We start from the raw sequence: 144,179 nt of genomic DNA, 5'->3' as shown, positions 1-144,179 counted from the left end.
AAAGGTTTGCCAGGAAGAGGAGAGCCCCAGTTGAGTAGGGGTGGAAATTTATGCAGTGTCCACCTGCTGCCAACACTTGGAAGTGGAAATTAAAGTTGAGTCTAATGGAAGAAGGCTAACTTGCCCCACAAGTAGAAGTAACTCAATCTTTCCAAGCAGCCATGCATTCTGTGCTGGGGTAGGTATGGGTAAAGCATCTACGGGATTGGATTGTTTATTCTTTAATCATTCATTTTAACAGTGGGAATTAATTCAGTGGAAACATACCCTGTTATAAATGACTCTTATTTCACTCTCTATTGGGAGATTTAAAAGCATATACAAAATGGAGAGAATATTATGATCCTCAAGGTACTAATTATTCATTACCAAGTTCTAATAATTATCACTCGTTTGTCATTCTTGATACATAATTATTTTTGGAAGATGAGCTCAGGGGAATTTTAGCCACCAGATATACATGGTAAAGATATTATGGGTATGTTTTCCTTTTTCAGTTATGAGAATTTGGCACAATCATGGGAACAATCAACAACACCTACTGGGGTTGGCCTTTGTCAACCTGTTATAGGTGAGAGCTCAGCATCAGATGGAGACCAGGCAGAATGGCAAAAGATCCTGGCAGGTTTTGGTGCCATAGACCCTTTTCTTGACCTGTTGGACCTTTTTTTTTTTTTTTTTTTTTTGCGTGGGGTGTGTGTGTGTGTGTGTGTGTGTGTGTGTGTATTGAACTCAAGGGCACTCTACCACTGAGGCATATCCCAGATCTATTTTGTATTTTATTGGGAGACAGGGTCTCACTGAGTTGCTTAGTGCCTTGTTTTTGCTGAGACTGGTTTTGAAGTCACTGATCCTCCTGCCTCAGTCTTCTAAGCCACTAGATTATAGGTGTATGCCACCATGCCAGGCTGGACCCTTCTTTAGGCCTCCTGAACTTGCCGCAGTCTGGCTGGGCACAAATCACGAGCCACTCAAGCAGGAACAAACTTTATTTCTGAACTCCACCAGCACACTCCACACACACTCCCCGGGAACTCTCCCGAACGCCACCCACGCGGCTCCTCCAGGAACACCACACACCAACCGGAACTCCCACCACCGGAACTTTTTTTAACCAACATGAACTCTTCAGGAATCCCCGCGAGAGCTCAACGGGAACTCAACGGGAACTCCACGAGAACTCAAAAGTCATCATCTTAATGGCTCGCTGGCGTCACCTCTCAACCACTACTTCTGGCAAAAATGCCACATGTCATCCGACTCGGCTGTGGCCCTCAACATGAACTCAAAAATCTCTTAACCTGTCTTATTAGCAAAGTATCTTTGGAAAATGTTTCGCAATACCTATTCACAATGCCAATGGATAACTGGTAATATTTCAGGTTTATTTGCCAAGGGGATCGTCATTTTAACAGAGAACCAGGAACTGAATGAAATAAGTACATCTGTATTTGCTGAATTGCAGGCATCAGGCAACAGGTTAGGAACTCCTTTCTTCAGAGTGCAGTTTTTGATCTTCAAAACCACTGAATATAGGTTATAAGGTGGCCCCAGAATGTTGGTGATCCCCCTGACCCAAGTGAGCTAGCTCATCTTTCAAGTTCCCTGGGCCCAGCTCCCTCCTCTGAGGGCTAGCCAGCCCTCTGCTTGTGCCTTTGGTAGCCCTTTCCATGGGCAAGGTCAAGAGCTGGCAGGTTGTCACTGCTGGGGTTTGAGAGAGGAATGTGCAGCTGTTCACTTTATTTTTAATCCCTTGTGTACCTTCCCTTGGAAGGTTGTCCACCTTCTACTGCCTTTGGAAATGATTATTATTGAAATCCTCTTTACTTTCCTGAACTCTTTAGTCTTTCCTCTTAGTTCCTGATCATTTTAATTCTGCCAGGCTCTTTTTTCATGTTGTCTGTCTGTTGGTCTTTCTCTCACTCAGGTTCTTCGTTTCTCTTCCTATCATGTGCTCTTTCTATCTCTCTTCTTTGCACAGACCGGGGAAAATGAAAATAGACTTCTCAAATTTTACTAGCTTGACTATTCTATTTTAAATGATGCCACACCAAAAATCACACTAATCTCTAAAATCCAGGCAATCCAAAGACACATAAAAACTCTCAGCTTTCCTGTTGCCTTCTTGCCACTTGCTTTAAAATGATTTTTATCTCAATGGATATTTTGGGTTTAAATGTGGTTTACATCACATCAACATTTTTTTCCATGAGAAAAAAATTAATTATGAATATTTTTGAATGAATTAGTATTAGGCATCTACTGTATACCTTGCATTGTATTGATTGGCTACACCTTGCGAATGGTATAGTTTCCAAAAAGGCTGGTGTCCTATAAGTCATCTATAGAAATAAGGAAAAGAAGAATGAAACAAGTAGGAAGCCAGGAAGTTGTCATGTGGTTTCTTCATTAACTGTTTAGCTTGATTCTCATTTTCTTCATGAAGATTCTCTCAGTCCTCATTGCTAGAAGATTCATCCCTGAATTCACCTATCCCTTTATCTATTCATCTACCCATGTATCCAGCCAACCACTTTTCCCTACTTCCTTTCCTCCCTCCATGCATCCATCTACATACACACCCACATGATGCTCATTCTTAACAAGGCACTATGCAAATATTGGTCCTACAGAGAGCAAAATCGTTCCCACTCTAAAGGGGCTCACAACTGGTAGGAGAGAACTTATAATAATAATAGTAATAGATAACATTTATTGAGCTCTAACTCTAAGCCAGACATTGCCAAATGCATTTTTAAATACATTATCTCATTTAATTCTGAGGAAACTCTTGAGGATTTTACAGATGTGTAAAATGATTGCTAGCCTACAAATATTGGACATGAGGGCTAGTTTAACTTTATAAAGTGCTTATCTGGTGTCTATAAACCTTAAATCAGATGTGCTTTGCCTCATAAAACATTATGTGCCTATGGGTCTAATTCCTAGAAACTTTCACTCTTCCTCCCCTAAGTTATAGGAGAGCCTTTGGGACCATCCCTGAATGTCCACACATAGCTGTCCCTGAGGAGATGCCTTCAGGAGGGGAGGAGTAATTGGAGACTCTGCTCTTCATTCTCACACAGGAGAGGAGTTCAAGTATAAAATGGAACTGGATCCTTGATTCAGGTTTGGGAGGAAAGGTTTCCTCTGTTGACTGCCTTTTGTTTTGACCTTGGTGGTGTTTTAATTATGTGAACTTCTCCTCCTCCTCCTCCTCTTCCTCCTCCTTTCTTCTTTTTTATCTGTAAGTGGCAATTATAGTAGTTGTAAAGCAGCAGCAACTTTGGAAACACAGAGGTAAGTAATTTCCTTAAGGTTCCAGAGCTAGGAAGTGCCAGAGTGACACTTGAACCCAATTACAAGTCTCCCACACTTAATTTGTTCCACTTACATGGTGAGTTTTGGAAATGGGCTTTTAGTACAAATAACAAGTGTTTGGAGCCAGACCAACCTGGGTGTGAATGTGTTCTCTGGCACTGGCCAACGCTGCCATCTTGGTCACATTGGGCTTCTGTAACCTCAGTGTCCTCATCAGCAGATGTGAGAGGGTAGCACCTACATGGACAGACTGTAGCACGGACTAAATGAGAGAGTGGATGGGGAATTTTGGTGAGGTGCTAGGAACATAGAAGACACCCTATAATGTCTGTCCTACTCTAAACTCTGTTTTTATCCCTCTACTGGATTTGGACTTCTCAAGGGCAGGGGTCCAGCACATTCCTGCTCATGGGGGGAGATTGGGATCTACTTCAAATTAAAGATTGTTGAGACTGGTGAGGCCAACTTTTGTCAGCTCTTAGTCTACCAATTTACTTCCCATTTTCTCTTTGATTTTAGGAGTCACAAAGATTCATTGTTAGCATCATCTTTGTGATCATCTTCGAAGCCTTTGGACTTCCACCTTTAACAAATTCCATGGTCGCAATTTTCAGGGAAATTTGGTCATCTTTACTCTCTGTGAGTGATTTATGTGATTCACCAGTTTGGGGAGCTATAGACCCCAGAGTATTTCCTTTTCTCCAATAGCCATGTGTCTCACATGGGGTTGCTTGATAAAATACTGGATGTCCAGTTACATTTGAATTTCAGATGACTGATGAATACCTCTTTAGCTTAAGTATATTCTGTGTGATATTTGAGATATACTTATGCTAAAATGTATTCATCTTTTATCTGAAATTTAATTGGGTGTCCTGTATTTTGATTTGCTGGATCTGGCAACCCCAGTTCCATAATGATTTAGGCATGTGAGGTAAAGAGGCAAACACCTTCAGGCACCTGGTTTCTCTCACCCTCTGAGATGTTCATAGTATTCTTTTGTCCAACTTTTCCCTCAATATAAAACATAAATTACTAATGAGTTAGCTAAGTCTCCTGAGATTTAATTTTTCCCACCACTGACATTATTTGTGCATAATTCACCAATGAAAGTAGATTTAGGTGCAATGAAAAAGATTCTTTGGGAATTTTTGGCTTTTCAGGTTCTAGGTGGCTACTTTTTCCCCTATCATACTGGGCGGGGATAACCTGAAACAAATAAAGCCACCCACATCTCCTCTTCGCTGCTCACCAACTCCAATTTCCCTAAGTTGGTGTCACTGTGAATCCTCAGCTTTCTCTCCTCTTATTTTTATGATCTGCAAAAGGCTGAAAAGATGAAAAAATGTTCTGAGCCTAATCGAAAGTCTATCTAATAATAATGAGTCTGCAGCAGGCTTGTAAAGAAGGCAGATCAGACCCACTTAACCATAATGGTCCTACAAAGTAATGAAGACTCAAGTGGTCCTTATTAGGTATCAAGCTGTGAATCAGAACTCATCTAACATTCTGATTGCTGAAGGAAATAGGTAATTGATGCGACAGAATGGCCATTATTATTATTATTACTTAAAAAAAAAATCCAGACCTGGCAGCTTGAAGCCTGCCCCCCAGTCTCCTTGGGGTATACCAGGTGTGCAGGGCAAGGGTTGCCCTTCCATTAAATCTTCAAATGGGGGCTCTAATAAATTTTGCATTGAAATAAGTAATGACCACATTTAACGACCAGTTTGTTTGAGTGTTAACAGCTTGTGAGCCAACAAATGAGTCATTAACAGGTGCTAACTTCTACTTTCTGGTTTAAACAATCTATTCTATCTTTGGGATGAGGGCTTATGAAAATTCATGCCTGTTTTTTTTTCCATTTTTCTCATGATAGGAAAGTCTTATTAATCAGTTAGATACCTCTTCGCTAATGGCTCCTCTTTCCCAGGATTATTTTTTATGTAGTCTGTAGATGAATACATTTTTAAAAGACCATTTTTGTTTTCACTCTGAAAGATGAAGGTATTCTGGAATAGTTTGGTCTTGCAATGAATTAGGTGAAAAAAGTCCTGGAGAAAAATCCTCTTTGAGTCATGAAAGCCTTTACTCTGGAGAAGGGATGTAAATAGGTTGAAATTATCATAGGTTTGAGGCAGCATTTATGTCCACTGAGGGGACATGACATGTGCTAGAAAGGACCAGACATTTCTATTTGAAGAGCATGTGATGGGCCTACCCTACATCCAATATGTGCCTGTAGTTCACATGTCATGGATGGGACCTTCCTGGGAAATCTCATAGTTCCCCCCCCCCAAACCTTGCTTTTGCAAAAGCCAGTAGAAAGGTCATACTTTCTTCTCTTAACTTACCCTTGGGGCAATGAAATTGGATGATGGGGTGGGGAGTGGGTTTGAGCCTTTGGTCCTATTCATACCCTGTTTCACTGTATGGTCTTTCTGTAGACAGAAGGACGGTCAGAAAACAAGAAGTCCCAACTTGACCCAGTGGGAACCGTCTTTACTATCTTGTGTGTATGGAGGGTGTAATAAATTAGACACTCTTCCCTCCAGTATAGTGCTTCCCCCAGCTATTTGTGGTAAAGGAGCATGGAAAAAATATTCCAACCCACTGCAGATTGATAATTCATAAAATTAAAAATGATATTCTTGGATGTTCTGGTAATGTCAAAATGCTATTCTAAATGCTCTCACTTTCTTCACTTATCTTCTCCTAGCATCTAATAGTGTGTGCAAAAGTTATCAGTCCACACTTTGGGACTGATGGGCTCCCATGAACTTGGGTCTTACCTTTTTACAGCTGGGAGGGTTTATGGGAGGAAGCTGTGGCTAGGCTGTTCCCTACAATGCACGTTTCCTGGTGATGTCTCTAATAGGTAAGTGGTAGGCAATCTCTAGATGGGTTTTTGGACAAGGGACATTTGTCTCAAGGTCCAATATTTTTAGCCCAAGCTTCTACATGTTTAACTCACATGAAGGGAGTAGCTTAGTTATCAAAACAATCTTCCCTCCTGGATGTCATTCCCAGGGTGGCCAGAGCCCTTGTCTTGATTAATCAAAGCCAGGGCACAGAGATGAAGTCACCTTGCCTGGCAAGGGCATTGCTTTTGGGGGAAAAAAAGGTAAAAGTGAGCTGGGTCCTCTTACATATGGAAGTGATTCATAAAATGGAACATTTATAAGGCTCTGTGTACTTTATAAACGTTAGAATTTTAAAACTTAATAATGTAGCTTGTAGGGATGATGGGAACAATCTGTAAAATGGCATTTAAAATCACATTGAAGTTTCTTTTCTTAGATACTATGAGGCTTAATTATATTAGTAAGCTATCAGGTACCATTCACCTCCTAGCTGATGGCTATTTTTAGTTTGACCCAGGATCTGAAATTAAAAGAAACTATTTAAAATTGTGAGTGGATTCTGGCACTTTAGTACCGTTCTTTAAGAGGTCATTTACATATTTTTCAAATCACATTGAAATACCAAACTATACAAGTTAAAGGTGAACATGTATTTTTGTGACAACTTAGTGGCCAGCAGTAATCATGTAAATATCAACTTTAACTTATATAAGAGACTTCGTCGAATTTGAACTAAGAAGTCCCTGTGTTTTAACTGTAGCACTGTAATAGAGTTTTTCTTGCCCCTTCTCTTCTCATTAATTTATTGAAGGTCTCGAGAGTTCAGTCTGTCATTTCAGCTAACATCCATGAAACAGTTATTATTGTGAGACGAGGTGCTAGACACTGAGAATCTAAGAAGAAATCAGAAATGTTCCCTGCTATTTCTGGTGTTTGCAATGTAGTAGGGAAAGATGAGATGGGGACACAGACTGCCTGACATTCCAGAGAGGCACAGATAGACACCGGGGGAATGCAGATGAAGACAGAATCACTTCTGAGCAGTGGCCTGCAGAGAAGGTGCAGGGCTGGGGAGGAGAAATGATATTCTAGACAGAGGTTGGAAAATTTTTTCTATAAAGGGCCATATACAAAAGATTTTAGGCTTTGTGGACCAGATGGTCTCAATTGCAGCTACTCTACTCTGTGATTGTAGTGTGGCTGTGTTCCAATAAAATTTTTATTTACAAAAACAGGTGCTGGGCCAGATTTTGCCTGTGGGCCATAGCTTGTCAACCCCCGTTATAGACCTTGCAAGGAGGAAAGATGTTCAATGTGGGAGTGTATCTGTGTATGTGTGTGTGTGTGTGTGTGTATGGGTATGGAGGCATGTGGTGGGCGGAGGCAAAGAAGTGTTAAGAGCAATCACGAGCGACCAATGACTAAGTAAGGGTGAGGTAGGAGGAATCTCTAGGAAAATTAAGGAAGGAAGAACATAGAAAATTGTGGGTGAGTTCTAAAGAAACTTGGATGCTAAACTGAGTCATCTGTACTTTATCCTGAGGCTACTGGGAGGAGAAAGCACTGTTTTTCTCAGGAGAGATCTGGCTATATGGCAGCAAAAACAAATAGCACAACAACAACAACAACAAACTCTATTCTCATTCTTTTCAGAATCATGACTTATTTCTAAAACATAAGACATTTGATGTGGGTGAGGCTGTTCTCCAGGATGACAGCAGGACATGGTGACTCAGTGATTCAGGGGCTTCTTCTTGTGATCCTGCCATCTCCACACTTGGATTTCAGGGGCACTGTGGCAGGGAAAAGAGAGTGCAGAGAACGCACACTTGCTAAATCACGCTTGGTTCCAGGTGCCTTGGTGCAGAAGTGATGATGCCCCCTCTCTTTCATTCTCAGTCTGACGGCCAGAGCTCATTTCAGTGGTTCTTACACAAGGGCAGGGGGGCTGGAGAAGAAAATCAGAATATGTGAGTGCTAGAAGTCTTTGCCATGTTGTCTGTAGGTAGAATGGAGCCAGTGAAGGTTGAGGAGGGAGTGACAGAGAAGCAACATGGTCAGAACATTGCTTTTGGAAGATTAAAGGATGACCTGAAGCAGGGGGAGACAGGGAGACCCATTCAGAAGTTGCTGTGAAAATTTACTCAGGAATCAATAAAGGCCTGAACAAGGTGGTGGTGAAGGAATTAGAGAGGAAATGAAAGATGAGAAGGGATTCAGGTCAAGTTGGGCGTGATGACAAGGAAAAGACTGGAGTGAAAGTTATTCCTTGGATTATAGCTCAGGAATGTGTTCTGGGAAAAGAAAGGAGAAGTCAAAGAACAGAAACATAACTCAATTTGGGGGCGTATATTGGTTTTGGAACATTGGGTGAACATCCATGCAGAAACTTCTGCCAGAATTGCAAATGGTAGCTGAGTGATTTTAGATGTGATCCTTGGAGTTATAAAGATGGATGACAGAAATAAAGAAGACATAAGCCTGACTTTGGGGGGGCACCCTTGTAATCCCAGCTACTTGGGAGGCTGAGGCAGGAGGATCATGTGTAGGAGGCCAGCCTGGGAAACAATGAGATGCTGTCTCATGATAAAAAAATAAAAAGGGCTGGGGAATGTAGCTCAGTGATAGAGCACCAAGAGGCTTAATCCCCAGGACTGAAGGGGAATAGAAAAGAAGATATATGGAGCAGCTTTGAGGGGCCAGAGGACTAGTAAAAGAGTTAATAGAAGAATAACAAACAAGGATGACCCCCTTTCTCAAAACCAGGTGAGAAGTTTTCAAATGGGCGCATGTTCCACACTGTCCGAATCTTGCAGGAAGATGGACACTTGTTTTTATAAACACTTGGTTCTCTTGGGTCTCCTTGAATATTTCTGGGTGTCCCTTGCCTAGCCTCTATTTGTGATTTTGGCTCCAACTTCTATACTTGTGACTCTTCTCAGGAACACTGCCTTCAGGGTCCTGGAGAGACTTTACCTTCCCTACTCCCCAACTGCGCCCTTGGCCTGTGACTGCCAGTCAGTTAGCATGAAAGCCCAGCTCCCTTGCCTCAGGTTAGAGCATCACCGAGGTGCAGATTATACTCTAGAGCTCCCCGATGGGACCTTGCTGGGTATCTCCCCCCTGCGCTGTTCTACTTCCCCACTCCCTGGGGGACTGCCTTAGTAGATCACTTGCCTGTACATCTTTATCGTGAAGTTGAGTTCTGGGGAATTGGGTCGATGATAGTGTGATCTTGCAAAATCCATGTTGAGAATGAAGGGCCCACTGGTCAATCTTGAGAGATTCCAGTAGGGGAAGCAGATGTCAGGCTGCAAAGGTTTGAAGAGTGAGTGGACGGTAGGAAATGGACTAGAGATGCTGAGAGTATTTAGTGGACAAGTTTGATGGTGAGAAGTTCAAGAGACCGGCTGAATAATATGATCAGATAAAATTGTTTGTTTGATTTTAAGGCGAGAAGAAACTTGAGCATGTGGAAGGTCGGAGGGGATGGAGTCAATGAGAGGGAGAGACTGAAGATGGGGAAGGGGTAACCCCAGAGTGTTGGTAGGAGATGAGGGTGACAGGGGATGAGACATGGTATGTGCTTTGCCATAGAGATGGGAGCAAAGCAAGAAAATTAAACTTGGAGAATAACAAAATGAGTAGCAAGGTGGTAAAGCCAGGGCTGGGAAGGACTTAGAAGATGTAGTACAATTCCTTCATTTTACGGATCCCCCAAAGGTCCAGAAAGATGGAGTCACCCAGCCATCAAGGAACAGAGCTGAAACCAGGAGCAGGGCGTTTGGTGACTCTCTTATAGTACTTTCCTTACTGTCCCAAGCAACAAGGTCTCTTGCAGAGAGAAAATCACATGAGAATGAGGACTATGGACAATGGGGTATGCTGAGGAACCCCAGCACCAGTGACAGACAGTGAAGAGTCTTAGTCTCCCTTAGGACAGGTCTTCTGAGAGCCACAAGGCACATGAGTGAGGCAGGCACAACAGAGGAGTCATGTGAGAAAACATCTTTCTGCAGAGATATTGGAAGACACTGGGAAAAAATGGTTTGGGGAGGAAGAACTGGGTCCTGAGTCCCAGGACAGTTTCCAAAATAATTTGAAGGTGTGTGTTTGCTTTCCTGACATTACTACTAGCATAAGCATCCCTTACAGAAGTTCATCATCAACAACAACAACAACAAAAAACAGCAACTCTCCCAACTCTGGCAGAGGCAAGGGTCCAAGGCTGCAAAGCAGTGGAAGGGGTCTTGCAAATTTTTTGTAAGGGTCTGGAATTCAACTTAAGCCATTAGCTATTGGACACTAAAAAGGGCTCTTTATTTTTGCAAGAGGATTTATGGCCTTTTATTGTTTATTTTTCCTTCACTATTGGACATCCAAGGAAGAAAGAACCTAAGGGTCAGAGACTCCCCTTGTCCAGCGATAGGCCTCAGCTCCTCAGGTTCCCGAGCTGAGGGTGTTCCCTGAGAGGCAGTGATGGGGAGGGCAGTCTTCCACTGACCTGGGTTGAGGGATTATCTCCCTCCTCCTCCAGGTGTCAGTCTCACAGGGCCCCACCCTGCCCACTCATGCCTGAGGTCACCCACTGACTCTCCTGCTCAGATTTTTCACGCCATTCATTGTGTGCTTGTTGACAATAGCACCTTCCAAGAATTTACCTGGCAGGTGGGGAGACCTTCCATGTACCTAAGGAATTAAAGAATAGCTTTAACTTAGCAAAAATAAAGCTTCAAATAAAATTTACAAAAAGTTTAAGGAGAGATAGAGCAAAAGAGAGAAAATGAATGATCCCTGGGCTGGATTGGGTGTTCGATGAAGGCTTCTTAATGGAAGTGAGGGACAGGCAGGCCTGGTAGGGTGAGCAGGAAGCTGAGGAGAGGCCAGAGGGCTTCTGCCAGGTGCAGGAGCCTTACATATGTATCATCTGCATTGTATGCTTAAGCAAATTCAGTGCATAAAGGGGCATCGATTTGTTTTCATTCCCAAGGCAAATTAGTTTGTGTGGACAGCACGGGAGCTCATTAACTGCATGGTGAATTTAGTCCAGGCAGTTTCTGAGAGATTGGAGTGCTGAGCCTGGCAACACTGAGAGATCACTCCATCAATATTAGCGAGAGACTCTCAGTGGCAAGGATTCTAAGGAGATGCTATGGGAGGAACAGGGAGAAAGATATCCCTGCCTTCGAGAAACAGTCAGTGATGGGAGGTGAGCACAAGCAGGAATTTAACAGTGCAAGGCTTTTAAAGAATCAATGGAAAGAAGTTAGATCAGAATCACTAGAGGAATTTGGAGATTTGGATGAGGGAGTATTGATTAGGCTGAGTGACTTGTTTTTGCTTGTTTAAAAATAAAACTCTTGGGTTTTTTGGGGGGGGGTGGAATTTAAAATAAGTAATGATAAAACTAAAGGGAGTGTGTGTTTGCTCTCAGGAGACTTTACATTGCATCTAACAAAACATGGAAGATCTTTCATTTTGTATCAATGTTTTGCTTTTATCTAGTGTCATGGTGGAGTAGATAAACAAGGAGAAAGAGTTCCTACAGGTATCTTCTAAACCTGTGTCGAATCATTAACTTTCTCCACTGTTTTAGTGACTGAGCCAGAACTGCTAATGTGCCACCCCTAAAGTGCCCATTTGAGCTTCACCTCTGTCCCCAGTGTGTGGTCATCCACCCATGGAGGTGCTAACGAGCCAGGGAATGGCAGGGCCACACAGAGCAGGGAAGAAATGACAGAGGGAGGTGGAGGGATTGTGGCAAGTTGGAATGATCGAATCTGTTCTGGAATTAACAGGGTCTATCCACAGAGGAGAAGACATTTCATTCCTTGATAAATGGATCTTCTAACTCTTGTTACAGGAATCATCCTTTCTTGGCCTCAAACTTAATTTTTTTGTTTCTTAAGCATAACCTGCATAGGAGTAAAAGTCCTTCTATGGTCAGAAAGAGAAATTTCACAGATAACCCAGATGTGATCCAGCCGGACAGCAAAGAGTTGACTGTGCCATATCTAATTGACAGTGGAGGGGTAACCTCAAGTTACGTGCCTTCTGACTCAAGTTCTGTATTAGCTGTTTGCTTGGAAGGAGCAGATGTTTTGGCTCCGATGGTCACTGCTCACCTCCGTCTGGGAGGTGCATCAATCACTTTAATTATAATGGAACATGGGGCCAGGAACTGAAGGAGAAAAATCAACCCAATCCCAAGAACAATCTTTCTTGATGAATTCTCCCCTAAATCGAAACAATTCACTGGGTATCCCAGCTGGGGTTCATATGCTTTTGATTACTGTGGGCTATTTAGCTCTACAAAATGACAGGCTGCTTAATGGACTTTTAATGGTTATAGGTTTCTCTCTCTTTTTTTAATGAGCTTCACCAGTTTGTTACTAATGCCCTGTAGAAATTTGGCGAGGGGCCAGACTTGATGTTACACATTTCTGGTTTCCAGGCGGCATACATGCAACCATCGTAGCCAGTGGGGAAGCATGTTGCCAGTCGTGGGGTAATGCCATCAGGGCAGGGAGAGCAAGAAAGTGAACCGAGGGCCCTCCAGTCCCAATAACCATGTCACATAGAGAAGGTGATGGAGCTTTGCCACCAAAGTTACCCTGAAGGTTTCCTGCTTCAAAGGCTTTGGGATCTCTGGTGACAGGAGGGTTTGTGATGTTGGGAACAATTTTGTCCTCCTTCATTTTCCACATTGCTGGTAAAAGCCCTTCACAGATTCAGTTTTGTCTTGTCCACCAAGGAGTCTGTGAGCATCTCAAACCCACAGCCAGGTGTGATTTGGTCATGTTCGTATTCTCAGTTCCAGTGCCAGATGGTGCCCACAGTAATTTTCAATTCATGTCTGCTGGATGAGGAGGCACAAGCAAACAAGAGAAGTTGGGGAGCAGAGCTTTTATAGAAGGGATTTATTCTCTGGGCCTCCTGCAAAAGGCATAAGATCTAGGGTGAGATAGGAATGATGAAAATAGTGAGGAATGAGGAAGAGAGAGAGAGAGAGAGAGAGAGAGAGAGAGCGAGCGAGAAGGTGTCCCACATCACCAACAACTCCTGTTTCTCGTCATGCATAACCTTGCATTAAACACTTTGCATGCATTACCTCACTTAATCCTTACAACAAAGCTGAGAGGTAGGCAGTGGTGTGCTGGTAATGTTTAACAACCAGCTCTGCAGTGAGGGAGATGTCTGGATTTGCATCATTTGTCGATTTCTATAGTTAATACTCCCATCATCATCCATCACACAGCCCATTTTACACTACCTTGCCAAATTCTAGAAAATTTTAGCAATTGTGTCTTTCAAGCCTCTGTGAGTGTAACACCATAGGTAGCGATCATTGTCCCATTTTGCAGATGCAGCAGAAGAGGCTTAATGAAGTAAATAACAGACCAAGGTCATAGAGGAATTGAAGAATGACAGGTTCAGAATGACTCCAAAGACTAGGTTCTTAACCACTGCAGTACTGCTTTCCTAAGCCAACTTCCCACCTGACTGAAGTAGCCACACCACTAGGAACTAGGTAACATGGCCCTGTGCTTGTATAAAGCTCACTCTGATTGTCCATATGCTATTCACAAAGAAGCAGAACCTTTTTGGAGGTGATCTAGTTTCAGGGCTACCCTCTTGTCATTCACCCTGCAGCCACCACACTCACTCCCTGGAGGTTTTGTTTCTTAATTTGCAGCCTTATGACTGTGGGGCCCAATCGGATTGCGAGGCATTTATTATAGTGCCACCTCCTCATTTTATAGATGAGCAACCTGGGGGCCAGAGAGATTAAACAATTTATCCAAATCCACACAAACTTGTCAGCAGCAGAGCTGGAAATAAAATCGAGGTCTCCTGATTTCACATCCAAGGCTCTTTCCTCTGAACAACAATGCCTCCCTTCTCTTAAGAATAATAAACAGGTCTCGAAGTTCTCCAAAAAGTAGTTGGGGGTAGATTTTCCTGTCTTGATGCTGATGCTCTTTACTCACTGCTGGCTCCCATTTTGAAAGATTCAACTTGACTTCCCTTGATTCAGGGGCAATGAGCCGGGAATTCAAGGACAGGCACAGGAGCATGTTGTGAAGTGAAGGCTGCGAACATGAAAGACATTCTTTGGAAGCTTTAGTGGACGGGGAGGAGGGGGCAGAGGAGGGGGGGATGCCTTGCTGAAATACCCTCATGTTTCCGAGTCCCGAGATACTACTAAATCAGACCCAGGTCATATGGTGCCTATACTTGTCTCTTGGCCCAGGGTGAAAACAGTTCACGTTGTAAAATTAACTTTCCACATTTGGCTGGCCCACGCGGGCCAGCTTTCTTTCAAAGTGAGTTTGCGAATGAATGAATGAATGTGCTGACTGGGTTACTGTTCTTAGGGGAGCCTTCTTTGCATTGGACTTGGAGAAGGATTAAAGCTGGTTTTGAAAAGTGTTGGTGCTCTCCCAAACACAGCATGCTGATAGAATTCTGGTCGCACTTTTATTTGCTATGGAACAAAATACTCTGGTTTCATGGAAGAAATAGCCCAGCAGATGGTGTTTGGTGGATGGTATGAACGTAGCCCTGTAAATAAGCATTCAAAATAGACTAGTTTTCCCCCAAATTTGCCATCTGCCCCTTACCCCATGAGGTCCACAGGTGGTAAAAGAATGAGAAGAAACCGTTACTTTTTTAGTTGTTATTGTTGCTATTTCAGTATTCTCAAATTATGAAAATTCCCCAAATTATGTCATTCTTTAATTTTATTATAAAAATCTAGAGAGTGACGTGTCCAAGATAGCAGACATTTTGGGGTTCAATTTGGTTTAATAATAATTGTCTAAGCTAGGTTTGGTGGCATGTGCCTGTAGTTGCAGATACTTGGAAGGCTGAGGCAGGAGGATCACTTGAGCCAGGAGTTTGATACCAGCCTAGATAACTTGGTAAAACTTCATCTCAAAATAAACAAACAAACAAATAAATAAAAATTTAAAACTTCCTAAATGTCACCCCCTTGTTTATTTTCTCCTTTTGGGGATAGCTTCGGATACAATTCTCTTTCTGTAGCTTTCATGGCTGAGAATCCTGCACACCCTTTCCTGGCTCTGAACCAGCCTCTCAGTATCTCAGTATTGCTGTTGCTTCCTGTCTCTAAGAAGCATGACAGTCTAATGTGCAGAAGGATCTAGAATAATACATATCCGGGTTTGAACCCTGGGTTTTGGCTCTAGAGCAATGGATAAAGTTAGACAACTTCTCTAAACCTTAGTTCCCTCATCAGTGAAATAAGGAGACTGATGGGTTAATAATATTACTGGAGAAGGTCCTTAGGATTATATGAGAAAGCTGGGTGTGATGGCACATACCTGTAATCACAGTGACTGGGGAGGCTGAGGCAGGAGGATTGCAAGTTTGAGGCCAGCCTTGGCAACTTTGTGAGACCCTACCTCAAAATAAATAAAATAAAATTGAAAGGCTTGGGGATGTGGCTCAGTGGTTAACCATTTCTGGTACCAAAAAGGAAAAAAAAAAGATTAAATAAGAAAATGCACTTATAATACTCAAAATAGTGCTGGTAATGTTCAAAAAATGCTCATTGTTGTCACTCATGTCATCGTCATGGTCAGAAATGTGGCCATCATTGTCATCATAATCATCATCATCATCTCCAGCTACAATGTACGGCTATCTAAGACTAGAGAATAGAGGGAATGCTGGGGACCTGGGACTTACTCCAGGGGTGGTGTGAAGTGTGGTCCAATTTCGTCAGGTTGACTGCTCCCACAGTTTTTCTTTTTTTATTTCCCCCCCTCAAAAGGGGATTCCCACGGGCCACCAGCCAAAACATGACTGTGAGGATGGAATGCTGTAGGGACTTTCGCTGGGTTGGCTTGCTGATTGAGGCATGGAAGATTTATGTCAAGATTTTCTCACATTTTAAATGATGGGTGATTCAATGGGATGGATTTGAGAACTGGAATTAGGAATCTGAGGTCAGAATCTTTCAAAGATATGACTCTATTTTTAACCCTGAGGCTGTGGGAATTCTTGAGTTTTGCTTATCCCCTGTTTGTGGAGAAATACAGAGATCGGGTTTAACTTGAAGTAGTAAATTTACTCTGATCTGGGGCAAGGATTTATAGAGGGCTGGATTTCGAAGACTCTGCCTTTTGAAAGTTTTGTTTCAGTGTCAAGTGATGGCAGAGACTGGGCCGATGGGCTGAGGTGGAAGTAGAGGCCACAGAGGAGCATGTCTTTGTAGGGCTTCTGCCTGCAGTGTAATTGCACTCACAGTGAGAGATCCGGGTGGTTTGCTGGTGTGCAATTTATGGAGAGAAGGAAGAGCAGATGTTCTGAGGCTTAGTTGTTCCAAAGAAGCTTCCATCTCTACATCTACCTAAGAAACTTTCAAGGGGCAGTTGGAATTAGCATTTCAGTCATAGCAAGTGTCACACAGGTTTTCTGTATCATCTCCTTGTGTTACAAGGCAACTCCAAAATAACGAGATAAAATGTCGATCACCCTCTTCCACCCAAATTCAGTGTCCTTGGGTTGGTAGAAAGGATCAGGATCACCCTCACTCTTTCCTAGCCCTCTCTTATACTAAGGCTAGACATCGCTGTACTTGGGCACTGGCTGGCCTACTATGTGTGACAAAGTTCTGTTCTAGAAACAGGTGAATTTAGCAATATATAAGACATTACCCTTCCATCAAAAGGCCTTAAAACAGTCAAGAAATCACTTCTGGGTTTAATGAGGCCCAATAATCTCAAGCTCACAAAGGTTCTGCTAGAGAAGTATAAACGAATGTCCCGTCTCAGTCATGGTGGGATTTGAGCCCATATTTCTGCCTCTTTATCAACTGGGACAACTTAAAAGGGTCACTGGGTGTTTCTAAGCTTCCATTCCCTTGCTTTTAAGATGCTGATATTGATACCTGTCCCTCCTTCTGAGTTTTAGGATATAAATGAGATAATCAGTTTGCCTATAAACGATAAAGAGAAGTAGAAATCATTCTGTACCCACAGAGTGGAGAGGTAGTCTATCATTCCACTTATCATCATCATCTTCATAATTACTATCTTAGTTATTATCATCCAGGTGTTTTGTTGCCACACATATCATCCTTAGGGTTATCAGTGATGATTATATGTGGCATTTTCCTAGTCTCCAGCACCCTGAAACCAAATGTCACTTTCATGTCATATGTCCAGGTAATTGTGAAAATCTGGGTTTACTTTATTTAGTTAGATATTGCTGTTGCCCACATCACATTTGTCTGGCACATGAGAAGTTGCTTAGCAGTTTTTTCCCCTCCTTAGCCACATTACGTGTGAGATAGTTGAATCTTAATGATGGGACTTCATTTTGCTATTAAGTTCACGATGGAATATGGACTGCTGTAGATCTTGATTGTGACGTGACCCAGGAACGTCTTTCACATGGAGGAATTTTATGGAGAGCTAGCACAAGTTGCAAGCAATCTTAAGAAACAAAGACTCCCTGCACCCAACAGAAGGCGAAAGTGGTGAGCTTATACTGTGGCCCGGTGGTTCCGAATGCTTATGGTGACTTAGGTTATAAAGACTGAAATAAACATTCCAAGCCTCATAGTAGCTCTCCTTTGGAGATGTCTTTGCTTACCTCTGAAGAATCAGGTAGTTACTAACATGATATTCATTTTATTCTCCCCTTGTTCTTTTGTATTGGAAATGGGATTTTATTTGAATGACAATGTGCTCAGTGTCTCTCGTAGCTAGAAGAATAATTAGCAAATTACATTAAGAGTTTGGTGAGATTTCCAGCAAAGCTCCCTGAGAGGGGAGCAATCACTGACATATACTCTCTTTTGTTCTTTCCATTTTTCCTGCTGCATGCCTGGATGTGGATGTGACTAATAGAGCCCCTGCCACCAGCCTTCTGAAACCATGATGAAAATGGAAACCATGTGCTAAAGATGATGGAGCATCAGGATAGAAGGAGCCTGATACTGAGCCTCTGCCATATAATTCTGGACACTTTTGGATAGACATCTTTCATACAAGGAGGAAGCAAATGTATTTAATCACTGTTTTCTTTCCAGACCCTGCTACTAGCCATCAAATGCAATTTCTAACTGATACAGATGCCTTCCCTCCAGTGAGTAGCTTCCTTGTTTCTTTGTAGCTAGCTCCTGGAAATACCTTCTGTTGGTCCGTGCTGATTCACAAGCCCCTACAAGAGCAAAGTTGGATTCAGCTTCTACTAATGAGCAGAGGAACTGCTTGTGAATACAATGCTGGGATTATAAGGTACTGGCAGCCAGGCCAGAATAATAAGGTCAGATGGAAAATCAGACCAGTAAATATCTTCAGTGAATATCCTGTCCCACTCCAGGGCCCTCCAAATACTGGAGCCCAGGTCTCCAGTTCATGTGGTAGGATTGCAGCCTCTCTTTCCCAGAGTCATCATTTCTGTCTGTAAGGAGAATGATGAGGGTCTTGGGTACCACTCCAAATTTTTCTCTATGTAGCTATTCATCAGGAGCCCATATTTGTTCCAACTGGTAACTGAAACCCTTGTTTGTTTGAGTTTCTTTATACTAGCAGTTTCATCTGTAATATTAAAGATGGTAGCTGCAGTTGGCTTGGCTAATCTCATCTACATTTCTACATTTGGCTGATACCCTGTGCTGGAGGAGGCTCAGAGGACATGGGGCATTTCCTTGGCTTACTGTCTCTGAATTATAGAAGTGTCTTCTTGACCATTCTTCCATGGATTTGTAGTGCTGCACCCATGTATGACAATATGTTAAGGCTAAATTCCAGGGAAAAATTTCAGAAAGATTCTCATAATCTCTAACCTGAAGTCTCTTCACAGAAGTAATTAATATTTCAGTAATAACTTGGCACATTTTGGCGACCCAAATTAACAGGACATATCTGAGGCAGGATACCTGGAGAAGCTGCTTATTCTCTGCTGGTCTTCCTCTTGGGCCAAATCTTCACGTGTTTTTGTCTAAGGCAGCTGTTGGTACCAGTTAAATCTAATTTAAAAATTAGAATGGCAGTTTTGAACCCTGATCACATTACTGTCTATCTTTTGCCAACAACCAACATTGCCTGACTTTTAAAATCAATGAAAAGTTGCAGGAAGGAAAGGGTAAAGTTATAAGAACCTAGAAGGACAGGACAGATTTTTCTTTTCAATCCAAATCAATTGCTTATACAGTGTTATCTCTGATTGAGTTTGTTTTTGTTTAACTAATTTCCCAACTAATCCCAGAAATAAAGGCAGATCACATGGACACCGAAGTTGGAACAACATATGTTTCAAGCCTTTTGGAAAAGTAACATTCTGAATCACAGTTTCTTCATCTATAAAATTATGGGGTGTTGTGAAGAATAGATGAGATAACCTCTAAGAATCCAAATCAGGAGTGGCAGCTAGGGAGGTTGAGGCAGGAGGTTTGCAAGTTCAAGGCCAGCTTCAGCAATTTAGCAAGGCCCTCATCAACTTAGTGAGACCCTGCCTTAAAATAAAAAATAAAAAGGACTGGGGATGTGGCTCAGTGGTAAAGTACTTCTAAGTTCAATCCTTAGTACAAAACAAACAAACAAATAAATGAATGAATAAAATATGAGCATACAGAAGGTGTTCAATGAATGTTAGTATATTTCCTTATTTAATCAACAAAAAATATATGCTGCCTAATGCAAAGGAGGAGGGACAATGGAAGAAGAAATACTAATGGTGGCAATATTGCCCTCTGTTAAGTAAGTTTTCAGTCATTTGTCTAATATTATGGTGAGTTTGGTGGGCTAACCACATTTAGGGCCACATATTTCTCACATAATCCTATTTATTTCACATATCTTAAGGATTGCTTACTGGTTAGGTGGGTGAGGTTGCTAGTCATGGCAGGGAATAAGCAAATATCTGCTGCCTAGTGACCTGAAAACAATTTTACAAGGCTGCTCTGGGAGAAGGAATTTCTTTCTATTATAATAACTTGTAGTTAAATACACAAAGGATATGGCAAGGAAAGAAGAGTTTGTGAGGAGAAAAATATGTCCTTATTTTGAAATTTTTCTTGATATATATGAGCTGAAGTTAAACTGAAGACTTTCCTTTCATTTTGCTCAGACTATATATAAAACAAACAGAAAATGTCAGGGAAGCCTGCAATAGTATTTTTGAAATTTCCCCGTCTTTTCAAGAGATTCAGGTACATGAATGTAATAAATGTACTTAAGGAAAAAAGTCAACACACCTGGCATAAATCAGTGATAATATAGGTTCCAAATTTTATTATATTTTTTTTAAGCTTTAAGTTATTATTATATAAGATACAAACTGTGTAGAGCAGTCCTATCTAATAGAAACATGATATGGGTATGTTGTGTATATCATTTTGTATTTTCTAGTATCTAGTAACTACATTAAAAAAATAAGTAGGTGAATTTGATTTTAGTATATTTTATGTATATAAATATATATATGGATGTTGATGTGACTACTATATATATATATGTGTGTATGTGTGTGTGTGTGTATATGTATGATGCATACATATACACACACACACACATACACACATATATATATCCCAATATTACATATTATCATTTGAGCACATGAGCAATATGACAAATCAGCAGGGTGTTTAATATTATTTTATGGCACATATCCATTTGGGCTAGCTGTTTGAAAGGGACTGAAGCCACCAGTGGCCTATGGCGACTGTATTGGACAGGGTAAGTCTAGAGGGCACAGATTGTATCTCATTTCCTCACTTTCCTTCTTTGCTTAACCAACCAGTGAATGAAGAGCTGATTTTTGATTGTGAGTGTTTAGGAGTGCTAATGTTTTGTAAGACATCCTGGGAACAGAGCTCCTCAGCTGAAAAGAGGAAATACCCCAGTGCTGCTCAAGACCCTGACTTTCTGAACAGAAAAGGGGAGGTCCCCGGGTTTGGCGGGCCAAGGGTTCCATGTTTTCTCAAGTTCAACAGAAAGGGTCGAGGCACCTATTTATTGGACCTGTAGGGGGAGCTCTTGTCCCTTGGCTCATACTTTCCTAGCCTGATTCTCCAAGGCCGGCATTTGGGAGTTCTTTCACCTGGGTCTGCAGAGAGTTTGTTTTTTGGCTCCAAACCAGCAAAGCGCTTTCGCAATCTCCACACGTTACGGCTGCTGAAATGCTAGGACACCAACCGGGTGGCGGCTTGAGTCTTGTGATTCCCAGGCAGTCCGGCGAAATGATAAACAAAAGTCTTTTGTGCAATATTAATAAGCTTTAAGCACTCCCCAGCGAGCCCCTTGTCATCCAAGTAAGTCATGTGTATCAAAAGCCCTTATATGTGAAAGTTTGTTTTCATATCTGGCCAGCGTTGAATGGGAGCCCCCTTTGCCATGTTGTAAAACAAACATTTGTTTATTTTGTGAACAGTGCTGGCAGTCTGATACAGGAACCAACGGGGCTGAATGGAGAGACCCCTTTCCAAGGAGGCTCCTTTGAAAACCTTTCTGCCGGACCATTCCAACTGTCAACTGATCTTGAGTTCTGTTTACATTAAGACAATAACAGTGTTTCCTAAATAAATAAGTTAGAGGCACCCGCGGGCCTTAATGAAACCCATAAATGGGTTGGGGGTGGGGAGGAGGAAAGGCGTTTCTGTGCTGTGCAGGAACAATGTCTAGTTCATCTTACCATGGATCCCAGGCCTGTGTTTTTTAAGACAGAAGGGGGCCTTTGTGTTAATTACACTGATAAAAACTCCCCTGGTAGAGCTTCCCCTGGAAGGTTGGGACAAAAGATGTGACATTTAGCCTGTGCGAATGCCACACCACCCCACTGCCACACATGCGTTTTCTAAAGCAGAGAAGGATTGGTCAGCCCTCCTCGTTGGTCAGCTGACCTCTCCTGGTGGGGAGAGAAAATAAATAAAAACTGTAAGACTAAACCATCTGCCGATGGGGGTGTCTGGCTTTTTTTTTTTTTCCTTTTGAGTTGGTTTGGAACTTCCAGGAATCCATCTCGGTTTCTGAAGGGCCCAAGTTGTTTTCAGACACAATGAACCCCCAGGAGCGGAGAGGGACGTGCTGACCCAGAAGTTTGGGTTTCAGTGGGTTTTCCTGGGAAGCAGGATTTTGGGCCTGTTACTGGAAATTACATTTCTGAGCCAAAGACACATTCTAGGTGAAGGGTGAACACTGACGATGAGAAATGAGTCGAACTTGCTGCTTGTAAAAAAAAAAAAAAAAAAAAAAAAAAAAAAAAAAAAAATTATAAATACTATAGTAGCATCATACGAAGGCTTTGAAATAGACTCCATCATACAAGTATATTTTCAGTGATAAGGATTCCTTAATTTGTTTTAATCCACAAACTTATTTTAATATGGGCTTAATTTTAATAGTCATATAATTTTTAAAAAATATTTGTTTTTTAGGTGAAGTTGGACACAATACATTTATTTATTTGTTTGTTTGTTTGTTTGTTTATTTATTTTTATGTGGTGCTGAGGATCAAACCCAGGGCCTCACATGTGCTAGAAGAGTGCTCTACTGCTGAGCCACAACCCCAGACTTCATATAATTTTTAACAGTTTAAAAAAAATTCTTTTGTTGTTGTTGATGGACCTTTATTTTATTTACTGCTGAGAATCAAACCCCAGCCTCACACATGCTAGGCAAGTGCTCTTCCACTGAGCTACAATACAACCCCAGCCCCTTAACATTAGTTTGTTTTTTTTTTTTTTGACACAGCATTTTTCATGTGTATTTTCTCTAAATTGCCACCTAATTTTTATAATTATCATTTCAGTGGATGTACAATCTTCCAAGTGGATATACCATGATTTGCATATCAGCCTTCTTATTCTTGAGAACTCAGATGTTATTTCTCACTATCATAACATTACAATGTGTATCTTAATATCATAATTCATTCTTTCTTAGGGAAATATCAACTGGCTATGAGTACTTATGGCTTTTTTTTTTTTTAAGAGAGAGAGAAAGAGAGAGAATTTTTTAATATTTATTTTTTAGTTGTCAGTGGATACAACACCTTTATTTTATTTTTATGTGGTGCTGAGGATCGAATCCAGAGCCCTGTGCATGCCAGGCGATTGTAATGTGGCTTGAGCCACATCCCCAGCCCAAGTACTTATGGCTTTTTGACATATAGTATCAAATATTTTTCCAGAAAAATTTCTTGAAAAATACTTTTATTAGTTATTGATGGACCTTTATTTATTTATTTTTATAATATGTGCTGCTGATAATCGAACTTGGTGACTCACACATGTGAGGCAAGCACTTTACCACTGAGCCACAACCCCAACTCTCCAGAAGGATTTTAAGGTCAGGTATTTTTCAGACTGTAACTGTGCTACATCCTGGTTACGGTGCTTTCTTTACTCTTGACTTTGACCTTCCTCTTGCCTTTCTTACTTGACTTATCCCAATCCCTCCACCTGTACAGGTTCCCTCAGACACCCCCACTTACACATTTTATCTCCTTATGAGGCTGATTCTAGGATGGTGCCTGTGAGAGATCTTAGATGAGTATGTCACATGCATCTTATTTTCACCATTGTGGAGTAGGATGTTTCAATATATAATACATAAATTCTTGCTATGGCCTAGACATCAGTAAAATATAGTTTTAGACATATATAATTTCCATACCATTTACTCACTCTCCAGTGAAGAGAGTCAGTGAAGAGAGTTTTGTGAGAAGTCAACCTTGTCAATCAGCCTTAACCTGGAAGTTATCACTACGCTTAATCACATGACGTCCATCTAGCCATGTCTGATGGGACTAGGACCCACTACGAATACCTGAAACAGACTGAGCCTGGTGTTGTTAATGGGAGGGAGAGAAAGGGAGAGAGGGGGTTAATGAGGAGATGGAGGAGGAAGAAGGGAGAGAAAATGCAGCAGAACCACAGAGGAAAATGAAGGGGGGTGCAGATTGCTTGCCTGGATTCCTAATGATTTTCTAGTCCTTATTTCAGTAATGCAGACATCCCCAAATCTAGCTACATATTCTTTACTATTTCCTTCTCAGAATTCTCCCACCCTTCCTGTGTCTGTCTCCTTCCTCCTCTCTCTACCCGTCCCCACCCCCCTTTTTGGTATATGCTAACTAATACAGACCACAGCAAATGGAACTGGGAATGGAAACCCCTTGGTGATGTGCACATCCATGTAGCTTAATAATAAAATGATGAATCTGGATGTCTGCAAAAGTTTTTGCTGTTCTCTTCTGCTGCCACGTGGGGCTGTCAGATTGAAACATAGTATAATTCCATTTATGATTCTGAAGCAATGGAATCTTGGAGAAAAATATTTTTTTCCCTTTTAAATTATTGACACCATAAAAAGTAGCTTATCACAGCTGTTCAAAGTGCTAGGTGGTCTGAGTGATCCTACACAGTGACTTTAATTCAAGGCCTTGAGTGACTACATACATCGATTGACCCAAAGGGCAAATTGGACAGAACCGTTCCCCTTGCAACTCTGCCTGAAGAAATGTGGTTACCTCTGGAGGCAGAGAGTACAATTTTCAGGAGCATAAAAAGCTTTTGGTGTTCTCTGACAAAATTAAAACAGAAGCCCAGGAAAACCTTCAGGGGCCTCACCCCTTCTCACCTGTTGTCTTAGAGATTGTTTTCCCTTCAACGATGGAGGGTGAACACTGAAGAGCTGATGTCAATTAGATTCTGATATCTAAAATCCACACTCTCCAAAGGCACCAGGGTCTGGTCTTATACTTCCCTTTCTTACTTCTGGTGATTTATTTTTAAATCAGGGAGTGAGGGCAAGAGTGAAGTATCCCCCTTAAAATCAGAGAAAGCCTTTCATTATGGTAAAAGGAGAATACGAGCTTCACTAATTGGGATAAATTGTAAATCCCGTCCTCTCTTGCCCTGCGGGGTGGTGGTGTCATCCTAAAAGAGCTAACTGACCCTGAGAAAACATTCTTTCTCCTCATCCCAAATGCCTCCCCTTTCAGGGCTTTGGAGATGCTGGTAACATGGCAAGGTGCTGATGTTTCAGAAATCCCAGACAGATCTGTCCCCGCCTGTGGAGTGATTGTGTGCGTGTTTAAATTACACACAATTGGACTAGCCTTTTATGACTGGGATTGTACAGTAAGGAGCAATGGGCAAAGCTATCAAATCATTTTAAATGGGTCTCTCAGTATCTTTTCCTGTTTGCTGACGAGCTGGAGTTTATCAGTGGATTGACATATTTCCTAGCATATGTGACCTCAGGCAGTCACTCTCCATTTTTTTTTTTTTTTTTTCCTGCCAGTGTTTTGTTCATTCATTTAATTAAAGCGTATCGAGTGCCCAGAAAATGCCTGGAACCGTGCTGGACATGATGATCGCTACTTAGAGCAGATCTGCTGCTCCTCCACGGACCTCCTGATCTGATGTGGTCATAAGGCAGCTGGCCCAGCAGTGTAAGCCTAGGAACCAAGCAGCCAGCTAGCCAAGTACTCAATGCCCAGGCTCAAGCCACATGCAGCCTTCTCCTTAATGAGCCGAGGGAAGTGCCTATGAGGAGCTCCTAAGAAGTGTGGCCTCTGTCTATGGATGTGGCAAAAGATGAAAGAGTACTGTCCCTAGGAAGAGCACATCTGACTGGAGTGGTCACCCAAGCCATCACTAAAAAGGATTTTGACTATGTCTTGCAGGACAGGCTGGGCTGCAGGAATGGGCAAGTGGATGCAGGAAAGGGGAGAGAAGTAGAGTGGGGTAACCCAGCTAAGGAGCCCTGGCCTGCAGCAGTGAGAGATTGAAGATAATGGAAGGTTGGTTTTAGATAGAACTAAGGACCTTGAGTACCTTAAGGAGCCTGGACTTGACTGAAGGCAGCAGAGTGCCAGCTTTTAAATATTTTGCCCTGTTCCTCTTTGACCTGCCGGCCCTCTTGACCTCCCTCCCTTAAAGTTCCAAACCTGAGTGTTAATTTTTCTCTTCCTTCTGATAAAGATCTCCCCAACCCCCATCAGACTCTCATCTATTTCTCTTCCAGCTTTGTAGTCCAACAGTACTGACTTGAATTTTGGATTAAATACTCAAGTTACGAAATAACCCAAGAACTCGACACAGAGGGTGTGGAATCAGTTGTTTGCCTGCAGCCTCAAGCTCTTTTCCTAGGAATGTGCTCTCATGGGGAGGGCCTTTTATAACTCACCCATGTGCAAGGTGTTTGTGTGTGCACGTGTGAGTGTGTGTGTATGCGTGTGTCAGCAGTGGGCGGTGGGGTATAGGGAGGGAGGCAGATTTCTAAGAATATCTAGCAAGATGGTGGTAAGTTTGTCAAGGGGATTGATGTATCTGTCTTGGAGCCTAGGATGTCAAAACACAAGGACAGCTCTTTTCCAAACAACTTCGGAAATTTTCTAGACACATATAACACATATGTACTATATATATACAATATAACACATACATATATGTATGTATGCATTTGTTTACACATATATAAATTCTAGAAAAAAAGATACAGAAAAACAAATATATTTTCCCTAATCTTCATGAAGATATTTATTGGGGGTTTTAAGACAGGTATTTGGTCTTCTTTCAGCATACACAGACATTAAAAATTTTTCTTCTTAGATAATAAGTTGAGCCTGTAGAGCTCTGTCTTGCCTTCCTTCGGATTATCTCTCTTTATTCTATGTATTTTTGACCCAGCCAGCACCTACCTTCTCCTCTTCAGGGGTTGCATTTTGTACTGTGGAATGCAGATGGGCTTGGGGGAGGCTGAGGTGACCAAGTCAGACCATTCTGAGGAAAATGTGGTTTTCTTCCTAATATAGTCCTCTTATTGGAAAAGAATGTTCTGAATGGGTCTCTAAAGATATCCTTTCCAAATGCATCAGCTCTGGAGGGACAAATCATGGCTGTGAATGCACCCTTTACAGGCAGCAAGTTAAAGGCATTTTATTTTTTTTATCTCTAGAGCAAAGGTGGATAGTGATTTGACCAGAAGAACTGCAGTGATGTGTGGAAAGTCCCACGATCTGACGCTTGGGACAGGCTGGGGGAGCATTGTGAAGACTGTAGTCAAGCTGCAGAGGGCAGTGTGAGACCGTGGCTCTGTGAGCTGGATGGCAAGGACCAGTGCTGTGCTTAATATAGGCCACCTGTGATGTTTCAAGATCAATTATGCTAGATGGGAAAACTAGTCTATTGGATTTGCAGTATATGTATGTTAGTTAGCTTTACCCCAAAGAATATCTTTCTAGGATTTCTTCCTCTTCCTCAATTTCATGACATCAAAAGTGTTAAGACTGAGTGGCCAGCTTGTACCCTTTTTGCTTTTCAAGGATGTGGCTGTCTCGTGTAATTCCCCACAATGACAATTGAAATGGTATTTAGTGCTTTCTGATGTATTGAAGTTTAACTTCACTGAGTGCTAATGTACCCCTGGCTGTGGACAGAGACTTCTTTGCTGATAATAGTAATAACAATAAGCCAGTCACCTTCTAAATCTCCTTTTTGAATGGTGGGAAATGTAGCGAGTTTGGTACAAGGAGCAAAAACTGGTTTAGAGTGCTCAGGGCTTGGGGAAGGGGAGGAGGTTAATGGTCTCAGAGAGGGTGGTGAGTCTGGTACAAAAGTCAAGTGCATGCATTGGAGTCAGACCTGAGTTCAAACATGGCTGTCCAGTTCACTAGCAACCACCCCAGTTCTCTTATGTAAAGCCGTGATAATCATCCTACAGTTACTGGATTAAGAGAGATGATATGAGTGAAATACTTAGCACAATGACCCTTAGTAGGGAGTATCAGCACATGGTATCATTACTGGCATTCAATTCACAAATATTTATTGAACACCTTCTAGGTGACTTGGCAGTGGAGATTGTCAACATGGTCCCTACTCTCTAGTGAGAAAGACAGACATTGAGCACTTGCTAGGTGGAGGTGGTACGTGAGGGAAACATAGTAAAGTGGTGGGGAGCAGAGGGCCTACATTTAAATCCAGCCCTGTTATTTCTAGCTCTGTGGCCTTTGGAAAGTCACATACCCTAGTGGCACCTGCCTTCTAGGGTGAGTTAAACGAACTAACACAAAATCTCAAAATGAAGCCTGGCATTAGACAACGGTTCTTCACTGAGTTTGATGAGCTTTGAAAGAAAGATGACCAGGAGTGTGGATGTGTATAACAGAGAGATGTATGTGAAGTGCATCTCACTGAAGTTCCACTAAAGTGGGGACAAGTCACAAAATAAGCTGGGTTGGAGGAGGACTAGATTTACACATGTTCTTGGAAAATAATCTTCAAGGTATATGATTAAGGATAGAGAGAAATGGGGTAGACTAATATATACAATAGGCCTCATTTAGGTAAAAAAAATTAAATTTATCTATCTGTACATATGTTACCTATATATGTATGTATGCATGTATCTATCTACCTACCTACTAATACATTATTTTAGGCAGGATTTACTAAGAAATTGGTAATATTATTGCCTTCGTTGGGGTTTTCAGAGGAACACCTCATTTCTTGTGGAAAAATGATGACTCAGAGACAGATCGAGAGCCCAGTAAGTGGGGCCCAGGAAGAATCATTTCCCAGAAGTAGTCCTGGGCTCTTTCACAGAAATGGTGATTTGTGCTAGGCTGGATTTCAGGAGTGCAGTGGACCAGGGGTTGCTATGTGCCTTGCTTTCCCACTTTCCGAGCAGATAGCTATGTGGCTACCCCAGCTAGATTCCACCACCGTAGGTTGGGCATGTAGTACGTAGGGAATGTTAGGACCAGGTCATTTGTCTCTTTAGTTCATAGGTCTTCAAAGTCAGCAGGCACTGTGCTTCTTGGAACTGCACCTGACAACCACACGAGGAGCCTTCTTCATACCTTTATCTGGTCCAGATGACTGGACTGTAGGCCTTGACCTTTTAAGTCCAATACTGTAATGAGATAAGCCTGGTGGTTGGGAAAGGGTGTATGTATTTTGCATTTTTCTGGAATGTAAATGACATATTGCTCGAGGGCAGACCATGGAAACTAAAGCAAAATGGCCACGCATTCTTTGACACTGTTCCCACCAGAGGTGGGTCTATATCTTGTTCTCAGTGGTGTGCTGAAGCTGGCTTCCACCAGCTTGTGAGAACCAACTATGCATATCTGGTCCCAGCAACTGGATTAGAGATGTCTTGTTACATTTTAAATTATAACTTTGTTAAGATCTCATAACTCAATAAACCCATATTTTCCAAACAAACAAGGCATGATGTTATAAAATTATATGTGGATGAAAGTTCCATTCAAAGCACCAGGTAGACTAATAGACTTCAATGTAACAGAATCTGAAAAGTTTATTAATACAGTTTCAGATTCTTCGTTAGTATTGGTGAAGAAGCTCTGGTATAATATTAAACCAGCATTGTTGAGTTTTGCTGGAATGTCAGAGAACAATATCCACAATAATTTGAAATGACTTAAAATGGATATTCCTTTTCCATCTCCTCACATTTTTCTCTGTGTGGCCAGAATCTCTTCATATATTTTAAATCTCTTCATTTATTTTACGATGAAAATAACAGATCATAACAGATAATGCAGAAGCAGATGAGGGAACCCACTTATTTTCTATTAAGCTAGAAAAAGATATTTAAATTAAATTTAAAGCAACATCACTCTTTTCACCTATTTGTTTTGGTAACTAAAGTTATCTTTATGAAAATAAAATTTACATTAATATGTAATGGATTTATTATTGTTATTTTCAAATTAATTAATGAATATCATTTAAAGCATTTCTTATTCTTTATTTTTAATATGGTAGTGATGGTAGGTAGATAAAAATCAATAAGTAAAAGTTACTTGGAGGCCTCTTTTTTTTGATAATTTTTTTATACCTTTATTTTATTGATTGATTTTTATGTGGTGTTGAGGATCGAACCCAGGACCTCACAAGTGCAAGGTGAGCCCTCTACCGCTGAGCCACAACCCCAGCCCTTGGAGACCTAATTTTCAAGAGTGTAAAAAGAATGGAGAACTACTGGGTTACCCCAGCACCACTGTCTGCACAAGAGCCATTGGTTTTGGTGGCGGGGGACACAGCTTCCCTGTACTCCTGGGAGGAGGGAGAGTAAATTTTGCAAGTAAGGGGTGAAAGTGCTCTCAACATGAATCTCAGCTAATTTGTCAGGAATGAGAAATTGGGTTGGAGGGGTTTAAAGGATTTTTCCATAGATACCCAGCACTCAGCTCCTCTACTGGGGGGCAACTTAGGAACCTCCGGATTCAGCACTTGTTTTGCTGGGTCTCTTCTCTCCAGATGCCCATAGGATGCAAAGCAGAGTCAGATGCTGGGCAGGTGGCTTCCCATGGTGGTGCTGAGGCTGATTCTGGGGGTTACCAGTAGGGAAGCTCTTAACTGGCTTCTCAGCAAACACAGACCAGCACACTACTTATTAGATATGGCACTTTAAATATCTTCAAATACCAAGTGATCAAGATTTAGTAAATTTTCTACATTCAAAATACTGTGTTTCCTGGGGACCTCCTACTCCAATTCATATGTTGAAATTCTAACCCCTGAAATGGCGGGATTAGGAAGTGGGGCCTTCTGGAGGTGATAAAGTCCTGAGGCTGGAGCCCTCATGAATGGATTTAGTATCCTTACAAGAGACCCCAAAGAGCTAGCTCATCCCTTCTGCCACATGAGAGAAGAGGAAACAAGTCCTCATCAGATACCAAATACACTGCATCCTTCCAATCTCTGTTTCATTTCATTAATGTGGAGGGAAGGAGAGACCTGTCCTGTAATGGCAGATCATCTTCTGTGTGACATGCCCTACTGAAAAGTCAAAGCTATTCTGTTTTCTCAGTTTTCCTGGGACATGGGGCAGATGTTGTTTGCTTGTTATTTGAAAGGTACAAAAAGGTCTGCGTGACCCAAAGTTTTCTCTATAGGCCTTCTCTGGTGTCCGCCACTCTCCCCATTAACAGGACTCCCCAGGGACCTTAGGGAGCTGTGTTCACTTCAACTGACTGGACACATTTTTACGCTCATTTGCACAACTTAGGCTCAAGACTTGGTCCCCACTCAGCATGCTGCCCATCACCCAGGGTGGCACCCAGTGCACTCCAGCTGCCCCCCTGTCTCACACCAAGCCCCTCATCACCTGATGCATAAGCATTCCCCATCTGAATTCTCACATTAAGACAACTTTAATGTCCCATGTCTCAGTTTCCTGACTATGTTTCTGGCCTCTTGGTTATTAGTAGTAACATATGGTTATTAATTAGATCTGGGATTTTAAACTGTATTCCAAAGAGCCTAAAATGTCTTTGGGGCCACTATGGAGCCCAAAGAAGAGCCAGGAAGGGTGGGCCTAGCCTGCAATCTTATTATACCTGCATAGCACCACTTGTGTGTTTTATATAGTGCTACCTTCTATAAGTGTCCCATTGAAGGCTCTCCTTGCTTTAAAAAAGTATTTAGAAACACTTCATGTGATTAAATTAACTTGTGTAAATGAGTGGCAGAATGAGTCCCATCAGTTTCCCTCTAATAACCTACAGGACAGGAAAGAGTCAGGGCTATATTCTGTGTCCTCCTTAATTCTGTCTCCAGCATGCCCTTCCTTGAGTTCTCCACTCCTTGAGCGAGAAAACAATCGAACAGGGTTTCATACAAATAAAGGCCTTGTGGCGGAGACACATCCCTTCATCATGACCTTTAAAAAAATTACTGTGAAATAACCCCACAAATGAAAAGGTGTGCAGAACAAAATCGCATTGTTCAAAGCTTGAAAAAAAAATGAACACTCATATAACCACCACCCAGGTCAAGACGTAGGACATCACTAGCTCCTCTAAGCTCCCCCCCAACCCGCCCTGCTGTGTTTCTCCTATCACTGTCCTCTTTAGCATCCCCTGGATCCCACAGTTGACCACTATTCTAGGCTTTATGGAAATCACCTGCTGGCTCTTAATCTTAGTGGTCATCTCTGAGCTTTATTGTTCACTCTTGCTTGTTTTTGAACTTTATATTAAAGGAGTTATAAAAATCTGGCTCACTTTCAGGACCCCCATTTCCCAAGAAATACATTTTGCAAATCTCAGAAAGGATGTGGTTACATTTTTACGTTATAAAACAGAAAAAAGAGAAAACATATAGCGTATGAGAATAGCATGTAACATATAGAGCATAAAACATATATAGGCATAGCATATAACATACAGAGCATAAACCTTAGATAGAGAATAGCAATGATTCTTAACTGTCTCCAATTTGGAGACAATTGCACCAATGGGTGGGTATAAAGCAAAGTTGTGTGGCCAGAAATAGTATTTATGGAAGAATGTCCACAGGAGGACCTTCCTATTTTAACTTCGCAGATGCTTATGATTCCCGACAAGCTGGTATATGGCAAACAGAAGTGTCTGCAGCTTCTTCATTTTTCTTTTCCTCTTCTAAAACCTCCTTGTTAAGAACACAAAGGGACATATATTATTCTAGGGTTGCCCAGAAAGACAGGGGCATCTGGGAATGTGAGCATCCCCCCGCCCCGGTTTGGGTCTGGCCTTCTGCCCCTTTGGCCCCTACCTCTTTCTGATGGTGAATGTTGAGAGATGGTGATGGATGGTTAGTCACAAATAGTTTTCAATTTACCAAAGTGCACCCGCCTCTCTCTGAACCTCTTTGAAATGCTTTTAAAGCAACATGGAGAATGGAATTCAACAACAATTCTCCACAGCTGCAGTCAGAATACAGCGACCCCACGAGCAGCTGGGGGCAGTTGTTTTCAATGTTTTTGTACTTGGCTGTTTCCTTAAAAGTGAACCTTTTAGAAAGTTCTAGAAGGTCTTGTGGCATCCACATTACCAGAGAGACTGCGTCTGTGTCAGACCCTTGGATTCTGGGCCCTCATCCAAAATTTGAAAAATATTTGTCTCTGGGGCTCAACATGTACTTTCAGAAGTACCCCCTCTGTGCCCTCTGACCCTCCACGACAGCAGGCACCATGCACTTGCCCTGTGGCAGCTCTGCTAGTGAAGGGAGCCCTCAATGTCAGGACTCCTGGGTTCTGGCATCGACTGAAACTTTAATCAGTTGAGTGAGGTAGTCTCAGCATCTTTTCTCTTCTGGCCTCAGTTTCCACATCTGTAAATAAGGTCGGACAAAAGACTTTAGGAGACCCTTTATATAATGGGTTGACAATGATATTTCAAGGTAAGGACCTGGTAATAGCAAAGGTAGGGACACTTGCTTTGGAAGTCTGTTTTTACGTTGAGGCAGAATAGTAGGCAGAATAAGTAGTCTCTTTTGAGGGAAGCGTTCATGGGTGATTAAAAAAAAAAAAACAACTCCAATTTTAAAACAAAGCAAATAAGTGAATGAATGAATGAATGAATGAATAACACTTTTATTCCCCCCCAAAAAACTTTCTCATAATAAACAGTTATTTTTTTCATCATTGGTCCTTCATTTTCTTTATGCAAATTTTGTGATTCTCGAGAGCCCATTATAAAAAAAGACATGAATGTGTCCAAGAGGTGGAATAGATAACTCTATTATCAATGGGGTTAGGGGACCTGACAAGAGACTGAGTTATCAGTGCTCTCTATAGCTGCATGCCTATAAAACTGCTGAGGGAATTTACAAAACTTAAAGGGGCATTTCTAAACCAGCTCTTTTCAAACTTCAGTGAGACTGTTAATGATCTTGTAAGACATAGACTTTGATTCAGTAAGTTCTGCACAGGTTGAAAAGAAAAATCTAGGTGGGATGTACACCTGGGTAGGGTCTTATAGTGTGAGGGGCTTTGTATTGCTGCTTGAATTGCTTGAAAGCCTTGGACACTTGAAGATAAAAGTTTATATGTGGGGTGAGAGGGGGTGCAAATATAATGAAAGCTAAAGAAGAGTCAGATGTCATAATTTATCCAGGGCTTCTCAAAAATTCTGTCAGTATTGCCAGGCACAGTGGTGCATGCCTGTAATCCCAGCATTTCAGGAGGCTGAGGCAGGATGATTGGAAGTTCAAAGCCAGCCTCAACAATTTTGTGAGTCTCTGAGTAATTTAGTGAGATACTCTCTCAAAATAAAATATAAAAAAGGGCCAGGGATGTGGCTCAGTGAGTGGTTAAGCATGTCCCTGGGTTCAATCTCCAGTAACCCCCCCAAAATAAATAAATAAATAAATAAACAAATAAATAAATAAAACAAGTAAAAAAAAAGCATTTTGTCAGTATTTGCCAATTTATTTGTAAGGATTTGGATTTTCTGCTTACCTATCATCTTCTAGAATGTTTTTCTTTCCTGCAATCCTCATGGTTGCTGAGAAAGCAGTTATATTCTCACAACACAACTTTAGTCCCTTGCCATAGTTGAATGACCCAGCAGTGGATAGCTGACCCAAATTGGGCCAATGTGCTCCTTTCCCAGCAATCTGGAGTTGGAATTGGGCCAAGAGCCAATTTAAAATCTTTCTTGGTACCAGGATCTGTATTATGTAAAACTCAGTAGAGAAGGTTTTATGCTACATGCTTTGACAAATAGGAAGAATGGCTCTGCAACATGACAGAGGAAAATGAAGCCGATTCACTGAAGACAATGAAACAGAGGCATAGGAAGAAAACAAAGAGGTTCCCTGCATTATTCTAGTTCTTGTTCTGAATGGTTTCTGAGACTAAATTGTACCCATCCTTGAAGTCCTTGAGGTAGTACAATCTCCTTTCAATAAATTGCTATTTGTGGTTTAAGCCATCGCAAATGAGGATTTGACTCTTGCATCTCAGGAAGTCTTAATTAAAACACTCTTCTAGAGAAGAACTCTTGGAACTGAGGCAGATCCTCCTAGTTCAAATGCAGTGATGAGAGGGAGAGTTGGTAGGGGACCCAGATCAACAAGGTACTATGGAGAGACTGATTCTTTCTTATTTATCAAGTCTTGTGACTGACTATTGGTTTCAAGGTCACCACCCACCCATCCATCCATCCATCCATCCATTCATCTGTTCTTCTATCCTCTCGCATCCATCTAACAAAAATTTTCTGAGCCCCTCCATGGGGCTGGACTCTATGCTAGTGGTTTCTCTTTGACCTTTGGTTACTCATATTGGTGTCTCCATATTTAGCATATGAGACTACACTAAATCCTAAACTAGTAAACCTGGAAAAGGCTTATTCACAGTTTATCCCCCTCCCTCTTATATTTCTTTCTGTTTTGTACAAACGAGAAATGTGTCAATAGTATTTATAGCTCCTTCTTGGGAAACATCTTTCATCCAATATCCCATGTGCTCAATTTAGAGGTTTTTATTTGAAATAGAGATGGGTGGCTCAAAGTCTCTCCGGACAAAACTGTTGCCATCCATTTCTGGTGTCATGTTTGTGATCCATCACCTCTTTGTGCCACATCTCTTTATTTTCTCTTCTTTGAATTTGAAGGGTTAGGTGATGGTTGAGAGGATGATACACGTCAGCTTGGTTTTCAGTCATCCCGACTGCGAGGACTATAGGTTCTTTCCAAATATCCTGGAGTTCCCAGAATCACTCACTTCCAATTCCTTCCTAATAAAAACACCCAAGAAGAGAAATTTTTGTCTCTGAATTTCAACCTTGTCCCTAAGCTAGAGCTTCTCTCAGAAACAAACCTTTTGAGGTATCCTTGCAAGACTAGGAACAAAGTAAAGGAAGACAGTCAGACTGAATTGGCCTTGTGTTGTTGGCTATAAGTGATCTCAGAATCCTGAGACGCCCACATCACAAACAGATTTCTGAACTTCTCTTACCTCTGAGTTCCAGAGAGTTATCATGAAATGTAAACATTCAAGCCTTTGAAAGAATAAAAGGGAAAAACTTGTGTAGTTTTTTTTTTTTTTTAGTTGTTGATGGACCTTTATTTTATTTATTTATATGCGGTGCTGAGAATTGAACCCAGTGTCTCACACATGCCAGGCAAGGGTGCTACTGCTGAGCCCCAGCCCCAGCCCCTGTATGTTGGTGTTTTAAAAAATGAATTAATTTATGTGTTCTAATTAGTTATACATGACAGTCGAATGTACTTCCGAATCATAGTACACAAATGGAGCACAGTTTTTTGCATTTCTGGTTGCACATGAAATAGAGTCACACCATTTGTTCAATCCTGCATGTACCTAAGGTAATGATGTTCGTCAGTAAGGCTGATGAGGCTATAAATAGGAGCCAATCCTGAGTAGCCTTAGGATTCCATGTGCTGAATGTTGGGAGGAGGAATGCCCCTGGGCTGTGCAGGAAGAGACCCCTTCAGGCCTGTCTCCTGTAGTAATTTTTGGACCAGGGATTGTTCAAGTAACTGTACCTGATTCTCCAATTGAGGAATTCCATGATAAATAAAAAAGGATATGTGACATTTTCAGGTTTACAGAGAGAAAGTGATTCACAAATGTTGGTCTTTGACAGTCTCTTGCCAGTTTTTTATACCCTTGATAGCATTTGATGTTCACAACCCCTGGGGAGTGAAGCAGAGAACAGTGTAAGACAGGATAGAAAATTCCAGCTTCTAGTCTACCAGGGCCCCTTCTATATGACCTTGGAAGGAAGGCCAGGTGTTGTGGCTTTTTTTTGGATATAAGAAAAGAATTTTCTTGAGAGTCTCTCTCAAGTCAGAGTAAGATGTTTTGACGCCTCAAATGATGAGAGATTTTAGTATCCCCCTTCCCATAGGTAATTCAGAACAAAAATAATGCCAAACAATGCAAAGGAAATTAATAATATTTTTATTTGACTACTTAGGTGTTTTTCCATTTTTGAAAGAATTAATCTTTCTCCATTTTTTTTTTTTCACATTTTCCCTGGAGTCCTTCACATCACACGTGCCCAAAAGTCAGTTGAGCCCACGGGCTAATCAGTATCAGCATGAAGGTATGTACTGTCCGTGAGACCAACAGGAGGTCTCCTTTTCCACTAACCATGCCCTAGCCCTGAATGGGTCAGGGAGTGAACCTAATTGACCCCCAATTTATCTCCTGTATTTTTTCTAATGATGGGGCAAGAAGAGCAAATGGGTGACTATTACTTCCCTGATCTCCCCACATTAACTCTGGAAGCAGTGTGGTCTCCCGGGGAGAGTAGTATTTTGGAGACAGCAAACCTGGATTCCAATCCTCCTTCTGTCTGGGAAACTCTTTACGTTTCTTCATTGATTAGTGAAGACCTCATGATTTCCGAGTAAGCCACCTTGTCTTCTTGTTTACTGTGACATTTTTAGTACTGGCAGAAAGGGCTCAATAGGTATTTACTGAGTACATAATCTCCCCATCCCCACCTTAATTCTTAGAGCTGTAATTCTCATGGAGAAGGTGGATAATTTTTTTATCACTCTCTAATGACTTACTGTGGGTGGAGGCCTGTATTTCCAAGGGGCTGGAATATCCATGGAAATGGCATGAAGGAGTGGCTCTTTTGCAAATATTGTTTGGAGGTCAGAAATTTGAACTTCTGGCGCTGAACTTGAACTTGAGCTTCAAAGCACTTTATTATATGTGGTAATAGAAATTCAAACAATTTCTGATTGATACACTATAGATTCATCTAAAGTAAGGTTGAGTAGATGTTTACTACAAGAGACTGGGCTGAGAGATGGGATGATGAAAGTCTGGCCTTGGGGGTAAGAGGTAAGCATGGTTGACATTTGTTTTATTTTTATCCAGGTGTGGAATAACAGCAGTGCTCAGCCAATAGGTGTTTGTAAAATAGTGATGGTCAGGTCCTGTTGACTCTTTCCCATCTCTTCACCCTCTCTCAGGGAAGGGGAGGGCACTGAGAAAGGGTGGAAAGCAGGTGATTAGGATGGAAGGATCTGGAATAGACCTCTCTTGGAACTCAGCTGCTGTGCTGCTGTGATTGGTTTTGTGGGTTGGAGTCTATGGGGTGACACGTCCTCACTAGGAAGTGAGGAGAAAAAACTCTTAACACTCAACAGGAGCAGCAGTGCTGGCCCTCCACTAAGCCACCCAGAACAGTCTTAAAGGCTTCACCAAGGCCCACATTGTAGCTTTCCTGTTGTCTCCTCTGAATCCTGAAATGTTATATTTTAAGGACGCTGTGGAGCTCCAGGCGGCTGGGGTATATCTTACGGTCAAGTGTTTAACTGGTGGCTCATCTGAGGAAAAATGAAGGAAGCTTTGGTGTTGATGTTTAAGGGTTTGGCATTTACTTTGCAGTTGGGATGACTCGACTGCACCCTCTACTCCTGGAAAGCTCCCTTATTGCTCAGGGCAGTGTTCCTTGGCTTCCTTAAGAAGAAGAGCATGTGGCTGGGCCCTTGTTGGTTTGGTTGTCAGAGTTTCTGTTACTTCCTCCATGACCTGTGGGTGAGTAACCACCAAAACACATGATATCAAAGGGATATGAATTTGGAAATGAAGACTCAAGAAACTAGTTCCCTTAATATCAAGGAAGATAGGATTGTGGGGGAAAGAGGAAATACAAAAAAAAAAACAAAACAAAAAACCAACAACAGACAAACGAAATGGGACACATGTGGCTTCCATGCTGTGGAGATATTAGTTTATCACTCACACTGTGGAGAATTGAGACTCTTCCTGTGGCAAACACATAAGAATTTATAACCTGCTCTTCACAGAAAGTTGGGTGCTGGCAGAGGATAACTCATTTTCTAGGTATCATTTGTCTCAGATTTTGGTGCTTGAGTAAAATCCCTGATGTGTGTCACAAAGATGTCTTGACTTATCAGAATGAATAGAACATCCTGAATGGGACTAGCCTCAGCCTTTCAAAGTGATGTTGAACCTGGAACCTCAAGATCTTTCTCCACATTGCCAGCCTTGACCTTCTGGTTCTCATAAACGATTTCAAGGTTGCTGAGAGCATTTCTTAGCCTCATTTACCTCATAAGAGTTCTTGCTCAGCCACCCACTAGCAATTTCCTTTGCAGCTGATTCTTAAATAGAACTGGAAGTAGAACCTAGTCCATCAGTTATCCACATATTAGCCAATGTATTTCTTCCCTGCCTTCCTTTACTCCCTCAGAACTTGAGGAACACAAGATGAAAATGGCTTCATCTTGTTTCTGAAGTCTCTGGAAGGATCCACTTGTTTTTTCCACTTGACAGACTGCACAGGAGCAAACCCCTGCTCCTCTGTCTTCGGAAAATGTTACGACCTAAATGTCTGCTTCCTCAGAACACTCTCATTCCAAGCACAGAATAATTATTAGCTTGTGGAGGCTCTCCTCTTTCTCTCATTTTAGTTTAAGCTGCCAGGCTCCCCGCCTACATAAATGAAGTCAGGAAAGACACAAGAGATGCTAAGATGTTTCTATTTTCTTCTTTCCTGGGTGAGTTCTCTTAAAAGATGTCAGCACTCAATTGTTGGCTACCACCCCATGGCATTTAATTATTCCTGACACTTAATCCATCACGATTTAAAAAAAGAAAATGCCTCTCTGTCTACTCCTCCTCCTCTTCCGAAAGAAACAATATAATAATTAAGATGGTAACTAAAGTTCTAAGAATAATGAGAAACCACATAAAGACTAGCATCGTATTACTCTCAGAACATTAACAGGAAGCAAGTTCTGAGGCTATCTCCTCCTAATTCATTTTTTAAAATCCTGTTCAGATAGTCATGAGTCATTGTCCTGTATAAATGAATAATAGTTTAATTTAAATAAGCCTATAGTGTTGGAGGTCATTTATCACTTCATGGCTCTCATTCACAGACAAGTCATGTGGAACTACATGACTTTCTTTTTGTGTACTGGTGCTGGAAATCTCACTGAATCCGGAAGCTCCCTCTTCTGCACCTTTAAATTTGGTGACCAAGTTCAATATTATTTTGCGGATGGTGATGGGTTGGAGTAAAGTGGGGAACCTAAGAGCTGTCTGAAGAGATTTTGGATTTTTTTTTTTGCACTTGTAACTTCAGTATACAAGGGCTGGACTGGGGTTTGAATGATAGTCTGTTGATAGTGCTGTGTGTGTGATAGAGAAAGGAGAGAGAGAGAGAGAGAGAGAGAAGGAATTGATCTGAAAGCACAACTTTTCAGTAAGAACAACCCAAAGGAGAGGCAAGGGACACTTTTTAAAGGCTAACTATAGAAATTGGATTCATACTGTTAGGGTTAACGATTGAAGGCAAATGAAAACTCAGGCACTGCTCCTGCGCCAGCACGTTCGAATGATAAATTGCATTAAAGCACTGAAAGAAATAACAGCTGCAGTTAATGAAAAGCCAAATTTATCTAAATTTCTCCAGTTGATCAGTCAAAATCATCAGCATGGCTTTCACTCTGTAATCACTTTTTCTTTTTTGGAGTGGGGGAGGGGAAGGGCAAAGAGAGAAGATAAGTTTTTTTTTTTTTAATTATTATTCCTAAAGGTATGCCTTTTGAAATGGAAGTAACCCTAAGCTCATCTGTGAGCACTTGCAGAGAATACATTTTCTTGACCTCAATATCTTCTTTCATTTTTTAACCTTCCTTAGAAAAATGTGGCTGAATCCTGTATAAAATGAACGTAGAGATGACCAGAAACAGAAAATCCAAGACTGTGATAATTACATAAAGCTGAAATGCTTTCCAAAACACTGTCCATTGAGCTGTTTTGTTATCTCAACACCTGTAACAGACAACTGGTGTGGCTTGTGGTTGTTTTACACTGAGGGAGACTGGGAGTGTGTGTCTAGGAACAACGTGCCCAAAGTCAGACTTACCCAGTCCTTCCTCCAAGACCTGGGAACACAGGATGGGTTCTATATTCTTGCCAAATACTTCACTAGAAAATAGAACAAAATTCCCCCTGCCTCACATCCCTGCCTGGTGAAAGCAGGAAAATCCTGTTGCAGAAACCACCCAGAGAAGCTGCCATCAAAGGCTGCTCGAGGCCAGCTTCCCTCCAGCACCGAGCGCTGTGCCGGGCCTGCACGTGGTGTGGAATTCCATTAGAACTACTTACCATATGTTTGCTTGCTGGAGTTCAATGGAACCTGAGGGAGGGTGTAATGGATCTCCGTTACTGAACTGCGTGGAAGGCTTCCAGAGATTTAATAGTCTACCTCGAGGTGATGAATGGAGGGGCTCTCGTATTCCTTGCATAATCAGGGAGCCTTGTGCTCTCAACTGCGCTGCACTCTCCTCCGACACCCTTCTGGAAGAGTCTGCATCTGGCACTCCTGGAGTCATTTCAAAAACGGAGATGGTGGGGGGTGGGTGCCTTCCCCTCATCTTCCCTGAGAGAAGATCTGCAGGATGACAGAGATTTTGATGGGAAGGAAGTAGGCTGGGAGAGCCCAGAGGAAAGCGCAGGTGTCCTGGTAGCGCGGGGTTTCCTCCTTTCAGTGCCACGATCTGCTCATTTCATCAAGGCTAGGGCTGTGAAGGGCACCATGGGTGATGGCCGGTGCTCAAGGCAGCCTGGCTGGGCCTGATGTCTGTACCCAAAGGTGAGAGAGGGACTGAACAACGAGGCTGCCAAATGGCCATCGGATTTTATTCCTTCCAGTTAATTTTCTCACTGATGTGCTTTTAATTCACATGGTGTACAAGAAGGCTTCGAGGAATTCACTGCAGGACGTGAAGGAAATAGTACCACAGAACTTTCCACTGGTCTATCTGCCAGAGGGTGGAAGCACTTGGAGAAGGAGGAGCTCAAAGAGAGAGCCCACTGATGTTTCCTTCCTCTAGATGGTTTTTGGGATTTTCTTTGTAACTTGCCATACCAGAAATTCACAAGAACGTGTCTGGGTCTGGATGTGGTCCCTTTGAAGATAAAAAGCCAAATTCTTCTGTCTAGGCCTCTTTGAACTTCTACCTGTAAAGTGGGAATGAGCACATTTACTTTCAGATTGTTGGGAGAATTTAATTCAATAAAAGGCATCAAAGCACAGGATCACCTAAAGGCTTTCCCCCACTGCTTCAGAAAACGCATACTTGCCAAGTGTCAAGAGTAGAGGATTCCTAGGGCTGAGGATGTGGCTCAGTGGTGGAGCACTTGCCTAATGTGTAAGGGCCTGGGTCCAATCAATAGTAACACACACACACACACACACACGCACACACACACACACACACATATTGAAAATTCCAAAAAGTTGCACAGTAGACTTACATAGAAAAAGGTGTAACTTTAAGACACAGTGTCTTATTGGTATTTCTAAGTTTCTTTAATTGGTAACAGATCCAACAGTGGGTTCCTACTGCTTCAGCAGATATAATAAGACAAAGGTTGTAAGAGCCTAGAGACAGCCTTCTCCTGCTGCATTGGGCATTTGAATCATGGCTTTTGGTCTGACTTTCCTAAATATCCCCTTAAACTTGGTAAAAATCAACCCCTTCCAGTCTGATTTGCTTACAATCACACCCATCCTTTTAGGTGTACAGTAACTTTTGACAACCATGTAAAGTCATTATATCATTCTACCATTATACTCAAGATACAGGATATTTGAATCTCCCCCAAAGCGACCCTACAGCATTTCACCTTTAATCATCTTTTTAGTCTAGCCTCAATCAATCACTGACATGCTCTCTGTCACGTTACCTTTGCCTTTTCCTGCATTTCATACAAAAGGAATAATGCAGTTGTAGACTTGTTTGTTTATGACATCTTTCTCTTAGCAGACTGCTTTTAAGATTCATCCATATTATTGATTTTTTTTCTTTTTGGATTTCCAGTCATTGACTATTATAAATAAAATGGCTAGGAATGCTTGCACGTAAAATGTTGTGTAGAAATGTTTTCATTTCTCTTGGGCAAATACCTGTAGGAGCAGAATTTATCTATGGTATGGCAAATACGTACCAGAATGTTTTATAAACATTTTTTAAAAATCATTTTTCATTTCTAACAGCAATGTGTGAGAGTTCCAGTTGCTTCATTCTTACAAATCCTAGATACTGTTAATGTTTTTAATTCTGGCTATTCTAGTTAAAGTATAGTGGTATTTAGTGATGGTTTTAATTTGCATTTCTCTAATGACTGATGACATTGTGCATCTTTTTATGTGCTTATTTGCCACTCATATTTTCTTTGTTCAAATCTTTTACTCATTTAGAGAATCAAGTTGTCTTCTTATTGAATTATGTTTTCAAATATGGTCTAGAGAAAAATCCTTCATTAGATACATATTTTCTCCATTTGTGGCTTGTGTTTTCATTTTCTAAATAGTCTATTTTTAAAGGTCAAAAGTTTGTAATTTGATGAAGTCCAATTTATCATGTTTTTATTTTTATGTTTTGCATTTTCTCTGTCCTATTTTAAAAGTCCTTGCCTAACTCAAGGTCAAAAATATTATTTCAAAAATATATTTGTTTTGGGGAACTTGCATTGTTTTAGCTCCTAGGTTTAGAACTGTGATGCGTTTTGAGTTAGGTTTTGTGTGTTGTGAAGGTAAGTGCCTAGGTTTGTTATTTTTCTAAATGGATATATAATTGTTTCAGCAACATTTGTTGAAAAAACTATCCTTTCCTCATTGTATAACCTTGACAGCTTAAAGTAGGCCTATTTTTGGATGCTTTGTTCCCTTGATCTGTATGTTTATCCTTCTATAAATACTATACTGACTTAATTATTATAGTTGTTCAGTAAATCTTGAATTAGGTACAAAATGCTTTGTTCTTTTTCAAATTTATTTTAGCAATTCCAAGTCATTTTCACTTATAAATTTTGGAATCAGCTTACCAGTTACTGCAAACAGATTGGGGTGATTTTGATTGCTATTTCATTACATGCCTGGAACAATATGGGGAAAAATGGTATATTAACAATTTTAAGTTTTTCAATCATGAGCACGAAATGTCTGTTTTATTAGATCTTTACTTTCTTTCAGCCATACTTTTTAGTTTTCAGCATATGGGGATTTCATATTCTTCAACAAATCTTCATTTTTTGATACAAATTATGAATAATATATGTATATATTTAAAATAAATTTCCAATTGTTTGTTGTTAATATATATAAATGCAATCAAGTTTTACCTATTGATCTGTATCCTGTGATCTTGCTACATTGACTTTCTAATTCTGGTAACTGTTTATATATTCCTTAAGTTTTTCTGCATGGGCAATCAGATCATCTGTAAACAAAGATAGTTTTCATTTTCATTCTGGAAGCCTTTAATTTCTTTTTCTTCCCTCATTGTTTTTGTAAAACATCCAGTGTGATGTTGAATAAAGGTTGTGCTAGTCACTTTAGCCATCGTGACCCAAATACCTGACAAAAACAACTTAGAGGAGGAAAGAATCATTTTGGCTCAGTTTTAGAGGTCTCGGTCCATGAACAACTGGCTCTGTTGCTCTGCGCCTGCTGTGAGGCAGAACGTCATGGTGGAAAAGCATGGTGAAGGAAGACTGCTCCACTCTTGCAGCCAGGAAGGAGATTCTCTCTCTCTCTCTAATCTATCTATGCGTGTATATACGGAAAGAGAGAAGAGAAGGGGAGGAGAAGGAAGGGAAGAGAGGAGTTGGGAAGAGAAGCTAAACCCTTCCAGGGCACACCCTCAGTGCCTTCTTCCTCCAACTGGATCCCACTTCCCAGCAGTACATTTCACTATCAATGGATTCGTCTATCAATTGGAAAAACAATCCAATCACTGATTCATGATCCAATCATCACTGGATAGCCACACCTCCGAGCCTTGCTGTATTGGGGACCATTCTTTTAACACATGAGCTTTTTGGGGATCACTTCAAATCCAAACCATAACATTCCACCTTTTGCCCCCCAAACTCATGCCCATCTCACAAAATACATTCACTCCATCTCCACACATCCCCATGGTTCTGACAATCCCAGCATTGCTAGAAGTCCAAGCTGAAAGTCTCCTCTGAGACCCCAGGAAAACTCTTAGTTGTGATCCCCTGTAAAAATTCAAAAGTAAGTTACATTCTCCCAATATTCAATGGTACAGTGTGAATATTGCCATTCCAAAAGGAAGGAATAGGGGCATAGAAAGAAAGGATGGAACCAAAACAAAGTTGAAACCCAAACAGGCAGAAATTAAGTCCTAGAGCCTCGTATCTTGCATTTGGAGCATGTGGTGGTGAGATGTGGGCCCAAAAGGGCTTGGGAAAGCCCACCTCTATGGCCTCGCTGGTTGCAGCACACATGGCCTCTCTTTTAGTTGGCTGGCTACTGCTTGCAGTTCTCCCTGGAAAACACTCCACATTTCTGGCATCACTTAATTCCCAGGGTCTCCACTGAGCTTCAGCTTCTCTCTCACAGATGCCTTCTTCACCCTCTTAGGGGGCTGCCTTCAGGAATTCTGACCTTGCTACACATTACCTAACCCCAAGACTTACTTTAAAACCACAATGGAAGCCTTCACAATATTTTAAATCCAGCATCATGAATTCTTGTAGAACCAGCACCTTGTGGATGCCAAGATCTGCTACCAGCTTGAGCCACTAGCAGGGCCTCCTTGGACCATGCCTGCAGTAGCCTGAGTGCTTGGCTGAACATGGTGAAATGAACCTGGAAACAACTTACTAGACAGCCACAGGTCCTCTCTTCTCAAAGTAACGTCTTTGAAACCAGTTTTAATGATTACACCTTTGAGTCCACTATGGGTGGGGTCTCACTGGTTCCTGAGATGTCCTCAAGGAATCATTACTGTAGTCTCTGTGCAAAGTACTTTGTTGCTCTTTAATGGCACTAATCTCAGAAACTCAATCACACCTTCCTTGGTCCCAACTTTACATGCTCTTTTCCAGCCAAAGAGCAAGCTTTCTAAATCTTTTTCCTATGCTTTTATCTCCCAGTTATCACAGTAAACCCAACTAAAAGCATCCAGCAATACCCATGTCACTGTCTAAACGCTGGGCTGCCTTGAAGTTTCCTTTGCCATATTAATTAGTCTGTTTCCGTTTAATTCAGTCTCACAGAAAGTACCAAGACATGGACAACATGTGGAAAAGTTCTTTGCCAGAATATAATATGAATGGCCTTTAGTCAACTCCAGGGCAAACCTGCAGTGGCCTGCTTCCTCCAATCATGTCTCACCTCTCAGCTATCCTTCGGCTATCAGTGGATTGGTCTACTGAGGTCAGAGCCCTCGTGATCCACCCATTGCCTAAAAGCTCCAACTCTGAACCTTGTTGCATTGGAGACAATGCTTTTGATACATGAGCTTTTAGGGGGATGTTCCAGGTCCAAACCCAAACAGAAGAGGTAAGAGCAGAGATTATTACTTTGTTCCTTATTGTAAGGGACATCATTTAACCTTTTGCATATTTTAAAACCCCCTAATACTATTTTCTTATTTTTAACTATCTTTTGAAGAAATTAAAGACCAGATAAAAGCCTTTAATATTTACCATTTTATTTTCATGGTTTTCTATTCCTTTGTATAGATCTAGATTTCCATCTAACATAAGTTCCTAAAAAAATTTCTTTAAGAAGTCAAACTATCTCTGTTTGCCAATGACATGATCTTATATCTAGAAGACTCCCCCTCAGAAAAAAATCCACCAGAAGACTTCTAGAGCTTACAAATGAGGTCAACAAAGTAGCAGGATATAAACTCAATACCCAGAAAACCATAGCTTTCCTATGCTTCAACAGTGATTCAGCCAAGGATGAAATCATGAAAACCATCCAACCATCCCATGTATAGTAACCTCAAAAAACAAAACAACAACAATAAAACCTTGTGAATTAATGTAACCAAGGAGGTAAAAGAGCTCTCTACAATGAAAATTAAGAAAGAAATTGAATAAGTCCTTAGAAGAAGAAAAGATATCCAATGTTCTTGGATAAGGAGAATTGATATTGTCAAAATGGTCATACTACCAAAAGCAATATACTAATTAAATGCAATGCTCATCAAAATACCAATGATATTCTTCATTGAATTAGAAAAATTAATTCTTAAATTCATTTGGAAGAATTAGAGATTCAGAAGAAATAAAGCAATACTGGGCAAGAAAACCAAAGCAGGAGGCATCACAATTCCGGATCTGAAATTATACCTCAGTGCTTTAGTACAAACACAGCATTTTATTGGCATCAAAGTAGATATAAAGACCAGTGGAACAGAATAGAAGATGCAGAGATAAATTCACTTACCTACAGCCATCTGATACTTAACAGAAGTGCCAATAATATATTTTGGAGAAAAGACAGCCTATTTAACAAATGGTGCTGGGAAAACTGGATAGATACATGTAAAAAAAATGAATCTTAATTGCTATCTTTCACTCTGCACAAAACTCAAATCAAAATAGATCAAAAACTTAGGAATTAGACCTTCTGGTCTAATCTTGCAATTGCTGGAAGAAAACACAGGACCAACAGTGTATCATACATGTGCTGGCACTGACTTCCTTAATAATACCCCAAAGTGCAAGATATAATACTAAGAATCAATAAGTAGAATGCCATTAAGTGAAAAAGCTTCTGTACAGCAACGGAAATTATTACGAGTGTGAAGAGAGCCTAAAGAATAGGAGAGAATCTTGGCCAGCTACTCCTTCAATAGGGGATTACTATCCAAAATATATAAAGAACTCAAAAACCTTAAAAAGAAAACCCAATCAGTAAAAGGGGAAAGAAGTGAGCATAAACTTCTCCAAAGAAGAAACACAAATGGCCAAAAAATATATGGAAAAAAATGTTTAATATCTCTAGCAATCAGGAAAATGCAAATCAAAACTACACTAAAATTTCATCTTACTTCAGACAGAACGGCAAAGATCAAGAATACAAATAATGGTTGGGCCCAGGACCGCCCTGCCAAACTGCAGACCCATTGGCCCAGATTCTGGCCCAATGAGCTGCCGACCTACACCAAATCCAGGACCAGGCCCAGGCCCAGGACTGCCCTGCCACCAGGGCAGGAGCCCAGGCCCAGGTTAGGCCAAGGTTTGCCCCCTCACCACTTGGGAGCCCAGGCCTAACCCACCTCCATCTTGGGACACTCCATAGCCATCCTCCTGCAGTAGCCTCCACCTTGCAACAACAGACAGGGCGTAGAAGAAGCTGCATCTTGGAACAGGCATCCCAAAGCCAGTGGAAGACCCACCCTTTCAGCCACATCTCCAAAAGACGTTGCATCCATCTCGGGACACCCTCACTGCTATCTCCACTATTGCCACCACCACCTTTAGTTGCAGTAGCATCCACCTGGGGATACTGGCAGGGTCTGGAAGCCCAACACCAAGGTGAGGTACAGATAATCTGCATGGATATTACAAAATTATAGGGTAGAAACTATAATACCTCAGATCCACACTTCAAGAAAGAAAGACACATAGACAGCATGAAAAAACAAGGGAAGAAAGTGCCCCAAGCAAACTAAAATAGTACAATAACAGAATCCATGGGCAGAAAAGTTGATGAAATGGCAGAGAAAGAGTTCAGAATATACATAATTAAAATGATCGATGAGATAAAGAATGACCTAAATGAGCAAATACTAGCAAAAATTGATCACTCCAACAAAGAGATAAGGGAGCAAATAAAGGCATCCACTGATCACAACAACAAAGAGATAAGGGAGCAAATATAGCTAAAAGATTACTTCAAGAAAGAGAGAGTTTCTGAAAAATAAGAATCAGAAATCCTTGAAATAAAGAAAACAATAAACCAAACAAAAAACTCAATAGAAAGCATCACCAACAGAATAGATTACTTGGAAGACAGAACATCAGATAATGAAGACAAAGTATACAATCTGGAAAATAAAGTTGACCACACAGTGAAGATGGTAAGAAACCATGAACATCCAAGAATTATGGAAGATCATCAAAAGACCAAATCTAAGAGTAATTGGGATAGAGGAAGGCACAGAGATTCAAACCAAAGAAATGCACAATCTCTTCAGTGGGATAATATCAGAAAATTTCCCAAACATGAAAAATGAATTGGAAAATCAAATAGAGGCTTACAGGACACCAAATGTACAAAATTACAACAGATTTACACCAAAGCACATTATAATGAAAATGCCTAGCATACAGAATAAGGATATACTCTTAAAAGCTGCAAGAGAGAGGAATTAGATCACTTATAGGGGGAGACCAATTCATATCTCAGCAGACCCTCAAAGCCAGGAGATACTGGAACTACATATGCCAAACTCTGAAAGAAAATGGATGCCAACCAAGAATCTTATATCCAGCAAAATTAAGCTCCAGACTTGCTGATGAAATAAAAACCTTTCATGATAAGTAAAAGTTAAAAGAAATTACAGTGAGAAAGCCTGCACTACAGAGCATCCTCAGCAAAATATTCCAGGAGGAGGAAATGGAAAAATCAGCAAAGGGAGGAACTACACTAAAGGAAAGGCTAATCAAAGAAGAAACCAATTCAAGTTAAAAACCAAAAATAACCCAAAATGTCTGAAAATACAAATCATATTTAAATAATAACCCTGAGTGTGAATGACCTAAATTCATCAATTAAAAGACACAGACTGACAGATTGGATTAAAAAAAAAAGACCTAACAATATGTTGCCTTCATGAGACTCATCACACAGGAAAAGACATCCACAGACTGAAGGTGAAAGGGTGGAAAAAAATGTGCCACTCACCTGGACTATGTAATCAAGCAGAGGTTTCCATTCTCATATCAGATAAAGTGGACTTCAAACCAAAGGTAGTGAAAAGGGATAAAGAAGGACATTTCATACTACTTAAGGGATTTGTACATCAACAAGACACAACAATCATAAATATCTATGCCCCAAACAATGGGGCATCTATGTACGTCAAAAAATCCTTCTCAAATATAAGAACCCAATAGACCACAACACAGTAATACTGGGTGACTTTAATATACCTCTCTCACCACTGGATAGATCTTCCAAACAAAAACTTAAAAAAGAAACTATAGAACTCAATAATACAATCCATAATTTGGACTTAACAGACATATATAGAACACTCCACCAATCAATGGGAGAATTCACTTTCCTCTCAGCAACACATGGATCCTTCTCCAAAATAGACCATATGTTATGCCACAAAGTAAGTCTTAGCAAATACAAACAAAACAAAACAACCAAACAACAGAGATACTACCCTGCATTCTATCTGACCATAATGAAATGAAATTTAAAATTAATGATAAAAATGAAAAATAGGAGCTACTACAACACCTGGAGACTAAACAATATGCTATCAAATGATGCATGGATAACAGAAGACATCAAGGAGGAGATAAAAAAATTCTTGGAGGTAAATGAGAACTCCAATACAACTTATAAAAATCTCTGAGATACTATGGAGGCAGTGCTAAGAGTAAAATTCATTGCATGGAGTTTATTCATTAAAACAAGAAAAAGTCAACAAATAAATGACCTGACATTACAGCTCAATGCCCTAGAAAAAGAGGAAGAAACCAACACCAAGATTACTACCACATTCACAATATCCTAAATAAATAAATAAATCAGATACTTGTGAATTAACTTAAAAGAGGTGAAAGACCTTTACAATAAAAACTACAGAACACTGAAGAAATAAATTGAAGAAGACCTTAGAAGATGGAAAGACCTCCCATGCTGTTGGATAGGTAAAATTAATATTGTCAAAATGGCCATACTACCAAAAGTGATATACAAAGTCAATGTGATTCCAATTAAAATCCCAATGTCATTCTTTAAAGAAATAGAAAAAGCAATCATGAAATTTATTTGGATAAATAAGAGACCCAGAATAGACAAAACAATCCTTAACAAGAAGAGTAAAGGAGGAGGCATCACAGAATCAGACATTAAACTCTACTACAGAGCTATAGTAACAAAAACGGCATTATATTGGCACCAAAATAGACATATAGACCAATGGTACAGAATAGAAGGCACAGAGACAAACCCACATATATACAGTTATCTTATACTAGACAAAGGCATCACAAACATACATTGGAGAAAAGATAGCCTCTTCAATAAATGGTGCTGGGAGAACTGGAAATCCATATGCAGCAAAATGAAAATAAATCCCTATCTCTCACCATGCACAAAACTCAAAGTGGATCAAGGACTTAGGAATTAGTCCAGAGCCCCTGCACCTAATAGAGGAAAAAGTAGGCCCAAATTTTCATCACTTTGGATTAGGCTCCCACAGGGAAGATGAGTAGTGTTAGAAGAAGGAGATTGAGAGGCAGAGCTGGAGGGATGGGAAAAGGGAGGCAATGCAGAATAACTTCTTAAAAAATCATGTTATGTGCATATATAAATACATAACAGGGAATTTCGCCTTTATGTATAAGTAAAAAGAATCAGCCAAATATAAATAGGTTAAAAAAAATAAATAGGTTAGCAAAAGGAAGTCTAACAGAGTAAAGGAAGGAGAACAGGGAAGAGGAAGGAGTACAGAAGGGAAAATGTAGAAGGCAAAGGTGGGAATCTTGAACTGGAATCGACTTCTATGCATGAGTGAGTTTGTCAGGATAAATCCAACTACTGTGTATAACAATAGAGCTCTAATAAAAAACAGAACAAAACAAAACTTCTTTAACATATCTTGTAATGCATGTCTGTTGACAAAGAATTATTGAAGCTTTTGTTTTCTCCAAAACATCTTTGTCTTTAGTTTTGAAAGATGATTATGCTGGGCACAAACCTCTTCAGTTGGCAGTTTTTCCCTTGTAGTTCTTTAAAGCTGTCTCTCCATTGTCTTCTGCCATGCATATTATCTGGGAAGTCTGTTGACATTCCTATATGTGTCCCCATGTCTTTGTTGGCTAAATTTATGAGTTTCTTTTATTACTGAATTTTGGCATTTTCTTTTTAAAATCTTTTTAAATTTTTAATTGATTTTTAAAAAAACATAAATGACAGCAGAATGCATGACAATTCTTATTACACATATACAGCAAAATTTTTCATATCTCTGTTTGTATGTTGACACCAATTCATACCTTCATACATGTACTTTGGATAATGATGTCTATCACATTCCACCATCCTTGCTAACCCTGCCCCCTCCTTTCCCCTCCCACTCCTCTGCCCTATCTAGAGTTCCTCTATTCCTCCCATGCTCCCCCTCCCTAACCATTATGAATCAGCCTCCTTATATCAGAGAAACATTCAGCAATATGGTTTTGGGGGACTGGCTAACTTCACTTAGCATTATCTTCTCCAATGTATTCCATTTACCTGTAAATGCCATGATTTTATTCTCTTTTATTGCTGAATAAAATTCCATTGAGTATATATGCCATATTTTTTATCCATTCTTCCACTGAAGGGCATCTAGGTTGGCTCCACAGTTTAGCTATTGTGAATTGTGCTGCTATAAACATTGATGTGGCTGTGTCCCTGTGGTATGCTGCTTTTAAGTCTTTTGTGTATAGACCCAGAAGAGGGATATCGGGTCAAATGGTGGTTTCATTCCCAGATTTCCAAGGAATCTCCATATTGTTTTCCATATTGGCTGCACAAATTTGCAGTCCCACTAGCAATGTATGAGTGTACCTTTTCCCCCACATCCTCGGAATTTTGTCATTTTCATAATGATTTGCTGTAGTGTGATTTTCTGTGTCTGCCATTCTTGGAATTTGTTCATTTTCTTAAATTTGTGGATTTATAATTTTCACTAAACTTGTATTCTTTGGACCAATGTTCCTTCAAATATGTGTTTTTTTTTTTCTGTTTCAATCCCTGCCTCCTTATTTTTCCTCCTTCTGGGACTCCAGTTAAATATATGTTAAATTGGTTGACACATTTCCAAAACTCACTAACAATATTTTTCTCTGCTCATTGTTTTTAGGATAATTTTATTTATTTAGGATAGTTTTTATTACTGATTCATCAAGTTCATTAATTGTTTAATCCCATTCAGTGTGTTTTTCAATATGTATTGCAAGAAGTTCATTTTTTTTTCTTTTTTCATGTATTTAGATCTCCTTTGCATCTGGAATGTATGGAGTTTGTTTTTAATAGTGTGTTTAAGTCCCCTCTAATAATTCCATTATTTATATTATTTTTGGGTCACTTTCTATTGGTTGAATTTCCTCTGGGTTATGGGTTATCTTTTTCTGCCTTTATTTGGCATGCTTATAATTTTTATTCGATTCTGGTCATTGTGAATTTCATGTGTATTAGTGATGGATTTTTTTGTGTATCTTTAAAGCATGTCAGATGTGTTCAACAAGTTAAGCTATTTGTACATGAATTTTGTCATTTCCAGGCCATTTGTAAGTGTTGCATAGTGCAGGTCCAGTGAATCCTTCACTATCTTGCTCATTTAACCTCACAATTAAACCATCACTCTTTTGAGGATTCTATCTTTGTGTATTATGAGATCTGGTCACTGTAGAGATTTGGATTTTGAAGATAAACTCTTCCTACCCCTGTGTGAGCTATGGGAATTATTTAACTTATTGCATTAAAAAAAATTGACCTTATATAGGTACAGGTAGTTCTCACTCAAAGATTTGAGAGCATCCCTCTGCAATTTTCTGGAGATCTCAGGGAAGATATTCTTTTTCTGCAAATTCTAGTCATATTGTTTTTCCCATCTTTGTCTCCAACTCAGAAAAAGATAACTGGGTACCTTTCCTGTTTGAGTTCTCCCTCCTGTCCCGCAGTCTGGCTGGGCACAATTTAGGAGCCACTTGTCAAAAGAAACGAACTTTATTTTTAGAACACACACACACGGAACCACACAGCTCTTCAGGAAAACCCTCAGAGTCCAACTGCCACCACCGGCTTCCCACAAACCTCTCCACCTCCCCCACTCCTCCTGCTCTTGAGGCCGATTGGCTGGGTCGCATGGGCAGAACCAAAAAAAAGTCCCCCAATGAGCAGCTCCGTGGTCTGAAAGGGCGGGGAAACAACCCAATGAGCATCACCGAAGAGGAACCAATCAGTTGGCAGCTAGAAGTTTGCTGGGGCCGCTGTGAGCCAATCATCAGCTGGCAGCTGGAAGTTTGCTGGCAGCTGGAAGTTTGCTGGGGCCCCTTCGGCTGTGGCTCTCAACAGTCCTGCAGTCTGGAAACTCTCCAGGCAGTAATCTGGAGGAATTTTAGGGCCAACCCCTTGTTTTTCCTTTTTCTCACAGATCATAATCCTATCCTATCTGTTGTACACTATCTGAATACCATTGCTTTATATGTTTTGTGTGATTTTCAGTTGTTTACAAATTATGACATTTCCCATAGCAGTTAATCCTTCATCAGTAGAAGTGGAAGTACTATATTTTTACCAAAGAAAACAACTGATACATGAATACATTGTTTATACAAAATAAAAGTAAGTAAAACTGGATTAAGTACAGTTTCTTCTAGATTTCTCCATTTTTCCCTCATTCTACATCATCTCTACCCTCTATCAGTTCTCTGTAAACAGTTGGTGCTTATTATTTTTTTTCTGAACTCATTCCATAAATATAAAAATTATCAATGTTTTCTTTGAATTCATTTTTGTATAAATGGTTTTTGTATAACTTGTTATTTTTACTTAGTGTATACCATATATATATATATATATATATATATATAAGCTTAAAAATATACATAATATTTTAAACTGCTGTATAGTATATTCATGTGGATATATAATATATATATATATATTATATATATTATATATAATATATATATATAATAATTTCTTATTATACAGTTTCCTCCCTTTAAACTTTCCAACCAACAGGTAGTTATGAATTACTGAGAACTTTGATTTAAAAAAATTATGATTTAATGGTGATTAATATGTTAATTCAAATAATAGTAATAATTTACAGCAAACACTCTTGAGCCCTCCACCTAGGTTTTGAGATGAAACAGTGCTACTTTCCTACAAATTTCCTTTGTGCCCCCTTTCTGTCATAAACCCCCTCTCTGCTCTCAAACATAACTACTATTGTGATAATCAATTCTTTGTTTACTTTATACTGCTACCACTAATGTATGAATCATTAAACTGCATTGCATTTCCTCTTCTGTTTGAGCTTAATAAAAATGGAATCATACTGCAAATACTCTTTTGTGACTTGTTTCTTTCCCTCAGTTATGTTTGTAAAATTTATTGGCACATGTTATTGATGCATTCTCTGTTTTATTGTGGTGTATTATTGCACTCCATGAATATACACAGTTTATATTTTCCATTCTACTGTGGATGTGCATTTGGTTTGTGTCCAGTTTTAGTCAATGCTACTATGAATAACTGGTACAAATCTCCCTGACAAGAGTTTCTCTGGTGGGTATATCTAGAATTACTTGATCATAACTAATGCATTTGTTGATATTTTCTAGGTACTGCTAGATGGTTTTCCAAAATAACTATACAAATACACACTTCCACCAGCAGTGTATGAATTTTGATATTACATCCACATCCTCACCAATACTTCATATTTTTTGAATCTGGCACAAGTATAATGATAATTCATTGTACATTGAATTTGCATTTCTTTTCCAGTCATGTGGAGTATCTTTTCATAATTATTGATTATTCAAATTGCTTCTTTTGAAGTTCAAATCTTTTGCCATTTTTTCCTTTTTTTATACCAGTTGGGACTTATCTTCCTACTATATTTATGTATCTTTTGATTTACGAAAGTTCTCAATTTTAATGTGATCAATAGTATCTATCTTTCTTATTATAGGTTTTGTCTCTTGTGTCTTATGTAAAATCTCTTACATATCAAGAAAATTTTACTTAAAATCTTATTTCTTTGTCTTTCACTATAGGTGTTTTGGACTAAATAACTGGAATTGATTTTATGTAAATATAAGTAAAGAATAATTTTTTTCTAAATGGAGACTCAATTGTCCCAGCACTTAAAAAAATTTATCCTGCATTGCCAATCTAGTTATACCTCAGTTGTTCAGATGTGAACTACTTAATTTATTAGCTCCGTACAACCAGAGAAATGAAAAGTTGTGCTGCAATTATTCTGTTTAATATTCTTTTTAAATTTAATTATGTTTAATTTTCTGTTTTCTGAGCTTATACTAAGCTATTTTAATCATTGCAGACTTATAATATGTTTAAATAATTATAGGATAAGGTCCCCTCACTTTTCTTTTTCCTGATGTTTGCCTTGGTCAAGAACAACCAATACCTAATACTTCTTCATGAATTCTATAGTCAGCTTTCAAGTTCCAAAACACGTACATGCTTCCCCCCATCACACACTCTTTCTCCCTTTTCCCCTCCTTCTTTCTGTCTCTCTCTCTCTCACCCCCAAACACATATAAAACTGTTGAGATTTTTCATGTTCTATGGAATCTATAGATCAATGTAATAAAAATGGATATTTTTATTATATTGAGGCTTCTGATCCTTAAAAAGTTTCTCTACTTTAAAAAAATCTTTGAAAGAAATTATATTATTTTCTCCATATAAATCTTCTATTCTTTTGTTAAAATTATTCCTAGATAATCCATATAGTTTGGGTTATTTTTAAAAAGTTCAATTTCTTAGTAATTATCGCTATTACATAAAATGCAATAGTTTTATATCTTAATTTTGTATCAAACATTCTTGATAAACTCCTCAAATTATGCACAACAGCTTGCTTTTTTTCTTCCCCTACTTTTTCTTTTTCTTTTTTAACTGAACTATCTAGAAATACCAGTACATGAAAAATAAAATTGGTGACGGTGGCTATTTTTGTCTTATTTGTAATTTCAAAGGAAATACTTTCAACACTTTATTCTTAAATGTAGTGTTTTATGTGCGTGTATATATGTTAATGTATTTCTGAAATTACCATTTTTAAAAATTAGTAAAAAAAATCCCTCTCTCTTATTTTACTGATAGTTTTATGTTAAATTGTTAAGGGGTCTCAATCAAATGTTTTTCATGCAGCTATTGTTATAATATGATGATTTTCCTCCATTAGTCTCAATATTGTAAGTTATGTTAGAAAATTTTTCTAATGTTGAACAAAGTTTGTATTTTGGGATTAATCCCAACTTAGCCACAATACATTATCCTTTTAATATACTGCTTTGTTTTCCATATTTTGTTTAGTGATTTCTTGAATAGTCATTTTAATATCAAAGCTATGTTAGATTCTGTTCCTACCCAGAATGCTGAAAAAGTTATGAACCATATGAAAAGGCAAGACAAGTAAGACATTTTTAAAAACAAAGCAATCACTAGATTCAGAATCAAATAGGATTCAAATGTTAGAATCACCTGATAGGGATTTTTAAAGAGCATAAACAAATATTTTGAATTATCAAACAGAACAGACAGACAATGTGCCAGATCAAATCAGCAATTGCAGAGGTGATATGGAAACTGCAAAGAATCAGATGGGAATACTAGATGTGAAAAACATGGTAACTGAGATAAAAAGTGTTTTTTTTTTTTAAAAGAGTCATCAATAGATTTGACACAGCTGAGAAAAGAAAGTAATGAGGGCTGGGATGTGGCTCAGGCGCGTGCTCACCTGGCATGCGTGCGGCTCGATCCTCAGCACCACATACAAACAAAGATGTTGTGTCCGCCAAAAGCTAAAAAAAAAAAAAATAAATAAATGTTAAAAATTCTCTCTGTCTCTCTCTCTCTCTCACCTCTCAAAAAAAAAAAAAAAAAAAAAAAGAAGAAGAAAGTAATGAATTTGCAGCTAAACAAAGAGTCAGTGAATTTAAAACTAGATTTGTAGAAATAACCCAAATCAAAATACAAAGAGAAAAACACAGTGAAAACAAAACAGCACAAAACACAGGACAGACTGTTCTGGGCAACATGAAGCATTCTAACATGGGTGTTTAAGATCCTGGAATCAGGGAGTGTGGGGAGAGAGAGAGGAGAGAGTGAAGAGAAGAGAAGGAAAGAGAAGAGAGGGAGGGAGGGAGGGGGAGAGAGAGAGAGGGTGAGTGAGAGACCAGTAAGGGGTGATGAGGCATAAGGAAGTGAGTTAGGAAGCACTATGGACTAAATTATGTCTCGCCCAAATTCAAGTGTTGAAGCCCTAGCACTTAGTACATTAGCTCATGACTTACTTTGGGAATTAGGTATTTAAAGAAAGAACTAAGCTGAAATGAGGCGGTTAGGGTGGCCCTAATCCAAACTGATTGGGGTTCTTATCAGAAGAACAGATAGGACATACAGGGGTGGACAGAAGGAAGACCATGTAAAGAGGCCACAAGAAAGCCACCGTCTGTCGCAGGACAAGGAGGGAGCCCTCAGGAGAAACAAATCCTGAGAGCACTTTAATCTTTGACTTTCAGCCTCTAGAAGTGTGAAAAAACAAATTTCTGTTGTTTTAGCTACTTGATAATCTGTGATGTTTTGTTAAGTCAGACCCCACAAACTAATACAGGGAATATTCCAGAGGGTCTTAATTTTTAATGGAAAATTTCTATTGACTTTGACTCTCTTTTCATTCTCTATATGGAGCACCATTTTCTTGATTACCCTGGTCACATGAACGAGGCTCTTACAAACCCCATTTTATAGCTAGCTGGCACCACTTGACTTTCACTGGTGAGGACTGTCCTATTACCATTCTATGGGACATACATGGCAAACTCAAATGCTGAAAGACTGGTCAGTAGGTGTACATGATTGAAGCTGGTCCTTGATATCCTCTTGGTACATCTTGCTTCTTCTGATAAGAGACACAATTACAGAGAAATAGTTCTCTGCTACAGGAAAAACGACAGCAGAAGCAGGATGATGAATGGCCATTGGCACTGGGTCTCAGTGTCAGGGAAGCAATATGGAATGGTGGTGACTGGCAGACTGGAAAGCTTAACCCAGCCAACTGTCACCATGTGATTATACATAGCCTCGGTTTAATACATCTGTGTCTTTCAAGAGAAGTCTGGAACCACAGTATGCATGTGAGGTCTTCCATTTTGAACATGTTAACAGCTAATTCATGAAAATTGTTTGCTAGTTTTGCTGTATGAAGAAAATTACTTCATATAATCACAATATAATGCAATCAAGGCTTAGATAGTTTAGTAGGACATTGAATGACATGTTATTAATCATATGGTATTTGTTGTTTGGGTTAAAAATGCTTGTATGTCCTCCCTCATCCCCAACCAGGCATTTGTTAAATGTAGTGTTTACATTTGTTTCAATTGGTGGATGATTTGATTCAGCAAGTTGAACAAACTTTTTTTTCAGAAAAAAATGTGCAAATTATTAAAAGTAATAGGTTTAGGGCAGAGAAAATGCCCCATTTGGGCCTCATGAAGTAGGAACAAACTTGTATTCAATCAGATAAGCAAGACTTCTGTATTCTTTAAACAGCACAGCAAGGAAGGTTGTCTGTCATTTTCTAAATGTGAAATGGTAACCTAACAAGACCTCAGGGGCCAATTTCAAAGCTGACATATGGGTTACATTTGCATGTTTTCTTTCAACATTGTCTTTTGAAACTATAACTAATATTCAACTATATGTTGAACATGTAATATACATATTATAGCAAGACTTCAAAAAGTTTGTTAAGTGCCTCCATTTTTGCTTCAGAATTGCAGTATTATTTAACAGAAGTTATAAGACCAGGAGAGGTATCAATCCCTTTGTGTAAATTCTTGATTAATAATTACATAAGATCTAGAATACTGAGAAAGTAACTCATTCTTAATACTATAAACAATTTTTCCAGAAGAGAGAGGAGAAAAAGAGAAAGAGGTAAGGATGGGGAGAGAATGTAAAAAAAAGTGGAGCCAGGAGAGGAAGAAGACTGGGATATAGATAATTGTATCTTGTTTTGTATCTTCTCTGACAATCTCTGTCTTTTAATTGGTATATTTATATCATTCATACTTAAAGTGATATTGACATGGTAGGAGTATTATTTACCATATTTATAACTCTTTTCTATTCATTACATTTTTCTTCATTATTTTCCTTATTTTTAAGTGACTCTTTTATGATTTTCTGTATTCTCTTTTTGCATATCAAGGATACTTGTTTTTAAAAACATTTGCATGACTGTGTTAGAGTTTGCAATATATGCTTTTTACCAATATAAATGCTCTTTAAAGAGCCTCATGTGTACTCAGATTTTTCACAACATAGTGTTTTTAATTCCCAGGATGTAGATTTCATTAATTCATTCAACAAATAAATGTAGGACATATTCTATGAATCAGGTGCCATGCAAGTTTCTGAGGGTACTGTAGTGAGTAACCTTGTCACAATCTGCCCTTGTGGGACTTGTTCTTCCATGGGAAGACTGACACAAGGGAAAGGATCACACCAATACAGCTTCCCAAATGCTGATCATTGTTCTGAACTCCTAATGCAGGGGTCTGAGGTTCTGAGGTGTGAGGGCGGCTTTAGAATCATTTCTTCTGGGAAGCTTCTTGTTTCCCTGGACTCATATCTCTACAGCCATTGCACTTCCTGAAGATGACAGAAAAGTTGGATCATTTCCTGGTCAAGGAAGGATTTTGTGAGTCTTCGTTTCTGGAATTAATCAGTTCTTGAGGGACCTGGAGGTGTAATCTGTCTTTTGATAGATTTACTCTCACTGCCCCTGATCCCCACCCCATTTAGATAGAAACAAATGACTGGAATTCCTCTTTTTTTCTTTTCTCTTTCTCTCTTCTCATTCACTTTTTCTCAAATCTGTAATAATGAGCAATGGCAGAGAGTTTCTAAAGAGAAGGGAGCATATGATCTTGGGTGGTTCCTAAAACCTACTTAAAGACTATTTCGCGTGGACTGATTTTGAGGATTTCCATAGAGCCTTTCCAAATTGGTAGTATGATTGAATAACCAGTTTAACACAATGTGATAATGATGTTTATGTTTGCATTGTGTTACAGTCACAATAACATTCTGAGAAGTAGCAGGTAAAATGTTCAAAGTTACCTAGTTGTGGAAAAAAAATCTTAATTTTTCTGTAACTCAGTTTACCCTGACTTTGAATTTCTATTATGCCTAATGCCAAAAATCTGTCACTTTATGTAGATTCCTTTCCTTCATTGTCAAATTCAAGATGGCCTCTCCTTTATCTCCCTCTTTTCCTCAACATTGATGTTAAGTTGGAATGGGACAGCTGATGTGCTAATGTTGGTAGAAAAAGTATGTTTGGTTTCTAAATCATCTGCCTTTTTATTATTCTGACATCTCTGAGCTGTCATGTATCTCTTCTGATCCATGGTTAGGTCTTCCATCCACCCTGGCATGTATTACATCTAAAATGTTCCCTCCTTGGATTCTGATCTTTGCTCTGTGCCCCCAGTGCACCCACGAAAGGGGTCTCACTTTGGTTTCCATCATCGTGTCTGTTGTGCATTTTTCAGACTGAGAGGGAGAGAGAGAGACAAGCATAATAGGTAAAGAGGGTGTAGGGGAACACTTCTGTGTCCAGCACCTCACAGTACTACTCCAGGGTTCCTTCTTGCTCAATTCTAATGACTGCTAGAACTTTGTTTTTCACAGGTATTGACTTTATGGTGTAGGCTTCTCTTGTGTTCAAATAACTTTTTGTTTGAACTTGGTGAGTTACCTCCCTGAAGATGACTTTGTCCATCTATAAAATGGGCCTAACAATACCCACTTCAGTGGATGATTATGGGTTTAAATGGGATGCTATTTCTAACTGCTTTCTACACTTCCTTGGCTCATTGTACATTTGAGTTCAACTTAGACTCTGTGACAATAATAGGCTAATCTTGAGAAAATCATTTTTTCTCCTTAATAGTGAATTTCTTCCTTGACAAAGTAAGGTCTAAGATCAGAGTGAGAAGGAGAGTGATGGAAAAGAGAAAAGTGTAAAAGCTAAGTAACATTTAGGATTCTTTGCCTTTCTAAAGTTCTATGATTCTGATTGTGGTCACTTGGAGACAAAAGGAATCTGTTCTAAGGGATTAGCCAGTTGCCTAGCACACAGAGCAAACTTGCTATGCACTGTACTTTGTTCTTGAGCCCGTGGATTCCACAAAGGCCTTGGTGATGTTCTAGAGCCACAGAGTTCTCCTGTCGAGAGATGTTAGCTCAGTTTTAAGCAGTAGGAGAAATGATGACACTGCTAATGGAAAATATAAAAATTTTAATTTTCTGAAGCCCCTATCCAAATTTCCCCTTTCAGTGTCTCCCATAAACAAAGTCTCAGGAGACACTGGACATAAACACTTCATTACGATTTAGTACCACTTATTACTAACTTTCCACAAGTCTACTCTGTGCCACTTGCATTCAACTTTTGTCAATGTTTCCTAAGAAACTCAACCCAGTGACTAAACAGAGCACAAGGGCTGGCATGGAAATGGTTAGCCTTAGGTGGGTGGAATAGAGTGAGGCAGAGCTCACTTGCTTTGGATATTGTTGTTTCTTGTGATCTTAGGAAAATTTCTTAACCTTTTCAGTACACAGTTTCTTCTTTTGTAAAACAGAGATATTGAGTACTATGTACAATCAAGTACAACAGTACCACAGAGAGCTGGGACAAGGGTCAGATGAAATAGTGTGTGACACAGGATAAACAACCAAGCCTTGGGGTTACGTTTCCCAATAAGGATGGGGTTGCCATGGTGGTGGATGTAGTTGGGCTTCTTTCTCCTAAACTGTGCTACCTCTATTTTCCCTTCCTTCCAAGTCAGAAGGCCTGGGAAGGACTTTCAGTTAAATAGATGATTTCTAGTCCTCAAGATTATCCTGCTTTTAAAAAAGAAGCACAGGTAAAATTGTCTAGGCTCTGATGAAGGGTTTTTAACCTAGCATCCAGTAGTGTCAAGCTGTCTATGATTCTATCAAGTGGTTGGCAGCCAACATTTGACACGAAAGAGCATTTTTTTGTAAGAAGAGGTCAAGGTTTTCTACAGGTTCTCAAAGACATCTGTATCCCAGAAAAGGTATGTGCATGGGGATGTCCTCCGTTCCTGAGGATATATTAAGCTTCCTTTATGTTCAAGGTGAATTCTGTACATTAAAAAAAACCATGCCTTGTGGGGAAAGAAGAACTCTAAGCAGATCATGTTGATGAGAGGCCCAGAAATGAGGAAATGATGTTGGAGGAAGAGCATTCAATGTCCAAAATGTTTGTGGCTGTTCTTTCTTGTCCTGAGAGTGATGGACAGTCATTTTTTTTTTTTTCACTCAGGAACAATTGAGGTCTTCCATGTTTCAATTGCAAAGTATTCAGTGGTGACCCTCCTAGGACAGTGTGGACAAGCAAAGAAGAGCGTAATTATTTTATGGATTTAGAACTACAAGGAAACTTGAAAAACATCTGGCCTAATTCTCTCAAATGACACAAAAAAGGTCTCAAGGACTTAAGTGACTTGCTCAACAAGCCAGTGGCCATCCATGGCTGGAGTATGGCTACTGACATCCTCTTCTTCCACACCTCCCTTTCTTCAGAAAACCCTAATAATTATTAGCTTCTGTTATCCCCCAGAGCATAACTAGTTGATTATTTAGAAAAGTGCCCAGAAGTGTGGAAATAAATATAGGAAACTACAGAATTTCTCTGGTGTTTGTTTTTAATCAATACGATTGACACTGCTGGAATTCAGACTATATCTTATTTAACCCATGATTAGAATTCCTAACCTGGTTTAAATAGTTAACAAGTCTAAGATTTTACAAAGTTTGATTTTTTTCTCATGTGTCATCTTCCAGTAATTTGCCAAAATGGTGAATACAAAGGGAAGGAGGAGAGGCACCCTCTGTATATTCCCAAGGTCTTTTAGGAAAGGTACCACTGTTCCCTTGACCACATACATGTGGATCGACCAGAAGGGTGAGGTTGTAGACATGAACGCAATGGGTACTGTTGAGAAAGGAGTGCCCTGCAAATGCTACCACAGCAAAACTGGAAGACTTCACAGTCCAGCCAGAATGCTGTTGGCACCGTTGCCAACAAACAGGTTAAGAGCAAGATTCTCCTCAAGAGTTTGAATGTGCATATTAAATATCTTAAGCACTCTAGGAGTCCTGATAGTTTTCTGAAATGCATGAAGAAAAATGGTCAGAAAAAGAAGGAAACTGTTATGGTCTGGATATAAAAATATCCCCCAAGCAGCTCATGTATTAAGTAATGTAGCAATATTCAGAGGTGAATAGATTGGATCGATCCATTAAATGGAGTAATAATTTGGGGCCACTGACATGGCTGATGGAAGGTGGCACAGGGCCTTGTACCTTGACCTCCCACTCTGGGAATGCAGGCTTCAAGTGGTGATAGGGTGACAGAATGTTCTCACTCCAAAAGTGGAATGCAGTGCCCATGTGGAGCTGGGATGTGGAGTGTGTATGTGTGCCATCTGTAGGGTCTACGTGATGGAGGCCTGTCTTAGATTTCAAGCTGGAGATAAACAAAGGATTGAGTTGTGGTCTGTAATCTTTCTTTCCACAATTGCTGGATGCCTCTGTGGGTAAAACAGAATAATCATTGCCCTCTCTGCCAGCAGGATGCAGTGATCCAAAGACTGGGTAAAAGGGAGTGGTAGAAGGTTTTCTTACAGTAGTTATTCACAACCCTGGTGGATCTTGCCATCAAGTGCCCAGAAAAGGCTAGAACACCCCAAGGAATTAATGCTTCAAATAGGAGTGAAGTGGTCTGTGGTCCTTTGGGACTCATCAAAGGCATGATTTGGCATTTTGTTAGTTTTAATTTTTGGAAATTTTCTACAATTAAGATGATAATGAATTAAGTATGATCTTTCCTATCTCCATGGGATGTGTCACACATTATCCAAAGTACATGTATGAAGACACGAATTGGGTGTCAACATACTTTATATAAAAACAGAGATATAAAAAATTGTGGTATATATGTGTAATAAGAATTGTAATGCATTCTGCTGTCATTTTTTTTAAATCAATAAAAAAAATAAAAGTGCGGGAAAAAAAAAAAACAGGTTAAGAGCAAGATTCTCTTAGGACAAAACTCCAAATAGAATGAAATTTGTAATTTACCTATCTATATACAAGGTGTTGTGGAAACAGTTTCATTCACAGGAGAATGTTTTGCATTTTCATTGCTGATTAGTTAAAAAGAAATAGAATGTTATAGTAATAAATAAAATGCAGTTTAAACCTCCCTGCAAAAATACTTTTTTTTTTTTTTTGAACGGACTACTGGATGGAAACTGAAGGCAGGAGGGACATGGCTGAAGGAAATAGGTCTCTGAGGAAAATCTTTGGGGACTATATCTTGTCCTTGGTCCCTTCCCTCCTCTCTCTCTACTTGTTGACTGCTGTGAGCTGAACAGTTTTCCTCTACCACAGCCTTCCACCATGATGTTCTGATTTGCCTTGGGTCTAGAGCAATGAGTCTGGCCAACCAAGGGCTGGGGTTTTCCTAAATAGTGAGCCAAAATAAAATCTTCCTTTAAGTTGTTCTTGTTAGGTATTTTGGTCACCGTGAGGAAAAGTTGATCAATACAGAAGCCAAAGAAAAAGGTACCTGTCTGTGTTCAACTGAAGAACCAGTCTGCTCCCCCCAGAGAAGCCTACTGTGGAAATCAATGGGAAGAGCTAAGTACTAGAGACCACCCCTATGAATTCATGGCATAATATGTGCAAAAAATGTTTTAAAATCCTCTGGGCTATTCAAAAGACTCATTTATTCCTAATTATAAAACAATGGGAATATATAGTAAGTGGAACGTTTAAAAAAAAGATGAAAAAAAAAACAACAAAACAATAAGCACCCATAACTTCACAATCAAGGGGTAACTTGTATTCATAGCATGGAATATTAACTTCTGGTTTTTCTCTTTATGTATATATCTTTCTCTTTCTATAGTGTTTGTTTTTTCTCTGTCTCTCCTGTAAGTTTGGATCATATTTTTACCAATAGAAGTTGTATCCAGCTTTTTAAAAATTTACCATCATACCATGAAATGTCTTCCATGCGATTAAACATACTTTAAAAAAAAAAAAAAAACATCTCATCTAATGGTCACTGAGATGTCATTGCATTCCTGTACCTTGACACCAGCTTAATTTAAACTTGACCCTGTGGCTGGACATGTGTATCCGTGGATATTCTAAACAGTGCTGTGATGAACATCTCCACCCATAAATCTTTGTTCACACTTCTTATTACTTCCTTGGGGTACATAACTGGAAGTTGAGCTACTCGGGCAAGAGGGTTGACCTTTTCCAAATCTCTTGATATCTACTGTCAAATTCAGAGACATTTTAAATGTGCAGAAAAGGTCAATGGAAAAAGGCTCTCCTTCAACTTCTTTTATGAAACTGAGCTGGTGAACTTGCTGACCCAAACTAGATTTTTTATAACCTTAGCATGTCAGAAACTTAATCATTACTAAAAAGGATCCTGTGCTGATGGTAGCTGCTTGATGAGGTGTTTTCTTATTCATTCAGGAATGTAATTATTAGGCATGTGCTGTGTGCTGGTTATGGAGGATAGCTGGGAGAAGCAGACGATGGCAGAGGTGGCAATGATGTACTTGAATGTTAATAGGGACCTAGTGGAAAGTGGCTTCCAGGCATTGGCTCTGCCTCGAGTGAGGCTTCAGAGGCTGTTAGGATGAATTACTACACATATTTACAACAGTTTATTTCCTTGAGACTTTCCCCATCTTCATTGAGCTTCCCTCAATTTTGAAGAAGTTATATCTGATCTCTCTTTCCCTTTTTAATATAATTGTCCCTTCCAAAGATCTGCTTGCTGGAAACAGTATGGAAATATTTAGTAAGATGTTTGAAAAAAAAAAAAAAGAAGAAGAGTACTGTTGGCCTTGTTTTCCAGAAAAATAAGCCACTTAACCTCTCTCATGCCTCTGCATTTATGAAGGCACTTAGGTGCCACCAGGGAGAATGTCACACTCCTGGGTGTAATAATTGGGTCTCCTGCATTCACTTTGTTCCCTACAGTTAAGACAGGAAGCATCTCATAAATAATTTTTTCCTCCTTTTATGCACCCTGGCCTTCCCCCATTTCCTTTCTCCTCCTGTCTAATGCTACATCTATGACTTGGATGGAAAGGGAGTAATTATCCACATAAACATGACCACTACTAACTAGTGATAAAAATCATCTACAATGTGTTAACTGTTGAACAACCAACTGAACTTCTTTTCAAAAATGCCAGGCACAATCTATGTTTGGCGAGGTTTTATGTCTTCTTACTCTTAATATCTGAGGCTAAAAATACCATGGACAAAAATAGAAAAAGCAAAAAAGCAAAAAAAGTTGAACCACAGTTTTTAGAAGTGATTAGACCTTGTTAGCATGCCATCTCAGCACAAAGGCTAATCAAGTGATGTTTGGACAAAACAACCTTGTTCCTTGAGCATAAGCATCCAGACCAGTCTGTAAAATCCAATGTTTGTGGCAGAGAGGTGCAGGATTTTATTTTTGTCATATATATATATATATATATATATATATATATATATATATATATTTAATTTTCTTATCAAAAGAGAAAGCAAGCATGCGTTTTAATGATTTTATCTTTCTGTATATTCTTTTGCTACCATCACAGTTTTACTGATAACTCAGAAGGCTTTTGCCCTAAAAGTGGATTCTTGCTTGAATAAAGACTAATTTTTCAACATGTAGACAAATATTGGAGTAACTGGTGGAAATAATAAATTACCAGCCGAAAGTGATTTCATTGCTCTTAAAAGCAAAACAGCACTCTTGGGAATTTCAGAGAAATGACTCCATTTTCATATCGCTCCCTGTGGTGGCCATTTGATCTCACTCTCGGGTGGACGGGGGTGCGAGTTTATTTTTATTAAGAGAGCACCTCCATATTTTCTCTGGGAAAACAAGCAGAGAAGTGGGTACTGGGGGAAATCAACCCAGATCTCAAAAAGTAATGATTATGTTCTAGTTCTTTTCTTCAAATAAAACTTGTTCGTAGGAGCTGCCTCTAAGGACTATGTTGTTTTTTCTAAGGAGTTTAATGAGTGCTCTTTATTTTGACCATTTGCACCTTCCTGTTTCTCAGATTCCAAGTGCATAATCCAATTCCAGTTTGTGGATCTGGTTGGAAAACAGTAGGATGACAGGGGAATTCAGATTTTGAACCATGTCCATCTTTGGGAGAAAGAAAATTACTGGATCCCAAATGGCATTCAGAAGTGGACTTCTGGTGTCAGGCTGTCCTATTTAAACTTGATCGAGGCCATACTAGCTTTGGGTTCCAGGACAGAGACTTAACCACCTTTGGTTAAGCTCTCTCGGGGCCCCAGCGTGTAAGCATCCGCCTCATAGGGTAATAGAAAGAGTTGAATGAGAAAATACATATGAAATGCTGGAACAAAGCAACTGAATGATAATTGTTAACTGATACTATGACACTGCAAACATAAAACTTATAGTCTTCTTAGTTCAGAGTTGGAAGAATAGCACCCAATAGATGGAACCAATACATTTGCACTCCATGTGTGGCTTTTTCTCTAACCCCATGCACATGTGAAGTGCTCCTCACACACATTACGGAGTTTTCTTCCTCTGGTGCACAGACATTTTCACCATGTTAGGTTAAAAAGTTTATGTTCTCTTTTAAGATGTTTTCCTTTTATCTGCCCAGTGATAATCATTTCCTGTACTCTATCTATGACATCATATTCAAAATATGTTAGTACTTGGTCTTTCTGGCATCAAGCCAATGTGACTGGCCTGGAGATTTTGAAATCAAAACACAGATTTCACAAAATCATACTGAAAGTTAGGTACAAGATGTGTTAACTAAATTATATCAAGCTGGGCATCCCAAGCACAAACCACTCACCACTTGGATCAAATCTAAGTTCTCTTGTATTTTCTGACATTGAAGTCTTTTAGACGGGGCCCTGAGAGCTTAACCAAAGGTGGTTAAGTCACTGTCCTGGAACCACCCCCCCCCCAAAAAAAAGTTGTTTTTGGTACTGGGGATTGAACCTACAGACCCTCTACCACTGAAATATCCCACCATCTCTTTTTATATTTCATTTTAAGACAAAGTCTAGTTAAGTTGCTTTGGGCCTCACTAAATTACGGAGATTGACCTTGAACTTGTGATTCTCCTCCCTCAGCCTCCTGAGTAGCTGGGATTACACCACTGCACACTTGTCCTGGCACACTAATTTGACTTTCCAAATCTGTAATCCTCCTTCACCTGGTGTCTCTAGACCTCATTCCTCTCTGGGTGCTTCCAAGTGCCTGGAATTAAATGTAAACTTTTGCTTGTTTGGGCCTTTTTTAGGGAAGTCTTGTTGAGTGTCATTAGGTTCAACACACTCATCTCGCTACAAGATCTTTTCTCACAATATTTAATATTTCCTGCTTCCTGAAACCTACCCCTCCCCTGGCCCCCCAACTTGGCTGCATCAGTGTTTTATACCATCATTTGTTCTAAAACCACCTCCACAAATTTTTGACTTTTCCGCAAAATATCTGAACAATGATTTTTCTTTCAGACCAACTATTTTCTTCACCTAAGTGTATTTTAAAAGAAAACTAGTGATAGGTAATAAAAGAAAAAGACTGTGGCCTCAGAGAAAGAATATGTCCAGAGACTGGTGACATTAAAGGAAGGTTACTGGGGCTGGGGCTGTAATCTTGTTTTGGGGATGTGATAACAAGAGCCATCAGGAAAGTGGTGGAGATAGACATGGAGAGTCTGACTGACCTGTGGAGAAAACACTCATGTGAGAGAGCAAATGGGCACAGGGTAGGAGTGGGAAAGAAGGGGAGACAGGGTTTCAGACACTAATACAGGTGTTGGGTAGAGGATGGTGCATAGGGTGAGGTTGAAAATCAGGAAGGAACTTTGGAAGTTGGAAAAAAGAGAGGTTTGGGAGATTATGGTAAATGTGGAAATTGATTTTTTTGGTATAGGTTGCATTTTTTGGAACAGGGTGTGGAGCGGGACTATAAGATGTCCTAGAACCAGGGCTTGGGAGGCTGGGAGAGACATCTGTAAATGCCCAGGGACAGCAACTGTGTGTGTGTGTGTCTCATGGGAAAGGAGTCTGAAGAGTAATAAATGGGGACCATTCTATTATTGTGGATAGCTCCAGCTTTTCTGTCTGTTCACAGAAATCTGAAGAATCAGCCAAACCCTTGGCAGATATAGATATCAACAAACAGTACTTGTAAACACCACTGTTTGGTTCAGATGACAAAGAGGAACTCAGATACCCTGTCTGTCTCTTGGTTCTCAAATGAGTGGGCACATGGAAGTTCCCTGGAAGACTTGTAACAATTGCTGGGTCCTTTTCCCAGAGCTTCTGAATCAGCAGGTCTGGGGATGGGCCTGAGTACTTGCATTTCTTACAGGTCCCTGGTGGTACAGAGGCTGCTGATTGGGAACTACACTTTGAGAACCATGTGGCAAGGCAAACTAGTGCATGCTTTTTGGTGATTGATCAAAGTGCTCTTAAGTTTTTTTTGAACAATAAATCAACTGCAATTCAAAAATGAGGTAAGTGAACATGCTCTTTCAACTCTAAACTTATAGACTAATATAAAGCATTTTAAATGGGAAATGAAAACATTTAAAATTGCCATTGATTCTCATCAGTGCAGTAGTTCGATAAAGAAAAGAATCATGATTTCGGTCTCCCTTCTTGGTTTTCTGCTTTAATATGGATTCTTAGTTTTGATTTCTTGGGAGACACTATCATTTCAGATTGGGTCTGTGGTGGCCCCTTTATGACATAAGGGAAAGCAGAGTGAAAGGGAGATTGTCTCTCATAGCCTTGAATCCAGTATAGTTTTAGAAGGATGCAGTACCCATGACCCTGACCCTCCCTTCTAAGCAGTCCTGGGCATGTAATGGCACCCCTTTCTCCACAGAAAATCTTAACTAAGCCTCTCCAGAAATCTTCACCATAGTTGATTTTAGGGCTATCAGCAAAAGAGTCTCTACAAAAGAGTTCAATGTAGTTAAACTTCCTATTTTCCTGTTGCTCTATTTTACTTGGCCACTGGCCTGGAAGAGATCAGCACTCTAGGTGCTGAACACCTCTTTACTAGCTTTTAACAAACATTTATCCAGTATATTAGTTTGTAGAAGTGTGTTTGCAAATGCAAAATGTTAAAAAAAAAAAGACAGATTCTTTAACAAGGACTCTGGCCTTGAGCTGGAGCTTCACAGAGATGTCTACATTTCTAAGATAAGAGAAGTTACCAACTGGGCTCCATGGTAGCAGCTGGCAGGGGGAGGAAAGAAAGGGGAGAAGAAGCTTTCCCCTTCTCAGGTGTTGTCCTTAAAGGGTTAAATTGCTCAGAACAGTGAAAGAAAAAGCTGCTTTTATGTGAACTTCTACAGACTGTAAACTTCTGAGCCCCTCCCCTTACACACTAGGTATAAGGTTCTGAAACTACCTGAACTTGGGGTTCAGGGGGACTGATTGATTACAGTGAAAGCTTTACCCTCTGGACCTGGCTATAGCTAAATAAACCTGCTTCCTGTTCCTGTTTGGTGTCTTGTCTTGTCTGTCCCCTACAACAGGCAGGACAGCAGTGGGGAAGGAGGGAGTCTGCTGATTCTGGGTCAATATGCTCTTCTGGCCTGGCAGCCATACCGTGGATGTTTCTGGAAACGTTCTTCCCTCTGCCCTTGCCCACCGTGGGGGCTGCAGCCTCTCCTCTGGTCCTACACCTGATCTTGGAGCACCGGGAAGACACTTGGAGAAAGGATAAGGCCCATTTCCAGAGTAAGAAAAAATAAATAAATAAATCCATGAAAACCCAGAGTTGAATGTATCAAAAACCACTGAATCACCTTGAGCATCTCTCATGATAAATCCAGACAGTGTGCATACCCTGATAGATGCTGGCAGAGTAAATAAGAAGCTTTTAAATATTAGCATAAGTTTCACATTTTTTCTTGTTCAGACTGGAAAGAGTTGTCCTTGTACTTGATAAAGGGTTCCGGGAATTGAGGCAATGATTAAGAGAATTGTTTAATCATGGAAAGGGAAACATTCCAGTCAGTAACTAATAAAAATAAACAACAGAAAGAATGATGGATATTGACCTCTTAGCACTCCTTGTTTTTAGCTGTCAGCAACCTGTGTATGAGTTGGCCATTAGTGCTCACATTTGTTGTTTCCTCTGAAGAAAAAAGAAAAAGGAGATAATTAGAGCAAATCAGAATTGAAGACTGAGTGTTCAGGGTAGAAATGCCAGATAACATATAGGATGCCTGGTTAAATTTTAATTTCAGAGAGGCAACGAATAATTTACTGAATGGGACAGATTCATAGTTCTGAAATTCAAATTTAGCAGCCTGTTTTTTTTTTCTTTAATTTGCTAAACCTGGCAATTTGACTTAAGAAAAACTGTTTTTTTCCTCTTTTGTCTTTTAATTTTATTTTTTAGGGAATATTCTCCACATTCAAGTTTAAATCTTGTTCCTCTCATCTATGTTGAGATTCTTTAAAGAAGAAAGATGTAAATTCATAAGTGACATTTATGGATATTGGTTGACCTTAAGGATTTAGATTCATCATTTTAGAAAAGTGGAAAAAGAATCAAAATTGGTATTGAGAGAAAGCCAAAGTAGACCCCTTTTGCCCCTATTATGGCAATGGGTTGATACCGTCGGTTGGGCACAAGCTGCAACAGCTGAGTAGCAGACAGGCCACCTTTGGATTAGCTGTGCCACTTTCAGCACCTCTTTGAACAATAATTATAATCTGTTGGGGGAAATATCAATTTAAAGGTCAAGAGCTTTCATAAAAAAGTGATTATTCAGTATTTCATACTTTGAACCTCAGCACACACCAGGATTCACTGTGTCACTGTCTTTTGTGCAGCAGATATATGCTGAGCAATGGATTGCTTAATTATATGATTATCTGTCTTTAGGGAGGATAGGCGAACATGAACAGAGGCCGCCAGGAGAGGTACATTGCTTTACTTGTGATCCTTAATCTATATCTACAGTCATTACAGGTTACAAGTTGACTTTTAAAACAAATATCTAAAATATAAATTACTTTTACAATGCAAAGTGGGCGCTTTGGTGTTAAAGAGCTCCTTGAGCTGAAAGATGGATACATTATTTGAGTGGGGCTCCGGGCTAGCATCCTCCCCTTTCCCTTTCTCTGATTTTTAGTGCTCAGCCAGTCTGGGGGATGGGGAAGGAAAATCCCAGTCTCCTAGTTAACCAAGGTGGGGAGAAATGACACGTGGTTAATCCTTGTAAGAAAATCATCAAGGATGATGTTAGACAGGAAGATGGCTTTGCAGTGAATCAGAATTCTAGGAAAAACTCTTGGAGATTCCAGGTGTCCTGAGAGCCAACAGGCTGGAGAAGTTAAACCCATGCAGCCACACTCCATTATCTGTTTGTGTTTTCTTATGTTCTCTGGGGTTCATTGTTGAGAAGGGGTTCAGTGTGAAAGAGACAATACAAACTTAACTGCTATTATAAGAAATAGCTGGGAAGTGGGGTTCAGTAGCTGCAGCGGCAGCACACGAGGTAGCTAGTAAAAGTACAACTAGCCGCAGATAGTCTTCCCCGATCCACTTCCAAATGATACCTTTGGCAAAGTATTCCAGTGACCTTCCCATTTGGAGGCTAGTGTAGCTTTAAGTCTATTTTTCATAGCAAAACATTGTGAGAGGTAACTGGAGAGGACTGAAAAAGACAATGTTGTAAAACTGGGCAATGTTATAAAGGGTATATTATATCTCCAGACCAAGGGGATCCTGTTGAATGCTCAATCTTGAAGCTAATGTGCTTTGCTTCTGCTTCCAAGGTCATGTAATGACTTTGGAATTATGTTCAGGGTCAGTTCCTAATATGTGAACCTGACCCCCCCATTCTGTTCTTGATAGGATGAAACCAATATATGCATGCATTCTATACATCAGATTCATCTAATTAATTTCATATCCCCATGTGTTTATTTACAAATGCAACATTTTTGGAGAAAGAAAATTTGTCAAGGAGCAGGAAAATCTCCTCGCAAAGCTGAAAAGCTTTTTATGATCCAAAGATGAGCACTAGAAACACTAGGATAATTCATTCTGTGAAGATTGCCAAGAAAACCTTGTTTTGAAATCCCCGTGCCCGTGATTACATCATGCCCGGTGAGGCATCCACCTTCGGAAACAATAGATAGACATTTGCTTTTCTCGAACTCTGCTGTGTGGTTTCAAAGAGCTTTTTTTTTTTCTGCCTCTCTTGGCTCTGAGTGGCTGCAACACATGGTAAATCTTTAACTTCAAGTGTCCTTCTGTGGTGACCAACTAAAATATTAGCAAAATAAATGTTTTATGGGAAAATGTTGGCAGGAACCCCAACAGAAACAGGTGGTATTGGGTTATTTCAATATAATGTAATGATACAGCCAGGTTTCCATCTGGACAGCATGTGGTTGGGTCTGCTCAGAGAGTATCAGAGAGTGTGAGTAGGCACTGGGGACACCAGCGGTGTACAAGTGTGCAGCTAGATGGCTACTTTACAAAATAATAGTCTGGGCTTCGGGTCCTCTGGGTTAAATATTTTTACTGTCAAAATCTGAATTTCTTCATAAAATATTAAAGGCGAAGCAAACCTCTGACATGCAATACTGAGCGATGTAATTATAAAGCAGTTCCTGGAAACCAAAGACAGCGTGCATTAAAGCAAGGCGTTTATTATAGAAGAGTTCATTACCCTTGGAAGTGAAGACATGGTTTAGAGGCAGCCTCGGAACAGAGAAGCTTTTTCAGCAAGGATTACGATACTGTGAAAAAAGGCTCAGCCTTGTCGGTGAGAGTACAATTAGAAAATAAAGAGAGAATGATATTAGTTGACTGCTAGAGGCCTGATTGTGATCCAAAGCTAAAGAGATGTATCCTTAATTTACCACCAGGGAAGAGTCTTTCTCCCTCTTCCATAAAATTCCTGCTTCAGGCACTTCAAAACACATGGAATTAGGAACACTTGGAACATTTGGTTTTGCACTCAGCTTTCCTGACTGTACATTCATGCTAAGCTCCATAATAAACTCTTGGCTCAATAACTCCCTATATTGTATCCCTGAGAGGGGCATCAAATTATGGCTATGTGCAGAGAGAGATCCTCTTCAGAGGCAGAGAGACCCCACTCCCTGGCTCTCTCAACTCTAGCCAGAGGAAGAAGACTGGAATATGCACACTGAGAATAAGCCATTTGGAAGTGGCTTGCAATCTCCTTGATGCTGACTAGCAGATCCAGAAAGTCATGGGCACCATCTGCCAAAATGAAGGAGCCACTTGTACCCCAGGGTACTTGGCCAGGAAGACTTGGCTTCTAGAGAAGTCTTTGTAGCCATTAATTGATAGTGCAACAGACATGGAGACACTGGAAACAAAGGTCTAGATATGAAATCTAAGGACTGATGGATGAAATTGGAGCATTGAAAGCCAGAGAAAAAAGAATTAATGAAGTCAAAACATTTCGTTCCAATGCCTCTTGCTACTGGTACCCAGGGGGAGGCAGGCATTCATTCGTATGGCCCTCACTTGTTACTCAAAGAGAGGGCTGCCCTATGGTATCTGCTGTCTTCTTCTAGATGAGTGGAGAGAGGCAGAGGAGATGGTGTGATGAGATGGCTGAAAGCCCCGGAGTCTGACTCTTTTCCTGTTACTCTTGTGGGGCTGGATTGAGGCCAAGGAGAGAATGGTGCCCTGGAGGACAGACAAGTTGTAGTGAGGGCCCTGGGTTGTTGGGAAAATGATTTTCTCCATCTGGATCAGATTTAACATGAAACAATAATGGTGGGCCTCAGTTTTTCTTTTCATAATGTATTGGGGGTACCTATTGTGTGCGTCATAAGACTTTGGTTCCTGTGGGATTCTAAAAGACTTCCCAGTTGGGGAGTTTATGATCTAATGGAGGAAGGTATATAAGTATCTGACTGGCTTAGAAATTATGTCTAAGTCCAAGTACTGAGTTTTCTCCATTATATATCAAGCTGCCTCCTACTTCTGTGCTAACAAGTGAATGTAATGATTTAAGAGAGAGATAGAGAATGTCATAACAGAGACCCAACAACTTGGCATTTTAGCCAAGGGGTGCTTTTTCATTCTTTCAAAATCATCACAGGCTTGAAAAGTTTGCTTAATTAATTGCACAACCATTGAAAACTACGAATATCTTACCCCTGAGTTTTCCCCGATATTTCCTTTTTCTCTGGAATCCAAAACTATCAGGAACTTTGTCTTCATTTATTTTCTGTTGCTATTACAGAATACCATGGACTGGAATGAAATATATATATATATATATATATATATATATATATATATATATATAATTTAGCTCATGGTTCTGGAGGCTAGAAGTTGAAGGGCATAGCAGTGGCATCTGGTGAGAACCTTGATGCTGCATCATAACATGGCTGAAGGTGAAAGGGCAAATATGTATGTGCAAAAGTGAAAATATAAGGGGTAGACTTGCTTCTACAACAAACTACTCCCTTGATGATGAATTAATCCATTTGCAAGGGCTCTGCCTTCATGGATCAATCACCTCTCATTTGGCCCCACCATCCAATGTTACATCAAGGATCAAGCTTCCAATACATGAATTTGGGAGACACCTCTACCTCCTCCAAGTGTATCACCACTAGTTTTTTCTTAAGGAAAAATAAGTGCTTTAAGCTTTGGAGTAAGGAAGTAAGTAGTTTTCTTTGAGTTAGGGAGGAAACTAGAGCAGAGACTGTATTTTGCAGGCTGGGAGAGCAATGGAGTCCACCTGTGGTCATGCGTTCTTCTCTCTCTGATGCTGGCCTGTGGTAGCTTCTATCGATAGGCACAAGGTTGGGAGCTTTGTGGTAAAATGCAATGACTGTGTCCTCTCTTGAGTTATCTCTGGGCTCTCTGTGGTCTGGTTGAAGTGAAGAAGGTTGTCTTACTTGGTTCAAGCTATTGGGAAAATCATCTAAACTAACATTTAATGTTGCAGTGACAATAAATGAGATGCAGATATAGCATTTGGCCGGTCATTCTGAGATCTAATTGAAAAGGTTGCTGACGCCTAATATTTATTTGAGCACTTACTATGTGCAAAAGCCTGTGTTAAATGCTTTGTGAGTGAAAAATTGAAACTTAGGTTGAGTAACCGGTCCAAGGTCATGGAGGTGGTAGGGGTGAGATTGAATCAGGTCTGTCTGACTTCAAAATCCAAGCTTTTAAGCCTCCTATTAAAATTACAACCCTCATATGGTGCTGTATAAATAAGAAAGTCATGAGTGTATAGCATATCAGTGGCAAAAGCTGGGGCTTGTGGTTAACCATTTAGAAAGGGTCAGAGTGTCCTTCCCTCTCATCATATCAAAATAAATTTTATATGGATTAAATGCATAGGTTAATAACAAAACAAAGTACCAACCAACAAATGTAATGGGAGAAAATGTTGGTGAATATAATAAATGATAACTTGAGGCAGAGAAGGCCTTTATAAAAAAGTGTAAAGAATATGAGGGAAGAAAGATAGATTTGTCTACAAAAACCCTCTAAAATTTCTTTATGTCAAAACTATGAGGGAAGTTAAAAGACAAACAACTGGGAAAAACATATGCATAGACTTTATGTCTGCTAAAAGGTGCATATCCCTAATGCCTACCACATTCTTACTAATCAAATAAAGAGGCAAATACTCTAATAGAAAAATGGATAAAGGCCATGAATAAATAATTCACAAAGAAGACATATAAATGGACAGATAAACAAATGGAGATAGGTTCAACCTCAGTAGTAATAAAAGAAATTAAATTTTAATCAATATGTCTTTTTTTGTCTTATAAATTGACAGAAAGAAAAAATAATACATAAGTTGGTAAGGACATAGAGAAGCTGATCATACAGGGGGCCATTTTCTTCTATTACTGGTAGAGTAGGACTGGCAGGACTTATTTGTAGGGAAATTTGCCAACACGTATAAACATTTAAAATTTTTTCATCACCCTTCGTCCTAACAATTCTATGTCTAGTAATTTGTCTAATAAAATATGAATGTGAGCAATGCTTTATATTTGAGGACAGGCACTGAAGCAACGTTTATAATGGCAAAAAAAAGAAAGAAAGAAAAAAAAGAGACAAACTGAATTCTCACTAATAGAAGACTGACGAAAGTATACATATTTTTTTGAATATTATCCACTCAAAATATCTTTCCTTTTTGGGTGGGACGGGTGATTAACCCCAGGGTGCTTTGCCTCTGAGCTATATCCACAGATCTTTTTATTTTATTTTTTCATTTTGAGACAGGGTCTCACTAAGTTGCTGAGGCTGACCTTGAACTTGTGATCCTCCTGCTTCAACCTTATGAGTTGCTGGGATTACAGGTGTGTGCCACTGCTCTTGGCTCAAAATAAGTTTGTAGAAGAATATTTAACACCATGAAAAAATGTTCAGTATATAATCTTTACTAATAAAGAGGCCTAAAAAATAGTATTAATTTTCTCCTAAAAATTATATATATTTACACCATTCTAAAATGACTAGGGAAAAAAATGATCAAAATGCTAATAGCATCTAGGGTCTAGTTCTCTAATCAAAGGGGGTGATTTTTTTTTTCTTTTTGGTGTGTGTTTCCTTGTAGTTTAAGAATATTAATATTTAGGGGCTAGGGATGTGGCTCAGTGCTAGAGCATGTGCCCATCATCTGTGAGGCCCTGGGTTCAATCCCCAGCCTCACACACACACACAAAATTATACATATATGTATATAAACATTCATAATCCAGAACAAAATGGTATTAAAAAGTGGACTGCCTTTTTAAATATACTTTACTAGGACTTGGTTAGTATATGTATGCGGAGGGCTAAGGATTAAGTGCTAGACAATATATCCATCTGAAATAATTACTGTCATGTGTGAGCATATTATTGAGTATGTTATTGCAGCTCTGGGAAATCTAGTGTGTGCAAAGAACGCAAAGATGCATATAGAGGAAATACTACTTAAGAGATTTTCAAGTAAAGGCAAGGAACAATAAACTTACTGAACACGTGAATATCAAGAAGTAGACAAAAAAGTTCTAACCTGACCTGGAAATGGATTCAGCCCTGGAAGCACAGGTCAGCTGGGATTTCTCCACACTCTCCAACTGTGAAGTAGACTGAGATTTGGTTTCTTTTCCATTCACCAGTTCAGATTTCAAGTCCCTCTTGAACTGGCTTAGAAATTTAGGACCTAGAGTTAGGCAATTAACTGAGAGGCAGATAATGTGTGAGAGAGGAAGATGGAGAGGGAGAGAGAGAGAGAAAGAGGAAGAATGTATGTGAGGAGGTAGGCACTATAAACCTTTTTTACTGTTGAGCAGAAGCCTCTTGCTTGGTGTAATGGCTAATTTGAATTGTGAACTTGATTGGATGAAGAGATACTGAAGATGAAGAGGCTTCTGGGTGTGTCAGTGAGGGTGTGTCTAGGAATGATTGGCATGTAGGATATCCAGCTGAAGTGGAGACACTCCCTTAGCATGGGCAGCACTGTCCAATAGGGTTGGAGGTGTAGATAGAATAAAAGTTGGAAGAACAAGGAAGCAGCAGCAGATGCAAGCTCCATTTTTCTTGAACAGGTTCCTGATTGCTGCTACAATTGCCTGAGGATATCAGACTCTTGCTCTTTCACTCTTCCAAAGTGGACTCTGCCAGTGATTCTCCAGGGAGTTTCCAGAAGCCTTCGGTCTTGGATGGGGTTAGCATTGCTGATCCGTATTGTTCTCAGGCCTCAGCCTCTTGGACTGTGCAGCTACTGGTTCCTTTAGCTCTCTAGCCTGCAGACAGCCATTGTGGACTATCCAGCTTCTGGTTGTATAAGCCGATGTAATAAGTCCACTTTTTATAGTCATACTTCCTATTGTATATGACTTCTGTTCCTCTAGGGAACTCTGACTAATAATATACTTGGGTTGATTTTATTAGTTCTGTTCATGACCACTTTTTCAAAAGATTGTTATTTAATGAAGGAATCATCTTAGCTATACACATGTGACTCAGGAGGCTGAGGCGGGAGGATTGTGAGTTTGAGGCCAGCCTCAGCAACTTAGAGAGACCCTGTTTCAAAATAAAAAATGAGAAGTACAGGGGATGCAATTCATTGGTAAAGTGTCCCTGGGTTCAGTCCTCAGTACGTAAAATCCTTTAATCAATCCCTCTTGAGTTCTGTTGAAGGAAGGACTGGAGTTCTTTACTAGTGATCTACTTAATCCCACTAATTGCTGCTTACTGTTCTAGAGTTAAGAAGTAAAATTCTGGATTGATTGTGGAGCCCCAGAGTGAGAATCCTGAGCATTCACAGTGTGCTCTAGATAACCAAACAGCATTTTACCTTTGCTGGGGAAGGATTACTGGCTAGCTGATGGAGTTCACTTAACATTATCTTGCATTATCCTTGAAGAACCCAGAGAAGCTAAAGGTCCTCACGGTCTCTCCCTTCAACCATATTTTTCTGACAGAGCCTTTATTTTGTGTTTGTATTCTTTTGCACTTTCTCTGTTGAATGTCAGTCTGTGTTCGAATGAACTGTTTTTCTCTAAATGAATGAAGGCATCTTAAATCTTATCTCTACTTTACTTGATATGAATAATTCCATCCAGCTCTTGCAATTGCACATGAGAAAATAAGTTATTCTTTTATCACTTTATAAAGTACTTTTTCAAAAAAATAAAAAAGCAGAACAGACTCAAGAGACCAGGCTGTTTACCCTCTTGAGGTTAATTTCCACTGATTAAGTGTCAACCCATATTACATCAACAACATGTGATAAATAAAGTTCAGACAACATGAACATGTCATGTGACTATAACATCAAATGGAATGCCTTATTAATGTTCAGATGGATTTAGCCAGGCATGGTGGTACATGGCTATAATCCCAGTGACTTGGGAGGCAAAGACAGGAGGATCTCAGATTCAAGGCCAGCCTCAGCAACTTAGTAAGACTTTGTATCAAACTAAAAAAAAAATTAAATTAAAAGGACTGGGGATGTAGCTTAGTGGTAGAGCAGTCCTAGGTTTAACCCCTAGTTCTCACCTCCCAAAAAAATTTGAATGGATTCTGTCTGCCACCCACTCTAATTACCTAAAATATAACTTAGAGAGGAAACTAACTAGGATTTAGAGTTCTCTCAATTGGTTTATTTCTCTAGTGGTAAATGGTTATTTGCTCCAGTCCAGCCCATCTCCATTGCTTCTACATGGGAGCCAGAAAGGGAGCAGTCTACCCAATTTGCACTCAAGTCCTAGGGAGCCACACCAACAGGGGTGGTGGAGTGGTGTGGAAGCTCTGTGCTTGAAAAATGCAAGTATCTTCTGCTAGATAAATCAGTGTGGGGTGGCTTCAAATCAAATGCCTTCATTTCAAAGTGGCTAGACCTCATTTTAGATCTATGGGGAAAAGAGAAAGTCTAGAGAATTGGAGAAAATCCAAACCAGTTCATCAGCCCTTAATGTTTTCAAGAACATTTTATTTTCTTTACAGTGTCTAGTAAAGAGTTGAAGTCTGCCTTGGTGAGGGATGAAAAGGGGAGTTATTTTAGGACTGATGATGTCATAAACTTCAGAACATGGACCCAATTAAGTAGAGACCTTGAAGGAAGGTGTGCCTTTGGGGTATTTATTACAAGTCCAAAGAATCCTGAAATTAAATAAATCCTTCTTTTTTTTCAAGGAACAACCACATTCAACCATGTAGGAGAAACATGCTAGTTTATTAATAACTTTGTGATGGAGAAAGCTCAGTTCTTTGCATTTTTAGTCCCAATTTGGAACACTGTTCTTCCAGGGTCCTTTGTGGATAGGGCAAGATTGTTTGAGATCTGTATGAAAATGCAAAAGAGAGCTGGGAGCAGTGGTGCACATCTGTTATCCCCGAGACTTGAATGGCTGAGACAGGAGGATCACAAGTTCAAGGCCAACCTCAGCAGTTTAGCAAGACCCTCAGCAACTTAGCAAGACCCTGTCTCAAAATTTAAAAAATTGAAAGTCTGGGGATGTAGCTCAGTGGTAAAGTATTCCTAGGTTCAATCCCCAAGATCCTTTCCTCCAAAAAAAAAAAAAAAATGCAAAAAGATTTGCATTTATCTACCAGTAACATACATCAGTAATAATAGTGGTTTATATCAGTGATTAAGTTTTTCTTTCCCTTGCAATACAAGTGCAGAGACAAAGCAATCTAGGGGAATAGGGAGATTCCATGGTGTCATCAGGGTCCCAGATTTTTTCCATCTTCCTGTTCCTCAATCCTTAGCACATGGCTTCCATCCCCAGGGCTGCTTTTTGGTTCCTTTTTACTGATGCAGTCCTAGTCATCATCACTTCCATACCCAGGAAGGAAGGAGGGGATGAAGAATGGCCCAGAGGAGGAGTTGCCAGCTGTCTGCACTCCCTCAGGAGCTGTCCTGGAAATCCCCTTTAACAATCCCATTTGCATGTCCTTGACAACTTCAGCTGCAAGGAAAATATTATAGCTGGATATCTGCAATTGGCTTCTTTAACCAAGGAAGACAGGCGAAAGTACACTGATTGGGCCATCAGCTATATGTCACAGCAGGAGTTCCATGGGCCTTCGTGAAGTATTTCCTGAATGCAAGTCTGTGTAATCACTATTTCCATTCTGGAAGCTTCTTCCATGAATTCAGAGCCTCCTAGCATCTTTCATGATCCAGGCAAAATAAAGGATTTATTCACCTATGTACGACCTTTGGACCTCAGAGACGTTCTCTAATTTGCTATGGGATACACATCAATCAATCAATCATCAATCAATAAGTAAATGAATAAAGAGTACCTGGAAACTGGCTTTGGATGCTAGAAATAGATATCAAAGAGAGCCAAGTAAAAGCACAATGTGAAACGTTATCCCTGGCATTATCATTTTACCAAGGATGATAGGAGGTGGGCACACTTAGGTCTTATTTCTCCAATTTATCTCCAGCATAGGAATTTCCATTGTAATAGCCACCTTTTATGGTGCACTTGATATAGAGGTCAGGTGTTGTCTATACATTATGTCTAATCATCTTATTATGATGCATCCTCTTGCATGAGAGGATGGATAGACAATCCTTCAGCCAGGGAAACAGGAAGTCAGAGGTGTTAGACCACTCCTCCAAGTCACACAGCTAATAAAAGAGAAGGGATTTGGACTCATTTGTGACACCAGATCTGTAGACACAGTTGCTTGCTGGTGATTTTAATGCTGGTTTAGGATGTTGAGATTCTATAGGAAAAGATTTAATGGCTTATTCTCAGGATAAGAAGAGGTACTTATGATAGTGAAATGTTTCCCTGGCCCTGCTTAATGATCACCATTCACTGACTGTTCTGCATGCATCCTAAGCCCATGACTAGGTGCTCAGAGCAGCAAATGCTCCGCCCCTTCTTCTCCTCATTGGGTCACATTGCAAGCCACTTTTCTCCCCAGGCACTGCACTGGAATGGGGAAAGGCATCATAAAAGCAATCAGTATATTCTCGTATTTTTTTCTTGATGTAAAAAGATGAAGTCATGGCATATGGTCAGATTGCCAGCACGTTAATAATAAACCTCACATAATTAAGTACTGATTTATTCCTTTATATAAGTGAAACAAATTGCTTTAACTGCCTCTGCTTGAGACCATCCAGTCAGATGGATTATGTATAGGAAGTTGAAACTAAAAATTATGGGCACTCATATTTCACTGTGGTAGAGGTTTATTGGAGGTACAATTAGAGCCCTAACTAAATGTGTCCTGCAATCCCTTTGATGGAGAGATCAGATATTAATCTGGGGATATGACTAATTCTCAATACAGCTGCTCTCTGAGCTCTAATATTCCTGCTTTAGGTTCAAAACCTGGAAACATGTTTAAAAAATTGATCAGTGCTTATAATAGCAATAATCACCTTGAAATTGGTTGTTACTTCAGTTAATGAACTGAATCGCAGAGCATGAGCCTCCCTCTGTGTCCCTCAGGCCTTTAACTAACAAGCTAGTTGTTAACCGCTGGGTTTATTTGAAAAAAGGAAAATCTCCTTAGGGGATTGAATTGGGAAAAGTAGGGGGCTGGATGTTTTCACTGGAGAGTCTTCTGACAGTACTGGCCATCTACAAAGCCCTGTACCCCCATGCTCTATCCCTCCTACCAGAGCCAAGGTGGGGATGACCCATTGGAGATGGCATTTCTTCCACCAGGAGCTGGACCTCACAGCCCAGAGAGTGGACCAGGACCTTGTTAGCAAGGCAGAATTTCATGTCCCATGCCTGAGAGTCAATCTGCACTTTAACAAGATCCCTTGTGAAAGAAGTCCTGGGAAGGGTGACTCCTCTTGCTCCAAGTCCCAGCTTGCAAAACTCGGAACTCATCTCAGAAGCTTCTCTGAGGCTCTTGTAAGCCCACAGCAAATCCTCGGCTCTGCTCCTATCTAGATCCCCGTGGAACAGAGGGATGTACACCAGAGCACACGACACTTAGTGAACAACAGACTCTTAATAACTATCTGTTTAAAAAGCTATTCCTCCAAAGTGTATCTTTTTTCAAGGAAGAATTTCTTAGAGAAAGGGGAAGGCAGACAGAATAAGAGACCTGGGTTAGACCAGCTTCAGGTGGGCAAGGTAGTACCTGGAGTTTCACCTGTTCCCAGGTAAGGGGCTGGCGTGCTGGAACAATGGTGTTCTGTCTTAAATTCCATATGTGAAGGTTAGAGTTAGACCATTTGCCCTTTATCCAAATGCCACTGACAATTTTTTTTCTGCTCAACGTCTAAAGAAAAACACTGCTTTTCAGAGCCTGCAGACGTCCCAAGACCCGGCTCCAACCCTTTCCCAGTGAACAGAGTTTGGTTCTATGCTCTGCTTCAGGTCTAATGAACTGGTGTTTTATTTCTTTGCTCTGTTTCCTTTACTAACTGTCCACAGCAAAAGATTTCCTCAAAAACTTAATGTAACCTGAATAACAGAACTGCTGTGTTTTATTGATGTACCACTGTTCTGGAACTGTGGGACTGCTAGACTTGGGAGGGGCAGCTTTAGGGAGCCATGGAGGGTTATGGGGATGACGTCATGGGTTACAGGCTGCGGAGCAGTTGGAAGAAAGGGATGCTCCTGCAATCTGGAGTCCTGGGTCTGCAGAGAATCTGTCTGTCTGTCTACCTATCTATTCGTATTCTGAGATAAGCAGAAGATAATTATTAGGGAACTATTACGAGCCAGCTGGGGACATTCCAATTCCTTGCTCAGAATCTGGGAAGACAGTGGGGAGCCCGGTGAGCAGCAAACCTCCCAGGACCTCCTTCCTCCACTCTCCTCCTCTCTCACTTCCTCTGTGGTTTTTATAGGTGTTGAGTTCACTCAGTGGCCATGGCACGGCCCTCCTTCCAGATTTATTGGAATTTAATTTTTACTCTAGGGAAGGTAGCCATTGAATGACCATTTAGTTCACTTCTTAAAAGGCAGGCTCCACTGTATAATTTGTTCCTTGTGACCAGGCTAATCATGTGGTTTTTATGTTATTTTTTCGCCGGTATAGTTTCTTTAAAACATTTTGAGTTACAAATAAGAAGTCTCATTTTGTACTTTGCAGTGTAATTGTTTAGGAATTCAAGCAAAACAATAGATTTGTTAGTCTGTTGAGGTTGAATCCTCTATGAAATTCCATCTCATTTACATGAACAATTTTCCTTTTCTTTACCCCCAAACCTGGCAATTTGCAGGTGCTCACACAGTGCTGGGGATAAAGAAAGACCCATATAATCCTGCTCACTTAACAGAAGCTGAACTCACAGAGGCCGTGATTCACCCAAGATCACAGAACTAGTTGGTGGCAAAGTTGGAATCTTCTTTTTCCTTTTTTAAAGTCTATTGTAAAACTAAATTGTAAAACTAAATATGTGTTTGTGAGGAAACTAGCCTTTGTCAACAGTTTGGCCATTCCTTCCTTTGTCATTCACCTGTTGACTTTTTTCCCCTTTCAGAAACTTAAAAATGTATATGTAGTTAAAGTTATTGGTGTTTTTCTTTATGGTCTGTTTACCTCAATTTATTTTGGGATTATTCTTTTTCATAAATATCCTGCTTTCTTCTCTCTCTCTCTCTCTCTCTCTCTCTCTCTCTCTCTGTGTGTGTGTGTGTGTGTTTCTAGAAAAGATTTTGTTTGTTTGCTTTGGTCATTTTATCAGGTCTACCCACCTCTCCTATCCCAGTGGTTGTTTTGATTGGCATTTGATCCCAGTCCTTGTGCCTTACAGCCTAGTACTTTCTCCACCAAATTAACTTTTTTTTTTTTTTTTTTTTTTTTAAAAAAAAGACTACATACACTATCATGCATGGGATTGCATGTCTGAGCATAGAAAATTAACGGATTCACATTTATTGAAAACATATTTTATAAAGTTGAAGATATCATTCTTCAATATTTTATGTATCACTAGACTTTTTAAAAAATGCTAATTAATTATGTCACCCTATCAAATGTAAGATGTCTTCAACTTCAGAGATGTTAAAATGTGAAAAATATGTGCCTTGGAGTCAGTAATGTGCCATATTGGTACATGTGTTATTAAAAACAAACAAAACAAAACTATAATAGAAATTTCCTACTATTGTTTTTTTGTTTTGTTTTGTTTGTAATTTTTTTATTCTTTTTAAATATTTTTTTCAAAAGTCTCATTATGTTTAGCCCCTATTCATTCTCTATGGCATAGAAAGGACCTGTATTTTAATTTTCACTTTACCCATAACAATACTAGCATCTGTAGATAGCAGTAACTGAGCCAGGTACAGTTTTAAGCACAAGGTCACAGAGTAAATGAGAATGTTAAAATTTGAGCCCAAGAAACTTGGCTCCAAAGTCTATGTTCTTAGTCATGCATAGTTGCATGGGATAAGGCCTGAGACCCAGAGAGGGTGAAGATTTGTCATGAACCCTCAGTGGATTCTGACTCCTACCCCAGCCCTTTCTGCATCTCAGCACTTGAAAACCACAATAGCTAGCAGCATGGGGCTTTATGTTTCTAAAACTTTGATTTGGGCTTCAGAAAAGCGGATGAGATTGAGCTTATGGTGTGACTGACTGGGACAGGTGGTGGATAGGAAAGGGGACATCCACGTTCTTTAGGCCATATGACTTGGACTTCAGAGACCCAGCATCTTCTAAAGTCCTCTTTTCAATTTTAGGCAGTGTGGAGCAGGAAACTAGAAAACTGTACACAAAAGAGAGGCTGTTAATAGGCTTGAATTATATGTCCTTTAATTTTGTGTTTTTTTTACTTTTGCCTTGCTTGAGACACAATATCCCCAGACAGGCATGACTTCATGACAGTGACTTTGGGTTTCTGTGCTGGATGGAGCTCTCACTTTGTTGGTCCCAGGCAGAATAGCCAATAATGGTGGCTTCCTGAGATAGACACCCCTCCCCCGCTTTAGAAGTATGCAGAAGTGAGTTCTGTTGACCAGAAGAGGATAATCCTGGCAGGTAAGGGATATAGCTTATTTTCCCTGGAGTTACATCTTCATGTTCCTGGCTGAACTTTCTGTGTTAGGTAGAGAGTTTTCATTTGTCTTGAACAAATAGCTTCCTGTGGCATCAACTGATTCAATATTTTGAAGTCATTTCCATCCACAGAGGAATCAAGGACATGTATATGAGTGATTTGAGTTTTCAGTGTACGTTTTAGGGATAAAGAACATTCCAGATGGAGTGAAGCAGCAACATTGCTTTTGAATTTTATCTGGATTTATGAAAATCAGGTATCCTTTCTCATTGTCTGGGCCACAAGAACATATTTTCTTTATGCTAAAGTAAGCGTGAATTAACAATCTTCTTTAATACTATCACAAGCTTGGTGTGTCAGGGAGTATCAGGTTGCTACATACTCTTCACTGGAAGTTCCAGATGTAAGTAATGGTAAAAAAGAAGTTCAAGTCCCAGTTCAGGACTGGATCAGCCCCTCCCCACTTCCATACATTAAACAACCCCATGATGCCTTCAGAGTCTATCTGGCTTAGAATTTGGAAAGGAATTTTGCTGAAGTGAGCATTGCAGACAGCACTTCACCCATACACCATAAGGGCTTCTGATTGGTCATTAAAGAGCAGGGCAATCTGCTGATTCTTACAAATGAGAATTTACTGCAATCTCATGTGTTGAAACTTAACTAATGATCCCTAAGAAGAACTGCTCCCCAACCTCATTAACTAATTAAACAATTCCAGATAGTTATCTATGCTGCAAAATAGTGCTAAAGGAACTGGTGTTCCTCCCAAGCTCTGTAGTGATTTCTTAACAAAACAGAGGGTGCCTGGATACTGCTCTGTTGATCTGCCTGTGAGCCCTCTTACTGGCGGGGCTGTGTAGTAGTTGGATGTGCCCCCAGAGGCTGCCCTCCGGAAGCAGGCAGCTAAGCTTCCATGGGCCTCCCTGGGGTTTCCCTAACATTCTCTTTCTCAGCAGGGTCATGAAGAAGGAAACTGAGTTGGCCTCTTTTAGCTCAAGGGAGCCTTTGCTCTCAGCTGTGATTAAGGAAGCTGTGCTCCTTGAGATGGTGAAATTTCCATTGTTTCTCTCTTGTTGAGGACCCCCTGCCCTGAGGTATTTTGAATTAAATAGTGAGGTCCTGAAAGTGCTAATTGCTATAATTTACTGGAGAACTTGATATGAGGATTATTTCCTTTGAAATATGGCAAATACCAGATACACATTGCCTCCACATGTATTCATCCCCCGATGGTTATTCTAACACAGTCAGTTCTGAGAGTGGCTGTGAGGCCTGGTGTGTGTCCTAAGGGCCTTTGAAATATATAGTTTTTACTTTAATTGCAGTTTTTGTGGCTTGGCCTCTGTTACACAGTCATAGCAGAGGCTAACTAGAAATTTGCTGTGTATTTTAAACCACGGTTGAGGTAGGAAGTATTAACTGGTGGTTAACAGCTGGGCTTTGGGTATAGATTCTATGGGTTCAAATCCCTGCTTCTTATTTGCTGTCTTCATGATTTGGGGACGAGTACCTTAACCTCTTCAAGTTTTATTTTCTCATTTGTAAAATAGGAAAATATAAAAAGACAACATTCAACTGCTTATCTAAAATAGTTGGGGGCTGAGAGCAGTTTAGAATTCAGATTCTTTCAGATCTTAAAAAAGTAAAATGATACATCTGCCCTACTTTACAACAAACTGTCAGCAAGGGCAAAGTGTGGGTGGTATCCTGTGACCCATTAATATTTCTGCAGCAAAATAGATAAATATTCATACTAAATGAAGATTAGGAATAGGCCCATAGCCATTCAAATTTAGGTAGATTTTATTGCCATGTGATTTTGTGGCAAATCTGAAAAAACTAGGTGGCTTTCAGGACTTTGTGGATTTTAGAATTGTAGATGAGGGAAAATGGTTCACCAAGTTGTTACTTTTAAAGAAAGTATGTGTGAAATACCTACTTCAGAGGCTTCTACATACTAACTGCCCAATCAATGTTATCTAGCATGGAGATTCATCCTCTTGCTCCCTTAGTTTGTCTCTGAGCGTTCTGGCTAGTAATTTTGTCTCTGAGTCAGCTTGTGAAAATGTGTTTTCTCCTCATGTATCCAGATGAGCAGACTTTTTTACTAGCTTTGCCTCTGAAATGTTTCTTCCCTTTTGTGGTTCTAGAGGCCAGTGCTGTCCAGTAGAATCTTCTACAGTGATGGGCAAGTCCTCTATCTGTGCAGTCCGATTTGGTAGCCATTAGCCATTTGTGGCTATTGAGCCCTTAAAAATGTGGTCCACTGATTTGAGAAACTGAATTTTAAATTTTATTTAATTTTAGCTAATTAGTTAAGATCTAAATTTAAATAGGCATAAGGGCTGTGAGAGTCTAGAAGACTTGGACATGGAGTTCAATGGTGAGGCAACCTTATCCCCTCCATACAGACGACTTCTTTAAAAGTTACCAAAGTTGGTGAGGAACTGCTCGTTCACTTTTTTGTTTAATAAATATTTTGTGAAAGTGTATTATGTGCCAGACTCTGTATTATGTGCCAGGCACTGGGGATGGAGAACAAGATTTTTATACCCAAGGAAAGCATACATGTTTAAAGCATACATTTGTAAGTATATGTAAACATACATTTAAGAACATAAATATACTGTGATGAATACAATGGTAGAGATATTGGACTGGTGCAGGAGCGGAGAGGAAGAACTGTACCGGAGATTGGCCCCGGGGCTTTGGGCATGTTAGGCAAGTGCGCTAGAGCTGAGCTACCTCCCCAGTTCTCTGAAATTATTTAGCCCAGTCTCTGACATGTAGAAAGTGTTCAGTAAAGACAAAAGAGTAATAGGGCTGCATTCTTCCTTTGCAGAAAGTGAGTTTAAACTCAGATGACAGCTGGCAAGGCTGGGAAAAGGCTGGAAAGATAGCTATCTACATGTCAGGGACTGTGGTTGTTTTTTTGGAACACTAAGGAACTGATTGCATCATGCTCACTTGATTTTGTAGTTTATCCAGTTAAGCTCTGCTTTTGAAAAAATAAATTTATTATGAGTTCAGTAGAGCCCTGGTGCTCATTTCTCCAGCATGGGAGCAGATGTGCATTTGGAGCATGATGGTTTGAGGGACCCCACCAAGCATCCGAAGGAACTGAATGTGAAATGAGCAGGGAACGCTGGCTCCCTCTCTCAATGATGCTTTGTGATCTAAGAGGTGTTTTCCGTTTTCAACAATGTGTTGCAGAACGGTCTGTAACAGTCTGTTGCAATTTTCTCCCCAAATCTCCCACGTTTCTGCCAATAGTGAATTAGACTGTCATTAGCTTCACAGATGTGCTTTGATCCCTGTACGGCTTGTCTCCTGGCAGGGAGGCATCTGAACTATTGATGCAGATTTGCTAAACCTGGAGGATAAAGCACATCACAGTGGAAGGAAGGAGGATGAGGAGCCTGGAGCCCTGGGTTCAAGTTGCATCTCTGTTGTTAATTAGCTGTCTGTCATCTTGGGTGAGGCATTGAAATTCTCATTGTCCCCGTTCTCTGATCTGTAAAAGAAGAGGATTAGATTGGTTCATAATTCCTTTTCAGATTCTCTGATATTGACTGGGAAAACTCTTTAGCTTTAGGAATAGATGGCATCTTGCTTTTGGGGTCTTGGCTTTCTGCATTACAATCCACAGATCCACAGTACGCACCAGAAGCAACCATTGATCCTAGTTGATTACTCGTTCACAATTTCCACTCTGCTGCCTGTTAAAGGGTGCAATAGCTGCCTGGGCTTGATATATCTTTTTTTTTTTTTTTTTTTTTTTTTTTTTTTTTGTCATCTCTGACACTTGAAGGCTAAGTTGTTTAAAGGAGGAAAAGTAAGTTAAGGAATCATACCAACATTGCCTGGCTTCAATATAACTATGAGTTCACCTTCAGTTTTGCTGTTCATTGTTGACCCAAATGTCATTATGAGGTGTCATGGCTATATAAATGCACACATATAATTATGTATATATATTCATTCATATACATATATACAGAGATATTCCTTGATGGCTCTTTTTATCACTTTCTATTTTATATGTAGAAGGCAATGTATCTTATTGCTTTGAGGATATCAACTAGTTTTGTTTTCAGATTTCTTTTGTTCCTCATATTTTCTGTTCCTTTGAGTTCCTATTATTCTTTTCATTTTTATTGATTGTATTTTCCATTTTGGAGGCTTTCCTTAATCTTCTGCTGCTTTTGAAATAGACATTTTTTTTTTTTTTCATCTGTGGGGATTGAACCCAGGGCTTTGCACGTGCTAGGTAAGCATTACCACTGACTTATATCCCCAGTCCTTCTTCTGGTGCTTTTGGTGTTATCCTATTTAGGGACGAGCCAATACCAAGGTGATTGGATGCTTGATGTGTTTACTTCTTGTTATTCTCTTTTTGGCCAACCAATGGATTTCATTGTAGGATGATCAGATGGACCTGCCATTTTGTTGGGGGAATGCCAATTGCCAGTACCTATTGGTCTTATATGTAAGTACCTCTAGAAAAGAGCACATCAGTCTTCTGCCAGAGGGGATGGTGGTGTGGGACAGATGGCAGCATCCTGAGAGGAGAATGATGGAAGGGACTTTCATCTACTCTTATGTCTCTGAGTCTAGATTCTCTCTGGGAAAATTTCTTCAGAGGATGGGGAGGGATAGTTGCCTGGATGTAGAGAATTATGGGGAGAATCTTGGAGTTTAACTTCTGCTATTAAAAAGAAAAGTTGTTTCTTTTTTTTCTTCAGTGCCATGAAACTTCTGTTTCTTTCTCAGCTCTGAAGTGGAAATGGACTGAAACATTCTAATAAGGACAATGGTGCAGATATGGCTGGTTGTGATGGTAGGGCCCACTGGTCATCCACCAGAACCTGCAAGGCATACTCCATAGCTGAACTCAAGATTTTGGGAAGAGTCTGCAACCAATTCTAGCTTAATTTGATACATGAACCACCTAAGGACATAAAATCAAAGTTACTAAGTTACTCAATGTTGAGAGCCACAGCTGAAAATTGCTTTTTTTTAGTGCCTGCTGGAATGTTACATAATTTTTTTTTTTAGCCATCATTGCCAGAATTCCTATCTTCATCCCAGTGCTGGTGAATACAAAGATAAAACAAAACTGCAGGGCTGGGGATGTGGCTCAAGCCGTAGCGTGCTCGCCTGGCAAGCATGCAGCCTGGGTTCGATCCTCAGCACCACATACAAACAAAGATGTTGCGTCTGCCGAAAACTGAAAAATAAATATTAAAATTCTGTCTCTCTCTCTCTTTAAAAAAAAATCCTTTGCTTAAAAAAAAAAAAAAAACAAAAAAAAAAAACAAGCTGCAGTTTCTGCGATAGCTATCACAACAAACTGTATAAACTGATGCATCAATGAATAATGTAACTCAACAAGTGATGCTCAATCAAGGAGTCGATTTACTTTGGGAGGAAATGGACATATTAATGGATTCCTCTGCTTTGAACTGCTTGCAGAACTTGCCTGGACTATGTATCACTTGTATGCATTGTGAACTATCTGTTGGTGCAATGAATTGTGGTAGTGCCGGGGTATCTTTGCTGATGATGTTATCAGTGGTACAATTTTTCCAAAAGGGGCCGTCCATTGGCTTGGTGTCGTAGCGTTTTGTATCCTCCCCTTTCTGCTTGTAGCAGGTTGTTTATGGTGTTTGTGTAAAAACCACTATCTACAAGTGTGGCTAAATGCTGGGCCGGTAGTCAATGACGGGTAAGATCCAATTGCAATGGTACCAACCTAAGACAGGAGGCTGATGCCTTGAGGTCAGCTCATCCGATGATGGGTAAGAACCATAGTAGTATTGGACAACCTAAGACAGGCACGGTCCCTAAGCCACATACTTGTTGTTTAATTAAACAAAAGGGGGGAGACGTTGAGAGCTGCAGCCGAGTCGGGATGGCGCCTGGCGTTTTGCCAGGGGGAGTGGTTGAGAGGTGGCGCCAGCGAGCCATTAGGATGGTTGAGTTCCCATTGAGTTCTTGCGGAGTTCCCCGTTGAGTTACGGTTGAGCTTGCGGAGTTCCTGGAGGGTCGCGTGGGTGGCGTTCCTGTGAGTTGGGAAATAAAGTTCGTTCTTGCTTGAATCTACAAGTGGCTCGTGATCTCCCAGTTATTTGTGCCCAGCCAGACTGCGGCAACTCAACTTAGTAACTTAGTAGTGCTGTTCCAGTTTTACCTTTTTGCTAGCTGCCAGCTATCATTTTACTTCCCTGCAAATGTGCAAATAAGATTTATCATTCCTAGACTCTGTAGTATTTTTCTCCCCTTCTCTTTTTCTCTCTGGTATAAATTCTGGTTTTGCCCTTGTTCTTTGGTCTTTTCTCTTGCAAGTAAAGTGTACCACATGACTAAATGTCTCTGAGTTATTATAGAACACTTGTTTTACATCCTTCTCCATGGACATGTGGTACTCTTATTTCTCAGTAAGTTCCTCCATTCTTTTAACATTTTCCAAAATTTTGTTGAAATCTCTTACTCACTGTTGTCTTTTCCTTTTTACTTTTTTTCACTTAAATATATTCATATACTATATTTTTAGCTTGATTTAGAGAGGGTAGAGAAATAAATGCATATGCTCATTGGCTATGGTTTAATAGATAATCTGCACTTTGCATAAAAACTAAATTCAGCTATAGTCCTTATTGAAATGAATAAACTTGAAAAGATAAAGCGGAACAAAAACATAACCAATGATTTTACCACATATTTTTGTCTTCAAATGAATTTTAGCTGATTTTACTGTCTTAGAGTTGGATTCTCACAGTTATATGTGGGAGATGGCTACTATAACAGATTAATTGGTTCATGGAAGTAATGAAATTAGTCCAGAGATGAACATTTATTCTTAGAGCTCTTTCTTAGTGGATTGAAGCTGACTCAAACTTCCAATCCTCCCGCCTCTGCCTCCTGAGTCACTGGGATTATGGGCACATTAGAAGCACGTGGGCACTGGGTGTGGTGGTGCATGCCTGTAATCCCAGTAACTCAGGAGGAGAGGAAGGAGGATTGGGAGTCTGAGGTCAGCCTGGGCAAATTAGTGAAACCATGTCTTAAAATTAAAAAAATTATAAAGCTGGGGATGTGGCTCAGTGGTACAGCATCCCTGAGTTCCATCCCCCGTACTGGGGCAGGGGGAAGCTTTTGAAAAATGAAAGCACCCATTACTAGATGAGTAAAATCAACATCTACAAAGGTGGAATCCTGGAGTCAGTATTTCAAAAAGGAAACTCACCAAGTTACCCCAAAGTTCCGCAGTCTGGCTGGGCACAAATAACCGAGCCACCACAAAGCCTTGTAGGTTCAAACAGCAACTACTTTATTTCAACTCTCACCAGCACTGCACTCGCGCTTTCCACCAACCACCCATGCGGCCCTTCCAGGAACACCACACACCAATCGGAAATCCCTCCTCTGGAAATCCCGCCTCCGGCACTTCCCCAACCAACTTGAACTCCCCAGGAATCCAAAGTAGCAGGCCCGAGTTGGACAGCAGGGGTCTAATATACAATTGAATACACAGCTTAACATAACCATCATCATCTCAATGGCTTGCTGGAGTCACCTCTCAACCACTCCATTCTGGCAAAAATGCCATGGGTCATCTCATCGGCTGTGGCCCTGAACACCAAAGAATGGGGAGGTTTGTTTATTACTCATCTGTCTATCTGAAGAGTCAGTTGTGGCCCTCAACGTATGGTTTTAGGCATTAGTTCTCAAATTTTTGTTGATGCAGGTATTGTCTGAAGCATTCTACTCCACTGACTTAACTGTGGGGCTGGGTGCTGCACTGTAACAGGGCTTCTGGGTGATTCTGAGGAAGATGGTTCAAAGATCCTTCTTTCAATCAAAAACACTGATTTAGGGTTTTGCAGGAAGACGATTTTTGTATCTTTAGATACCTCTTTATTTTGATTTTCAGATTCCTGAAATTACAAATTAGAAATATTTTCAAAACATTTGCTCTGTCAGAGTATAATTTTTCCAAGAGAAAATTCTTACTCTAAGTATACTCATCTGTGAAACCTAAAGGAGACTTTGATCTGCAGTTGGGCTGTGTAGCTCCTATGCGGTTCCGCCTGTGTTTTTCTCTTGAAAAGGGAGCATTTTCACTTTTTTACTTTCTCAGAACTCTGAAAATTTTAAGTATGGCAACTGCATCTTCATCATAAGTCAGCAGATGCTTAGTGTATATTTATGCATTCACTGCTTAGACTAAGAACTCATTCCTAAAGGTAGAATTTGCTAGAAGGAAACTTGGAGAATAAATAGCAATTTGTGTAACTTGAGGAGGGAGGAAGAAGAGTCTGCTAGAAAGAGACACAGAAAAGGGGTGCTGGAGAGCCCGAGTAACCCTGTCTACTTTATAATTTTTCCTCCATTTGGACCACATAAGAGAGTCAGGTTGTCTTACCCCGAGGAGGCAAAGAAGCATCTAGCAGGCCCCTAAAGCATAATTAATCGCAGCTCAAAGTGTACTGTCATCTCTCTGTAACATATGGGTTACTTCCTGGTGACTTCTCCTGCAATACTATTATCCACAATCCGCTTTAAGGCAGGGAAGGCAAGCCACCACGGTCTCATTGCTGATGCCCAGTGGGATTGAGATTGCACAGTCGGTGTGGTGTGATGGTGGCTGAAGGGGAGTGGGCCCCAAGGCTGCTTCGTGTCTGAGCAGACCTTTATTAAGAATTTCTTCTTCCTTTTGCATTTCCTTGGAAAACTATTTATATAGACCATTTTATATAAGCTTTTAATCAACCAGCCATGGGGATAGACTTTGATCAGAGTAATGTTTTTACTATATGTAAAACTTATCTTTATCTTAGTTATTTTCTTTTCTTTTTTTTTTCTCCTCAAAGAATTCCTTTCCAAGGAACAGGAGCTTGAAGTAAAGCAGGCGAGCAATACCTTTGGAAACTAACCACACCATTTTGTCTTCACAAATCCTTACATCTCAGTTATTAGATAATACGGATGTTTTTTCCACTTACTTCTATTTGGTTAATCTCTATATCTTTAGTTCCTGGGGCATAATAGACTCTCAATGTTAGTGAATTATGTTTACTTTTTTGCATATTGAATTTGTTCAGAAAAGATGACTAAATCAGTTTATAAATGGAATACTATTTAATAAGAAATTCTTATTACAATTTCAGCTGGGTTTCTCTTCATCTCTGATTGTGTATTTGTGACAGAAATAGTTAGTTCTTCTCAAGTATTGCTTGTTCTCCCTTATACCTCTCAGCTTCTCTTGCTTCACCATGAGACCACATAGATAGTTCTAGCCAGGGGCCTATGAGTAGAAGTGGTAGGTAACACTTCTTGTCTGAGACAATTGTGAGCTGGTGTTAATTCCCCATGTTCTCTCTCTATCTTGGTTGGAGTTGCAGGGAGAAGGACTGGAAGCAGAGAACCCCAAGATGGCAGTTGTATCATGGAATCAGCTTGGTTTCCTGAGACTCTATTGGAGGAGAGATAATGATGAGAACTGCCTCACCTGCCTCCATAGAGATGTGAGTGGGAAACATTCATGTTAAACTGTGGCAATTTCAGGATTTACCTGTCATTACAGCAGAGCCTATCCTATCCTGACTAATAAGTACTTCCTTTGGTTGGTTTCTTCTCATGAATATGTCTGAAAAAGAGTATAATAAACACCTATGTATTTTAAACTTGAGGACATATGGAACTTAGCTCAAAGGGAAGAAAATCTCCTGGATCACTGTATTTAATATTTTTCAAGTTGAGTATTATATTTCTATATTGTGTGCATGTACAAACAGGTAACAACAAATCCTACCATTATGAACAACCATAATGTACCAATAAAAAATACAGGGGAAAATGTAAGTTTAACTCTATATTTTATTTACATATCTGTTTTGACTTCAGAAGCCTAGTTGCATAAGAATCCTGTACAAAATGGCTTTAAAATATTTAATCCCTGGCTTGCTTGTTTAAGATAATTGGAACTTTTCCTTAGCCTAAATTCTGCCTTGAAGCAATCTACAAAAGCCCATTTCCATGAGGAGTCTCCTAATCACTCTATTAGCTGTCTCATTCATTGGAGGGAAAGGTAAGTATTGCATTGTGAGTGAAACCTGTGTAAGTGGTATCTAATCCAATTATTGTTTGGTTTAAAGCAGAGAAAGTATTGGTTGTGCGTTTGTTACTATGCTTACTGCTCATCAGCATTTCTAAATCATTCACAGGTATTCAGGAACCACCTAGTAAATCTGCTTTCATTCTTTTTGTCCTGAGTACCAGAAGTTTCTTCTGAGTTAGGCATGTGGGGCAGTCCAACATCTTCCTGGTAAAACAGAACAAAATTCTCATATTTTATGTTAGACCCTTGAGAGTATGTCCATAAGACTAAGAGGTTTTGGAATTTTAGTTGCCACAAATTGTATTTGGGCTTTTGAAATCAGGCACACCTGAATTCAACATTCTTTCTCTCTTTTTCTCCCTCTCTCTTTCTCTCTCTCTCTCTCCTCTCTTCTCTTCTCTCTTCTCTCTTCTCTTTCTCTCTCTCCCCCCCCCCCTCTCTCTCTCTCTCTCTCCCCCTCTCTTTATCCCCACTCCTCCCATTGGGAGTTGAATCTAGGCGCACTCTACCACCAAGCTACATCCTTAGTCCTTCTTATTTTTGAGACAGAGTCCCTCTGAGTTGCTTAGGGCCTCTCTAACTTGCTGATGCTGACCTCAAACTAGCTATCTTCCTGCCTTAGCCTCCCAAATTGTTGGTATTGCAGGTGTGTACCACTGCACCCATCCGGAATTCAAAATTTGAGTTAGCCATATAACCTTGGGCAAATTGCTTCTCATACCTGATATCCTGTTTATTTGCTATAATGTAGACATACCAATACCTGCTTTGTAGCACTATATTGATTAAATGGGATACATATATTTATTTTATATGTAAATATTTACATTTCCATATATACTTAAGCCCATGGTACATAGAGTCATTTAATAAATGGAATCTATAATTACTATGCCTCCAATTAGTTCAGTTAATATTTTCCTGACTATATTTGGGTGGGTCAGTCTACTCTTTCCCACTTTGTTTTTGCCGTCTAAGTTCTTGAGGTAGTTCCTGAAGCTCAGAGAAAAAAAGATCCTATCTTCAAAGTATTAACCTTAGAAAAGATTGTGCTTACATTTTGGAGTAAGAATCTCCTGGTCAGATGCTTTAGTTTTTGATGGATTGGTTGAGCTGGAAATTGCATGGACGTATAAGGCTGAAAAATATAGTCTGTTTAGAAAAATGAATTATTTAACATTTGAAGGTTTAAAAAGCCTTTAAACCTTCAAATAACCTTATAATATTGCTTAGAATATGTATTTGGAGTTTATTTTCTTCTAACTGAAGTACAAAAATGTATATACCATATTTTTCCTCTTCACATTGTGGGGGACATTTAGCTAGCACTGTGGCCATCGACAATTGATATTTTTTTCTGTTTCGTTGTTAGCATATTTTATCCTAAGGAGTTCTAGAGAGTAGTCTTTGATTTATAAACTCTAATATTGGAGTCAGTAGGAAGAGAGAAAGAAGCTTTGTGGGTCCTTCCTTCCATTAATGCTCTGATATTACCATCCTGCAAGTTGTAAGTTAGTCTTTTTTTTTTTTTTTTTTTTTTTTAAAAAAACACATCTAAATCCAGAAGTGGGGAGAAGAAGGGCAGAAATCATGAGAAGCTCAATGTATCCTATGATCATTTCTTGGATTAAATTCCCAGAAATTTTACCCTGCATCGAGAAAGCAACTCACTCTACTTAAGGTATCATCTTATTAGCCTAAGTGTTGGCAAATGCCTGTAGTCACAGCTACTCTGAAGTCTGAGGCAGGAGGATTGCAAGTTATGGCCAAACTGGGCAATTTAATGGGACCCTGTCTCAAAATAAAAAATAAAAAAAGACTGGGAATGTAGCTCAGAGGTCAAGTACCCCTGAGTTCAATTCATAGTACCCCCAACCCCATCCCACCCCTGTAAAAAAAGAAAGAAGAAATCATATCAGCTTATTATCTGAATTTCTTCATTCATTTCATCTTGAGAATGTTGGAGACTAATAGGGCATCCACACTGCACTGTGAACTGATTCTCTTGTATTACTTTCTCTGGCACCTGCCTAGGCTTCCTTGTCTCTGAAATCTCATTATTATCAGTGAGAAGGGAGCCAGAGGACCAGGGGGTCATGATGCACTATTAGAATTGAACCGACTGGGCAGATTCTTGCACGTAGTGTGCTCTGTGACAGCCAGAGACCCCAGAAAAGAGGGACACCAGAAAGGACACAAAGGGAAGGAGGGTGGAAAAGGCCACAAACTTTTTATCAACAATAAATTCTCTTTTATCATTTACCTAAAGTTATCCCAGAGACCAAGAAAGGGAGGGTGAAAAAAGCTAGGAAAGAGAAAACACTTTAGCTCTTCTTCCTCTGAGACTTTTGTGCCCTTCCATAATTCTCTCCGAGAGGTAACCTTCAGCTAATCAATATTTTGATTTTGTATTCACTCATCTGTAAAATGGGTTGGAAGTTCCTGCTGCACATCTAAACAGGAAGGCTGTAAAGATGAAATGTGACACTGCTTTGAAAAGACAGACCATTATACAAATGCAAGATGTCAAGAACATTATACAAATGCAAGATGTCATCACCACTGATTCTGGTGGCAGACACTGTGCCACACAGGAAATTAGTCTTTTCTCTCTTGTTACTAGCAAGGAATGCTGGGAAAAGTACATTTAATTGGCATGACTGAAGGAAAAACCTGCTTCCTTCCTACAATCCAGTCCTCACCCGTGAGCTGAAACATTTTATGGATAGTATTTTTAGGTTTCACTCCAAGGAATGAAGAAACAGAGCTGAGTCCATGGTTAACATTTTTTTTTCTTTCTTAGCTTTTCCTTCTTTGGAAAAATGGTCAATTCCAAGTGCCTAGCAAATTTCTCCTACCTCCTGTTGAGCACCTGGGTGTAGCTCTTGAGCAAATCAAGCCTGATGTGTTGAGACTTGGAAGCCTCCCTTAGCTGAGCTGAGGATTACCTGGGCATAGCAGCGGGCCTCACCTGCAGGTGTTTATGGAGACAGGATCACCCGCAGTTTTAGGTTGAGTGTAGGTTGCCAGGGAGTGCTGCGTTCTATTTCTGCCTCTTGTAGTGCTTGCAGCGTGATCTCAGGCAGGGGTCTTATCCTCTATTTGCCTCAGTTTCTTCATCTGGAGGTTGGGAATAATACTCATACCTTCATCAGATAGTTGCAGGGATTAAATGAAATGAATGATGGGAGAACACAACCAAGTGCCTGTGAGTGCAGTGAGCACAGTTCTCAATGCTGGTTATTATCAGTGTCAAAAAACCTTTAGTTTCTTGGGAGGAGCTGTGGTAGAAGAACTTGAGTCTAAATATTTAGGACCTTAGGCAAAGTAAAAATCAACCTGAAGCTAAGACAAAGCACTATGATATTAAATATTTTAAGACAATAGGAAAACAGGACTTGACCAAAAAAAAAAAATCTCATTTTGACACTAACTTTTCAGAGACTCATCTACTGCACAAACGGTGACCAACCTTCATTCTAGAAGAATTTGGGATGGATTTTCTTCTATATTGAAGTGTAAGAGAGAGAAAGAGAGACAAAGCACGAGAGAGAGAGAGAGAGAGAGAGAGAGAGAGAGAGAGAGCGCGAGCGAGCACGTGCGCATGTTGGCAAAATCCTATTAAATGCAGGCACTTGCCATTTTATGGGTTAAGACAAGAGAGTGGATGGAATGTCAACATGAGAATATCCCAAGAGAGTAAGCTAAGACTATAAAGGATTTAGGGCTTTCAAAAGGCCTTTATGTCCAGTGATACTTGAGATGTTTTTAACACTCTTCCATGCCATCTCTGCAGAAAGAAGCTGCGGTAACTCTAAAAACTTATTTGTAAATACTCAAGTCTCTAAAGCAACCATCCTGTGTACTTGACATCAGTTTGACCGATTTTCATGTATCTGTGCAGCACGATCAAGATGATTGCCATCTCACCTATGGCACAATTGCAAATGCACCTGCTGTGCCCACCTTAGAGTCCATTATGTGAGTTTAATATAAAAGGAAGGTGTCTAATGATTCTGTTTGTATCACCTTAAACATGGGTGGATTTATGTGCTCACTGCCTGATCACCACTCTATTAATGAAGAGAAAACACTGCACCGATCCTCTCCTTGGCCAGATGCTTCTTCACTAGTGGTAAGCTCTAAGGAGGAAGCTTGGAAGTGCATTCCAGGATGTGGCTTCTCGAGGGTTCCTGTCCTCTTCTCTCCTGGGTAAGTTGGCTTATGGCTCTAGAATGTTTTTAGACTACACAGAGATTGGTTTCTTCTTTCCTGAGATTGTGCCAGCCTAATGGCACACATGTTGGTTAGGACTTCCCTTTCTAATTAAGGTCCTCTACAGCTCCAGGAATTCTGAGGCGAGGCTTTACTTAGTCATGTCAGAATGCAGCTCTTATCTCCCTCTTCACCTCACCCCTAGCCAGAGACTTCTCTATCCCTTAGAAGTAAAATATGGAAGTGAACACTGATTTTTTTTCCAAGGGTTAAGAAGTTAATTGGGGTGTGGTGGCTGATATCCATAGGCCATAGGTCACTGCTTGCTGTGATATGGTGCCTCAGTCTGTGTCCAGAACAGGTGGGTACATGTGTTCCCTGTATCCTTGTGGTCATCAGACTAAATTATAAACCCTTCACTCCTTCCCTTGACTTTATAGGAGAATTTGAGAAGGATTTTCTGTTGTTTTGTTGAAGTGATAGATCAAAATCTTAATAAAAGCCAGATCCGGTGGTGTGATCCTGTAGCCCCAGCTACTCAGGAGGTTGAGGAGGGAGGATAGCTTGAGCTCAGGAATTTGAGGCTAGAGAGACCTGGTGTCAAAAAACAATATCCCCCTCAAAAAATCTTATTAAATTTGGGCATCTCCCATTTTTGAGTCAGGTAGGAATTTCTGCCACCATTTGACCTATATGTTAGGATGGCTTCTCTAGGTTAGATTCTCCTTACAGACAGGTCCTAAGGACCACATTGGTGGATGAAGAAGGAAGCTGCCATTTTGTTCTTAAGTCTAAGCTGTGCTTTCTTATCCAGCCTTATAGAAAATCTGGTCTTTGGGGATTGTTGAACATTTATTTAGATGTTAATAATACTGATATCATATTACACTGTGCACTCATGATCCTTGGGTAAATTGGATTGATGGGTCAGAACAAGGATGAAAGGAAAGTGCTGAGACTTAAGCCACCCCCTCTCTCAACAAAATCTGAACCTGAAGTTCTGTCATTTGTATCTCTTTGACTGCACCAGCCTCTAACCAAATATAGAACATGCTCCTCCTCCTTTTAGCCCAGGTAGACTTTGTATAAAATTAGCTTTGCTGTGGTCCTGAGAAAATGGGTGGCCTTCGCAGTATCTACCCTACCCTTCTAAACCTGAGTTGAGTCTTTGGCTTAGATTCTAGGTAATATAGTTGACTGGAAATGGAGGGAGAAAATTAATTTCTGGAGAACTGACTTTCCCAGAGGTCAGTTGGGAGAAGACAGATATTTGCACTCACTCTGGGGAGTGGGGTATTCTATTAGAGATTCCTGGGGTTGCCATGAGCAGTAGAGGGGCCCTAAAGTTTTCCAGCAATGTAAATTCCTAATAAGACAGAAGAAAGGGGAACGGTGATGGTACTGTAGAAGGAGAGGGTTATAAATCTTCAGAATGGAATGATTTTTTTTTCCTTTTCTTTTTACTTATTTTAAAAATTTCTTGTTTCTTTCATTTATTTTTTTCCCCAGTGGATTTTTCTTAGGGCTTTCAATTGAGGCACCATAGGTATTGAGGGGAAATAGCAAAGTCGAATCCCAGCAGGAGCAGAGGCACATCGATGACAGGTGCCCATTGGGACCATTTGGGACTGCCTCACTGGCGTGACTATAGAAGAAACTAGTGACTGGAGAGACAACCTGGTGAACCCAGCCTTTCCCAACTGAGCGATCGGAGCCACAAGAGCAAGGAGCAGCTGGTGGAACAGAGCCCTGGGATATGCAGCTCACTGTCCTCTCATGCTGCGTCTCCATTTAGGTTCCTGTGATCCACAGTCCATCTGTGACAGCTGCCTTCATTGAGCAGAAACCAGTGGGAAACACAGTGTGACGAGAAGGCATGTGGTCCAGCCAGGGTAAAAGCCACGCTTCCTCTGAGCACACCTCGGAATACCGACGAGTGTGGCTCGGGGGAGACACAGATGTATTTAAATTTTGTAAGGTTACAAGATCTGAAGTGAATGTCCTGTGAGAACAGTGTGAAATGGCTGTTGAGTCCAAACCAGGGCTATTTTTTATTAAATATTAATGCCACACATTTCTTCAGGGTTCATAGAACAGATGTTAGGTCTGACATTGTGGTGGTTTAATTGACTAAGAATATTTCCTGTCATTTTTATCAATGTCTGGATTTCCAATGTCTGTTAAATCTGAAAATATAAAACACAGGAAGGGATAATTAATACTTGGTTTCCATCCGCGGTTACCTGCGGATATTGGCCCCTAGAGAAGCTCTAGTGCTCTCTTGTGTATTTTTTTTTTTCTTTCTAGAGGCAGAGATAGGTTGAGCTGACCTACTCTTCCTGCAAATTATTCCCTGGGTTTCTAACTGGACAACAGCCCACTCTGTAAGCACAATTCTTTTCTTCCTGTTGGTTTTAAGAAAATAAGCAAATTCTAAATAAGCTTTGCTTTAATGGTGAAAACTCATAGGGATTCTGACTTTTCTCTTGCTTTCTAAATCCTACCCTACTTCCTATGTCACTTTCCTCTATGCCCCCATAGATGGAAAAAAAATTTTTTTTTTTTTAAAGTTCTTCAACGGCCAAATCTTCACTGAGGAACCTTTCCAAGTAGAATACAAGGAAGTATATAGAACTTATTTTGAGCAAATTCACAGTGACATAAAATGTGGCTTATGGTGATTTAGTATCAGGAAATATTTACTAAGTAGAACGCTCAGGAAAGAACAATTCTAAAATGATTCTTGGTCAGGTGCAGTTTATAATGGGCCTATTCATAGGGAACAAAAATGTCCAAGTTCCCTTGCTCACAAAAATTACATTATTTACGTGGAAAAAATGTAGTCACACATTTGCCCTATATGACTGTGTCGTTTTACATTTATTAAATGGTGCCGGCCACCATGCTGAGGTCTCAGTTACACTCTCAAGGGAGGGCGGCTCGTGGAAAGAGAGGGAGAAAGGAGAAGATGTGTTGTTCCCAGCCCCGAACGTTAAATCATTGCAGTAATGATTTTAGAGGAAATGAGGCAAAATTGGGCCAAATGAAAACCTGCTGGCGTGGCCTGGGAATTGCTCCTGCCGCTGAGGAAAGGTCTGAGCACTCCTCTATTGGTGTTCACAGGACTGAGCTGTTGCCCTGGGCCCTGGGCAAGCAGGGCCCACCAGTCCAATTCCAAACCCCCCTTTTCCTCTCTTTATAGAAGCAAGTTGACACATGTATTGGGGCCAGGGGGAGCCAAGTCCCACCCAAGCTGTGGAAGTGTAAGGCACCCTTCCAAAGTACCCTTTAGGAAGCAGAATGGCAGACAGTGTGTGGTAAAGGGAGATGGTGTGGATGTCTGATCGCGTCTCACCGAAACATATTATAGGATGTGCTTCATGGAAGCAGGGTCCAGCCCCTTGACCTTGACTTGGTGTAACTTAAGGGACACTGAGTCCTTGCTATGGGCCTGAAAATTGTATCATATGAGCTGATCTCTGAAGGTCGGCAAGACCTCTGAAGGAGGCTTGTTAAAATGCACATGTGCTGCCTTGGATGTCACACGCAGGAGCTGATGTACACACAGGTGTTTACTTAAGAAGCTAAGAGCAAGCTTCTGTAGTGAGGGGACATATAATTTGTAAGTTTTAGCGGGTATTGGGAGGACAGGCAAGGTCTAGGCATAGGTGTTCTTTCTATGGGGTGTCACAGAGTCAAAGCCAGGTTGAGGGTACTAGTTATCTGGAATCATGAAAGAAAGCTGCCAGGAGGGGAATGGATGGAGACACCATGCACCTTCCTTCTCAGGGTCTATCCTGGAGGGGGTATGTTGTTTTCCACCTAGACTAGGACCACAAGCAGTCCTTTCTAAAGGACTCCTGCACCTAGCTTTCTCACACCTCTTCTGCAGTTAACAGAAATGGGGGCCTCAAACCCAGCCTCCAAAGTCGTCCTAAGAAATGTTTATTGCACAGGAAGACTCAGCTCCTTCGACTCCCAACCTAACATGCGAAGCGCCTGCCTCCACCTCTGCTTTGCCGCTTGTGCTTCTAGCAACAGACTGAGGAGGCATAAACCGAAGCCTGGGTGGAAAGTTAGGGGATGTTTATAGCCAGGGAATCCAAATACAGGAGGAGGCAGGTGGGTGAGATTTGCCTAGGTGGCCTCCCTGCGAATAAATCAAGAGCTTCAGTTCATTTAGGGGGGAAATTGAGCCTTCCTGAAACAGACCCATTTCCCCCCAGCTTTTTTTAATGTGCCTTTTCATGGATTTTGCTTTCAAATCTGCATGAATTATTTTTCTTGTATTAAATATTAATGTGCCTTTCTAAGTAGAAAAAGGGGGCAAATTAGGTCTGGTACACATCTTCCTTGCCACTATTTACTGCTGCTGCGGGATTGCAGCAAATGCCAGCTCCCAGCACATTATTAAATCAGGCCTGCACCAGGCCCAGATGTTACACTGGAGCCGAGTGCAGCGAATCCAGGCTAAAAAACAAACAGGAGTGATCTCCAGTCTGCTCCAGGGGGGCCCTGTCCTCCCACAGCCTCAGCCTACTTTCCCGTCCTGCATGTCCACCTTGCCCTGTGACAAGTTCACCATCGGCTGGGTCCGGCTCAGTCTTCCTGGAGCAGTGCTCAAGTGAGGGGGATTTATTTTTTTAAACCCATTATTCTTTCCCCAATGACTCTTTCTACTTGATTAGTTCAGGATCAATATGTCTGGTAGGCGGAATGTGATGGGGAGAGTGATTTATCAGTGTCAGGGGTAGCTCTGGGCTTTGTTCATGTGGTTCTCCTCTGCTCGGTGACTCTCCCCCTCCTTGCCACAACACACACACACACACACACACACACACACACACACACACACCTCCCTGCTCTACAGTCCTCTCTCTGTTCTTGTTCTTATCTGTATTCTACTCACTTGCACAACCAAGATGAATTTGGTCTCCTCTCTGAAGCCTATCCTGTAATTCTTAAACTGTGACCTCCAATGAAACTATGATGTTTCAGAAGATAATTGTTCCATGCTGTGGATTCTGCTTCCCTGAAAGGCTATAAGTTCTCTGAAGTATTATTTCTAAAAAGCATGGAGGGTTGGAAGAAGCACTGGATACAGAGTCCTTGGATACTGGCCATGCAGCTTTAAACAACTTATTTGACCTCTAGGAGACGGTTTTATCATCTTTATCTTCAACACATATCATCAGCATTCCTGCCACTTGGACCAGTGCTTCTCAAACTTGGACATGCCTATGGAGTGGGCCTGAGAGTCTGTATTTCTAGGGGCCCAGATAATGTTGATGATGCTTGTCTTCTTGTCATATTTCGAGAAGCAAGGTCCCTCTGCATCTTGAACGAGGTAATTTATAGGAAAGTGTCTTGTAAACTAAAAAAACTCTATATCATCATTAAATCTTTTATACTCCTTATTTCGTCTCTGATCTTTATACCCATTTTAAAACCATCAGTGAATTCTATCAGTACCACCAAGGGAAGGTAGAGTTAAGTCAGCCATTTATGATCCCTTTTACCATTCTCCACCAAAGACTAAGCCACATGCAGTCTGTGCAGGCTGCTGTCACAAAATAGCATAGACTGTGTGACTTATAAAGAACACTTATTTTTCATGGTTCCAGATGCTGAGAAGTCCAAGTTCAAGGTGCCAGCAGATTCAGTGTCTGGTGAAGGTCCACTTCCTAGATGGCTGATATTTTGCTATAACTTCATATAATAGAAGGGATGACCAAGTTCCTTAAGGCCTCTTTTATAAGGGTACTAATCCCATTAATGATGACTCTACCCTAATGACATAATCACCTCTCAAAGTCCTCATCTCTTAATTCCATCACTTTAGGGGCTAGGATTCCAGCATATGAGTTTTGGGATGACAGACATATTTAAGCAATAGCTACTACCATCCCATCAATTGCCTAGAAATTATTGTACTAGTCTATTAATTGGTCTTTCTTCTTGAAATTGTGTCCCCTCTACCCCTTTTATATTTTGTAAAATTCTCCTCCCTTAAAATTTTCTGTGGCATACAATGGTGTTTTAGTCAGCTTTTTCATCATTGAGATCAAAACACTGGATGAGAACAAATTAGAGGAGGAAAAGTTTATTTGGGGCTCATGGTTTCCAAGGTCCATAGTTGGCTGACTCCATTGCTCCGGCCCCAAGGCAGCACAGCAGATTTGGAGAAGGGCCCAGTGGAGGAAAGCTAGTCCTTTCATGGCAGCAAGGAAGCAGAGAGAGGTGGGGAAGGGGGCTGCAGGAAAGATACACTCTCCCAGGGCCTGCCCCAGGGACCCACCTCTTCCAGCCACATCCCACCTGCCTACAGTTACTACCCAGTCAGTCCATTCAAACTAGGATGGACCGATTAGCGTTTTCACAATCTGTTTTAGTCAACTTTTTCTCTGTTGTGACTGAAAGACTGGACCAGAAAAATTTTAGTGGAGAAAAAGTATATTTGGGGGCTCATGATTGCAGAGTTTTCACCTCAGAGACAACAGACTTCATTACTCGGGGCTCGAAGTGAGGCAGAACATCATGGAGGAAGAGGGTGGTGGAGGGAAGCAACTCACATGATGATCCAGAAGCAGAGAGAGAGAGAGAGAGAGACTTGCCTTGCCAGATACAAATATATACCTCAAAGCCATTCCCCCAATGTCCTACCTTTTCTGACCGTTCTACCAACCTTCAGTCACCACCCAGTTAATCCTATCAGGGGATAATACATTGATTGGGTTAAGGCTTTTGTAACCCAATCATTTCATCTCTGAATGATCTTGCATTGTATCATAGATGACCGTTAGGGGGGCACCTCACATCCAAACCATAACAAACATCTTAACCAGTATGGCCCCTACCATCATTTGTTAACAACCCTCCCCTCCCTTCCTTGACCCTGACACCTTTAACCTCTACAAGAGCATTGTTGACCCTATAGGATTTTCCAGCTCACTTCTCAACTTCTCTATCTTAAGTATGAACCTCATCACTCTCTATCTTCTTACCCAAATGGATTATGCTAATTTTTTTTTTTTTTTTTTTGGTGTGTGTGGAACCTATTGGTACCCAACATTCTTCTAAATTCCTGTGTTTGTCTATGGTCAGGCTCATTGATATTAAATAAGCTTGATGGGGCAGTGAGTTGTCTGTCTGATTCTGCTTCTTACTTCCAGCATTTGGAGTGGTTGCTTAGCACATTGTAGGTCTTTAGATATTTGCTGAGTTAAAAAATGAATGGAGCATTCTTCCTTAATGAAATTGTTTAGTACCCTGCATGTGACAGAGTAAATAATTTTATAAGCATATCCTGAGGCAACCACAGTTTGGATTTATATATATGTAATCTCCACGTGTCTGGTAGTGGGTCAGTCATTTGTTTTTGCTGTGGGTCAAGTACACTAAGATGTGTCGACAGAAAAATGTAGATATTTGAGCAGGAAGTAGACACAGATATCTGATCTCTATGAGGCAATGGTGGGAGGTGAGATGGGATGGACAGACTTTGGCCACTGGGGACCACTCAAATCTACTTAATTGCTTCTTTGCGAAATGATGCCAGATAGACTCCCCCCACCAAATCAACCAACCGACCATATAAACCACACACAAAAAATCAAACAGTAACGATTACAGCTCTGAGCTCTAAAAGGACAGGTCAAATGGAGAATCCGTGTTTCTAGTTGCATAAAAATATTGTGCTTAAATGGGTGCACACGGGAAAGGGCCTCTCACGTTGGATAATGGAATCTCTTCTTACTTCAGCTCGTCTAAAATAGCATATTAATAAACTGAACCAAATGTGGTGCTACAGCTGGTTTTATTGGTCATTAACATTTACAGATCCACGTGAAGTCATGTTTTCCAATTTTGAGATTAAAAGATTTAGCTGGCCTAATTATCAGCCTCTGAATGGGGACTCTGGCGGAGCTCAGTCAGCAGAACAGAGCCATCTCTGTCTCCCCTGATGGCTGCACCTTCATGGAGCAGGTGAAATGAAGACAAATACATTCATTGACCTCTGGCTTGATTTGACCCTGAAATAGTCCAGGTCCTGGCAGCTGCCCCAGATTTTACTTTGTGCTTACACTACAGGTGTGTTTTCTACCTTTTAAACCTATTTTCTAGGTTCAGAGACCTCTTTGTACATGTAAGCAAATGGCATCCATCCTCAAAACGTGACTTTCTTTCTTTCTTCTCAGGTTCTGATTGCTTTTCTGTCCTCTGTTCTGTGAGGTTAAGCCATTAATTGTTTTTGTAAGTGTGATTAAAATCTCTGTCCAAGTGAGAGTTTTGGTGGGAACAAATTCACTGATCAGAAACGGTGCTGGCCCCAACATGTGTCCTGAATTTTGCTTCTAGAAAAATGGCAGGCCTGAGGCAAAGGCAGAGGAATAAAGTGAGAGAGGAGTGAGGGGTGCCAGGAAAGAAAGACAAGATATAAGAAATTCTATCAAGAACCTCCCCCCCCCACCCCGCTTCTGTATGTATGGCATTGAAATGAGGCTGTGGCTGGAAAGTGTACTGGGTCAGCCCGGGCTTGGTGTTTGGTGCAGATAGTGTTGTTAGTTCCTATCACAAGGGCATGATTCTATGGGTGAGAATTTACACTGAGGGCTCAATGGAGACATGCTGTTGATGGGGTGTGTAGGTTGTGGCGCTATGGCTGATTCCATCAACATCATTTCTCCCTCCTGATCACCTGCCCACCCTTGCACCATCCATTCGTGTCCAGCTTGGGGAAACCCTCCCATGGGGACAGTGGGCCCAGAGGAAGATTTAAGAACTATAGCCTGGTTCTTCCTGGGGCCAGGAAGAGAGTTCATGGCTACTGCAGCCTAGTCTAGGCCCATCCTAGAGAATATTTTGGGATTAAAGGGGGAAACTTAATCTGCCCTTGGATTACTTAAATTTGCTGAATGAGTCTATCCAATATGAGTTAGAGTTATTGTTTTGTAAGACTCAAGGAACAGGGAAGGCTAAAAGGGAAGGGGCTGAAATATGAATGAGAGGCCCATTTGATGTTTGGCAAATGAGAACTTGACTGTATTTTGTTCTCATTGGACTTGAGCTTCCTTGTGGAAAATGTGGACTGAATAGCCTTATGTACTGTACTTCAACAGTGACAGCAGGTGGCCATGGGTGGTTCTGAGTATAGGAATGGCCACAATTACCTCTATATGTAGTAAAACCTGGCTGCATCTTGAAGGTAGATGGAAAGAAGGAGAGACTGAGGACAGGAAGAGTAGTTAAGGAAGTTTGGCAGGGTTCCACACCATGGTTTCTTTGACTATTGATTCTCATTTTTTTCTACCAGAGTTCCTGGGCTCTGAATTAATATCCTCCTGACTACTGATCCTTGCTCTTAACTTCCTGTCATACACAGATTGAATCATGTTCCTCTTTTCAAAAGATATGTTGGAATCCTAATGTACAGTATCTTAGAAGGTGACATTTTTTTGGAGATAGGGTCTTCAAAGAGATAATCAAATTAAGATAAGGTCATTTGATGGGCCTTAATCCAATATTATTGGCATCTTTATAAAAGGGGAAATCTGGACACATAAAACAGACATGCACATAGGAAGAAGGCTATGTGAAGATGAAGGCAGAGATCATGATGATGCCAATAAAAGCTAAAGATTACCAGCAAAACCCTAGAAGCTAGGAGGGAGGCATGGTAAGAGTCCCTTCAGCCTTCTGTGACAGAAGGAATCAACTCACTGTCACACTGATTTGTGAGATAATACATTTCTTTGGTTTAAGCTATGCAGTTTGAGGGGTTTTGTTATAGCATCTCTAGCAAACCACTACAATATGTTTCTACTATTCTTATTTCTGACTTTTGGCTTGCTTTGACTGCAGCAACCATTTATTTTCTCATCCCAACTTGATTTATTTTCAATATTGCTAAAGGGGCTTAGTTCTTATATTGTAAAGCTTAGACTCAGTTTCCTTTCTTGACTTTTTCTTAGGTCTTTCCTGTCTCTTGTCTCTTTTTTGGGATCTATGCCTACATTGTACATGCAGCTCTCCACATGTTACTGGGAGAAGAAAGTGGGGCAGTTTGACTGAACTCTGTGGTTTGAGACTCACTCTATGGGCCACCTGTGGTTTCATGAAGTCTAAATACCTCACCGTGTTTTTAACTTCTAACTAGTATTTGAAGCTGAACTAGAAAGAAGGATAGTGACTTGCAACTCCTTTGGTTATTTTTCAGGTTTTTTGGACATATAATATTATCACTCTTGGTCCTGTTCCAAATGCATTTACTCCAAGTATGGTACTAAAGTTGGAGGTGGAATTATAATCAGAGGAAATATAATTAAAATAATGTGACAACTTTGAACAATATTAAATTTTCAAATGTACAAAGTACACACAAAACTATAAAAGCCCAGAGGGACTATATGATCTATTCAGAAAGTTAGTTTCTTATGGTCAAATTCCCTTGTGGTATTTCTATATACGTTTTCTCATTAAACTTCTTATTTAATATGGCACTGGAATTTTATCACGAGTATAAAATATATTACTTTGATCATTTCTGGCCAACCTTGCTTTATTAAATGAGGCACACTCTGCCATCAATCATCCAACGAGCTTTGACCTTGTGCTGGTCTCTCAAGCTCTATGCTGAAAGTATAAACATGGTCTCTGTCCTGAGAAAGCCTTCCAAAGTAGTTAAGGAGATAAGGCAGCCAGATGCCAAGCACTTAGAGAACAATTAAATGCTAAATGATGTTGAACTGGCTTTGATGCAGTCAGAGTCTGATTTCATGGAGTTGTTAGGAAAGATTTCCGTGATAACATGGAACTTCAGTTTGTTGTGGAAAGGGTCAACATATCCCCCTAGTTCCCAAATTTCCCTCCTACCTGCCAGGATTATGGGTTGTTTGACTACAAAACAGACTCTTAGGCACACCAAATGGCCCAAGGGAGGAACTGGTGGAAGAGGCTGTCACCTTTGGTGCTACGGTGGAAACCTAATGAATTTGAAATTTTGATAGATACCCCTTAGAAATCATTATAATAATAGTTTCTTTTAGTCCTGGCTATTATTTCTCCAGGTCCCATTTCCTATACCTTACCAAAGGATCCACAACATTCTAAGATGTACGTGAGTTTAAAAGGGGCCTCTGGGAGTTCCTTTTCCATTTTTCTTGGTGGAGGATATGGGAGACATGTTCCCAGCTTGGAATTTGCACAGATGTGTTTCCAATAAAGCACAATTAAACCCCACGTCTCCATTGGTCTCTTTCCATTAGCCACGAGGCAGTGTGGATGAAGTGTGAGCTCACACGCAGGGTAATAAAGCCATCGTTTGCTTCTTCTCTCCTCACAATGGAAAGGGCCTTCGTTTTGTTTCCTTCACAAAAGTGCAGATTTAATTTGAAGTTGGGGAAAAGAGGGAGGAAAAACAACTTCTCAAAACATGAGACAATAGTTCTTCTTAATAGAAACCACATTTTCCTTCTAAATTATGGTACCTGCGGGTCCCCGTGCACAGGTTGGGAGGTGATGAAGGAAGGCTTTGGAAGAGTTTGAGGAACTGTGGTTGATATTTTGGCCCATCTGGGCTCTCGTCTCTTGGGTTTCTTGAGATTCATGGAACATATTTGGGTCACCGTGAAATCTGAGAAACTCTTTAGAAAAGTAACTGTGGACATAAATACCAATGAATGTTTCTGTGTTTAGACCAGAGGTCAGAATGCTTTTTAGTTCTAAGAGCCATTAGTGGGTTAAATAAGGTCTGTGGGGACTAGAGGTTCCGGTGGTGGAACTGAAGGTCATGGGGGAAAGAATGAAGTAGGTGGGCCGAGAGAGGGAGAGAGAGAGAGAGAGAGAGAGAGAGAGAGGAAAAAGAAGTGTGTATGAGGAATTAAATTAGTAGTTGTAACAAGACTTTTGTTCTATTTTTGGTTAAATTGTTATCCTTGTTTTAAAGCAGGGTTCCCATAATTTTCCATATGAAAGGTGCTTGGGATTTTAAAAGGTGTCTGGATTTTCCAGCTGTTTTTTTCTTATGGAATAAAATGTGATTAATATAAGTTACTGGGGCACCAGACTGGATAGAGCCTGCGGAGCTCTCCTTTCAAGTCCAACCTCCCTTGAGTCATAGGGCCATGAGTGGTACAATGGTAATTGACACCAGAAGTCAATCATTAAATGTCCAAGATGGTTCCTTCCCTGTCCTGGTCTCTTTGCTACTCCAGCCTCCTATTACAAGATCACATTTTCTGGATGCTACTAGCCATCCTAACATTGGGGGTGGGGCATGGTTTCTGTCTGTTCATCAACAATCAACCACTCCATATCTTTGGGAATATTCAAGCCTTTTTGGACAAATTCATCAAAGTAAATTTCCTTTACTGAGAAACCAGAAAGATCTGGAGTGAGATTATTTACAGAGTTTTGTAAATAAATAAAATTTTACCCTCCCCAAAAGCTTTTGACACAGATTTTTGTTTTTATATTGTGCAGGATTTCCCATTATAAGCAAAGATTTGTAGATGGGTTTTATTTACTTTTTAGTCTTGTTTATTTTTGTCACTCCAGGACCTCTTCCTTTAACCACCTTTCTTCCTTCCTTCCTTCCTGCAGATATTTGTAGAGATCCTTCTTTGTGCCAGGAACAGAACTAGGCACTGTGAGTAGAGAAATGATTCCTGCCCTTGGGGACCTAACAGTCCAGTGGGGGAGAGAGAGTGAGAGAGAGAGAGATGAACATTAATTAAGATGGTGTGATGAATGCTCTAATAAAGTTCAAAGCAGGGTGCTCAGCACCCCACAGAGCCATACGGAAGTGATCATCTGTTTTACCTCAGCCTTCTAAAGGTCTTTGATTCCTTCAAGAGTAAACTACAATTTCCAAATCTCAGGAGTGCTGGTTTAGGTGTAGCTTTTAAATAAGTCATGCGGGTTGCTGCTACTACTGATTCCAAGGAAGCGAAGCGGGGAGATGGCTGTGAGATTTATTTGCAGGAATCATAGACTTTCTGCATTTATGTTCTGTCAGCCCCCTTTCTTCCCTGGGGCATAAATATGCTCTGTAATATGGCAGTGCTCCATTCTGCTCCAGCCTGTCTCCAACCTGCTGTTTAACTTGGTTCTTTGGGAGGTCTGTTATTACCCAAAGAGTTCCATTGAATTTGGAAATGGGGTAGGAATTGATTGAGTCCACATCCTTCATTCCATCCAAGACCAAGCAAACCATAGCTGCTGAGGATTCAGAACAGATTGAGAAGATAGTTTGCAATTTCTCTGCTCCTTCCTCGTCATCAATAATCCAGAGGATAAGGACTTCCCAGAGCCAGGCTGCAGTCAGGAGAGAGGACAGTGACATGGTGAGACACAAGTCTCTGGGGAGCAAAGCTTTCAGGAAGAAAACAAATGTAGTCCAACACTCCATTGATTTTATGACTACCAGAAACAGGAATGGGAAAAGAAAAATATGGAATTGGGAAAACTTTTGTTGTTGCTGAGGTTTGAATATTTCCAGTATTGGTATCAGATATTGTGTGTCAGAGTGGAAAAGAAACTTTTACTGAGCCCACTGAAAAGGTGCTGTAATGGTATGTGCTACTTCGAAGGAGATCTTCAACCAAAGGCGCAGGAACATTCTAGATCCACACATCTCAGAATGCACAGGCCTTAGATAACAACCAAAAACCTCAGTGGGCAGGGAGCATTTTCTTTAGTAGTTTATGCTCCCCTGTGTTGTAAATTTGGCTTTGTTTGGGTTGTTGAAAAGTTAAACTGCTTGGCAGACATTTCTGTGAATTATGTGGTTGAAGCCTATCACTGGGCCTTCCGGTGACCCTGGAAATGTGATTTACAACACTTATGGCAAGAAAAAAAAAGTATTGGGACTAGTTAGAAGATAGAATTGATAAAAATAAATATTAAGTCACAATCTAAATTTAAGGCGAGTAGATAGAATGTGGGGGGGGAATAAAAAGGGCATGGTGATTGCTTTATAAACTGTCCTACTTGGGGTGATAAGGGCCTGGCTCTTGGGAAAACAGGGCTGGAATTCTCCAAGTTTTGGCAATTGAGGAAACACATGTATTAGACATATAGATCAAGCCCAGTCACCCAGATGACTAGAGTAGGTAGGGCCCTGTGACATTGGTTGATCTGTCCCTCACTCTATCATCTAAGTTCTGGACAAGAGGCCAGGGTTTGGGTCAGCCTTTTAAGGCCCTGATTCAAGACTGGGACAGAAATTGGCAAGTCACAGAATCAACAGTGCTTACGCAAAGCTTTGTGATCTGGAAGAAGGCACCATGGCAGTGTATGGGCACATTTGACCGGCCCATTTCCCAGCTTACTGGACCACTGGTCACTACAGACTCTGCCAGCCTTTCCTCACCTGCCCTTCCTACCCTCAGTTCCAGGCCATAATTGGTTCTGCTTGGTCTGAGCTCTCTACCTCACATGAAAAGCTCCTAGATCTTTCTGATTAATAAAATTTAGAACCCTATTGATCACTGAAGGAAATCTGAGTATCTTACCCAAATGAAATCAGAGCAAGATGGCTCAGAGATAAATCTTTGAAAGCCTAATTGTGGGAGTTCACATTCTATTGGGACATATTTCCCTTTAATGACATATGATAATGCCTGTTAAAGCATATGGAGGATCACATATTGACTCTGTGTGAAGATGTCATCCCCCTTCTGACCCACTTTGTCCTGAATCTGCATCAGACATTATTTCCTGCATAAGCCTATGTTGGAGCTATTCTTTCTTTCTATCACCTTTCTTTCTTTCTTTCTTTCCATCCATTCATCCATTTATCTATCCTGTTTCTCTTTGTCTATTCAATAATAGGATTATTTGTCTTTTTTTTTGTTTACTTATATAAGATGTTCATTTATAAAATTACAGGAACAAACTTATTTATCCAACCTGATTTTAAGACGCCTGAATTTTCATAGATTTTAAAATTTATATTGATTATCAAACTATCCAGCTGGGCATGGAAGTGCATATCTGTGATCCAGGGGGCTCAGGTAGAAGGATCACAAGTTTGAGGCCAGCCTCTGCAACTGAGACTATTTCAAAATAGGGCTGGGGATGTAGCTCTGTGGTAGAACACCCCTGGGTTTAATCCCCAGTACAGATTTAAACAAAACAAAACAAACAAACAAAAAAAACTAACTCTCCAATGTGTTTTAAAACTGTTAAAATTCACCCTTCTTAAACAAGTGTTTTTTTTTTTTTTTTTTTTTTAATGAGTCAAGCCTAGGATGTAAAGTTAGGAAAAGTAAAAGTACCAAAAATATATCTTATTATTTCAAATCTGTGCCTTTCTGCTGACTTCACATTTGCATGAAAAATATGAAATAAACAGGTGTTTGAACAGTTTCAGCCTTCCCCTTGAAGTCTCTCATTCATGCTCAGAGAGGGACAGAGGAGTGTGGAGAGATGAAATCATTACAGGTGCTACCATCTTGGTCCTCAAACCTCACGGACTTTAGGGAACTTGGCAACCCCTAGTGACCATTATACTTTTTATTAGCTGAATTGTGTCTCTCTTAGATTCATGTTAAAATTCTAACCTCCTATAACTCAGATGGGTTTGGAGATAGAATTGATAAAGGTAGTAAGGTAAAATGAGGCCATTAGGGTAGGCTTTTGGTTTAGTCCGAGTAATTGACTTACAAAGAGAAAATGGTTATTTGGGCTCAGTTTTGGAGACTCCATTGCTTTGGGCCTGGGATGACTGAGCACATCATGGCAGGAGCACTTGGTGGAGCAAAAAACAGTCACCTCATGACCAGGAAGTGGAAAAGAGAACAAGGAGGGGGCCAGGGTCCCACAGTTCCCTTCAAGGGGCATGGCCTCAATGACTAGTGACTTCCCACTAAGTTCTGCCACCTGAAGGCTCCCCACTACCTCCCAATGGTGCACCCTGGGGAATAAGCTTTCAACATATGGGCCCTTAGGGGACTTCCAAGGCCTAAACCATAGCAGATCTCATGGCTGGTATTCTTTTAAGAGAGAAAGTCAGGACAAAGACACACAAGGAAGAAAGCTGGTATGAATACACAGGAAAAAAATGGCTACCCCAGGAGATGGGTCTTGGAATGAAACCAACCCTACTGGCTTTCCTTAATCTTGGATTTACAGCCTCTAGAACTGTGATAAAATAAATTGCTATTGTTTAAGCCATCTAATTTGTGGCATTTTATTATGACATTCCAAGCCAACGAACACAGTGCCCTACAGAAAGTACCGCAACCTTCACCAACTGGCTTCTCTAAGCCGGTTCTAACATAGGAGATCATGGATTAAAACAATCTGTGCCTTAATCTACAAGCAGGCCACACCCAACTCCTCACTGGCAATTTGGAAATGGAGTGTAAGTGAAGAGAATGATTTATTTCAAGGCATAAATTAGGATTTATACTTTCCTAATTTTAGGGATTGTGAAAGCCTTGGCATTTCATGGTCATGTCAGGCATTCCTACCTAAGTGGGTTCTCTCCTTCAGGGTTAGGTCTGATGTCTGGAACCTGCCATTAAATGAGAGATGTGAGGAGCATGTCTTTCCATCACAACCAGGTCAGGCTGGTGGGAAAGAGTACTAGAATGGGAGTCAGAAGATACAGACCTTCAAAGGTCTTGATTCTTTCACAAGCTTCCTGAGTGGTCTTGGGCAACTCAATTTACCTGTACGAAATTAAGATCCTTACATGGATCTTATGGGCAGTTTTCAGACTCACTTTCATGGAATCCTAAGGGGCTCCATGGAAGAATTTCAGAAGTTCTGTAAACCTTTCACTTGAATTTATATTGGAAAATATATTGTTTTAACAATTTTAAAACACAGCAATAAAAATAACATATATTCAGAGTTATTTTACTTCACATTTTAATATATCTATGAACATCAATATGTTAAAACATGCTGTTTGGTTCATTTGGAATGAGCATCAGAATAAAATCTTGTCATTGGGGTGTATATGTTTGAGGAAGACTATTGCTCTTTTGCATTGGTTTGTCCATCTCTTAAATTCTGACATGACCACTCCATGTCTCCTCTGATGTAAAACTGCACAGTGAGTTTGTGACCATAGTTCATTCGCACCTGATCACTTATGTGCCAGATCATGCTTCTTTGCATTTATTCTCCTCATTTCGTAAGATTTTGTTTGTACACCCATAACTAAATCTCACATCTTGAAGTCATCACTTCAGCACTAAAATGGATGCTTCCATTCTGACTTTATGATGAGGAGTGCAAAAATTTATTAGGTGTTACTAACAATTCAACTTTGAAGCAGATATTTTCTATTACTTTTCTTGAAAGTTTCTGGATAAATTGAGTTGAGCAGAAACCTAAATTGTAAGGCAAATTGTTTTAAAACAAAACAAAAACTGCTACCATTTGCAACCACATAGCCAGAAAAACAAATATTTTCTAAACCAAAATAAAAGAACGAACCAGACCCAGAGGGTTATATGATTGTATGATTGTGATCACTTCAAAAAGTATCCCCCCAAAAAGTTACGTTCATCAAATCTGTCTCAGACTTGTTAGTGATATACTTTATTATATTTGTGATATAATTGAACTCATGAAATAAATAGTTACTAGTCAAGTCCTGATTTTATTTGCTTAAATATTAGAATTCCACTTGACATATCATTTTCACAGAGGATGATTTTTGTTTAAAAAAAGCAAGAAAAACCACCAGATCGAATGAACACCAAGATTCCTTGCAGATGGAACAACCTGGACTCATCCAAGCTGGATATGAGAGAGGTAGAAGGAGGAGTGAGTTGGAAAGTGAAGGTAACTGCTTGTCTGTGTCCACCTTCTGCTCAAGAACTTCATATTTTTAAGAGAGAAGACAGAATATCTAAGTACATATGCATACCCCTTCTGGGATGTCATAACTGATCAATATTTTAACTACACCAATGATTGATCTTGGGGAAATCATGTGATTATCAAAAAAGTACTTCAAAGTTTTTTTTTTTTTTTTTTTAGAATACTATTTTTATAAGGTATAATATAATTATTTTGAAACATGCTAAAATTCTACTAAAATGTACTGCATTTTCCCTGGGCAACTCCTCCCTGAAACTAATCTCACTTGGAGGTAGTACTTGACATAATGTGTAGAAGGATGGGGTCAGAAATTGGGGTGGGTATTCCCTCCTGTAGCCAGTGTGGGAGCTGTGTGAAGACAGAGCCCTTCTAACGCTGCCACAATTAGAAGTCACCCTCATCAGAGCTTAGCATATTCCCTGGGTGTAAAGCACTGTCAGCTGACCATGACAACTGGGGTGAATAGCTCCAGTAGGCCTTGTGGAGCATGCAGAGAGAGAACAGAGCGGAGCCAGGCTGTGCAACTGTCTTCAGGACCCTATTTCAATGGCTCCTTCCCTTAAGAAGACAAGGGTTGGATGTAGAATGCTGGTGAGTGGCAGTGCCCAGAGTTTGCCCTGGGCTAGATGCATCCACTGGAATGAATGATTTCAGGTCTAATTTTTGTGGGTGGACCAGTGAGACTGAAGTGGCATTCTCCTGATTCCAACATTGATTATTAGTGAGGATAGAAGTCCACTTACATATAATAGAGTCCCAAAACAAAAGTAGCTTTAGGAGGACACACTGTATTTGTTTTTCCAATAATAGCCAGGAAGCAGGAGGTGCAGGACTGGCATGGGACGCTTTTCCACAAAGTTGTCTGGTTCCTCTCACTTGGAGGTAGTACTTGACATTGGAGTAGCACTTGACTTGGAGGGTAGTATTTCCTGTTTTTTTTTTTTTTCTTCTCTCCATCTTCAGGGCATTTCTCTTACATGAATGATTCAAAGTGGTTACTCTACATTTGTGATCTGGAGGGGAGGATGGAGGAAAGAGGAAGGGGGCCTTCGCTGTTGAAGAAGACAGCTTGCAAGGGAAAGGCTTCACTTATGCTCACATTCTCTTGTCCAGAACTTGGTTATACGGCCGTGCACACTGCAAGGGAGACTGGGAGTACAGTTCTTACTCTATGCCCTGTGTCCAAATAAAAATAATGAGTTCTATTTTTTTGACAAATAACAGGATACTAGGAATCAGGGAATAAGTAGCTGACTCTGCAGGGGTGTTTAATGAAGTAAACATCACTATGTGGTTGTGGAGCTCTGAAAACCTGGGCTCCACCACAGAGGTGGGTGGCCAAGGCTAATGGGCAGGGAGTCCAGGGAGAGGCATGACAGCTGCTCTTTGTCTAATGGCTGGCACGTTAATGCACCCTCATCAGTATTCATTTTTATCAGGGATGGGCAATTCCCATTTCCACTGACTATTGCAACTCCTTGAGAATAAATATCAAGTTGAGAAGGGCTGGTCCACATGCTCAAAGCACTCCAAAAGGTAACGTATAGACCCAAGGATTTCAAGCCATATATTCAGTGCTCCTGAGTTCTCTAGTGTTCTAGGGATAGGAGAATAAATGGAAAACAAGGGCTTTTAATGTAAACTCCTTTCCCTACTTGGTAGTCCAACCAGAGAACCTGCATTTTTATTTCTTGTTTATCTAAGTAAGTCTCTGGGCTAAAAATACAGTTTTTACACTTAATCTCTTTGAGTGAGAGTTTTCTGAACTGTGAACACTTTGATGGCTTAAGTGACTTATTTAAATACTAATAATGCCATGATGAGTCACTTGCCCTCGCTTTGGGAAATGGTCTTGACCTTACTTTTGCCAGGAAACAATTTAAGTTAAAAATAAGAAGCAAATGCCAGTGTTGAAAAACAAACAAAATAAAACAAAAACAAAAACAACTCCAGTGGGTTCCAGTAACTCTGGCAAAAGTAAGGGGAAGTTACTTTACCTCTCTGTGCTTCTATTTCTTTATTAGTAAATGAAAATGGATCAAGGAGGAAATAGATGCAGAAATGTTGAGTGGATTTTAAAGCACCCTGGGTGCTAATAAAGAAATAGAAGCACAGAGAGGTAAAGTAACTTCCCCAAAGCCACACATTCAAGAAGCACTAGAAACAGAATCAAAGTCAGAACTTTGGAATCTTCACTGTATACAGTTTCTCTGTATTTGTTTACCATCTAGTTGCTGAGAAAGCCCTTCCCTAGGGAACTGAGCCTGGAGCCATTTTATCCCGTGAGCCTGATTTCTGCTGGGAAGGCAAGCAAATAGGCATCAACAGGGCCTCGGGGCTTGACCTTCTCTTTGTCCCTTCCACCTCCTATGGAAAGTCTATCATAAATCAGATCGTTTCCTAAGCACTGGAAATACTTCAGTAAAGAAAACCTGCAGAACCTTCATGGAACTTATTAGCAGATTCTAGTTGGAACCATAAAAAAATGAAATCATCACTAAATGTATGCAATACTTTCAAAGTGATGGCTGCTATGATGAAGACTTAATCAGGGCAATGGAATGGAGAATGGCAGACAGGAGCACAGTCTATTTTAGTTGGATGCTCAGGGGAGGATAAATGATATATGAACAGAGACTGGAAAACAGGGAAGGTGTGAACCATGCAAATCTATTGTGGAAGAGCCCTCCAAGGTGATGATGGAAGACCAAATACATAATATGCTCAGTTTGGTCATGGATCTGCAGGATCAGTGGGACTGGGAGTAGAAGCAAGGCTTTCAAAATTCGTTTGGTTTTGTTTATGATTGCAGGAGAGAGAGAAGTTAGCTAATCTCAGAGGCAGAGTTTTCAAACAGTTGAGTGGATGAAATTCTGTGTTTACACAGAATTTTGTAGAGGGACTGGCTTTGGATAGAAAGAGGCACAGGTCATCTCTGAGTCAGGAGGGAAGGTAAAGAAGGTGGGAGGATTGGTAGACTTGGTAAGAAAATGAGTTAGTTCTTTTCTGGTTGGTTCTATTTTGTTAGCAAAATGTCAGGCAAAGTCAGTGAAGCAGGATGAGGCCAAGAAGGGCCTGGCAGTCTTTGAAGGTGGTGAGAAAGCAAATTTGCCATCATAGGAGAGCTGCTGGATAGTGCTGTGGGCTCCGTGAAGTTTGCAACATTAGATTTGGGAAAGATAGGTCTGCTTTCTGTGCAGTTTTCCCAGCTGCACTTGGATATCAGGGAGGTGTAAGCAAAAGGTGAAGTTAATCATGAGAAAGCTTTTCTCCAGCCCATCCTGACCCGTTGTCCATCCTTCACCTTGCTGACATTTATGAAATGACTCAATGGATTCCTTGGCCAATGTTGGGCACAAGGAAGAGAACGAAGGGCAGGAGTTGGTGAGTGAGGTGCTTGCAGTGAATTCACTTTGCCGTTCTCTCCCTAGGGGTCCATGGTTGGCAGTGGCTGCAGCCCTTTGTGAAGGCTCCAGCTCCTTTGGGGCTTCTCCCTCCAATCACTATGCCTCTTATTAGTTCCCAGAAGCCACTCCCTCTTCTTATTCCTTCAGGTTTCTCCTGCTGTTAGCCTTGGCAAGGTCTTCCTGTTTTGTTTTCTCTTTACCTGTGTGTGGTTTTAGAAACAGTCCCTTTACTAACATCTCATTGTCTTTGTTTCACGGGAAGTCCCTGAGCCTTGCAAGCCTGGTTTGGAGTGTGATCAGGGAAGCCCGACCGAGGGAGAAAGCTTTCCGTGGCATTCGGTATACGAGGGAGGGATGAAGATGGAAGAAAGGACTCTAAGCTCAGTAAAGAGGAAAATGAGAGCTGCCCCTTCAGCGGGCAGATGAAACAAGTGGCAGAGGTTTTTTAGGGTTTGAGATGCTGAAAATGGGTAGACCATCCTCAGAGAGTAGAGAGCTTAAAACAGAAAAGTTTTGGTGGATGCCATTATTGATAACAGCAATATCTCAATCAATGTTTCTCAATCCTGGCCTACCTATTAAAATGACCAGGGGAACTAGTAAAAAATACAGACAATTGTCTTCACCTTCAGAGATTCTGACTACAATGGATCCATTACGGGCTCTGGACATTATCATCTTTTAAAAAAAAAAAAAAAAAACTGTCTCAAATTTTTCAGATGTGTGACCAGAGTTAAGGATGGATACAGGGGGGTCTGGGAAGGGAGGGGCCAAACCCGTCTCCATCTTTGGTGTTCAGGATTGGCTCCTGGGATTACCTTTTCTCACCTCTGGTATTTGGGGAACTGCATTTGACTCAAGAGTCTATCTTTCCCAGACCTGATTCTGTTGATTCCTTGACTTTTCCAACCTTCAACTTTCCTTATTTACTGATCAAAAAAACCCAAAAAAACAAAACACCTTTCCTTTGGCCCCTCTCCCCCAGGGCTCTTAGGGGTTGATAAATTCCAAAGGCTTGTTCATAGATCACGCCTGCTAGTATTGACAAAGGGCTTTCCATATTTTAACACACCAGGTAGAACAGGAAGGCACACAAAATTATTCAAATCCTCTCTGCACCCAGGACAGTGCATGTAACGGTGCCCAGTTTGTAGAAAGAACAGGCCAATTTAACTCAAACTTTGATCCTCTCTTTTATTTTCTACATGCTTGCCATTGTAGGGCCATTTAAATCAAATTCTTCTCTATAGCTGAGCGCAAAACCTGCACATTTCTGATTTTGCTCTTTCCGAAGATAATTTCTGCTGTTTAATGAGATCTGAGAATGAAGTGAGGCATGAGCCGGAGAAAGGTCACAGTGTGTGCTCAAAGGTATATTAACTACTGTTGGAGCTGACATCGGTCTCCTTCCAAGAGGACAAAATTAAGCAGCAAATAGTAAATACGTTCAATGGCACTTTATTGCAAGTAGGACCATTTACAATGAAATAAGAATATGAGAATGGTTTCAAAGAGAAAATGGGAGTGCTTACAAATAGAACACATCTTACCGGTTAGAGTGGGAATGTGATTCCAGTCAAGGTTAATGGGGAAACAGTTAATGAAGGGTACAGATTCCAAAGCTGCATGATGCCATATTGTATCTCACAAAGGTAATTAATACTGGAGACTCTGGCTAAATGGACACATTATACACGGCAGACAACTTGAAATTCTGCACACCGTATAGAGAGGCGCCTCTGGTTGCTTTATGACTCACCTAATACTGACAGGGTGACATTAGAGGCCATGTGTTCCATCCCTCTTCATCATGTAGTCTCTGTGGCACTGTTAGAGGAACGCCAGGCAGGGAGCGAGGAGAGGGGTTTCCGGCCCAGACTTAGTCATAGGAGGTGGTGTTCGACCTTGGGCAGGTTACTTCCTATTTCTCTTAGGCTCCGGTTCTTCATAATCTATGAAGTCTCTCCTAGTTTAAATTCTGAGACTCTGCACTACATTACCACACCACCATTACCACTTGCACAATTGTGTAAACCTGAGTAAGTACATCTGGGTCAGAGATCACCATCTATACATACAGACATGGATGGACATTTACCTACGCTTGCCTGTTTGTGACACTTGAGTGTTTTTAGGAGCCAATCTAGATTGTTGTTGTTTTTTCTTTTTTTTTTTTTTTCAAATGACATGACCTTAGAGATTTATGCTAAAACGGTTTCGATCTCTCTATTCTACCATCCATGTCCATGTTTTCAGTCTTCTCCCATTTCCCCCCGCTAAAGTGATGTTACCTATAGAATTAAAATGCCTGGGATTAAGGTGAACTTAGGTGAAAGACATCCTTTAGCTTGTTGGCTGCAGAATTATCTGTCCCTATGTAGTGCCCTCTTTTGTCTCATTTTGATGCTCTGAACACCTCAGGCAAGAGAATAAGCTTGAGGCTCAAAAACTTCAGTGGCAGGTGAGGGAATGAATAGGGAATCGCATTACATCCTGTGCATTTAGTTGTCTCCTTTAGCTGTCTGGAATTTCCCCTGTTCTTCTATTTGAGTTGAGGGGCTTAAAAGTAGGGCATTTGAACTCACTGTTTTTTTTTCATCCCAGTGAACATCGTATTGACAGGCATCGCTTCAGTTGAATGGGTTTCTCTCTGCGATGGGGCCTGTTTGAAGGTGGCATCCCCACGGCAGATTCCATGCTTATCCCAGTCTCAGAACTCAGTTGTTCCTGCTTTTTAAAAATTCTCAGGTGCATGTTGTTTACTTCTCTCTTTTTTCTCTTCCTTGAACTCTTCCTGCTTTTCCTTCCTCTTTCTTTATCCCTCAAAACAGAGAAAAGAAACAACAACAACAATAACAAAACACCCCAACCCCTTCTGGATGTCTGGCTATAGAATTTATTCATGCATTCTGTGGAGAATGTGAAAAATATCTGATTGTTCTGTGTGGAGTGGCTTTAAAAGGACTGTCTTGGAGTGGATGGGGCCCAACAAGTGACAGCTTTACAAGCTTAACCTCCAAGTCCCACCTCTGTCAACAGACAATGGGCAGGAAATGTTGGAGGGCAGGAACCAAGTGACTACCAGACATTGACAGCTGCAGAATTGTACCTATTGATTGTATGTAGGAGCCAATGTTTCATCAATCTCTAATTGAGCTGATTCTGAAATGGAATAGGGTCAGCTTTTGCTATGCTTCTGGGTCTAAAAAGCTATGCTTGAGCTCTCATTGACACCCCTTTTACGGACTCTCAATCAAAAGCTGTTCTGTGTTGCATGGGTTCTAGAACATTGGTCCTCAGCTAAGCGTGTTTATCACCATCACCTGGGAGAATGTACTATTAATGGAAGTCATCGCCTAGTTCCAGCCAGCTCTGATGCAGCTTGCCTGAGAGGTGCTGGGTAATTGTGTTTCTAATAAGCTTTTTTTTAAGTGCATTCCTGGGTTCCATCCCAGGAATCCCTGAGCCACATCCATACACCTTTTTATTTTTAGAGCGTCGCATAGTTGCTTAGGGCCTCACTAAGTTGCTGAGGCTGGCTTTGAACTGGAGATCCTCCTGCTTCAGTCTCCCAAGGATTACGGGTATGTGCCACCATGCCTGAGCTCGGTGCTCAAAGCTTAGAAATTTTTGGAGGATACCACTGACAACTTAGTGACCAAGTTACCATGTTCAGCAGACAAAAAAAGAAAAAGAAAGAAAAAAAAAAAACGCGATTGTAAAATGATCACATCTTGTTTTTCATTGTTGCATGGCTGTGAAGATGAATATATTAGTCCTCTCTGTAATTTTCAAGTGTAAGGACATTCTCTTTCTCTTACATTTCTTGGTTGCTTTCTCATTTCAAGGAACATTGGGACTTTCTTGAATGGCTCAATAATTTAGATACAGCTTCTCTTAGACTCCATTGGGAGGACACTTCCCAGCCATCATGGTGGATATATTGGTGAATACAATCTTCACCAAAAGAATAAATTGGGTTTTATGGCATGATTCTGTATAATGTAGGGTGACCTCCTTCTATTGTTATGTTGAGTGGATGCTTAGACAGTTCTTATTTTTATTTCCTGGTAATTGCTTCCTCGTGGATTCAACCTTTTTTTTTTTTTTTTAATGGGAGGGAGGGAATCCCAAATACATGCCTCATCTGATCCCTAATTGACATTTTTCTGTCTCCCTTAAAGCCTGAAATGTTCCTTAATGAATCCACCATAGTCTGAGTGGTGGCCAAGGAAAATCAAGAGGCCATTCCATCAAAATGTCCATGATAGAAAAGCCTGTTCTCATTTTGAACTTATGTTTCACTTCTGTCCCACCTGACCTGGAGGGTCTGCACGGAGTGATGGGAAAACATTTGAACTCTGGCTACTGTTAAAACATCCTAAATCCAGGGCCCTTACTTTGTTTACATTCCTGCGCTGCCTTGCCTTTGAAGCTGCTCCTTATTGGTGGATGACAGAGCCCTATGGTTCCTATACATTTTCAAGCTGCATTCCCCAGAGTTTGCCCCAGCTATGGAGACCTGCACTTTGTCTTTTAAGCAGATAAAAAGAGAGGTCAGTCAGAAGTAATTCCCCTACTCCTCGTATAAACAATTTAACTGCTGCAGCAACATACTTGCTTGGAATTACTCCCTCAGATTCAATTCCCTTTTCCTGTTCCACTTGTAAAAATGGTTAGTGTCCTCTATAAACTGCAGCTCACCAAGGTGCAAGGCTTGCTGTGCAGTTGTAGAATAAATGTTAATCTAATACAGGTTACTAGGTCAAATGCAATCACAGGCTTGTGGGAAAAGCTTAATACTGTTCTGCTTCTTCTAACACAGTAAACCTGGATATTATATGATAGGTTAAACACCAGTGAACCATAGCAGGAATTTTCTTGAAAGTAGGATTTAGTATAAAGGAAACTACATTGAAATAGTGACCTAGGATTGACTTTGCTCTCCAAGAGAGCATTCAGAGACTCTGAAGTACTCTGTAAAAACGGACTTCTTCTAAAAATGTGTTGTCCCAGAATTCCTTGGTCAGGGGATGAATGCCAGTTGCAGCAGCTGTGACACATCTAAAGGCTTCATATGTTGTCAACTATGACTTCAATTCCTCCTCCTTCCTCTAAAATCCATGAGTGCAGACACACACACACACACACACACACACACACACACACAAGCTTTTCTTATGAAAAGTTAATGTGGCCCTGGATGGCTTGTTTGAATGTGGATCCCAACTTGAACATCAAGTGAATACAGCATCCAGCGTGCTGAGCAGATGTGGGTCAACTGCGTTGGGAAGACTCTATGTAAATCTTGGTGATGGACTCCTCACTATTTTATGTAGATGTTAGTGCGGTTAAGTGTTCCCAGCATGAATTCATGACCAAATGCCAAAGCTGAGACATACATATGCTAGCAAATGTAGAATAAATACTTAAGTAAATGAGTGTCAGATGTCAGGGGAGCTGTAAGTCTGGTTTGTAGGACCACTTAGGTTCCGTCCTGCACAGAGACAGGGGATTGGGCTACTGCTGGTTTTTTGAAGTCTTGCTGAGGTCTTCTGTTTGGGTGCTCTCAGATCCTCATCATAAGCATTGCAATAGCAGGATAGTGTTCTCCTCCTGACTTTCTGCAGAGAATGTATTCAGCGAGCAACATGGCAAGAAAAGGAGCCCTAAACACAGGCTACAGCCTGCCTCTCCTGAAAACAGTTAGGAACACAACTATAGGTCTTCTTTTGGCTCTTAACAAAGTTTTTATCAGGCTCCATGGACTTGTGAAAAATATATGTGTGCATTTACAGATGTGATATATCTCTCCAGTGATTAAACCAGATTACTTAGCATCTTATCTGAATTAGAGTGTATAGACATCTGATAAAAGGCCTCTCTCTGCCTAAGTTTGTAATTAAATGACAGAATTAATCAGGCAACGCATGCCCTGATAGTTATGAAGCTATAATGAAAGTTGCCCTAGGTCTGTGAGTTACCCTTAGGAAGACCGTGCAAAAGGAAAAAATACAGACTGGATGCATTTTATGGTGAAATACATTTTTAAAATTCAGACTTTTAAGAAACCAAGAAAACTGGATTTAATTTCTAAAGTCAGTTGTCAGTGGGAACCAAAGAGACTGTACAGGGTTAATTTTTGTGCTGTGACTCTGCATGACCATCATCTCTGGGCCAGCCCAGGCTGTACCACCCCTGCAGTGCTCTGCCTTCTGTGTTTCGAGCAGGTGGCAGGCCACTCGGGCTCTGGGCTGGCTGGAGGAGGGCAGCAGAAATGGGCTCTCATTCAGACATTTCCCCTCCAGCCAGAATTACAGCTAGTCCCTTCAACAGAAATGGGGATCCTGAGGGCTTCCATTGATTGGGAAATGTCAAACACATAATAATACATAGATGACTTAAAAGCCTGTAGGTCCCTCTTTTTCTCTTTGCAGACTGAATGGTCAGGTTTCCATCTCTCTTTTTTTTTTACAAGTTTTTCTTTGAAAAGATGTCAAGAGAAAACATACATTTCTCCATATTCTTCTGCGTATTCATTTGGCACAGAACACTGGCATATTGATGTATCTCATGTTTTCTTTGTAAGTTTGATCTGCAAATATTATGCTGGGGACACACACAGTAGTTCATGTTATTGAAGACCCATCTCCAAGTTCTCAGGCATTGCCTTGCTCCCCTTGGTCACACCCAAGAATTGGATGTCTTCTTAGGAGGTAGCTGAGAGAGCTCAGAATGGAGGCTTGGCTTCTGTGCAGGTGGCTGTTCTGTAGGTGAACGCAGCATTAGGATTCGAATGCAGTTTTACAACTTATTAGCTTCTTAGCTGTGTGAATTAAGAATACCTAAACACTTTATGCCTCAGTTTCTTTAATTGTAAAATGGGGGTGATACCAGCTAGCTATCCATTCTGATTTTCCCCTTGGCAACTTATTGACATCAAGAAAGTGACCTTGGGCATACTGGCCTGTTTGCAGCCCAAAGAAGTCTTCTTTCTCCTTTCCTCCCAGCTCCTATTTCACTTAGTTTTCTCTCTGGCTTGAGGCTCTGGACTTGGTCTCTTTTTTAAAGACTTATTCCTGCCTTTTGGACTTTGTGTTATCATGAGATTTTCCCAACCTTTCTTGTTATGTCTATGCCCCACTCCTGGCCAAGTTCTCCATTTACCAGTCAGCTTGGATGAGGAATTCAGACCTTATCCATAGGTTTGTTGGGAATCAAATAATGGATTTTATGTGGAATGCCTAAAATAAGGAAAGATTGGCTCTCATTCCTTACACTTTTCCCAGGATACGTTGTCAATTACCAGCTGAGACAATTGGGGATGATCTCTGAAGATTTCTGAGCCTGTAGAAAATCAGAAAAACGACAGTTATTCCACTGGGTTAGTGGGAGAGCCCATGAGATGATATAGATGAGAGAGTCTAAGTCTTGTCCTCTCACACCAAAAGAAACCAAGGCTCCACTCAGGGAATGCCAGAGGTGAGATGTAAGAATCAGCACATTTAAATAGGGAAAAGCATTTGCATCAGTGCCAACTCACCCCAGGAGACATAATGCCCACAATTTATGATAATTTTAAAGTTCCTTGAAAATATCTCAATTTCTTTTAAAATCATGTGAAAAAAGTGAACTTTATGTTAAAGAAAATATTTTAATGTAATATTAATATCTTCATATTTATACAAATTCAGTTATATTATATAACTCTGTGTGTGTGTCTGTGTGTGTGTGTGTGTGTGTGTGTATGTAGGACCATAAAAGCCAAAGTGCACAGTGGTCCATGAAAGTCACATGTGATCCATGATTTCATGGCCACTGCCTTGAAAGTCCTAACTGCTTAAGGGCATATCATTATTCTAAGAGAAGTTCCTCTCTTGCATTATCTAAGGAGGAAGTTCATGATAGGTGAGCAGAATCATTTCATCCTGCTAACTTCTAAGCAAGGGAAACTGGTTATAGTCACCAAAATTACAATGTGCATATGATAGTCAGCTTTTCATCATTGTGACCAAAATGCTAGACAAGAACAACTTAGAGAGGAAACATAATTTTGACTCACAATTGCAAAGGTCTAGTTCATGGTTGGCTGACTCCATAGCTCTGGGCCCCAACTGAGACAGAACATCATGGTTAAAGGCATAGCAGAGGAAAACCAGTCAGTTCATGGAGGCTGGAGAGCAGAGGGAGCAAGAGGAAGGGGCTGCAGGGAAGATGCACCCTTCTAGAACATGCCCTCAGTAACCCACCTCGTCCAATCATGCCCTACCTGCCTATGGTTACCACCCAGTTAATCCATGCAAACTAGAATGGACCGAGTAAATTAAAGCTTTAATAATCTAATCATTTTGACTTTGAATATTCCTGCATTAACACATGAACTTTTGGGGGAACACCTCATATCCAATCTGTAACACTATTTCTTCTCCATAGCAGAGAGACAATTGTGGGTAAGGAGACCTAGCCTCAAAGTGGAGGAAACTTTCTGAGATACTTCCATTTACACTTATTTCCATGACCACAGGACTTACGTGGGTTTTATTTCCATGAGGTGGAGAAAATTTTAGGATTGGGTAAAGTACTAGGGCTTTGTTAAAGGTAAATAAGTTACACTGGTATTCCAGGACTCATTATACATCAGCTCCTCAGCTGTAAAGATTCCTGGATCCAAGAAATGCAAATGTATTTAGTCCCCATTAAGTAGGAAAATAGTAAAACAGACATTCCCTCAACAAAACTCTTCCTAAATATTGAGATCAAAATAGGACTCCTCATCATGGAGTTCGAATATTCCCTTTAAAACCTTTGAATTACGACAAGAGTCAAACACCTATCCTTCCTAGATGACCTTTGTGCCTTGTCTTCTGTCTTCTGGAGAGGTGATGCCCCCAGAGAGTCACAGCAAGCTACTGTTTGTAAAGTCATTGCAGCCAAGCAATATGGGCTCTAATTTCATCACAATATTATGAAACTGATCAGTTTTTTTGTATAAAATCTTAAAAGGGCTCCCTGGACTCTTTAAGCTAAAAAAGGGCTTTTGAAAGCAGTTCAGGAAATTGGCATCATGAAAGCGATTTCCACATGTGTCTCTCAATATTACAATCTACCCCTTTAGGTGCTGGTCTTTCCTAGACTATAATAGGAAATGAAAGAACAGTTTAGTTTCCTTTTTTAAAGGAGGCACAATTAAAAAAAAAAAGTCTGTAAAAATCCGATGCATGGGGATGATATGCAGGCCATTTGGGTTCTTCCCTTGGCTTTGGGGCCTGATCCGTATATTCTCAATTTGCTATGAGAATTCTGCTCCATCTAGGTCAGGAAGAATTACGTGTGTGTAACTGAAGTGCAGTGTGGATTTTGAGCAGAGCACGTGCTCCTAAGAATGCAGAAAGATGGTATAAATTTGCATCTTCTTAAGAGGAACCTTTTCTAAAAATATTTAAACCCTTTTTAGCTGATAAAATAAAAGGGATGGGGTGGAAATGACACCCCAAAACTTCACACATTCTTTTCTTTTCAATGAATAAAAGAATTATAAAATCATCCCTCCAGTTGTCACCCAGGGCCCTTTAACGCCAGCCCCTGGAGCAGAACCTTGGGCTCCTCCCAGAAGGCTCACCAATTATTTACTGGAAACCAACATGTGGTTCATTTTGTGGCATTTCTTAAGCTGGTGCTTTTGAATTGAAATGTGCTTTAGACTGGATCTTTTCCCTTCTCCTGTCACTCTGACACTGGGCTGTGCAGCCCACAGTGGAGTTTTCTGGGAATGGGTTTCCTGCTCCAACTTCTGTCCCCAACTCAGTGTTCATGAGAAGAAACCATAGGATGACACACAGGAACAGGCAAACTGTCCTTAGAATTCCTCTGGCAGGTTATCTGAGAAAATCAGGGCAGCTGTTTCAAGGGGGTAGGGATTGTTCCTGAGGTTGGTTCTGAGGATTCAGGACAATTCCATTTTGCAAATAGTTTTTGAGTGCCTGCTGTGTGTTAGGCTCAGTGATAGGTACTGTAGGAGATAGAAGGGTGGAGATATGGTCCTGTCCTTCAAGGACTTCACAATTGGGCAAAGAAGACAGAAAGGTGTAGCATGGATACCATGAGACACACACTGATCAGTCATACAATGGAAGTCTGTAGGAGGAGCATGGATATGAGTGGGGAATAGAAGCTGGCCTTTGAAAGACAGAAAAGATTTCATGAGGTAGAGAAGGTAGGAGGGGAGGGCATTGGGGGCAAAAGGAACATGTTTTAGTCAGTTTTCACTGCTATAACTAAAAGACCTAACCAGAACAATTGCAGAGAGGGAAAAGTCTATTTGAGGGCTCACGGTTTCAGACATCTCAGTCCACAGACGGCAGGCAGGCTCCATTCCTCTGGGCTTGAGGTGAGGCATCATGGTGGAAGAGTGTGGCAGAGGGAAGCAGCTCACATGATGATCAGAAAGCAGAGAAAGAGAGACTCCACTGGCCAGATACAAACTATATACCCCAAAGCCACACCGACAATGAGTCACTTCCTCCAGCCATACCCCATCCTAGCCTCCAGTTACCACTCAGTTAATCCCACCAGGGATTAATGCACTGATTAGGTTAAGGCTATAACCCCAATCCTTTCTCCTCCAAACCTTCTTGCATTGTTTCACATGTGAGCTTTTGGGGGACACCTCACATCCAAACTATAATAGAACAGCAGTAAAAAAGCATGAGAAGACTGCCTCCAGTGTGTGTGTCTGTGGAGTACAGGTGAGGAGGAGGGATAGATCTTGCATGCTGGAGGCTCATGGGAATAACAAGACACACCAGGTTCTAGGACCTCCTCCCAGTCTAAGCCATCTAGTATAAAAGACAGTCGTGTGTACATAAATAACTTTAATATGAAACAGACGGCAAGAGATGCTGTGAGGGAGTTATATGACATACTCTGAGTGCATCTCAGATTTAGGAAGGCAGAGCTAATAGGACTTGGCATGATTAGAGGCAGAGAAGACGACAGAAAAGTCAAAGATGACTTGTGCATTTTTATGATGGTACCTTCGAATGATGGAGTCATAGCCACAGCATATTTTGTGTTCCTTGTTCTGAAAAAATTTTGTAATTTTTTTTCTTGAATTCAAGACAGCCAAATATTGTGGCTTTAAAATTTGTACTTTGGCACATTGGGGTTGGGAGCATAGCTCAGTGGTAGAGTGCCTGCCTAGCAGGTGTGAGACCCTGGGTTTGATCCTTAGCACTGTGAAAAACAAAACAAAACAAACCATACACACTTTGATGTCTCCACTTACATGATGTCCTCCTAAATGGATATAAAATATGCATATAGCAAAATAAATACCAATTCACCATTGTATTAACTTCAAACCTATCTTCAAATAGGTGCCTCCTAAAATAAGTGCTCTGCAGCATACACGAAAGGTAAATGCATTTGCAAACTATATGAGTAGGGTAGAGTAGAATTTTTGGATTTAAAATCCAGAGGAATTTAGGAAATTCTCGTTTTTGTGTTTTTTTTTTTTCTTCCAGTGACTGTTGGAACAGTGGAAGGGAGACAATTTAATTTGGTGGTCTTGAGATAGGGGAAGGAAAAAAATCTGTGTGTCAGGTTGGGATAAGCCTCAACTATAGAGGACAGGAGACAGGAAAATGCACACAGTAAGCATCTTAGCATAAAAAAAAATTGGAGGGTTGAGTCAGAGACAGAGGCTGAGGGCTACCATTTACTAAGCCTGGATTTTGGCAGGCCACAGCTACACATTCACTTAAAGCTTGTAACAATCCTATGAAGTAAGACTTCCATATTTATTTTACAGATGAGCACACTGAGGCATTGAGCTTGAATAATTTGTTCAGGACACATGTTTATAAGTGGGTGATTCCCAATGACTGTGCACTTAATCCTTTACCAAAATAAGTTCTTAATAATAAAAAGTGAAAGAAGAGAGGTATTTGCCTTTAGGGTTTCCTGTATAAAAAACTATTTTATTCAGATTTAAGGAAAAGAAATTTATAAAACTTTATTATATTCTCTGAGAAAAACAGGTTGGATCCTAGAGTCAAATAATTTTAGAATTTTGAAGCACAATGATCTATTTCCAATTCATTATTATTTTCTCATTTTATAGATGAGGAGACTGAAACCTGAGGATCAAATAGAACCATTGGGTATTTGCTGGAGGTCAACGATACACACTGCAGGTGTGTACTGTGCCTGGACAGGCAAAAGCATTTGCTCAATTGTGTTGTTGGCATAACTACATCATGGGGAAGAATCACAACTCAGAGATCACACACACAGGGCTCTGTTAGGAATCCTGCAGCACAAGACTTGACTTTTCTTGGGGGGGAAAGTGGAGGTTTAGTGCGCTTCTGACCCAGCTTTCAAATGAAGTTTGAAATTTAAAGTTTGAAAGTTTCAAATGAAGTTTGAAAGCTTCCCCTAGGTGTCCTGACTGGCTGTTCAGTCTCAGCTTCCAGTAAACCAGAGAAGAAAATTCCTCTCTGTCTCCATAAATTTACTTCTAATAAATTTTGCTTGTACCATATAGAATCTGTGTCAATTTGCTTTTCTCATCAGTTCCAGGACAATTTTGTGTTCACTTGATGGTTAGTTGATGTCCTCATATGGTCTTCCTGAAAGTGCGCTCAACAGGTTTGAAGAATATTGAAGAGTCAGGCAGATTATCTTGAGCTGGCTTCAAGTTCAAATTCCACAATGACTTGCAAATGATCTAACCGTGGGCAAGATTCTTTACCTCCATAAGTCTTGGTTCTCTCATGTGTAAAATGAGTGGAATAATAATCCTTGTATGGTAGGATTTTTTGGGGGAGGATTAAATGAGCCACTGCAGATAAAGGGCTTAGCACTTTCTGAGCTCATAAAGAGAACTCAATACATCATTGCTAATCATAACAAATAAAATAAATTCATTACGCAACTTGCATTGTGTAAGCTTATTATTATTGAAAATATAAATCACAGTAAGATAGAGTGATTCAAGAGTTACCAAGATTTTATTGCAAATAGTAAACCTCTTTTTCCAAATTCACTGTCTAAACTCAGAGACCCTCTCAGTAGAGTTAAAATGAAATGGGTAGATAAACAATAAGTAGTATATTTAAAACACTTTTTTTGTGGAGACTACTATGTGATTCAAAATTAGTCACATTAAGACTCCTGTGAAAAATTCCTTGCAGAATTTAGGATTTGAAAATAACTTTTCTTTCTATTCTGAGGTTTTGTTACATTAGAAAAGGAAAGGAACTTAAACTTACAACCCTTCTCTTTTGCTTTCTGTCTATAAATTTGGTGCTAAGTTTTACAAACTACATTAGCATAGATCTTCTGTTCTTTTGCCCTTTTATTCATTGTAATGATTTTTTTTTTGGTTTTATCATATTTACACCTTATATTTTAAGTTTCTCAAAATCTTTTTGTACATCAGAGAAATATAAGTAAATACCCTAAAATAATGTTGTGTTCATATTTTTCTTAACAAATACACCTTATGCCCAGTTCTATATGCCTGACTTGAAATTGCTTTTATTTTACCAAAAATCCAATAAAAATGGCAAAGTTAATTTATATAAACACACCTTTTATGTTTTCAAAGAATGAAATAGGAAAGTGTTACCCTTACAGGACATTTCATTGCATTAAGAAAGAGAGGTTGCAGGGGCTATTGTCTGGGGCTGTTGTGTGTGCTGCCTGGGAGGAACATCTCTTGGAATTAGTCCATGCAGTCAATAATCGTAAAACCAAACCAAACCAACCAGACAAAACTAGCAGCTAACTTGTACAGAATACTTTACCTGTACATTTCTCATTTCATAGATGAAAAGTAAGAAAAGTTAGAGAGAGAAGGCTAAGATCTGTCAGTTACTGAGCACTTACTAGTTCGGCAGCCTGACTTTAAGCACTTTACAGCTACAAATTCACTTGAAGTTTATAACAGTCTTATGAAATAGGTTTTATTATTATTATTTTTGTTTTGGAGATGACTAAACTGAGGCATTGAGCTTAAATAACTTGCTCAGGACACAGTTTTTAAGTGGGTGGTGCCCAGCGTTTGTATCATTAATCCCTTTACCAAAATAAGTCTCAATTTAAAAAAAGGTTATTTGCACTTGGTTTGTTTACTTCTCCCATCAGCCATACAGAATAGGAAGCATTCTTTTCAATTTCATTTTACCTGAGAAAACAGAGGCTCAGAAATGGTAGAAACCACCACCCAGGCCTCACAGGAAATAACTGCCCTGGCCAGGATTTAAACTCAGATCTTACTATAAAAGCCCAGGTTTTTCACTATCCTAGACTGCTTCTCCCAAGTCCAAGCTCAGGAGTGCAACAAACGAGACTCTTCTTTAACCTCTGGCCTTTCATCCAAAAGTTTGCTCAACAGAGGAAAACCGGCAAGATCTAAGGGCCTTATTTAGAAATAAGAATTATCCTTCAGGTATATCCTACCTAGAATTTTTCCTTTCTCTTCCTAAAACCAGAGCAGTCTTTAAAATCAACATCCTTAGAGTCAGGGAAGGTGTTGGGCAGAAGAAATTCTTGCACAAGTAGTTGGGAGAGTCTACTCCGGCTGGAAGAGAGCCATAGCTACTGAAATTGCTGTGACTGCACAGACCTACGTGGTGAGGTGATTCGTATCCATTGAGCCACGATTGGTGAATTCAGTATCAGACAAATAGTAAATTTTGATGAATTTTAAATGTCTGAAATGAGAATCTTTGCTATTAGTTAAAAAGAAAAGTAACCAGTCTGAATTAGAGTGGTATGGGATGGAGAATCACCCAACAGGAGAAAATGGGGCTTCATGGGGACTGAGGACCACTACCAGGCAAAGTGTTTCATTGAACATCTGAAGAGGTGGGATGGATGGTTAGCACTTGACAGAGACCATTCCTGCTTGTATATGAATTGAATTTGTGTGTAAAGGAATTGTTGAGCTCTGTGGTTCATCCCACCTCTTCTTGTTGTGTTCATGATAAACACAGGGTTATAAGAGGCCCCCAGGGAGTGCTATGGAAAAGCCACTCACTTGGGTGGACCCCCACCACCATTTACCTTCACCAGACTGGGAACAGTACTGCCAGGTCTGGGCCTGCTTTTCCTTGAATGTGCCACTTTCACCAACCAAAAGGCAGTATTTTCCTGGGGGAGTCCTTATTTGAAGATTGTTCAACACATTTCCCTGTAGAGCTTGAATTTCCCTTCAGCCTCTCCTGACTAGAAATGTATGTCTGGGCTTCTCCCCCTTCACAACTCCAAAATTTCAAAAGTGGAACTTCTAAGCTCTTGTTTGAAACTCAGTCTCAATTTCCAATTAGGTAAGCTGAAGTTTCAATGGGCAATGTGAGTTTGAACGAGGTTGCTTTTCTAGAACACTCAGCGTGGTGTTTGGTTTGCTCTGGGCACACCCCTTGCACAACCACATTCTTTCTTTTTTAACTTAGGAGAGATCAAAAGTCCTACCAGGAGTCCCCCAAACACCTGAACCATTCTTTTTCTATTTCCAGAAATAGTTTCTGGGGCCACTGAAAGATGTTGATGCTATCTTTTTAATATTCTGAGGAATAATCCTATTAAACAAAAAACAAGGGAAACTGTTATGGCCACAAGGCGGAATTACTCAAAGCTGACTGGCAGGGGTCGAGTTACTTTACAAAACCCTAGCTGTGTGCTGTTTCTATCGCTCCATCAAGGGCTTGGTGAATGAGCAATAATTTGTGGATTCTGCTCATCTCTCTTTGCAAACTTTGTTCTATGGAATTAGATACAACTTTGACAAATTAGAATAGGCTCCCTGGTGCCCCACTGTCCCCAGAATAACACAGTCCACTGATTGTGCGCTGGCCTTCTGAAGTCCGGCCGTGTCAGGCCATCAGCAGCAGCCCGTCCACCAAGGGCACTTTTTAATAAGCAAGTCTGTCAGCACCAGGTTCTTCGGATCTTCCGACCTCTCCTTAATCCCCAGGACGCGCTGACTTTCTTCTCTGTTTCATTTATGGCAAAAGGCCCTGTCCCAGGAAAGAAATATCTTCTTTGTTTATAGAGTACGAGCAACAAAATTAACCTTTGAGATTAACTGTAAATGAGTGAGGATCGTGTTTTATCATTCCCTGGGATAGCGGGTAGTGGTTAACACTTGTATAAGGCAGAGGGCATGTGCACCCGTGTGCATGCATGTGCAAAAATACACACACCACACCCACCATTACCCAATATATCTCCAGTTAGCTCCTTCTTCTTTATCTATGTGTAATTCTATTCTGGAATGGATAGAGGTAAAGAAGGATATTCCATTTCTTTTTCCATTCTTCAATTCCATTTCAAGTCTTAGAGAATCCTTAGAAAGGACTTCTGATATGTCTAAAGATGAAAACTTGTCTCTGGCTAAAGTCAAATCATGGTTTTCCAGTGGAATTTTTGGACTCGAAAAAGAGATTTCCTGATGCAGAAAAAGAGCCACAAAAGATATCATATTTATAGAATCATATTTAGGGGAAAGTGCCTTTTCTTGGGTTTACGTAGCAACAGATATAAGATTTAATATTGTCAGATATAAGGGTCGTGGTTTTACAAGATATAGGGAGGGCTGTGCCAGTACATAGATCACTTTTGTGACTTTTTTTCCCCCCAGACTGTCAATAAGACAAATAAACAAGATGCTTTATTCTTATTTATTTCTAATTGGTTATGTTCAAGATGTAGTGTGATTCAATTAGATATATGCTTAAGATTTTTTGTTTGTTTTGATACTGGGGATTGAACCCAGGATGCTTTACACTGAGCTACATCCTCGCCTGTTTTATTTTTTATTTTGAGACAAGATCTTGCTAAGTTGTTGAGGCTGGCCTTGAACTTTCAATCCTCCTGCTAAAGCCTCCTGAGTTGCTGGGACTATAGCACTTGGTACAAAGAGCAAAAACAGAAGCAGTTTATTACAAAATTTATAACATAGCTGTTAGTCTGGATCTCCAGAAACTCCTGAAAGGTAAGGTAAGTCAAGATTGGATTACTTCTGGCCCATGGAAAGCCTAAGAATGAACTTTTGATATCCACTATTTGCTGCTAAGGAAATAGCCACCACCCACTCTGCTGTGCATTGTCTATTTTTTTTTGAGAGGCGGGGGGGGGGTTCTTCTCCTTCTAAAACCAGTTCAATAATGACAAGGTATCACTCCCACTACGGAAGCCAAAGCCAGGCACCCAACTTTATGCTTGTGTTCTTACTTCTTAAAGTTGCTGGAATGAGTCTGGAACATGGAGCATTAACTCAGACTGGCCATGGTCACTTCTTGAAGCCAATAGTTCTATTAGAAGCACATTCTGATTCTAGTTTCTACATATGTGGTTGAATTCTGGGAAGTTTGACCACATTTATAGTTTTTTTGCCTTTCATCAAACAGGATCGTTTTCTCCTGGTTTCAGTTCTACTGTCTCTTTCTTTAAATAAAGCAGAACAAAATAAAGCAACATGCCAGCACAGAGATGCTTTACTTTTCACTCAACAGTGGCAATGACTGCAACAATTAAGGAGAAGGGAAAAAAAGGAACTTTGTTATAGCTGCAAGATTGGGGTTATGCAAGTAGAGAAATAACCAGGTCAGTGCCCAGGAGCCCATCATATAACAACCAGAGCTTCAGAGGAATGAAAAGAGAATGTGTTAGAATCCCCGGCTTCTCATTGCCATCATCCTGGGCTAGGTACTTAATGTAAGTGACATTGGTTTTGGCTGAGGAAAGTGCTTAGAGGAAGCAGTTTTTAAAGTTTACTTGCTATCTCTGGGAGGTAGTAAAGATTTTTATTTACAAATAATGTACTTTCTGTGAAGTGTCTTTGTGTGGGTGCTGCACACCATAGCAAAATGATAGGGCCTTTGTTTTTGCTTTGGTGGGAGCTGGTATGAATTTGAACATCTTACTCTTTCCGTATGTGACACTATTCAAATGATCTAACCTCTGTGTTCTCAATATTCATATTTGCTAAGTGGAGTTCATAATGCTGTCTCTAGCACTTTTGAAAAGTTGCTGGAAAGATCAGTGAGGAGATGAACAGTCTCCATTTTCCTCACCGGCCTTCCTGAATCCATTCTTTGAAATGCAGCTACATATCCAGGAAGGCTTCTGGGACCACTTAGATGTTGGGTGGCCCCTCCCCACCTCAGTGAGAACACTTACAACCATACATGCAGCCCAGGATTCATCTGGCAATTTTATCCCTTGCCTAGAAATTCCTTGAAGGTTCTTGCCTTGTATCAATGAAACGTCCAGCCCAGCCCACTAGCTGGCTCACACTAGCCACTTGATCAAGAGGGTCAAATGTGGGCCACATTAAACTGTCATTAACAAGGTGCTCTGAAGGATGCTAGGTTTGCTAATGTGTGTATATTAACTCCTCTTGGCAAGGGACATTGAAATAATTTTTTTAAATTGATTCTCACAACATTCTTAGAACAAAGTTCCTTAAAAATGTATGAAGTCTAAGGAAACTACAAAAATAAGGGACTTTCATTGTCCACCTCAAATTTCTCATATAAAATTAAAGAGAATGAAGAGTAATACTGGGTGCTGGATGAAGGGAAAGGCTTTGCTAAAGCGCCGGATTATATAATCACACCATCAACGCCCAGTACCCCTTTGTGATATGCCAAACAATGCATCTTTCTGTCTGAATCCAGTGAAGTCAAGAATATAGGAGGTGGAATTTGGTGTGTCAGCCCGGCAGCCAAGAGAACAATAGAAGGTAAATCTTGGATTTTCCAGAAGAGAGGACAAACCTGTAAAAGTAAATTGATTTCTCTCAACACGCATGACCACTTGATAACACTGGTCTGAGGAAAAGATGGCATGGTGTGTCTCTCTCATCTGTTCCTATCATCTAAGTCCTTGCATCTAGTATTTTACAATAAAATTTTCAACAGATATGGGTTGTTCAACCATCACTTGCAATAGACTGATTAATTATGTGTGCCAGACTTTCACTGTACAATTAAGCTAAACAAAACTGCATTAAGAAAACATGAATAATTGGACTTCAAGCGATGGAAACAAGGAAACTGAGTGAAAGCAGAAACTCTGACCTCACTCACTTCAGCACAGTGTAAAAGACAAAGTGTGATCGGAGTTATAAATCATACAATTGCCACAGCACGATGATGCAGGAAGTCATTTCGACCTTTAATTTGGAGAAACTTCAAAGGTGGAGATATAAATAAAGGTTTATTCTTTTATAGAAGCAACATTCTTCTATTAGGAAATATGATGGACAAAAATTCCCCTTCTTTGCATAAGTAATGCCTCCTTTTTTATGTTTTAAAATTATTTGCATTTTCTTCAGTATGATTTAGATGTGGCATATTTATATCATCTCTAAACTATTTCTTGTCAATATGCTTTCACTGTCTCTGAAACCAAAACCCAGAAACTGAAATATATTCCATGTCTACAAAAATAGAAGGAAGTGCTCATAACATTTTCCCCTTCTAGTTATGAAAGTGATACTTATTTACTGTGGAAACATTTGGAAAATGCAAAAAAAAAAACAGTGTATAAAAAAGGGAAATAAAAAGTCCATTCATAATCCTACTACTTTATGAATCTTGAGGTAACCAAAGTTAATGCTTGTTTCTTTCCAGTTTTCAGTGTTCATATTTCATATGCCAATTGCTTCCTTAGCTTCCCTCTATTTCAGACGCATTTTTATTTCCTAAAATATTCTGCAAAATCAATTTGTAATTGCCTAATAGAATCCTGTCACATGAATAAATCATGCTTTATTTAAAAAGCAATATTTTCAACATTCAATTGTTCCCAATTTTAAATTATTATTCTAAAAAGCAAAATACCTGGCTGAACAATTACTGGGCATTAATTATGTATATCCCTGATTTTTCCTTGTGTTTGACTTCAATAGAAGTTCCTGTAATATAGGATATGAGCCTTTTGTTATAGCTCCTGTTATGTCACACCCAAGGTTCACTCAGAAAGGCCAGAGAAGGTAAGCCAGGTTTAACCTCAACAGCAGTAGATGGGGTCCATCCCTGTCCCTGAAATAGGATGTTTGTAAGGGCATTATTCCCATAGAAACTCAGAGGGAGGGACTTCTATACAAATGTCAAAAATCTGAAATCTTTGTTTTCTATCTGCACAAACAGCAACAGCATATGGAAATATTTTTAAAAAATTGTGAAAGCTATAGAAAACTAGCTGAATGTAAAGGATTGTTCTTATTGGAACCTATCTATGAGATATGAAACCATAGTTAGAGTGAGTACCTAATTAATCTCAGGGATTTAGGTGCAGAAATGTCTACCAACCATCTTAAAAAAAAATGAAAAGAATCAAAGCACAGAGGGCTCTTTATTCAGATACATCCAGCAAATGGGTATTTTTGCTAATAATAGATTTAATTCAAAATTTCACCCCCCTGCCCCAGATCAACTCTCCTACAGTCTATGGGATTTGGCACCTGGCAGCTATATTTGTACCCTTGCCATGACTTATTTGATTGGCTGGCTCAAACTAGGTTGGTTAGAGATTTTCCTAAAAATCTGTAAAATTTAAACTTGGTATCTTATATAAGTTGATATTCCTTTGGTTGCAGATAGAAAACTTGACTCACACTAATTTAAGCAACACAGAAGTTTTTTTCACTCATGCACTTGAATTGTTTTAGGAGAGATGTGGGATATAGGTGTGATTCGACTAAGAACTCCAAGGAAGTCACCAGGATTCAAGTCTTAGCTTACCTTCCTCTGAGTTTACCTGACCTTGAAGCAGACTCCCCTCATGTTGTAACAATGGCTAAAGCAATCCCAGACTTACTTGTTTGCTGAGATAGGCCCAGTATGGAGCCAAGAGTTGGCCTCTCAATGTTCTAGACACATCTCCCCTGGATTCACTTTCACTGCTTCAATGCCCTTCCCAGAACATTTAGTCACAGATCAGGGTAATGGAATTCCTTGGTGGGCTGAAATTAAATTTTTCTCTGGAACCAGGGGTGAGGTCCTTGACTCCCACACTGTGAAGCTTAGAAATTGAACACTGTTAGGAATGGGAGATGCATCAGCAAATCTCCACTAACATCTCCACATCATTTGGGATTCTTGTTGGTTGCTGTGGGGAAGAATACTACCCAATGGATGGAGCAGGAGTGCAGAAGGAAGGAGAATGCAGGTGAGACAGAAAC

The sequence above is a fragment of the Callospermophilus lateralis genome, chromosome 14, assembly GCF_048772815.1.
Source record: "Callospermophilus lateralis isolate mCalLat2 chromosome 14, mCalLat2.hap1, whole genome shotgun sequence".
In the NCBI taxonomy this organism is placed as follows: Eukaryota; Metazoa; Chordata; class Mammalia; order Rodentia; family Sciuridae; genus Callospermophilus; species Callospermophilus lateralis.
This window is presented reverse-complemented; position numbering follows the sequence as displayed.